At 38.4% G+C, this 126,251-nt stretch overlaps 7 protein-coding genes, 1 long non-coding RNA gene and 6 other non-coding genes across 19 annotated transcripts; 2 read left to right on the top strand and 12 right to left on the bottom strand.

Annotated features, from left to right (window-relative positions):
* Positions 1-235: 235 nt before the first annotated feature.
* ppp2r5b (protein phosphatase 2, regulatory subunit B', beta) lies at positions 236-44,740 on the bottom strand. Its single transcript, XM_041985534.1, has 13 exons — positions 42,929-44,740; positions 23,332-23,528; positions 19,946-20,047; positions 18,332-18,424; positions 16,345-16,475; positions 15,672-15,731; positions 10,895-11,003; positions 7,633-7,686; positions 7,054-7,104; positions 6,787-6,906; positions 6,509-6,636; positions 5,602-5,703; positions 236-4,300 (listed from the first exon to the last, which is right to left on the bottom strand). Exons 1-13 carry the CDS (start codon positions 43,119-43,121, stop codon positions 4,072-4,074), a joined length of 1,569 nt encoding a protein of 522 aa, XP_041841468.1. The 5' UTR covers positions 43,122-44,740; the 3' UTR covers positions 236-4,071.
* Positions 44,741-53,178: 8,438 nt separating this feature from the next.
* Positions 53,179-67,387, top strand: arl2 (ADP-ribosylation factor-like 2). 2 transcript variants are annotated; one of them, XM_041985530.1, is made up of 5 exons: positions 53,179-53,347; positions 65,435-65,545; positions 66,436-66,598; positions 66,726-66,806; positions 66,907-67,387. In XM_041985530.1, the coding sequence occupies exons 1-5, from the start codon at positions 53,343-53,345 to the stop codon at positions 67,039-67,041; spliced, it is 495 nt and encodes a 164-aa protein (XP_041841464.1). In that variant the 5' UTR covers positions 53,179-53,342; the 3' UTR covers positions 67,042-67,387. The 2 variants fall into 2 exon arrangements, with proteins under 2 accessions (XP_041841464.1, XP_041841462.1); XM_041985528.1 differs by lacking the exon at positions 53,179-53,347 and adding an exon at positions 64,970-65,169.
* batf2 (basic leucine zipper ATF-like transcription factor 2) lies at positions 55,305-63,126 on the bottom strand. The gene is made up of 3 exons (XM_041985527.1): positions 62,785-63,126; positions 61,151-61,270; positions 55,305-58,494 (listed from the first exon to the last, which is right to left on the bottom strand). Exons 1-3 carry the CDS (start codon positions 62,872-62,874, stop codon positions 57,400-57,402), a joined length of 1,305 nt encoding a protein of 434 aa, XP_041841461.1. The 5' UTR covers positions 62,875-63,126; the 3' UTR covers positions 55,305-57,399.
* Positions 67,388-68,842: 1,455 nt separating the features above from the next.
* Positions 68,843-73,314, bottom strand: LOC121639941. 4 transcript variants are annotated; one of them, XR_006010286.1, is made up of 15 exons: positions 73,244-73,314; positions 72,634-72,664; positions 72,375-72,404; positions 72,051-72,098; positions 71,815-71,860; positions 71,594-71,639; positions 71,291-71,337; positions 71,037-71,079; positions 70,817-70,852; positions 70,431-70,499; positions 70,193-70,251; positions 69,978-70,090; positions 69,685-69,717; positions 69,262-69,299; positions 68,843-69,058 (listed from the first exon to the last, which is right to left on the bottom strand). It is a non-coding gene; the product is annotated as an uncharacterized LOC121639941 (long non-coding RNA). The 4 variants fall into 4 exon arrangements; XR_006010285.1 differs by having other exon boundaries at positions 69,978-70,060; positions 73,244-73,313; XR_006010284.1 differs by having other exon boundaries at positions 69,978-70,251.
* LOC121640885 lies at positions 69,131-69,205 on the bottom strand. Its single transcript, XR_006010614.1, has one exon. It is a non-coding gene; the product is annotated as a small nucleolar RNA SNORD31 (small nucleolar RNA).
* On the bottom strand, positions 70,321-70,396 carry LOC121640886. The gene has a single exon (XR_006010615.1). It is a non-coding gene; the product is annotated as a small nucleolar RNA SNORD31 (small nucleolar RNA).
* On the bottom strand, positions 70,635-70,741 carry LOC121640887. Its single transcript, XR_006010616.1, has one exon. It is a non-coding gene; the product is annotated as a small nucleolar RNA SNORD22 (small nucleolar RNA).
* LOC121640883 lies at positions 70,923-70,992 on the bottom strand. Its single transcript, XR_006010612.1, has one exon. It is a non-coding gene; the product is annotated as a small nucleolar RNA SNORD30 (small nucleolar RNA).
* Positions 71,170-71,234, bottom strand: LOC121640882. The gene has a single exon (XR_006010611.1). It is a non-coding gene; the product is annotated as a small nucleolar RNA SNORD29 (small nucleolar RNA).
* A 3,263-nt stretch (positions 73,315-76,577) lies between the features above and the next one.
* sb:cb1058 (uncharacterized protein LOC394209 homolog) lies at positions 76,578-81,074 on the bottom strand. The gene is made up of 3 exons (XM_041984535.1): positions 80,921-81,074; positions 78,738-79,446; positions 76,578-77,628 (listed from the first exon to the last, which is right to left on the bottom strand). The coding sequence occupies exons 2-3, from the start codon at positions 79,377-79,379 to the stop codon at positions 77,473-77,475; spliced, it is 798 nt and encodes a 265-aa protein (XP_041840469.1). The 5' UTR covers positions 79,380-79,446; positions 80,921-81,074; the 3' UTR covers positions 76,578-77,472.
* Positions 81,075-84,541: 3,467 nt separating this feature from the next.
* Positions 84,542-89,598, bottom strand: b3gat3 (beta-1,3-glucuronyltransferase 3 (glucuronosyltransferase I)). The gene is made up of 8 exons (XM_041984534.1): positions 89,421-89,598; positions 88,971-89,078; positions 88,214-88,394; positions 87,950-88,133; positions 87,701-87,862; positions 87,538-87,624; positions 87,072-87,275; positions 84,542-86,945 (listed from the first exon to the last, which is right to left on the bottom strand). Exons 2-8 carry the CDS (start codon positions 89,062-89,064, stop codon positions 86,847-86,849), a joined length of 1,011 nt encoding a protein of 336 aa, XP_041840468.1. The 5' UTR covers positions 89,065-89,078; positions 89,421-89,598; the 3' UTR covers positions 84,542-86,846.
* A 1,793-nt stretch (positions 89,599-91,391) lies between these two features.
* naa40 (N-alpha-acetyltransferase 40, NatD catalytic subunit) lies at positions 91,392-101,683 on the bottom strand. 2 transcript variants are annotated; one of them, XM_041984536.1, is made up of 8 exons: positions 101,344-101,676; positions 99,303-99,398; positions 97,423-97,475; positions 97,201-97,296; positions 96,722-96,880; positions 96,551-96,634; positions 94,124-94,201; positions 91,392-93,596 (listed from the first exon to the last, which is right to left on the bottom strand). In XM_041984536.1, exons 1-8 carry the CDS (start codon positions 101,347-101,349, stop codon positions 93,449-93,451), a joined length of 720 nt encoding a protein of 239 aa, XP_041840470.1. In that variant the 5' UTR covers positions 101,350-101,676; the 3' UTR covers positions 91,392-93,448. The 2 variants fall into 2 exon arrangements, with proteins under 2 accessions (XP_041840470.1, XP_041840471.1); XM_041984537.1 differs by lacking the exons at positions 91,392-93,596; positions 94,124-94,201 and adding an exon at positions 94,208-95,544 and having other exon boundaries at positions 101,344-101,683.
* Positions 101,684-102,218: 535 nt separating this feature from the next.
* trnal-aag lies at positions 102,219-102,300 on the bottom strand. The gene has a single exon. It is a non-coding gene; the product is annotated as a tRNA-Leu (tRNA).
* A 7,536-nt stretch (positions 102,301-109,836) lies between these two features.
* rcor2 (REST corepressor 2) lies at positions 109,837-125,953 on the top strand. Its single transcript, XM_041986715.1, has 14 exons — positions 109,837-110,039; positions 115,733-115,858; positions 119,110-119,166; positions 120,075-120,155; positions 120,392-120,444; positions 120,548-120,709; positions 120,802-120,926; positions 121,246-121,312; positions 121,450-121,689; positions 122,368-122,445; positions 122,741-122,798; positions 123,359-123,426; positions 123,681-123,839; positions 123,967-125,953. The coding sequence occupies exons 2-14, from the start codon at positions 115,735-115,737 to the stop codon at positions 124,303-124,305; spliced, it is 1,611 nt and encodes a 536-aa protein (XP_041842649.1). The 5' UTR covers positions 109,837-110,039; positions 115,733-115,734; the 3' UTR covers positions 124,306-125,953.
* The last annotated feature ends 298 nt before the right edge of the window (positions 125,954-126,251 follow it).

The following is a 126,251-nucleotide window of genomic DNA, read 5'->3' as shown; positions in this document are numbered from 1 at the left end:
TTTAACTATAGCACAAATTTTGACTTAATACTTGTCACAGACTATTTTCTCTTTTAGAATTTATTTCTATTGATGTGATATTAAAGATCTAGCTTCTTCCACCTTCTTAAAATCCTACAATCAAAACTATTGGAGAATAAATCACTAGCAGTGGTCTCTATTAGAGATGTCACGATTAAAGATTTTTTTATAGTCAAAGAAATATTCATGATTTTTACGATAACTCAAGTGTACAGCTGATTTTAACAATGATTTTCTTGATTATTTTGCATTAATTTCCCAATGCTAGAAATATGTAAAATTCCATGAACACTCCCTACCGGTCTTTAAGTTAAAATTAGGACTGTCAGAAGTAATGTGTAAATGCATAGAGATTAATCTGTGGAGGTAACATATTTTCTTTTTCTTTCGCATTGACTCATATTAAAATCTCAATTTGGAATTGTCTTGGTGAGAAAAGCAGGTTTTGGCCATGTAGATCCTTAGTCACAATGCTGAACAGAATCCACAAAAACCACTTTATCTTCCCTATTTATTAAGATTCTGGCAGTTTTTAAGACTTACATTTAGAGGATGGCTGCAGGATGACCTACATAATATATCAAATAAGATGTGTTGATCTGCACTTATGGCTCAGATGTGATCTTTTACATAAAGTGACGATATTGAGGAATCGTTACGATTAATTAATCATGGCATTTAATACCGTGATCGGGACATCCCTGGTCTTAGTGTAGTTATCTTCATCCACACTTTTCTAGAGCTCCACACTAGAGTTTGTGTTATTGATCATAAAGTTATACATCCTGGACACTCCTACTGAGCTGTCTCCAATACAACTAAGAAGCTTTATCAGATGTTGTAAGCAGAAATAGCTTGTAAGTAGGCCTCCGGTGGGCTTTCACCAATTTCAACAATGAAGTGTCAGTCTCATTTTTGACTAAACTCAGCCTGACTGCAGATATTGGGAAGTGCTGCCCTGCATAATGCTTGCAATAAATGTTTGAAAGTAATAACTTCATCTGCAGGAAGCAATAGCAAGTCACAGCATCACTGCTACCCTAACATCTTGAGTTGCTTAGAAAAACCTGTAAACTCAGAGGGCCGAGATGCATGTCTGTTTGAAATGACTGATTATTTAAGTTGAAACTTTGATTTCAAACCTGTAAATTTTATGAATTTCAAAACACTACTGATTCAGGCATGATCTGAGGTGTGTCTAAAAAAGTTGGAAGGATTTTTGAATGTTTGGTTACGAATGAACCGACAGGAAGCTGTATGTCTAGCATTGAAATAAAAAAAAAAACCCAAAGCAAGCCATTATGTTCTATGATACATTCAAATTCAAATCCTGTCCTTCAGGAAGGAGAGGAGAGAGAGAGAAAAAGAAGCAAAAAGATCACTATTTTCTCTCATTCTCTGCACAAATCTCCTACTCACCAGTTCACTCACTGAATACACACCAACACTCACACACGCACGCATACACAACCTGACCATCATTTTCAAATAAGGTTACATTTCCTGATCAAATAGAAAATAAATAGCATCAGTATTGATTTTCCACAAAATGAACAAGATCATACAAAAACAAAAAAAACAAAATAAATAAACAACATAATTACAAAGCAAAGTCATTTTTTATCAAATAAATTCACATGGAAGGTACCTTTAAGACAATGTGAACATCAAGGACGCAACAGGAGTAAAAACAAGAGCGGGCGGTAAACATTAGGGTGTGACACCCACTTAGTGTTTAACCCCCTAAAACACAGATTATCCTGAATAAATGAAAATATTGCTAAAATATTTTTGTTTGTTTTTCGCCCTCTCTTAATCCCATCACTCTATCATAATGATTAGACAAGAATAAACAGATTTTGTTGGTTCACAATGAAAAACGTTGTCATCGCCATGGTTACCATCAAGCAGCATAAGGTCTGCTGAATCTACAGACGTTCCAGGGTCAGAAATCCAACTGGATTATGGTGTTTTTCTTTTGGTTTGAAACAGCTGTGGTGTGCTTTATTCGTTTTCTTGTAGTGTCAGTTTTCCAAGGGATTTACTAGTCTGCTTGTTTTCATTTTTGATTGATTATTACATGGAAAAGGGTTCTAAAGCACAAGTTTATAGGTAAAACCAAAGAAAAAGGTAAGTTTGATAATTGTACAACCAAAAAACTGATCTCTACATGCTGCAACATTAAAACTAAAGGTACCCTGTGGAGCTTTTGGCAAGTTTTCATATGCAGAAATTATTTGGGTTGTTTTTTTTTGTTTGTTTGTTTGTTTTTGTTTATTTGATTTCGTTTTTTTTACTATGTTAAGGTCCTCAGAATAATTTACACCATACTGAGAACCTCGTTCATGTTTACTGATCAACAGCTGGTGGCAGTAGAGAAAATGTCATCTGCGACGGCAGTGAACAAGCAAAGCTGGATTTAAAAATTTTAAACAAATTTGCGTTACAAATAGGAAGAAGGAAACACATTCATCACTGTTCCATTTTTTAAAGCCTTCAGAATACACACGATGCATTTTTGTGAGTTATACAAGAAAACACTACAGGGCACCTTTAAACAAAAGCAATCTGGCCTTTAGTTATGAATTATGTAAAGATTTTAGTGGAAGACCCCTTTAAAATACACCTGCCACACCATACATATCAAAAATTTCAAGGAAAAAGAAAAACACCTGCTGCCAATCCAGTTCATTCCTCCCATGTTTTAGGTCTGTTAAAGGGGAATTCTGCTGAATTTCAGCACACACATTATGGCCTCATATGTTGAACATGTGATGTGAATTCAGATTTTGAGTCGGCCTTCCCCTTTATGGTTTCTGCTACACTAGTGTTTCTCCCATAATACACTACAGAAATATCCAGAGACGTATGTATATATATATAAAAACATCATCATCAGTAGTACTTAGAGTAGAGTAGTAGTAGTAGAGTAACAAGTAAGAAGGAACATTATTGTACTTTATATCAGTGTCACCATCTTCATCGGCTGTAATTTAACTTTAAGGGACTTAAGGCTCGTCCTGTGGTGAAACCCAGCAGATTGGGAGAGAAGTTAGCTCCACAACCAGACCTGCATGTGCAAAAATGTGTGTTAGAAATATGTTGGTGCTCCAATCAGTAGTTTAAGATTTGTTTGTCCTGTATATGTTCTCTGTAGCTTTGTCTTCTGATATTTACAGTAAATACCGGCACCTCTGTGTGTGTGTGTACTTGTTTTTCTGACATCATGGGGACAAAAATCTAGCTACGTACCTTATGGGGACTTCCTGTGAATGTGGGGATGGAATTGTTGTCCCCATGGGTACAAAGTAAATCTTTTATCCAAAGAATTGGTTTTAGGGTTAGGGTTAGAATAAGGTTAAGGGAAGGTTTACTGTGATAGTAAAGGTTTTGCATTGATTTATTAGGGTTAGGCTAAGGGGCCAGAGAATATATTTCGTCAACGGAGACCAATCAATTTAAACCTGTATATTTAAATGTGTGTGCATAGGGTCAGTGTTTTGTGTGTCTGGTCTGTGCAGCAACAACTCTGGGAACGTTTGTGTGAAATTGCTTCTGTTCTTTTTTAATGCATTGTGCTATCCACGTGTGGAATAAGCATCTAAGACCAAAAGATAAATATGAGGCCACAGCACAGACTATGACTTGAATTGTTGCACCAGAAGAGACATCTGTTTTGAGGCTGATTTGAAGCGAGCCAGCTACCACTTTCAGGTACTGACCTGCAGTTTAACAAAACAGGTTTTATTTAAAACAAGTCTGCACCTCTAGATATTCATCTTCTGATCTGCAACATGATGTGTGTACAGCAAAAACGGAACCAGTTTCACACAACTCTGCCAGAAAGAAGGTACCGTTTTGCATCACAGAGGTTGAGCCATTTTTTTTACAACAAGCTGCCACCTCCATGGTACAAGTTTCAAAAGAATTGTGAGCTTTTTTTTGGTACCTTTTTTTGTCTCCCAATATTTTCAAAATCAACCTCAAGTCCCTGCCTTCTAACACCCATTGCCCCCTCCCCAGTGTTAGCCTATCTTTATGAGGCAGCACCTAGGTGGCGCTTTCCCCGGCTCCGGAGGAAGCTCCACTGGGTTTGGGCTCAGGCTGGTCGGAGTGAGCCGTCTGCAGGGATGAAGGGCTCAGTGGGTCCCCTCTCTCGCCCCGCTCCTGAAGGTTGCGCTGGTTCCTGGCGGCCTCTGTTAGCATCTGCATCCTGCGCTCCTGGTGCTCCTCTAGGCCTCTCCAGAGCTCTGCACGCTCCCTTTCTCGCTTCATCTCCCTGACAAGGCAGTAAAAAGAAATAAAGGACCAAGAAGTGAAATGAAAATAGAAACAGGCTCTGAGGCAGGCTAATAATGCACCCCATGACTTGAAAGCGGTTCTTTTATATCTCTTTCCCTTTTTGAGCGGAGGTTAATGTGGTTATGAAAGTACATAAAACACAAAGCAGAAGATAAAGAAATCAGAGAATGAGATTGCTCAAGGCCAGAACACACCAGTACCGAATGCTGCATGTCAGAACAGCTGATGCTGTTATTTTCTATTATAATTCCCAGACTGATGTTGGGTGGCAGGGAGCTGGCACTCTACAGCAATGGTTCCCAACCTGCCTAAAGGGTGCCCAAAGAGCTCAGGGGGTCCACATGATTTTGACTGCTTAGTGGCTATGTGATTGTTAAAATGAAGACCCTGTCCACACAGAGATAAGTTTAGATGTATTCACTAAATATTTTTATAATTTTAACCTTTCATTCACATTAAACTGGCGTTTTGGGTGTCTGGAAACACTCAGATGCTAAAGTGAATAAATGGCAGCTTTTTGGTAGAAGCATAAAGTGGGTCCTCAAGGAAAAAAGGAACCACTGCTCTACTGCACGCTTCTTGACACTGTCCTAGGTTCAGTGTCACTGCTTATGGAAAAAAACATGTTTTAACTTCTATCACTTCCTGCTAGTAATATACTCAGATAAAGTGTACAGCTGCATAGTGCCAGTTCTCCTTCTGCAGAGAGAAATGCACCAGCTCCTACTATGGAAAACATAAACACATATTTCTATAGTACTGGTTTATCAACAAGTAACAAACACCACTGAAATCCAATTATAATCCAATTAAAACAAATCAATTAAATGATCCAAATTAGTCAACTTTATAATAATTAACTTTATAATTATAATTAACGTCATAATTAACATTTTTTAATAAACAAATCTCTTCAATCCCTCATCCTGAGTATCCACTTTGAAATGCCAACAGATCCCACCACTTTTCTGTTACAAGCTCAGGAAACCCTGCACATCCAAAAGTGAAGCTTTGTGGGCAAACGTCTGTCCTCAAAACTGACAAAGTATCAGTGTATGGTGAGGTGGATGAGAATGGGCTGCATGAGAAACCGGAGGCATGATGTGATCAATAGATGACCTAAGTGATGCATTACCAGAATGTGAAATAAAATGTAATGGATAATGGAACAAACACCACCTCAAACATGACTTAAGATGCCTTCTTTTTCTTCCTCTTGTTGTCGCTGTTGTATCCAATGACGCAAATACACACACAAAGATGGTGAGTCATACTCACTTCTGTTTCTCCACTTTGTAGGAGGCAGTGAGGTCATCAAACAGTTTGCTGTTCATCTCCATAAAGGTCTTCAGCACGTTGTAGATCAGAGAAACGATAGTCCTGGATGGAGGGGCACAGTTAGACTAAAAATCTGGCTGGTCACCTTCTTAATAGGAAACTCAGATAATTTAAGTCACAAAGAAAAGTCTTTTAGCTAACACATGTATGACACATTTGACCATGCAAAATTAAATGTAATTATATAGTAGATGAAAGTGCAATAAATAACAATGAGCTGTATTGGGAGACAGATGACTTGTATTAGTAGTATTGTGTCTGCTTCATAATACTGCATGCATGCATTTCAGAATTTCTTCCCTGTCAGAAAAGCACAAACAAACTCCCCCCTCTCAGTCACTCGGTTTGCAGTCCACCTGAGGACTGCTCGGATACCACCTCGGTTCCTCCACCTGCTGTTAAAGTTGCAGGTTTAAAGGCAGCTTGATCCTCAGATTGAGAGGAAAAGCTATTGTTGAGTTTTTTTCTATTGTTAAAATGAATAAATGATTTATCACTAGTTGTTTGACTACTTGGTACTGTGATTAAAAATCAGTTGTTGCTCCTCTAGATGATTTTCATGTTTTTACCATTTAAGCTGCTGATATTTTTTTACATGTTAGATTTTCAAACATTAATAATTCTTATTATTTTTACCTTTAACCTTAAAAAAGAAAAGATACTTATTCTTTGAGATTTTGTTTTCTTATAATTTGGATGCATGAGGGCATTTTGATGCAACATCCAGGTTGAAACTGGTGAGAGCCAAGCCGTCTTTGTTACAATTAACTTTTAAGTTCTAAATTAATTTGACCGAGGACCATCAAAACAATGTATTGAGTTTTTCAGTGTTTCTGTGTGTACTGACTGGTTCCAATGCTCCTTGGAGACTCTGTAGAGGGTGGCAAACACCAGTGGCAGGATGACTTGACAGTTCTCCTCTATCAAACTGAGGATGTACTCATTGTTCCAGAAGTAAAGAGCCCGCTCTGCTACCTAAAACACACACAGAGAAGAGCCGACTGTTATTTGTCAAAGTGGAACACCAACACTGTAGCAACGCCTCCTTTGAGAGTTTGTCTTAGGTAATAAAAACCTTTTTAAATCTGTAAAAATAAAAATTCCAGTGTGGTATTCTTGTATCACCTGGAAGTGAGGGCTTGAGATACAGGCTGCTATCTGTTTAAAGAGAGGCTCCTGAATCCGTATGAACTGAGATGGCTCTATGACATCCAGAATCTCCTCAATCTCCCCCAGGAACATCACCTAAACACACCCACACACCAAAAGGAACAGTTTATAACAATGGAAAAAAAGGGGGGAAATCCAAAATTGAAAACACAGAAAAAAAAAGAAAAGAAAAAGAAACGGAAAAAAAGGCTGCAAAGAAGCATGAGCTGCTTTTTATCTCACCTCTTTCTGCGTGCAAGTTTTTGGCCAGTACTTGAGCAACCCTCTGATGATCTGCAGAGCAAATGTGAACAGACATTAACTAAAATAAAGACTCATTAGCATTAGCTCAGCAGGGTAACTTGCTGGAGCCTCTTTGTGCCATCTGCATTATATCATACTCTTACTCTGCTTGTGCATTTAGTCGAATTTTTTCTGAATGAAGAAGTAGGTTAGAGAAGGTGGTGTCCTAATTAAACTGAACTTTTTAACTTTAAACTCATTGAAATATAAAAAAAAAGTAAGTGCAGACCATCAAAGTGATTCATCTGGAGGTACAACTTAGCTGGAAAAAAATCTAAGATGACCATAAATATTGAATATTTTCCTGCAAGCTGAACATAAAATAAACAGTTTGAAGCTGAGAGCCCTAAATAACCAAAACAATCCATCCATACAGATGAGGCACATTTTTTTCTGTGTTTTATTGTCTCAAGCACTTTATATTGAGCACAAAGCAGATAAGACTTTTTAATCAAGTAAAATCCTTTTAATTTAATCATCAACTGTGTTTCATGTAGAGTAATATGAATTCAGTCTTACATATTCAGTCACTGTAGCATCTTTCTCCATAAACTGCACCACACAGTAGGCCAGCTGTAACGACACCAAACACAAAGTTAAACACACAAACTCTCACATACACTCCCTTGAACTGTCAAAGAGACAAGGGGGCTCTTAATACTTATCCCTCGGGATTAAATACTAAAGATCGGAAAGACAAGCTTTCCAAATGTGAGTGCGCTCTGCTACATTAGCTCTTGTCCCCTCTCATATAAGCAGCAATCATTTCCTATTATTCAGAGTATGTGAGCATGTGTGTGTCTGCATGAGTATGTTTTGCGGTTGCCCCCTCCACCCAGGCCGGTTGCCGTGGCGAGTGGGCACCGTGGCGACGGAGACTGTGTGTGCGTGTGTTTACTTTCGGAAGAAGTGATGTCACGGATACGATGTCCCTCAAGGGCAATGTGAGATAGAGTTTAAACCTCTTGTCTCTTGCCTTTTGTCTCATGTCTTAGTTATATTAAAAGTAATTTAATTGAAAATATTCTGCTTTATAATTATTGTAATGAATCTTTTTGAAGAAGTATTTTGGTTTTTATCTTTCTCTGCCTCATTTTTGACATGTAGCTCCACTCCAAGCCATCAGTGTTGCAGATTCTCTTTCTATCTATCACTTTGCCTAATTACATGGCATTTATTTTCTTTGTTTTTCTTTTTTTTTTCATCCACACTCGCAGCATAACATTGTTTCAGCAGTACAGTGATGGAGTGAATGGAGGCTAAAAGAGGTGCAGTTGAAAGCTGAAATGTTAAGCTTGAATATAAAGAAAAGCAGGAAAAAGAGCAGGATTAAAATATAGGTACTGAGAGGTCAAACTATTAAAAAGCTTTAGAGAGGCATTAGAGAAATCACTTGGGGTAAATATGTTGGATTCTGTTGTCAGGTTGGGATTGTGGCCGCAGGAGGCCATTGTTTGAGTAAGGATTATACACAGTAGTCTTTTAAAGTTGTTAAGGTGAGGATTGTCCCAGTATTTAAATTATCAAGGTGAGAGGTCAAATTATGCTGTTTTTTAAGTTGAAGTCATTCTAGAAAGTTCTCATGTTGGCCTGTTAATAAAATGATCTAGGCTCACTAATCTGAACACTGAAAGTGAAAACAACTAAACTTACTAGTTACCATTATTTTAAAATGTGCTTAGTCTTTTTTTAGTTCTTGAACATTCTGTGTTGTGTTTGCGTGAAACAGTCGGCATCTTCCAGCATTTCTGTTACATCACCATGATGTAAAGTCACTACAGTCCATTGTAAACTGTTTATTAGTCTATTAGTATTAGTATTTCAGACAGGCTCCCAACAAATAGAAAATTAGTAAAAAGGATTTTTAATATAAATATGAAAACCACTAGTGGAAAACTAGTAGATGTAACATGAGCTTTTTTATTGGTCTGAGTCAGCACTTTTGTAGTAGAATTTTGTTTGAATTGTAGCTGACTAATTGTTTTCTAAGATAAACCAGACAGAAGTGCATTATGTTAGTATAACCTGATTATTGTACAAACATGTATTAGTTTCAGTGTTGCTCAGAGACAGAAATAGTTTAAGGAATGTATATTTTCAAAATAATATAAAGCCAATTTCATCACACCCTTGAAATTAAAATTTGAGTTAAACATCACCCTTTCCGTTTATGTGCCTCTTGGCTTGGTTTCAGCTTTAGAGTAATTGTTTTTGGGTCAACTTAGCCTTTGAATCAACAATTAACCTCCATTTTCTACTAATTTTGGCTTTAAGATATTTTGTGACATCCGGCTTTTATGCTTGAAATGCAGTTTAAAAAGTAAGCCAGTTGGCCCAAGGTAATTAGCAACAGCTAAAAATGTTTTCCCTAAAGTTGCACGGCTGCTTTAATTCATTACAACCAAAGCTATTGTTTAAAAAAAAAAAAAAAAGCAGAAAAACCTTCTAAACCCTGAGGTATTTCTGGGAAACTAAAGGTGTCCAATAAAAACTTTTATTTCTAAGCATCTGAACTAACTGGAAACAGGAATTACAAACCATCTGAGAGGCTAAACATTCAGCTTTTATGGTAAATGAATGACTTTACACTCATTTTTATAAATTACTGCAAATATTTCTTGAAAATGACTGGAAAGGTAAAATCACATATACATGTACACTACATAAGGTTATAACACATTAAGAACTAATTATTAAAATTAAGTTGGAGCTCTATAATATCATTATATATATTAATAAATATAATTAATTATAATTTTTGGCATCAATTTGAAACATGAGGTATTATTTAAACATAATTCACAGTGTTAAGAGAACTCTGGGACTCCATATTTTGATATTTACATACAGAACTGGGTCACTCCTGCTCTCGTTTCTCCTGCGACATCGCCAAACTGAGTTGTGAGTTTTGAGTGTGTGAATAATGCATGTGTGTGAACCATGGGGAGAGAGATGGGGAGAAATGTAGGGCAGAGTAATGCTAAGACCCAGAATACACAAACCCCTAACTACACACTGGTTTGTGAAGAACAAACTGTACCCTCTGCATAAGCAAATAATGCGTGGCACAAATAAAATGCACAGGCATGCGGACACACAATAAACCACCTGCCATCTGTGTCATTAAACATTAGAACCCAAACACATACTCATGCACAGAGACACACACACACACACACAAAAGAAACCAAAGACATTCACACAGTCTAATTCGAGAGCTTAGAGCATCTCACTGCAGTTGTTCATAACTCAACTCTGCCTCCTTGTGGTAAGTCTGACACACTGCAGAAACCCCAAATTACCACTATGACTATTTTTCACATTGTCATAGATTTATTTTTGCAGAGGCTCCTGACTGCAGCATCAGGCTTTTAGCTGGAGACTCTGGTAAAGCTGACTGTTAGATTAATATGAGAATAAAACACCCAGACGGTGTGGTAAAGAAGCCTGCAGATGAACTACAAAATTCCTTTTTTGTTTATGTTTAATTAGAAATAAATAATAAAAAATAATAAATTTCCAGTTATTTTTGCAACCACTTTCATTGGGAGGTCTGTCTGCAAAATATTGAAAACAGAACAAGAAAAGATTAAAAAAGCTGGTCTTCAAAAATCATATTAACATATATTTAAGTTTCCTGAAACTTCTTTAGTGTCAGCATTTTTAGTCATATTTAATATTAGGGGAGTCAAAAACATGTTCTAGTCCCAACAGTTCTTTGCAAATCAGTCTTGTGTGCAAACATATCCAGGATACTGGTTTGTGCAGGTTTTTCACTGACCTGTGCATGGAAGATGGAGAGGGACTTCGCTGTATGGAGCGGGATGAGGACCCGAACCAGGAACTGCTTGTGTTCGGCTTTCAGAGGCAGCGCAAAGCCATTTATGATGCTGAAAGAGAGGGGATGATGAATAGAAATGTTATCTCTGTGTGATACACATTTTTCTCCACCGTTCCTGTCCTCATGGTGAATAATATTATGTATTTTTATTTCATGTTCCTGTCAAACACAGTACGTTTTTTAAATGATTATTACTTTATTAATTAAATAAAGCTCATTATATTAATTAAAATATCTAAGGTAATCAATGAACCCTGTTCCAACAATAAAAAGTAATTTTTCCAAATTAAAATTTTTTTGTTTTTCAGCATCACTACAGGAGAGTTTTCTTAGAAGTGAACAGACGGTGTTCTCATTAAATTTTCTGTTAAACACCTTTTCAGGTTCTGTACCTGAACCACACCAAGACATCTCCCCTGCTGATGCCATTATCTTAGACAAGGTTAATAAACAGAAATACCTAGCTACCTGGCTAGACAGCACTCTATCCTTTTCACATCACATCAGCAATCTGCAGCCTAAGATAAAAACTAAAACTGTTTCTTGTGATGAATGTGCTTTGCTGTCACTCATCCTATTAGACTGCCTTTTTTTAAATGTCTGTTAAATATTCAACCAGCAGAGTTGCTTTCCAGAAACTTGATGTTCTTCATCACTCTGATATAAATCAAACTTCAGAACTGGTCAGCTTAGTACATTCATGGTTATATTAATTAGTTCATGCTCATATTGACACATGTACTACCTACAAAACTCACATTGCTAAATAGATTTTATTGAATGTTTTATAAAACAAATACTGTGTTTGATTGGTGTTTCTAGCTCATGCTAAATGGCCTACACACGTTTATGCTCGTCTTGCTTTATTGTGCATATTGGTTGTTACTATGATAACGATGATAATGATTGCATGCAAGTTTTTGAATTATGTATTAACTAATATACAGAATAAATAAGAAGAATCAAATAATCTTTTCAACAATTATTAAATATAAGAGTAATCTATGGTCATCTCATGCTCATCATCTTTGTTTTGCCTCCCTTATAGCTAATAGCGCCTTAGAGAATGTGAAGCAATGTTGTAACATGTTGCATGCTGGGTAATTCTGTCCCATTATATTTCTAACTACACTGACAGCCTGGTTAGCTTTAGTTTTGTTTTGTTAAAATGACTAAACTGGTGGAGAAAGAAATAGATGGAGGAAGGAAAACAAGATTTCTCCTCTAGAGAGAAAATCAAATGCTGTGTGCAAGACCTGCAAATTAACCAGTTGTTACTCTGCCTATATTTGGTTCTTTTTAATGGCCAAATTATTAAAGTAAGTAAATAATAATAATCCCAAAAACATTCAATGGTGTGTTTATTTTATGGAGTCTTATGCTGTATGTTTCATGAGTCCCTTATTGATGAAAACAACTTATTAAAAAGTCCATTTTTAAAGCTGCAGTTGAAACATTATTGTTTAGGATTAGGTGCTGACGATTAGAAACAGACTCACTTCAGAGGCTGGTGATACAGTTTGAGCATAGAAACAATGTCCTAAAGTTAGAATTCAGAGCCTGTGCATACAAAACAGAGAGCCTCAGAGAAAGCTGGGATCCAATACAGGATCTAAACAAGCTGACACATGACGTCAACTTTCTCTATCTTACCATAAACACACATGGTTTATGGTAGCATTCTTTTAAATGGATACGGTAAACTGAGAACTTGCTCATTCGTTTTCTATTTTGAGAAAAAAAATGTTTGTTTTCTCATAAACCTCCCCTCATGAATACATGCATGCATTCATGTGTGTGTTGCAGCGTATTCCTGCACTGTGTCCATTTCCAAGTGACTGCATGAATGTGTGTTTCTGACTGGCACAGCGTCAGCCTGTGTGCCTACAGAGAGAAAAGTATGAGCTGCAAAAGTGTGGGAACTAAACTTGAAAGTGTGACTCTTATTAGTTTGTGAGTTGTTTGTCTGAGTCCACCTGTCTGTCTGTCCTAGTTTCTAACAGCATCTTTGCTTCATAGAACATTCCTTTAGTAATATTTCCCCCTGCTGCTCCTCTAATCTGTTTTCTGCTTCTCTCAACCTTTTTCTGAATACCTCTATGTCTTCTTCCTCTCTTTCTCTGTTGTTTTGTATCCTCTCTCGTCCCTCCATCTCTCCCTGTGTGGGAGGAGCTATAAATACCTCTGTTACCAGCAACATGAATATAAACCTCTCTCTCCTCTGCTGCTCTTCATCCTTCCTCCACCTCTGACTCACTCTTCACTCATCACCCTCCTCATTTATCCCTCTACTTATCCTTCTCCTCTCACCTTGGACTCATCCCTTCCCTCATCTTCCTCTTCTCTACAATAATCTAAGAAGTCACCATCTAATTTTTGAGTTCATTTTTTGATCATTTACAGCTGAAATACTAGTTGTTTTAGTTTAGTTTGTTAGTTTATTAAGAGCCCCATTAACCGCAGCAAAGCCACAGCTATTCTTTCTGGAGTCCAACAGAATTGTGCGTACAATCAGAGAACATAAACAGAAAACATTACAAGACTTAATGGTTGTGGTGTAGAAGATAAGTTTCATGTTTCATGGATCACTTCAGCTGTTTGGAAAAGCTGCAAGTCTTTTTCTAAACTTTGTGAATTTAACAAGCATTCATACAAATATTTCCAGTCACTAAAAAGCTAAAAAGATAAAGCTGTTTAAAGTTTCTTAAGTCTTCCATGAGTCTTTTATTTTGTGGCCATTGGCTTATCAAGATCACTACCTATGTGACTCAAAAGTAGCTTTGAAATACTATTCAACTAGTCACAAAATGACCTCTTATTGTATTTTCCTAATCGTTTTGCTATGACCTGGTTGGAAAATGTCATGAGGACAAGGTAAGATTGTCAGAAATGTTTGGAAGGACTTATGAAGATATGGCCATGAGAAACCCATCACACATGTCCTTTTTCCACTCATACCTACTCAGTTCAACTCAACTCGACTAATTTTTTTAGGGTTTTGTAGGTAGAAGAATCTGGTGCCAGGTACTTTTCTTGAGCACAAATTCAGCCAGGGTTCCAAGATAGCTGAGTTGAACTGAAAATGTGGCGTCTACAAAATGCAGGCTACTGATTGGTCAGGGAGTGACATCACTGGATGAGTCATAAGACCGACTAGCGTCAAACTCCTGTGTACTCCTGTGTCTCCTCACCCACAGCTTACTCTTGCTCTTTTCTTTTAACATCAGTCTGCTGCATAGACCCATGTCATCTATTATTGTGTCTCGTTTTTGTTGCATAGCAATGAAGTCACAGGAATTTCTTTGACTTGCTATGATGACCCCATCCACATTGAGGTAGTACTAAATCGTAATGGAAAACAACCTAAAACGGATTGTGTAGTTGATTTTAGTAGATCCGAGTAGGTACAGCTGGACAACAGCGTTTACACTACAGCTAGAGTGTTGGTCTGCAGCACAGAAACTACAAATACTCCACAAAAAGTACTTTAGATAATTTGTCTAATGCTCTTGATTTTGTCTAGAAAGTACTTTATATGCACGCTCTACGAACTTACATTGGAAAAAGTTCATATAAATTATGGGGGGAGTGAAGGAAGTACTTTAGATATATTACTAATTCACTGTATATCTATATTATTTAATATATTACTTTATTATCATGGTTACTCATTTAAAAAAGGAAACAAAAAGGGCCCAAAAGAGAAACGTATTGCTGTCACAGGCTGCTCGCATTCGTCTTGAGTCTGAATATTTACCCAAACAAATCCCATTTAGGACAACTGGATAAATATAATTGAGTTTTAACTTTGACTGGCCTTGCTTTCATTTGCTCAAACAAGGAATTTATTTAGAAAGAATTCAAAAAGCATTTTGTATGCTACAGGACATAATAATAAAAAAATTTGGGCTCCTTTACTGAGCTTTTAGACAATTTGAACCACTCTTAACAAAGCTTCAATTCAGTACTTTTGGGTCATTTCACTCAGTTAGGAAACTTCTTAAACAGAAACTGTCTGTTCAAACAGACCCAATATTATGCTACAGATGGGTGAAAAATCAGCAGATGAGCACCAAGGGTCATTGAACACTTTGATGAGTCTGAAAATGATGAAAATTATAGGCTACAGTCTTTGCAGTCACCAGATTTCAACACAATCGAACATGTATGGGAGATTTTGCAGCAATGTTTTGAATAATATATCAAAAATATTAACACAAATCGATTAGAGTGGGATACACAAGGAAATTTGTTTATCCATCATTTCCCTTCTTGTTCTCACTTCCTCTCTGTCTTGCTCATATTTTTCCTCTGAGACAAAACAAGGAATTACGCAAACATATGACTCATATTTTGTTCTGGTTTTTAATCCCACCCCCTTGTTTCTAGCTCTCCCCTCTCCACCATTTCCTCCTATCCCTGCCTTCCCTATATCCAATTTTAAAGCCAGTTGTGTTAACATGATAAGGCAGACCACTCAAAATGTTTTATGTATTGAACAGTTGCAGATGTGCGTGTGTTTTGTAACAGATTTCATAGTTGTTTAATTCACATGTTACCAGCTGTCTCACAAATGGGAACATCTGACCATGCATAGAAAGCGTGCTCCTATATTTGCACGTCTGTTTCACCAGTTTTATGCCAAATGCATGCTTCCGGTCCTTTTGCACCAAAACAGAAAATTAAGATCCAAACAGGTGTGCTTGTGCATACTAACCTGCCGAGAATTTCCAGCAGCTCTGCCACTCCGTTAAAATGCTCAGTTTCATAAATGAACCTAAAATGTCAGATGGAGCAAACACACAATGAAAAGAAAATCCAGTTTTGCTTTATTAGATCAAAGAACAGACTTAACTGATATTGCTTTTCAGCTGCAAAGAAAAAAGTTTTTATTTCTTGGAATAAAAAAACAAAATGCTCTATTCAGTCAGTGCTCAGCTGTTTCTTTACATAACCATTTTATGTCAATTCCGCTCACTTAAAATCTCAATTCGGGTAACGTTTCATTAGAAAAGAAGTACAACACAGGAACTATGAAGTAATAACTGCTGCAGGAAACAGAAGTTCTTTAACCATTTTCTGCAATTACTGTATTTGCAGTAATATAAGGAGTGAGCCTGATGATATGCTGAAGAGGAGCAGCTGTCCAACGATAAAGAGATTTCTACACATAAATACTCCAAAAAGGTACATTTTCATCATTCTAAGGGATGAAATACCCATATTTTATATCAGTGAAGCTCAATTCTGAATGTGATGCATCAGCGAGGCTGTTTTTCCTCCTGCTGATGGCTTTAGTTTCTTAGATAATGCTCGATTTATTGATGCCTGAATGCTATAAATAGATCCTTCAAGCCCTGTGCATTGGCTTGTTTGACTGCAGCCCATACCTGAGGAAGATGTTGTTGATCTGTTTGCGGATGTAAGCTCGAAGGCCCAGTAGTTTTCCATAGACACGGTGCAGGATGGTCTTCAGGTATTCCCGCTCCCTGGGGTCCTCGCTGTCAAACAGCTCCAGGAGCTTCAAACACACATAACATAATTACAAACACTAATAGGCAGCTGTGCATCTAGGAGTCCATCTTCAGCCTCCGCCTTACTCTTGTTTCTCAGCTCCTCTCTAAACTAATATGACCTGTTTTCAGTAGATCTTTAAAAGTATTTTTTTTTAAATTACAGCTAAATGATATATTAACTGTCAACAAAGAGTTAAACAGAAAAATACTATTTTTAAGTTGTGTAATGTTTCACAGAGGAACCTTATTTATTTACAACAGCCCCAAAAAAATGAATAAATAAATAAAGGGAACACAATCATTACCATGTAACTCAAAGTCAGCCACACTTCTGGGATATCAATCTGTCCAGTTAGTAAGTAACTCTGATTGTGAATCAATTTCACCTGCTGTTGTACAAATGGAACAGACAACAGGTGGAAATGAGATGTAACTGGCAAGATCACACCTATAAAGGAATGGTCCCACAGACAATTCCCCTGTCTTCATCCTGTCTGGTTAACTTTTGGTCATGTTTGCATTTTGCCAGTTTCCTCACCACTAGAGGTAACAGGAGGCGTGTCTGCAACCCCCAGAAGTTGCTTAGGTAGTGCAGCTCATCCAGGATGCCACATCAATGTGCACTGTGGCAAGAAGGTTTGCTGTGTCTCCCAGCACAGTATGGAGAGTATGGAGGAGATACCAGGAGACAAGTCAGTTTACTAGGAGACATGGAGGGGGCCGTAGGAGGACATCAACCGAACAGTGGGACCGCTATCTGCTCCTTTGTGCAAAGAGGAACAGGAGGAGCACTGCCAGAGCCCTACAAAGTGACCTCCAAAAGGCCACTAATGTGCATGTTTCTGCTCAAACAGTCAGAAATAGACCTCATTAGGATGATATGAGGGCCCGATGTCCACAAGTGGGGCCTGTGCTCACAGCCCAATACCGTGCATCTAATTGGCATTTGCTAGAGAACATCGGGTGTAGTAGATTCGTCATTGGTGTCCTGTACTCTTTACAGATGAGAACAGGTTCACATTGAGCACAAGTGACGGATTCAAGAGAGTCTGGAGACGCCACGGAGAACATTCTGCTGCCTGCAACATCCTCCTGTATGACTGGTTTGGCAGTGAGTCAGTGATGGTATGGGGAGGCATATTCTTGGAGGGCCATACAGATCTCCATGTGCTGGCCAGAGGCACCCTGACTGCCATTAGGTACCGGGATGAGATCTTCAGACCCAGTGTCAGACCATATGCTGATGCAGTGGGACCTGGGCTCCTTCTGATGCATGACAACACTCAGCCTCATATGGCTGGAGTGTGTCAGAAGTTGCATGATAAAGGCATTGATGCCATGGACTGGCCAGACCTGAATCCAGTCCAGCACCTCTGAGACATCGTGTCTCGTTACATCCACCGCCGCCACTTCTCACCATAGACTGTCCAGGAGTTGACTGATGCCCTGATCCAGGTCTGGGAGGAGATCCCTCAGGAGAACATCCATCATCTCATCAGGGGCCCAGACATTGTAGGGAGTGCATGCAGGAGCCCACATACATCACTGAACCTCATTTTGAGGAATTTCCACAGAAGCTGGGTCAGCCTGTGATCTGATCTTTCCACTTTTATTTTCAGTATGATTCTCAATCCATATCTCCATGGGTTAATGATTTTGATTACCACTGATTATTCTTATGTTATTTGGTTCTCAACACATTCAACTATGTAATGAATAAAGATTTCCTGCTGGAATATTTCATTCATCAAGATCTAAGGTGTGTTGTTAAAGTGTTTGCTAAGGTTTTTTTTAGGACTGTATATGTCCCGTGTATCGGATCTCGTGGTTTTGGATGGGACAAAGAGGAAAAGGAAATTACCTGCAGGACAAACTTTTGGTCGATGTAGCGTTTGGCCATGGAGGGCTGGAAGTCCGGGCTCTCCAGGAAACGCAGAAAGAACTCGTACACCAGCTGAGAGAGGCACAGATAAAAGGAATAATTTTAAGTTTGGTAAAATATTTTAATTCATAGAAAGTCAGAATAAAACCCAGAGCATTCACTTAGTTCAATGAAAACACAGCTCGTCAAAAACAAGTATGGAAGAGTGAGAAAAAGGAAGGATAAATACAAGAGTAACAATCTTCACTGGTTTTTCTTTGTTGCCTTGGTGGAGTCATGCCTATATTCCCAAGACTCACTTGTTCAATGAAGCACATAATGGGAATCTAAAAATATATTCTTAAGCTCTGTATTTTCTAACAGTGACATATGGGAACTTGGCTGAACAAAAAGTCGGATAAAATAAAAACCATTTGTTTAGCTGTTTTTACTTAGCTATTCTGAAAAGTTGCTCCAACTGCTTGCCAATACTTAAGCAAGCCAAAATTTAACCTGAACATAATAATTTTGTTGATATCTGTCAACAGAAAACTGAAGACACATCCTTGGAAACTTAAGGTTTTGAACAGAAGTTTCAGAAAATAGGGTAAAAATTAAATTTATGCACCATTTTATCCACTTCTCTTATGTGATCATTAAGGTATTACTGAGAAATTTGATGGGTGGTGCTGATTCTCCCACCAAAATTGCAGAAAAAGGATGTGCAACAAGACTAAAATGTCAAAGGAAGGAAACAATTTGTGGATAGATAAACATGATAGAAAGCCTGGCTACAGAGAGCAGAGAGGAAATTGGACATTGAAAGGTTCAAACAGCCTCTATTACAATTTTGGAAGAGTTTTGATAACAGCTCTGTGTGCATCTACATGTCAAATCATTTTTGTGCTCATTTTATAAAACTGGACCCCAGTAATAATTGACATTTGGTTTATGAAAATATGTTTCACAACATTTCCAGATTTGTTTCAACACATTTAAAGAATTGGATGGAAATGCATCTATAGACACAGTCTCTCCTTTACTCCTGCAATCTTTAACCCTTAGACCAGGTTAGCCATTTCCTCATGCCTCCATCTTTAATGCAAAGTCAAGCTGATAGACAGAATCCTGCAGCTTCATACTGACCATAAACCAACACACATTTCAAACTCTTAGCAGGATGACATGCTTGCATAAATAAGAAGCAGAGCTGCCATCATCACTGTTGAATGATGATGCCTCGAAATGGCATCAGTGCTTTTCTTTCTCACTGCATGGGGTAAGATTTTTTTATCCACGACACAATCTGGACTTCACGCTCTATACACATTCTGACTAATCTATTTCTAAAAAATTCAGGAAGTGACCAAACACCATGCCCAAAAAATCACCAAACTTTAATCTGACAGGCAGAATATTGCTTCTTAAATAACAGTTTAACTAGTATTAAAGATCCAATGAATGCTGCACAAATAAAAAAGCTAAGGTTTTTCTGTGCAGTGCATAATGTTACACATAAAAACTTTTTTTTGGAAGGTAAATTAATTCTAACTTTGTCAGCAGTATGAATGTGTTTTCAAACAAAAGCCATGAATTTGCATGTCTGTGTGTTACCTGCAGATGTGGCCAGGAAGCTTCCAGTGTCGGCTCATCTTCCTCTGGGTCAAACTCTGGATTCTCGCTGGGAGGAAGCGTGCGGAAGATATTTACCGAGATCTGAAAAATCGTGAAGACAGAGGGATGAGGGAAGGAAGACAGAGCATATAAGTAGAGGAATATTAGGAAGTAAACAGTGTAATGATGAATATGTGTTTGGGGAGGGGAAGTGTATACAGGAAGGAAATAGGTGAAGATGAGGGTGGACAAGCAGAAAAAGAGATAAGTGACCAAATGCAATGTTGTTGATTGTGTATTCTGGATGGAATTAATCCTTCATCTAATCAGTATCACTATAAAAAAACTACTAATTGAAAACTTCATTCTTTCCACTGCAAGAATCATAAAAATGTATTTTTAAATATTAAGAGGCTTAATTATTAATTAAAATATATATCCATCTATTTTTATACCCACTTTAATCTAATTCAAGGCCACAGCAGGGTCTGCATCCTATTCCAGCAGCTATCAGGCAAGAGGCAGAGTACACCCTGGATGGGATGCAAATCCATAACATGGCTTAATCAAAATGTAAATTCATTTAATTTCCAAAGGAAATTTGAAGTTTGAATAAATCATGGAAAAAGGTTCTTTTTTTCTTTACCCAAAATAAATCAGATTAGTTTGTAAAGGAAAATAAAATCCTAATTTTTTCATGTTTTTGGAAATGGAGAGTCCAATAAATCAGGTTGTGAGATAGAATATAAACCTAGGCTTTAAAAACATATACACTGGCTTAAAAGTGGAAAGCTTGTGAGCTGAGCTGAATGGAAGTTTTCTGACTTGGAGGACGGGGAAATCATCTTTTGTAGAAAACATTCAAGTGTTTAATTTCTGTGGGTGAGGTTACATAATATGTCACAATAAATATGTCGTATAATATCTTCTTGTGTTCCATATAGATTTACACAAATGGAGACTCTAAGTTAACACACAACAACAGCTAAGCCTCCTCTTTGCAGCAACGAAACCGTCATGTCAAGCGTAAAATTTATGGGTTATTTTTTAAGCAGTGAAAGGTTGATGCAATGAGCAGTGAACCATGTTTTGCTAAGCTTAGTAAATCACAGTACATGACTTCTTTAAATATTCTCCCCCCTGATGTTTGCCCTATAAAAAGAGAAACTCCCAGATGTACACATGCAACAGGGCCAAACACAACCTCAGCCTCATGCAGGCACTAACTTAGCATTTCACTTTTATAATACCTTATTAACACAAAACAGGATTTTCCTATGTACAAAGCAATATTAAATTTGACCTTAAGACTATTATTCATCCTTAGGGTATACATTTAAATATGATATAGGAGTAGTATCTTACTAAATGTGCACCGATTTCAATAAAAGTGAGTATTGTAGATGCTTTCTCATTGATTAAATAATTACTGTGGAGGTGGAAAAGGGCAAAAAGATTAAAAGCTTGAAACCAGACTGATGCATTCAACATAGTTAATTGTACTAGTAGTTTATATTGATATTCTTAGTCATGAACTTTTTCAAATGTGCATTTACAAAATCCCCATTTGAGCCATTTTTTCATTTCTTCCAACTGACATTTCAACATGAGCATCACAGCATTCACAATCATTTCACTAATCATATGTTGAACCATTTATTAATGTAGCATTACGCTGTTTAGCCATCAGGATAAATATAGGATGATTAAAACAACGCCACTTATCTTTTAAATAAGAGTCCTATATTGGTCAAGCAAATAAATCAGATACAGCAGTTATGTGTTTGCAGTGCTGAAAACGCTCATCAAAAGAGGAGGCTGTTGCATTGTTGGGGGAAAAATATCTCTATTTAGTTACTGTCTCCAGTTTCCAAGCAACTTCAGCTGCTGATGGTCATTTCTTATGCTGTTCACAGACTGTGCTCTAAGAACAACTGATAAGTCGTGCAACGACTGCTCACTAAGTCATGATTTATTCAGTAAATGCATCTTCACTGACCGCTTTAATTGCTCATTCAAAGGCACTGTGTAAATCCCACTTGAATATAAAAAGGGTCCAAATCATTCTCTGAGTTTATTTTTCTGTAGTTTTTAAATAATGGCTCTCTGGACATTGACTTCTGGTACAGTTTATATGCACTGAATCCTCCTGTTTTTGCTCTCCACTCCTCACCTTGGCAGACCTTAAGTCGTTTTGCTATTCTTCAAGAGCCTCCTCTTGTCAAGTCTGTTTCTCCACCTTTAGCCTTTATTTCGTCATGTAAAATTTCTCTTTAACCTTTTCAATATCTACATGTAAATATGCTGACTTTACTTGGTATAAAAGATCCAAAAGCTGCTAATAGAACCTCAGACTTTCAGCCCTGTTATTTGCTTAGGAACCTCATTTCTATATTGTGGATCATTTTTCAGGTTTGACAGCTTGTAGTCGTATCAGATCAAATCACTGAACTCCTAGAGCCAAAGCTCCAACTTTTGCACATATCAGCTATTTCTTTTTCAGATTTTTATCCCTTCTTTTAAGCTTATAGTCACACCATTTGTCTACTTTGCTTCCACCCCATCTACTGTCCTATCAGCATTTTCACACCTCTGACTATAGTAACTCTATAACACATCCGCTGCAGGCCTCCTTTTCTCTCCTAATATCTTTCCTCTTACTGCTCCTCTACGTCCTCTGGGATCTTCGCTGTCCACACTCTGCTCCACTTCCACTTTATCTCTGCTTTCCGTCCTTCTCGTTATCACTACATGTGCAGCCTTTAGCTTCTTTGCGGCCTCAACCTTCTGCTTTCTTCTCCTTATCAATCCATCCATATCTTCCTTTTGCTTCACCTCTCCTTTGTTTATATTCTCTGGTGACTCCACCAACACTCATCAGCTGGATATCCTCCTTCACTGTTTTTTTTTTCTCCCCTCACAGTTGCCTCATCTATTATCTTGCCATGGGTTGAGCTTCCAGGTGTATTATTTAATTCACAAGTGGGGATATATTTCAGGCTTTCTATATTTGTTCTCCATCCAGCTACGGAGCTGTTTGCTCATCAGTCATGGTCATTGACTATCAATTCATACTAGGTAAATTGTTGGCTTTTAGATAATAAAAATGTGTTTTGTTTTGTTTTTTTCTTGTAGTCTAGTCTCTCCTTGAACATTTTTCGATTTCAGACTCTTAAAATAACAAAAAAAAAACTACTTACATAACAGATTTTGACCATTTTCTTCTAAAATGATTTAATTATAATTATTTTCATGAGACTTAAGAGATAAGAATAACTTGAAAGGAACATAAAAATTACAGCTTTACAGATTTATCATTGGATTCCATTCTCTTGGTCCACCATTTTTAACCCCTGACCTTCCTGCTCTTCCTCCTCCCCTCTTACCATCTTTATAGCCTCTGGGTAGAGAGGCTCTATGAGGACTCCTCTGCTAGTGGCCACGCTCTCCACCAGCTCATTGAGCGCTGCACGTTTGATCTCCTTCCCTTTCAGGTCAGCCACACAGTCCAGGAAATCAAACAGCACGCAGCACTGCTGCAGCTTCTTACAGAACAGGTCGTGTAACTCTGCCACCGGGGCATCTGCATGATTGACAGGTAGGAAAGAAGACAGAGAAAGAGAACTGTTAGAGAAGGACGTTAAAGGACAAAACAAATGTGTGGACGTTAAGCTTAGTCCATTCCTGAAAGGAGATTTGAAATTGAATTGTTTGATAAAGTGGGAGAGTTCTAAAAGCAGCTTGTTGTTCAGGGTAGTTCTTCCTTCAAAGTTAACAAGGGAAAGACAGCAAGACTATTACTCTACAAACACATTTATACAAAGACACACACATAGAGGGCCCAGCATTCGTGTACAAACTTACACTGACCTCCAGAGTGCTGTGTTCTTTCTGAATCCAAACATCTGTTACATTCATTCCTCAGAGCTGTTTGTCACAATGAAAACGCCTGTGACCAGCCAACACATTAAATATTCAAAGAATCTAAATTTTACACATAGATGTAAATAAAGTAGCTAGTGCTCATGGATTACTGAACATAAACCATGAGTTTTGAGTTGATTCCAGTGGCCTGGAGGTTGTGAAAGTTAGCAGCTCAGCCTGTGAAACATCACACAAAAGCAAATAAATGAAACACACAGCAAAACACAGTTATAGGATCTGACAGTGACCAGATGGGGCTGTTTTCTTCTTTTGCTGAATAACCAGATGATGGATGACTAAACAGCTAAAGATAGCAATGAAATATCAAAATATTAGATTCTTATATAAGGGAGATTCTTCTGAGATTTGGACTGAAGATTACTAAACAACCAAACTCAATCCTCTGTGCAAAGTTTTATGTGAACAATAAAATTTTCAGCAGATTTTTGCTTAGAAATTTTTTGTGATCTGATGTGGCCATCACACTTACTAAAACACTTATCAAGAGGCAAATCTGGAGATGCTTAAATAGAATTAACACAGCTTTAATCACTAAGCTGCTGCTGCAGAAATCCTGGAGATATTTGGTTATGATAGCAACACTTTAGTGAGTACACTTCATAAAGTAGAAAGACTGGAAGCCTGGTTCAAGGAAACCTGAGAAATATGTTGGAGAAACACGGAATAGATAAGAAGAAGGTGACTGTAGCTCAGAAGGATCAATTCTGGGCTTCTTAAGATTATATGCCGAAGTGTCCACTGAACCTGAAATTGCCTCCTGATGTGCCAATTAAGGTATGAATGTGTATGAGTGTGTTTAGAATAGCTTAAATATATACTAAGAATAGCTGCATGAATGTGTGTCTGTGATTGGGTGGCATAAAGTTTACATTGAGTCACTATACATATTCAGTCCTTTTATCCTTTTTATCCTTTCTTGAGCCAGAGGATGAGCCACAACTCTAGCAACTTGTCTAAGAAGACACACTAGAGACTCAGAGGACAAATTAATAAATGGCCTGGTCTCCAAAGACCCAACTAGTAGACTGTACTCCAGGCTGCAAGGGAGCAACAATGCAAAAACCAGCACTCACAAGGCTGAGAGTGATAGAGAATAAGAGGCGTCATAAAGCACCAATGCCAAGTGGCTACTGGACCTAAGAGCAGCTCCCACATGCCATCATCTCCAAGCCAGACAACATCCTGTTACTTCCACTGATGGAGGATGAATGGCTCCATGTAGCTGCTCTAAAAGACTAATGTCAATGCTAATATCAGCTTGCGTACAGACTCACAGCTACAACATGAACATACCAAGGTGTGTTAGCATATTCAGGCTAGCATGTTATCATTTGCTCATTATAATGAAAGTTCATCAAGGTGATTACATTTCATTGGAGTGGTCTGTGGACGAGTGCTGATGAGCTTAGTGCATGTATGACCCCTCTATCTTTAATGGGCAAATGGAAAAATAATGGGGGACACAGAACATTTAACAATAAACTTAGTCCATCCTGACATGCTAATGAAACAAGTGTTTGTTTTGTTTCTAATAGAGCTGTCTGCATTTTTAATGCATTATTTGCAAGTGCACAAAGAAGCCATTTGTATTGATATTGTAGCAACGCTGCAGATTGCAACTATTTCCCCCCTCAGCTTTATCTTCTCAGGCTCCATTTACAACAACACACACTCTGTGCTGGTGCTCCTCAAACCAATGTTTACCTGTTGTAGCTGTTGTTGTTTTGCCTCTACTTGACAAGAGTCTAAAACAACAGCGAAATAATTTGAGATGAAGTCTGCTTTGGCTTGTGTTGGTGTTTTTGGTCCTCTAGCTTTGCTCTGCTAAAGGACAAACAAGACAGAAGTCAAAGTGAGCGTTTCACTCATGCTTCTTTATTTTATTGTTTTTTGTACCATTTTTATGATGGAACTGGATGTGTATAGTATGGGATACCATAAATAGACTCCAGAAGACACTAGCGTCACAATTACAAATGCAATAAACCTATAAGGTCCTCTCCAGAACTAACCTCTGGTTTGTTTGTTCTTTGCCTCATTGTCTCTAGGGCCCTTACCATCTGTAGATATTTGGCTCCTTGTTAAATACTAAAAGCACAACCACTCTTTATTTTCATTAAATTCTGCACTGACAAAAAAATTTGATGTGTAAAATGAATAAATGATCTAAAAAGGTACTTAAAGAGACTTTCCTAGATGGATGAACAAAGTGGTTAATCAGTGTATTTTATGTCTTCACCACATAATCTTCCTATATCAGAGGAAGACAATACAGCTCACCAGTGACTGGGAACCAGTCTAGACTAACTGTACAGTTGGAAAGAGGATCATCCCAGCTTCATATCCACTCACACACAAGCACACACACACACAAAAACACAGCAGGAGTGGATTAAATTTAACCCTTCTTAACCCCCAGGTGTATGGGAGGCTGACTTTAGCCCTTCCAGCCCCGGACCCCCTGATCTCTTGTGGGCACACCTCGACCATCTGCTCCCTTTGGCAAAGAGCTGCAAAAGAACAGACAAGAACTGCCCTTTTGCTGGAGGTGAAAGAAATCTGCTGTTTTGACAGCAGTGAAGGCTGCATTTGTATTCATTAGTTATGTTTCCTGCCACTTCGGGGTTAAATCCTGTTTAAGATTCAGGTTGTTTTTATATCAAAATGTCTCCGCGTTTTGTTTCTGGTCCAGCCCCCGATTAACCTTTACAACATGCTCAACTTTTATAACCTCGTCGCCTGCTATAAACAACACATTTTGTTTGGTTTAGATCTATTGTTCACACCCATTGAGCCACTGAGATGTACTGAGTGGCCAGTTTGTTCTTGACTTACTGCCATTTCTGTGTGACTGGACATAACAACAGCTAAGTTCACACATTTTTTTTAACTATCTGTGACTAAATACAAAAAACAAAGGATTGAACTATTCTGATTTCTATATTTTTGTACAATTGAGCTAGCTTTAGAGTCCCAATTTTTTCCTTTCTTTCTTTAGCCCTCAACTTTCCCATTCCTCCTCATTGCCTGCCTTTTCCCAGTTTAACACTCCCTAACCTTGTTTTCTTGATTTCTCAAACCCCTTTTTTATCTGTCTTCTCACTCCCTCTTTCCCACTCTCCCTCTGCAGACCGACTGTGAAGGTGAAATCTAATCCATTTTTAATGGCAAGTAATTGTATGAAGATGTGCTGTGCTGGGACTTAGGACAAAATAAAGAACACATGGAGGCAAAAAGATGAAGAGAAAGAAAACGGTGCATTTCTGTTGTTTAGACAGGTAGTGATGGGAGGTGAAAGTAAAAGGGGAACATTAAGGGGATAAAATGAGTTGGGGGTCACTGAGAGCAAACATGGTGAAGAGGAAAGGGAAAGAAAATGGAAAAATAAAAAAGGGAAGAAAAGTGTGTGTGGAGATGACAGCAAAAGACAAAGCTGCTACACATCCCGAGGCAAAAAAAATAAGCTGAGAGGCTGACAGACTAACTTACTCTCTACATACTGTATTTCCAACATTTAGAAGATTAACTGAGACTAAGAAGAGCAAACAATGAGGGTATTTCAGGTAAATCCAGACTTTATTGTTTATATGTTTAGACTCGGGTAATTACAACACACTGTCTTTACTGTAATTAGAATATCAACCAAGATTTTAATCACAGCATGCGAGTCACTTGCGAAAAGCCAAATTGGAGCTTCAGTTATTACCTGAATAACTGCTGCAGTCGGCTGTGACCATGAATTCAAAAACACGGTTTTACAAGGCATGCAGTTCGATTTTATTTCTCTTCTCATTCCATTTTTTAAAAACTCTGATTAAAACGAAACATGGCATGCACTCAAACAAGTTACACAACCAACACGTTATGATGAAAAGAGTGTTAAAACAAGGAGTCAGGGACAGCAGGAGGACAACACTCAGATGTACTTTAGAAAACCAATTACACTTTATTTCAGTGCTGAAACAAGGGAGATTTGAATATTTTATTTCTATTCTCCTTGTGGTTGTGTGGATATTTAATTTTCCATAACAGCAAAGAATTTTAATTTAGTCTTTTAAACCCCTCCTGCCTTTATCTGGTTATACTAGCCAATATTTTTTATAAATAGTTTTTATGTATGATTAAATGTGAAACTCCAGTTACATGATAGATGGAGCATGTTTTAAGACATGAACTGAAATTGAAGCATTCATGATCATTTCAACCCCACAGTAAAAGGCATATTATTGTCAGCTTAAACTGAGAAATTGGTAACTGTGTCTTAAGAGCATACATTCATTTTACAATCAATTCCAGCAATGATTTAAAGAAAATAAAAGTTGGAGCAGGGGTATCAAAATTTGTGCAATGCCGAATAAATATGCCCGTTAAATAATCTGGAGGTACTTCACGGCTATGTAAGATGAAATGTTGGGAGAAGTACATGTAACAGTACATGATATTTTTTTAAAAAGAAAAACACAACAGAGAAACAAGCTGGGTAAACAAGCCAGGGGAAAAAATGAACAATTTATGATAGAATAAAGGAGAAACAAGAACTTTACACAGAAAATAACAAGACACTGGTAAACACAAGGAAACTGCAGCTAGGGTGGGAAAAAATAACAACATGAGGAGGTTCAACAAGATGAAACACACAAGGAAAGAGTTCTTTCTAAATAAACAGGAAACTAAATGAAAATACACTGCAAAACCTTAAACTTAACCATCATCTGCACAATGATATTTACATGACTGATCAGCCTCTGCAGGCACAGGTGCAGCATTTTAGAAACATTATGACGATGATCTGATTGTGTGACAAGAAGCCAAACGCACAGGTTTACACAACAGACTTGATGTTATGATGTTATGATGTTATGCCACCACACTGGCGTCTTGAAAAACATCTCACGGATCAAATTTAATCAAAACTCACACACACTGTAGTATAGAAAGTGTAGTGTAGTGTAGTACATAATTCTTATTCTTACAAAACTTAATTACACATCTCATGTCTTTAATTACTGCAATTGCAATGTGCACACATCTTTTTATACTGCATTTGTTCTAAGCTTGTTCTTAAAGTCCAGTTTCCTCTAAGTTCATGTTTATTCATTTATTCATGCATTTATTCATGATTTAGAACAACTTCTGCAAACAACCTGGAAGCATATTATTTCTAGTCTTAAGTATCAGTTGCGCTACATGGAAACAAGCAGGTCTGTAAACTTGCAGGTGTTAATATCAATGAATGAGATTCTCATTCCTCTTTCCTGCACTTTTAATGTCATTTTTAATTGATTTATTTACCTAAACCTCCAAGCAACAGGGTACTATGAGGGAGATGTACAATATAAACCCAGAATTTATGTTTATGCTGTCCTTTAGTTTTACAATAATTTAGATGTAGCCTCCAGCTCCTATTTTAATCCCATTTAAATTAAGGACATGATTTTATTAATCTTTTTGACACGGATGTGGCAGATTAATGCAGAAGAATAAACTAAACAAGCCTCAGATTTTTAAAGGGGTTTTTGTTGGATGAGTGACAGAGAAGTAAAGGACAAAATGAGATGGAGAAAATGGGAGAACATGAAGAGGGAGAAGGGGATTTGGTTAAAGGAGCAGTGACATGCAAGTCTGAGCATTGCCAACATACTGTAGCATCAAAACACAAACACTCAACATACACAGTTGCACACATTTAAAAATAGTTCTGCTGGAGAGAGACACAGAGAAGAGGAACGGGTAGAAGGAATCTGGGGAGGAAAACAGGAGCAAGGAGAGGTATAGGGTTAAAGGATGACATCATCCCCATCCTTTTCCTCCTCCTCCTTCCCTCTCATCTTTCCATTGCTAGGCTTGGTCCTTCCATTTTTCACTCCCTATTCTCCACCCATCATCTCTCTGAGGCTTTTTTTTTTGTCTTAAATGAGCAAGTACAGCTCAAGTCTTTAAATAACAGTTATTCAGTTTGGGGCTGAGTGTGTGACACAGAGAGACAGAGAAAAAGGAGGACAGCTTCTTTTTCAGCTGCCATCCAAACCGCCTCTGCACCTCTGTCACCGAGCGCACACTCAATGCACAGAAAGAGTGATGCATAGAAGATGAGAAGGGAAAGGCAAGGGGGTGGGGGGGGAGAGAGAGAGAGACAGAGAGAGGTAGATAAAGAAGAGAAAGACACAGTTATAAATAGTAAAAGGAAGCTACAGCGGCTAATAACGGTTGAGGCACCATGCTGTGTAAAAGTCAGGGCAGTATAAATATCACCTTAAGGGATTTATGTGACGCACTTTAAGTCCATCGTTAACTTAATCTAATCCTCCTAATAACACAAGTAATGTCCGCAACATTATCCTGCTCATGAACAGCATGATTGAAAAGAGGAATGAGGAGGACGGCTATGATGTACGATTAGTTATAACCCGTCTTCAGATTTTCAGGAAGATTGAAGTATAAACAGCAATTTACCTGCCAAGAAAGAACAGGACAAATCATCCTGCCGCTTTAAATTAGAGCAGGAAATACTTAGAAGACGTCACTTGGTGAAGGTACCAAGAACAAGTAATAAGTCCAGCAGGGTATTAACATAAAACAGTCTGTGGCCTGTCCTGGTGACAGAAGTGGAAAATATAAACACAGCTTTGGATTTTCTTTTTTTTCCCCCACTGCTGCGTCTGTGATGTTTTATTCCTCTCATTGTGCCTGTCAGCTGGAGCTTCTCACCAAATAGCAAACAGATTTTCATGACATTTGGTGAATGAATTGTGCTTGTGCCAAGAAAAATTTCATGTTACTTTGGTGTCTTATCTCAGCTAATACATAATTACTGAATCTTATATTCAAAAGCATGCTTGCAGGGTAAAAAATCAATGTCACTTAAAATGGAGATGATGTAATGTCTCTAGATTTAGAAGTTTGTCTTATCTGGTGGACATCTAGAGACAATTATGCTATTTCTAAGTCAAAACTTCACTATGAAATCTCGAACGCCACATAAAAAGGAATAATTATAATCACTGTCTCTGCTGTTTCTCACTCTCGATACTGAGGACCTTTAAGATGTCTACCATCAGAAAATATAAGAAATTCAAGTAAAACTCATTACCAAATAACAAAGAAAGACACGTCTACATTTTCTGAAGACCTCTGCTGAAAGCCAGCATCACAGGGAATTTAAGAAAGTCTTCATTCGGTGGATGAACAGGAAAAGTCTGATTCTCTCTGTGATAAACACTGTGACATAAAGCTATGTCATGTCAAAAGATTAAGTTATGCACTAAACCCATCTTTAAATAATCCAGTGCTACTAATAATACACATTTCTACCATACTGCATATTAAGCAGAGACCAGCTGGGAGTGCAGGCTGCGCTTCATATCTTTAATCTGTCCATTTTATTTGCTTTCCTTGCCCTACAATCAGCTTAATTACTATCAGCAAGTGGATTTTCATAAGTATCTAGGCCTGAAACCACTAATTTTGATCAATAATTAATTAATTAGCTGTTTTTATAAATATAATTGGATTAAAATAAATTTGCATTATTATTATTTCCAGTATTTCATTCAAAAAATATAAGTTTATGATTTAGTTAAAGAGGTCATTTCTGACTTCTTCAGGTTTTCTACCTTCTTTCACTCACTTTCATACACTGCATTTGTGCATGCAAAATGTTTGGGTTAATCTCTCTGGTGGTGCACTTGACCTGCTTGAAATGCTACTCAATGACATCACCATGAAACATATTTGCATAATAGCTGTTAAGAGGCTAATTTTGCACACTGGGAGAAAAAAGAGGAGAAAGAATCAACAGCTGCTAGAACCCCATCATTTCTGACCAGTCAGCTGACCAATCAGAGAAGACTGGCCTTAAAGAGAGAGGCTCCAAAATGTATTTTAAATAAACACTGGCAATGTGTGCAATTTAATTTGCATTAAAGCATGTAAAGCATGTAAACCCCAATATGAAATTATAAGACTAGAAATTAGTATAAAATAGACTTTTTAATAATAATTTAAGTAAGTTATAGACAGGGCCAGTGCACTGAGAATAAAAGGAGAATATATGACAAAAAAAACACACTTATTTGATCAGATATTCAAGTGTATGCTGTGAAGAAATAAATAATTCTCTTTACACTGACAAGCTGCATGAAAAATTCTCCATCACAATAACTTTCATTCTCTTCGAACTCATTTCTGTCTTAAATCTGCTAAACCTGCCATCAGACTTATATCCTTTTTGACAGTCACATGCAAGCTAGCTGATTCATTAAAAAGTTTAATAAACGGGAATATCTTTCATCAGTTTTCTTTCTCTTTTATGGTGAATCTTTGTTGGAAGTTATAGCTTTACTATGCATTTGCAATGAAATTAACTTTATCAGAGACTAAATTCATCCATCAGAAAACAGAGAGAAAACAAACAAAAGGTATTTTTGTCCATTACTTAAGTCTTCTTCCTGCTTTTGTAGCTGCTGTGTTGCTCATTTAACACTTTTTAAAATTTTTAAATTATTGATGCTGACGAAAAAGAAAATTGTGTTCTTTTCTGTAATTCATTGTGCAAGCTGCACAAGGCTGACGTGGCATTGGCTGCTTGTGTAAGTGTTTTTCTTGCACATCTGCAATTATGCAAAATAGTCCACTCTGGTCTGTGTAATGTAAACATCATCAGGGTGTGGATGTGAAGTTCACTGCTGAACTCTGCATACCTGCCAGCTTCTTGCAACTGTGCAGAACTGTGCAGACTTGATTCACAGTTTCACACAAGAATGTTTAACAGCTATCTTTGTCCACAGTGCTAACCTATAAAAGGTCAATGACTATAAAATTAGACTTTCTGGGCCTAAAACTTTTATATGGCCTCAGAAAACGGTCATGCATGCTTAAAATGTACAAAGTTACTATAACTTTAGGGTTACTGAAGTGTTACAGGCCAGTGTTTAGCATACTGTGAAGCTGTCACTGTGGAATAGCATGCTGAAAAATGTTTATAAAGAGGTATGGGGGAGGTAGCATTATGCAGTGGATTACCATTCAACCCAATTTATTCAACAACACTTTTTGATATTGTGCTCAGTTGGTCAGGATTAGGTACAAAGTAGACCGTACACTTTAGGTGTAAAAACCAAGTCTGGATTGGTGATATGAAACACATGGTTAAGATTTAATATTAATAAATACATGGTTACAGATTTGCATCATATCACTTTAATGCTGTCTTATAATGTGCATACACTGTCTACTGTCTCTTATTCATCAAATGACTTTTAGGAACAGAAAATATTAAAAAATCCCCTCTGAAAGCAATGTTTGCTGTGTGAAGTGGAAACAAAAATTGCAGACAGTAAACAACTACTGGAGAAGGTTCTCCCAGCTGGAGACATCCTTGACATTTGATTACTAGTTTTTTACACACTGTTACTGCTTTTTCAAAAACAACCAAATGTGATAAATGAAAAAGAAAGAAATTGACATTGAGGTTGAGTATGATTTTTTTTTATCTTTGGTAATTGAGGTGGTTCTGTTGAGCCACCACATCTAGACGAATTTCCCTCTTAATGATCTTCTGTAGCTTCAGTATTTGATTTTCTTTGTTTACTTAGCGTTCTGCTGCTGCAGCACCACAAGTAAATATTTATGAGTGAACAGCCACAAAGGTGAAATTTGTAGTGATTCAATCAGGATGTATATTTACCGCAGCATCATTGTCTTCTTTCAGGAATCAGCCTTTTCTTCCATGACACAGCAGCGGTTGTGGTTATTGCACTGCTGGCCCTTTCATTAGATCCTCTCCCTGCAATATCCTCTGCCTTTTTTGATTCGTTATCTCACTGTGTCCACTCCTCCCACTGTTCCTCCTCCACCTGCCAACTTAATGTTCAGTCATTTCCTCTTTCCTTGTCCACTCCATTTCTTTCATCACCACCCCTCCTCCTCTCACTTTCTTTCCTACTCCTCTCTCTTAATTGATCTGAGACAGTCAGAGAGCAAAAACTACTCCATGCCTTCTGCAACCTAATACCAGACCCATCCAGCTGGCCTTATCAAACACACACACACACACAGAGTCATTCAATCGCCCACATTCAATCTGTGTGAGAAGGTGACCGCTTTACAGTAAACACCACATTTAAAACAGAGTTTCTGTACATTAATTATAACAATGTGAATAAACACACCTGACTAATAAGCATGAAATCACACAGGCTATTTTGTGTGGGGTTACAGTACATTATATATTCTGATAGTTAATTAGTAATAAGTGTGTATAAACTCCACCATCCCTTCTGATTCGATTTCTCCAGCTCTTCCTTGAGCCTCGAACATTTCTACAGTTTTTTTGTCTTCCTTTTTCTTGATATTGCCATTATTCAGGATGGCTACATCGATCATTATTTAAAAATGAAAAAAAATATATATATTCTGCTCTACTATTCATTACGATGATGTGAATGTGAAGTAACCTCCCAACTGCTAAGTTGTTATCATTAGCAACTGTGCTAACTCTGACAGCTAATTGGCAAACGTTATGTGACTCACTGAAAAAGCAGTTATTAAAAAAAAACACTGCGTTACAGCTTTCCCCGCCATCTTTCAACTTTGATGTGACATTCAAAATGATGAAAAATTAATTTTTGTAGATTACATTACTTTAAAAATGAGGGAGTTTTTGTCCAGTTAGCCACAAGTTTGCTAACTAACGTTGGTTAGCACAGTCAGTTCTAACAAAGAAATCAAATCAACTGTTTGTTCAGATGGTTTGCTTAGACCAAATCCTGCCTTCAAATAATGTCTGTCTAATACAACAGAGAAGTGTTATGTCCAAACTGTGCCATGTAATGAACATGGTTGGCCTTCATAGCTATACTAAAAGTTAGTGGTCTCATTAAGGTAACTTGTCATTTCACAGTAATAGCTTGCATGTCAGTTTTTCTCACCAAGTCTGAACTTGATACGACTTTAAACATTTTAAAATTGCATTCATAAAGAATTGTTTTTGACTGGTGATCTGTCCAGGGTGTACCCTGCTTCTCACCTGGTAGCAGCTGTGATAGGTTCCTACCCCCCACCCCACCACCACCACCACCACCACCACTGTGCAATGGAATAAGCTAGTACAGACATTGGATGGATGAATGAATTATCTTATCACTTACACACTCGCATAGAAAAGGGGTTATAACCGTATTCTATCTTTTTGCTTTCTCTAACTGCAAACAAGGTAGTTTTATTTTTATTTCTTTTGTTTTTTTGGGGGGGCGTTATTCAAATAACTTACTTTACACATTTTTTTTCAGTATCGGAAAAAGATATTTTTTCCTTTTCTTGATTTTATGAGGTGTTATTTGGGTTTCAGTGTGGATGTTTTCTCACTAATCCCGTCACTGTTAGCTGTGAAACTGGCCCATTTTTGAGCATATTATGAAACACAAGCAGCAGTGTATTTTTGTACATTTGCAGACAACAGTGGGAGCAAAAAAAATGCATTTCCTATCTCAAACAGAAGGCTTCCAAAAGCATGCTTTGACCTGCTAAACAGCATTCAGCAGGCTGATAGCATAATCTGGCAAATGTTTAAATGAAACACTGAAAGTCCACAGTGGTTGCAAACAGACTGATTACCTGCAGCTTTTTAATGCAGATGTTTATTTCTCTTGAAAAACTGATATTTTACTCAATAATTGCATCTAAAAACTAACAAATCTAATTCTTTCTGACCCACTTAGCTTCTACAGACCATCTGTGCAATAAAGCCTGATTCATTTACACTGTCTGTAGTGCTTGTATCTGCAGGCAGTTTCAAGGCTTTTAGAGACACTTAAACACTACCACCAGCCAGCAGAATGGGTTTTGTGCAGGTGCAGGAGATTTAACACTCTAAGTTAACACAACATCCTTTAGGGCTTGACGGAGCTATTTGAAACCACTCAGTAGACCTTTTAAAAGTCAGTGATGCTGGCAGCCAGTGATGCAAATGTCAAGGACAGAGAATCTTATGTATGGCTTTTTACTTTTCCAAGTTATTTATTTTGAATGGCTAAAATATTAGTAAAAGAAATCTACCTGTAGTTTTTTGTATTTAAAGAATGTTTTTCATAAACTGTGATAATACTGCTTACTTTATAAGAGTGTTGTCTTATTAAGTGTCTTTTATTATTATTGAGCTGGTTTGAGGATTCAGCACCCACTGTTATGAAATTAAAGCATGTTTTCTATACAAATTTAGGCCTGCTGAAATTCTGCAGCTTTGCTAATTCTGTGTTGGTATCAGAGATAACAAACAAGTATGCCTACATATTTTATGAGAAATCCAACACCATGGTCGACTTGAAGAAACAGCAGTGGTAACCTTGGTTTATTACATTTTTCTTGGCTTCATCTCCAGCCATTTTTCAGATCTAATGCTGAGCACGTCCAAATGTATTTTTCCTCTTTACCTAGGATGACAGAACTAAAACTTTTAGTGAGACTCCGTTAACTAGAATCCTTTTCATATGATCATCTTGTGACTTTCAAATACAGATACATGTTTGTTAATGGCCTAATTCTAATGTAGAAAAGGAAAGAGGCATGTGTTCATATTACCAGCAATCCTTTACTTATTTATGTTGGGGGATTTTTTAAATGCCATCTCATGTCTATACCATTTACTGTAGTCAGAAATGTAAGAGGAGCTATTAAAAGTGTTCAGCAGCAACTGCTGCTGGATCGGGATGAGCCGAGAGTTTGCTTTGTATGCTTTCCCTTTGAGCTTGTGCTGAGGTGGCTGCTGGCGGCAACAGTGATTCTCAACATCTCGAGATAGACCTGACAGCATCCCATGATCACTCTGCATCACAAATACACACAAACACACACTCAGGCCTTAATAAATATTTGTCTACAACATTTTTATTTAATCTTCAGGCAGCTCAGAATACTATTCCTGACTTACTGCATATCAAAACTCAAAAATGTCAAATCTGTTCCCAATTTTCAGCCCAATCATGATTAATCTGCTATCTGGAACACATTCCCATGGACAATCATAGCATTTCTACCAGCAGTGAGGATGCATTTACTTTTGTCTTTACTGGTGAATTTTCTAAATGCAGGAATATAACTACTCTAAATCTGTTTCTACTCAGTGCTAATATTTCTACACATGGCAATGATGCATCTACTATTATGTTTTTGTCCATGCTGATTATGTGTTTTAACCTTCTAACACTTGTTCCACAATTATATAAATGACTTACACGCCTACTGAAATCTAAATATAATGGTGGTGTCAAACATCTGATCACACTCTGTTTGCAGAGTGTGCTGAATGCATTACATACCAGATAAGATTCTAATCTATTTTAAAATCCAGTGTAGGCCTCACTAAAATACAATGAGGATGAGGAGGAAAAGTCTACAAATTAACTACAGAGGGAATAGAGGCTGAGTCTTTCTCAAGGTCAGAAGTACAAAATTCTGCACTGCCTTGCTGAATATAGTTTTAAAATCCTGTTAAAATAGACAGTTCAGAAATCCCCCAAAATCCTCCTGGAGCCACATTTGTGCAAAGTCTGTGGTGTGTGAACAGGCCACAAATCTTGATCGCAAGTGTACTGCTGCTGACTAGATGCTGGGCAGGAATTTGACCTTAAGTCTGGTTAGCCTGCCAGCAACAGCACAACACCCGTGACCAGGAAGCTGAGCTGGTGTCTGGGGCCCCAGGGGAGCGCATCGCAGCTGGGGAGAGGCACTGAGCAACGAGCCTGTTATCTGGTTAGAAAGAGAGCTGCAATGTAACTAAAGACACAGAGGACAACGACCCGGAGAAAGCAGAGGACCTACCCAGGAATAAGCTCTGATAAATTTATGAAAAACAGCATAGTTTTAGTCATGACTGTATAGAAGAAGTCATAGTTGTTGTTTTTTTTTTAAATATGACCTCTTCTAAACAGTCATTACCTTGTCAGGCTTATAAAATCAATTTATCGCCACCTAGATGGTAATAGAAAAAGTTGCTGGTTCGTCAATTGACAGAAACTGATAAATCATACAGGTTAATTTTCTAAAAAAGCAAAAACATATTAAAATTTCCTTTTTTCTGGGTCACATTTAACAGAAGTCCTTTACATTTGTTTTATTGTTAACAGGCGACAGCAAGAGGATGACCACCATAAGCATGATGGTAGACAGGGTTAGCAATGACGGCCTCAGTGAGACGTCAACAGTAAGGCAATAGCTACTTCAAGTAAAGTGGAAGTTGCATTTTTACTAGATCAATATTCAAGAGTCTATGATGTACTAAGAAAAGCTTAGTCCTCATTGAACTAAGGACAGATGCTATACATCAGATTTATCAATGATGGGTTTACAGTTAATGAAAATAATTGTTATTAAGGGATGAGTCTAAAATAGATTCAGTCTACTTTCCCTGGTGCATATTTTCAGAGACATCCCTTTCTAAGTAATAAAGCCTAATAAACATCACATGGGCTGTTCCTTGTCCTAAACAGGGGTGAAGGGAACGATGCCTCGAAGCTGCAAAAAACACATCTAAGATAGAAACTGTCAGACTATTTAAACGAGACTGTAGAGACAATTATTATTGAGTATTGCTGTAATCTGATAGACTCACACCACAGCTTACTTTATTAATAGGCTATCAATATACTGCTGTAGTATAGTATATTTTGTTTTAGTACTACACTTCTCTATATACTACACACTTGAACTTAAATTTATGTTGTTTTCTACTTTGTTATATTTTTGGCATTACATATAAATATATGTGCTCACCCATCCATCCATTTTCCATTTCTACTTATTCTAATGCAGGGCTCCATTTAAATATACATATATGTATATAACAATATATACTGTTATAGTAAAAAAAAAAACAATAAGATAAGATCTACCAGCAAGTTTGAATTTTATGAAATCTGGAGAAGATGTAGGTAGAGTACAGAAAAAGGGAAGACTTATTAAAATGCTGGTAGGTATCTGTCTCAGTTTCTTTAAACTGGCATTGTGCTTCCCTCTTTGCATCTAGTTATTTAGCGTAACAAAGTGAATGCTTTAACAGTATCTGACAGCATTTTTGATACCCATCTGGTTGCTCTGCAACTGCATGACAACTGATATTAAACATCTGAATTTGCCTGGTTCCCAGTGAACCACACCACTGAGCCCTGGTTCCTTGCTGTGACTTAATTTTCATCTCATTTGGGGCCCTGTCTAAAATTTTCAGCTGTGCTCACAACAAAGCGGAAGAGGAAAAAACTGAAACTAAATGAAGCCTGTGCTAATAGTGATCAATCTCAAAATATCATATAAGTTGAACTTATAAACATCAGCACCTGCAGAAATATAGGATGGGTTAGCAAATTGTAGAAAACGCCTCTGGAGCAGGAGTCTCATGTTTTTTTGTTTGATTTTTTTTAATAATATAGACATAAACTGTCCACTGCAGAACATTGCAACTACTTTGAAGTCCAGAACCAGTTCAAGAATACATTATCGGGGGAGTGGTGAAATCTCTGTGCATGTGTGTGTGTTTGTGTGCATGCACACGCGCTGCAGGCCAGTGGCCAAACTTAAGGGTACTGTAAAAAGGATTATGTGGACCCGGTATCCTTCACCCTCCATCTATTGATTAATTGGCTGCTCGACCATCCCTGCAGCTCTTTTATCGGCCAGTTCAGCTTTCCAGATCAGTTCTCTGCTTACTGGAGACTCACAAGGATAATATCTCACTTCAAGATCACATTATCCATCTATTATCTATACCCCTGAGGGGGGTCGAGGCCTATACCAGCTGATATTGGGCAAGACTCATCCCTAGCTAAATCAGAACTCCATCACAGGGTTAACGCAGCCAGACAATAATACACACTCAGATCCTACAACCAATTTAAAGTCACCAGCTAATTTAATATTTATAGGAAGAAACAGACGCCAAAGAAAATCTATGCAAACCCCAGAAACCAAGACTTGAAAATGTTTACCGACAACATCTTTGTCAGTAAGATTTATCCTTGTCCTTTAGCTTCAGTTTGTCACACAGATAACCTCAGTTTTGACTTGAGAATATTTTGGTATAAAGAGAAGTTCATGCCTGGCTCAATAGCTTCAAGGTGTCCAGTGGCTGCATAACAAATCCTCACTGGTATGAGGAGTCTGGGCTGATCTGCTGTGTTTGGTTTCACCAGTGTTGCATATTGGCCAAACATCATCACTTTAGTCTTGTCTGTCCAACAAGCATTGCTCCAGAAGTCTTTGGAGCAAACCTGAGCTGTGCTGTCATGTTTTTGTTTCTACAAAACCCTGCATTCAATCCAAACTTGCTCAGTTTTTTTCTAACTGTGGTGTCACTAACATTAACATTTAACATGCTAACTGATGTCTGTACAGTCTGAGATGTATCTTTAGAGGGGTTTTTTTTGTTGTTGTTGTTTGTTTTTTGTTTTTTTGTTTTTTTTCGTAGTTTTCTCAGCATTGGAGGGTCTGATCTGCTCTTGGGGTGAACTTGCTGCAACATCTACTCCAGAAAAGACTGACGCCTGTTTTGGATGTTTTCCAGTTGTGAATAATCATTCTGCAGAATAATGGACTTGAAGTAATTTGGAAATAACCTATTAACCCTTCTCAGACTGATGCACAGCAGCAGTTGCTTCTCTTAAATCATTCTTGATGTCTTTTTTCCTTGGGACTGTGTTAACACACACCTGAATGCTCCAAGCCAGAAAACCTGACAAAAGTTTTGCTTTAATAGTCCATTTGACTAGCAGTACTTATTGTGTTTTGTTTTGTTGTTTTTTGTTTTTTGGGGGGTTCTTTTTATGTTTTTTTATGGAAGCAGTAGTGGTGTACTTATATTTTGACAAACTGCTTCTGCATTATGGTTTTAAATGCACAGTATACCATATATGTAAAACCTTACAGCTAAAAGAAGGTGTACTTTTTTATTAGAAGACATAATAGACAATTGTCCGTCCTAAATATCTAGTCTTAACATTTTCATTCTTAAATGTTGTTAAATCATACTGTGACTATTATGTGACATAAATGCCTACAACTCTGGGCACGAATGAGTCTTCACATTGGTATTGAAGTATAGGAGATCTACCATTGTTAACAGGAGGAGTAGTTCAAACTAGTAGAGCCAATGTGGTTCCCTGGAGGGAAAAACACCCACAGGTCTGTCTACACTTGGCCCACATACTGCCCATTAGAGACTTGCCCACAGCAGACATTTCTCTTGCACCAGTGCTGCAGGATCTTACTATCAGTTCCTCCTGGGGATCCAGAAGCAGTGCCGCAGCAGTGCAGCAGCCAGGTAATAACTGGGACTTCTACCTACTGTAATGTGGCTGCAGCATATAAGCAAAGATTGGGTCTCAGCTAAAGGTGCAGTTCAGATTAAATAAAAACCTTCCATCACTGTGCTGTGCTTACAAATGAGGTGTAAAAACACATAAGAGGGCACACACATGCACCTCTAAAAGCAGAAATGTCTTCTCTCCTTTCAGGGTTAATGGGAAGAGATTTCAGACTGGATGAAAGAGAGAGTGACCTTATAAAGAGGGTCAGAGGTAAATATGAAGACATACAATCTACGTTTGCTCTGCACACATAGGTGAAAGATAGAGAGGATACACATGGCAGTGCTGGAGATAGAACAAGTGTATAAAAATGGAAGGAACATGATGGGATGCTGCTTGTTGACTGGGTGACCCAAAAGAAAAGGTACAAAAATATTGATTTCCCTGACATGTGCTCACTAACTGAACACAGAGTGTAGCAAGGAAATATAATCTGTTGACAGTAAATAAATATATATAGAGAAGTCAGTGCCCTCCTTTAATATCATTTGCTGAGCATCCAAAAGCTATTCAAATCCTCTCATTGGAGAAATGTTCTCAGATCATTCAGTCATTTAAAATGCTTAGTTTCCTCTGTGAGTTCACAGCTTGATTAGCCAACTAATCAATACTGTCAACTTTTCTGTAGTAACCTTTCTCCTCCTATGCCTTCATTTCCACAGCTGTCTTCACACAGAACTCCACCACAATTTTCTGCTGTTTCAGATGTTGCAACTACAGAAAATTGAGAAAATATACACTCTGACAACAAAAGCCAATGGGCATCATGTATTTTGCAGCCTCCTGTTATCAATTGACCGAACAGGTTCATACAGATCATAGTGACCATAGGGTATCATCAGCACTGTGACTAAAGCTATGGCGACAACAGACCTGCAGATAGTGCAGCTCCAGCTGTCATTATGATGAATGCTGTACCACACAGAATGTCAAGATCTTCACACAGCCACATTTAGAACACAGATTTTTTATGTTTTATCTACTTCTTCTTTGAGGTTGGCTAAAAGGGGCAGTTAACACAGTAACATTTTCTGTTATTTTAATATATATATATATACATATATATATATATATATGTTTCCATATGTTTATATATGGAAATGAAAAGAAAAAATTAATCTGCTTTGCCATTTTTACATTGAATGCTAATGGAAATTTTGTAAAACCTTTCCAGATGTGCACCAAATGCCCAAATGGAAGAATGTCCACCTGTTTTAATTAAACTACATTAATCTTTGAACATGTTACGTTAGACTGAAGGATATTTAAATTGACATTTTTCACGTTTTATTCTAATTTGGAACAAAAGCATGATTAAAAAAAATGCTTGATTGTGCAACAACAAGCCAGTACAAATCTAAAAGTCAACTGGTTTTTATTTGTTCAATAAATCAGGGCCACTGTTATCAGTCAGGACAAGGACAGGGAGGATACTATGTATAAGTGGACATCTATCAATATAAAATACTATATTCCCCAGTCAGTAGTGATCAATAGGTGCATCAAGTCACCTAAGCCATTTTTTAACAGTGAGAAGTATGAAAACAGTAGAAACCGCAGACAGAGCAGACCATTTTTCCCTTTATTGTCATATTGTGTGTGTGTGTATATATATATATATATATATATATATATATATATATATATATATATATATATATATATATATATATATATAGTGTCTCACCTTTGAGCAGGGGCAGTGGGGTGAGCTCCACCTGGGAGCTCTGGTAGCGGAATTGGGACGAGCTGTGGGACCTCCTCTGCCGGGCTCTGCGCATGGACCTCCGCGGGAAGCCGTCCACCTTCTCCGCAGACGGCACCGAGAAGCTGGTGGTGGGGGAGGACGGGCTGGACGGAGGAAGCTTGGTCGTCTCCATGATGGCTGTAGATGGCGGTGGCGCGTCAGTACGTGCGCGCCTTAGCGAGACTGAATGCGTAAAGAGGCGTTTAAGAGGATGTGCGGGTGAATGGACTAGAGGATGGGAGAGTGGGTGGCTTTCTGAATCACAGATGGATGATCAATTGATCAGAATGAATAGGTCTAGATGGGTGGTATAGTGGAGGAGAAGGAAGGAGGAGAGGGGTGAGAAATAAAGGGGAAGAAAGGTGCAGAGGCGGAGGAGAGGTGAGAAGAAATAGATTTTCTGGATGTCCACTCCTGTGTACGCCTTACTGTCTTTATCAGAGTCGGACTGGAATTGGCAGCAGCAGCATCCCTGAAAAATTTCTGTTTTACGCACAGATGAAAAATGGCTTGTGTATCATCCCCAGCGCAGAAGTAGCCTGTGCAGCTACCAGATGATGCTCAGACAGGCGCGTCTTCTTAGATGCACACGCCTCTGTTGCTGTATTGGCGTCACACTCAGACTAAGTCATCGGCCTAAATCTGGATATCTATATGTTATCATATAGCAACGCTCCAACATAAAAATCACTGCAATCAGGCACCTAATCGAGTCGATTAATTTCTGTTTATCCAGCTCAAAACAAGCAAATGAACTCCAGCTCAGTTTATAGTTTATTCTCCTCGATTATTCTCCTTATCAATAGAACCAGTGACCGGTCCTGGCGGTGAATGATGATATCATAAAATCATCAATCTGGGCCCACCTCGGCTGCCGCATCACTGTTGTCCTTCTTGTTGTTATCGGATCTTCTCTCGGTCTTTACAATCCCGCGTATTCTTAATATATATTTTCTCTAAGGTTATTACGTTGTTCTTGTCGCGCTTTACTCCACACAGCCACCTCTTCCTGCGGTCCTCCAACCGTATCAGGGCGGAGAAACAAACGGTCCGTCACCGCGCCGACATGTGCAGGTCCTCCGCCAGCAGCCGATGCAGCGCCGAGCCCCGCAGCCCCGCTCCGTCTCTACCTCCGAAGCGAGAGGACAAGAAAATAGAAGAAGGAGATAAATGAACCGCTGGAGAAAAATTGAAGGCCTCTGTTATACAATAGAACCCGTCTGTGTCTGTCAGACTGATGCGTTTTGCTCTTGTCCCCCTTCTCGGTTCCCGTTATCCGGTTGTCTTACAGCTCCTCAGAAAGATGCGTCAATGCGCACGCAGCAAGTCAGGAAGACAGGAAATTAGGCATTCTGCTGCTCGAAATATAAAAAGAGTAGCGATGGCAGCATATTGGTGTCTTAAAACTGATTAATTTTTTTGTTTGTCTCTTTGTTTGTTTGTATATACAAAAGTAGAAAATGTTACTTTGGTTCATGTTGTGGAAAATGATAGGATACCAATTCAGTTGTTTGTTTGGTTTTTTGTTTGTTTTTGTTGTTATTTCTATGCTTTGTGTTTGTTTTAAACTATTAGATTAATTACAAATTAATTTTTTATTTCCACAATTGGAGGATAAGACGCTGTTTAAGACTGAATACACTGAAATCCATGCCCTCATAAGACTCAGCTAAAATTTGTAGCATTATATTTTGGCAGATTATGTTTTATGTCAACTAAAAACTACTATTCATAAAACTGCAGGTGTCAAAACATAAACCCTTTTTTTTTTTACTCCAATGATCCACATGACAAAGGACATAATGCTGACAACTCATAATGAAGTTAAATATTCAGAAAACCTAATCAAAGAGGGTGCTTTCTGACTCCAGTCCCTGCCAACGACAACCAGTGGCCCCTCCCAAGCCGTACAGTACCACCATTTCTGTTTCAGCTCTACCAGCAAATTCCTGAACAGTTCACATCAAATTATCTCTCGATCAGTCAATCATAGTTATCTTAACAAACAGTCATTTTCTTTAAAAACTCAGTTGTTATCTGGTGAACAAGAGTTGGCCCAAGACATATTTGCATTCACGTTACTATGGCAATGTCACATGTGTCTTAAACCATAGGATCATATAACCTAGAGATCAGTATCTTTCCATGAAAATAAAATATTTAATGAGTTATGGCTGAGTTTGTCTTTGGCTGTTCTTTATTCTCCAGTATATGTAAAACAAATACGATGGAGCTTTTTTTGTTCTCAGCCACTACTCCTTCTTTACAAGCCAACAATCAATTCTTTATATTATATCTGCCCATTGGGGATCAATAAAGTGTTTTATTTCATTTATTTTAATCTCATTGCCTTTAGTAATTCTGCAACAAATCTGCTAAATCGATAGGTCTAACATTGAAAATACATTTTAAAAAACTTAAGTCATTTCCCTAAGGTAATGGGCATCAGTGGAGCAAGATTTAGGAGGATGTTCTCCCATATCAAATAGTACTCTCTATTGATTTGCATAGATATTTATCTGTAGTATATAACTGTAGCTTATCCTTATTAAATAGATAGCAATCAAACTTTAATTCTATTCTTACTGATTCATATAAATCACAAAACAATTTTTAATTCTGGTACTTATTCAACATATTTTCCCAGGGGGTTTGTGGTTGAGATGAAAATTAAATATCATCTTTAATAACCAAAAACAGTATCAGATATAGATCGGATAGATATAAATGCAGTCCTACGGAGTTTTATATTAGAAGACTAGATTAGGCTATTGTTTGTTTAACAAAATGACAAAATCCTGCAGAGTGAAGCCAGTGCCACAAAGAAGGTATGGTTTTATTTTGAAAGCAGTGACCGGAAGTTTCCTTGTCTCGCTCTTTCCATCTTGTCATTGGTTCCTCAGCCTAACGGTGGTGCAAGGAGAGGGAGGAATGAGGCTCCTCACTGCGGATGACGCTATGGCTTGGATTTATTTATTTATTTGTTTTTATTTATTTGGCCTGACTGGCTTTCTTTTCTAAAAAACCTGGTTAATTTTAAACAGATGCGTCAATAGTACCTCGCGCTCCTGTCAACTCTCACCTCTGTAGAGCCGTCGGCTGCTGTTTCATCTCGTTATAAAATATTAGCTCCTGACCTCCAGTAGCGCGAGGCTTTGACGTTCATCGGTGTTTGTGTCAGACTCCCCGCCTCCCCCTCTGCTGCCTCCCCCCCGTTTTCCTCACCTCCTTGGTGAGGTGGCTCAGTGTGTTTGTGACTTGGCGTGTAGGGTCAAGCCTTTATTGTTCTTCACGCTGAGACGCACGCGCACTCAGAAATCCGCGCGCTTCTCCTTCTCACCTCTACCGCCATAAACAAACTCCAGCTTTATGATGTAGGGCTGCAGCAGCGTTAAGGCGGGGATCATTTATTCAAACTTAGGCTATCTTAAACTAAAATTTATGACCGGTGGATGGCGCAAAAGGAAAGGTTAGAGCTCTGCTTGGTTGAAGCTCAGCTGAATTCTAGTCCTCCAAATGTACAACAGTAATGAATGTGCAGTATGTCATGGCGATCCATTAGTTATTGATTAAAATCCCACTAATACTCTCACGTTACATCATGATGCTGCTAGTGGGACAATGTAGCCTACATTAAGATTAATCTGTTACACAATTACATAGCAATTCATCCAGTGGTGGTTTATGTCTATTATTGTGCACCGAACTGACCATCACAGACTGGGTGGCACATGTAATACAACCAAAGAGATAATCTAACACAGAGATGGGCAACTGGCGGCCCGCGGGCCGCATCCGGCCCGCATCCTCATTCAGTATGGCTCGCAAGTCAATTTCCTAATGTAAAATAAACTGATTTCACAAGCATAGGAAGCATACCGTATGTACAGCTGTAAGCGGGCCATTAATCCTTTCCCACTTGTAATTACACTACCAACCGCCAGAGGGCGCTCCCCCTAAACACAAGAGGTCAATACTTACATACTAGCTGTGTCCCAATTCAGTGTCTGCACACTTCGAAGTGCGCAGACTACGTAGGCTGCAGAGTGTCCTCCGTAGTCTACACACTTCGAAGTCTGCTTAACGTTCGTGAAATGGGACAGCCTACCTAGTCTACAAGAATTTCCCATAGCAACAACACAGGACGTTTAATCACTTAAACCTCAGAAATTACTTGTAGGAAACGTCAGCAGACGCTGAACAGAGAGGCAACACCGACAGTTTAAAAAAAAAAAAAAAAAAAAAAAAAAAAAACGGTTTGAGGCTCTGTTGTTTTCCATCCGGTACACACTTCATTAACCCCTTAAAAGTAACTGAATATCAAATATTACCGAATTTTAATGTCACCATTTAACAAACATGCTTTAAATATACTTGGTTTTGTAACGTTTATACTAAAGTGTAGTTAAAAAAACGAACTTTTTTTTAAAATAAAACTTTATTTAAACTTAATACGACTCTTCTGAGGTTGCTGATTCGCCACCGTCCTGTGCGCAACGAATTATGGGAGAAAAGAGGCCGCGAAGGATGCATCACCAGCATCCTTCGTTTGAGGCCAAACGAAGTGCGGATTCGAAGGGTGGATTCGGAGGGTCCTTCAAATTCTGTGAATTGGGACAGTACTTCGCGCACCGCGATGACGTATGTGGCAGACGAATCCGCACTTCGAAGTGTGCAGACCCTGAATTGGGACACACCAAAACACACAGCATTACAAAACACATTTGAATATGCTGAAAAAAATGGGTTTAATAAAAAATTGGTAACTGATAAATTGTCTGTTTTTCATTACATTAGTTTTGTAATTAAAATTGAGCGATTGGGGTTTCAGTGACCTACACGATCACAATCTGGCCCTCAGGCAGTGAGTGTAGAATTTCTTTGGCCCTCTTGATTATCAAAGTTGCCCATCCCTGATCTAACATAAGCAAGCAAAATTTCTCAAAAGATATGTCCTTTTTTTGTCATCAACAATTGTTTACTTAAGAGTATACTGCATTGAATGACTTGTAAAATCCTATTTTGGTAAAAAAAAAAAAAAAAATGTACTTAAACGTTCCTCTTTCAAACTTTTATATCAATCTGTAGGCTGGTTGAAAAACTACCTCTCTCACAAAACCCAGTGTGTACAAGCTAAAGGTCAAACCTACGACTCGTGATTTCTAAGGGTGTGCCACAGGGTTCAGTCCTTGGACCCCTCTTCTTTATTCTTTATTCGTTATATAAATTACATCACCCAGAATATATACCATGCAAGCCTCCATTTCTATGTAGATAGTATAGTCATATATATCTTTATTTACACCTAGACTGGCTCTTTCTTGCAAAGTGTTTTAACGTAGTACAGCATTTATTTATTTATTTGTTTGTTTGTTTGTTTTCTGATTTAAAACAGGTTATGAATGCAACTTACACTAAATACATGTTCTTAAACTCAAATTTAAAACCAGAGAATCTTCCAGAAGGCACCTCTGTCATCCTCCAGGTCACCCCTATATCCTGCCCTTTATTAATTACTAATACAAATGAGAATTTGTACAGAATTAGCGGAAGTGTGCATATGTCTCCTAATCTAACTTATCTTCACTAAGTGCCTGTTAAACAGAATTTGAAATTCTTTTAGCATAAAAGCTCATAATGACCCACTTCATCCTAAAGATCTCATAGTTTCCTGTTTTCCCGACAGAGTGTTTTACTTTTGGACTGTAGGTTTACTTGTGGTTCCTTGAATGGGAGGCAGAGCCTTTAGTTATCAGTTCCCTCTCTTATAAAATCAGCATTTTACCTTAAATATTAGGCTTTAATTGTTTCTTTTTGTAAAGCTTATAGAGCTGAAAGATCCATTTAATTATGTTGCTACTGTATATGTCAAACTATGCCTTCCCATGATGCACTGAGCTCCTTTCCTTACTTTGCTCTATATACTCACTATGTAATAACATTATTGCTGTTATCAACTTTATGTCTGTCATGATCTGTGGATTTTGGTTTGGGTTTTTAGTCTTGTCATGTTTAGTTCTGCCTTTCCTGTTTTATTTTGTAGTTTTTCTTCTTGTGTATTCTGTTTTGCTTCTTGCTTCCTGTTTGTAGGCTCACCCATGGTTTAATTTTCAACTTACTTCACCTGTTTCTTCAGTGTATTTATACCCCGGGGGTTTCCGTTTTTCTTTGTCAGATCATCTGTCATGTTTCCTTTCTGTGTAAATGATTATCAGTAAACCTTGTTCCTGCACCCGTCTGCTTCCTGCCTTTTCATCCTGCAGTTGGGTCCTCACATCCCACTCTCTGTGACTGTCCCTCCTTTTCACAAATAAAGCCTGGCATTTTTTGTTGTTTTTGATTTGTGTGTGTGTGTGTGTGTGTGTGTGTGTGTGTGTGTGTGTGTGTGTGTGTGTGTGTGTGTGTGTGTGTGTGTGTGTGTGTGTTTGCTTGAGCATCTGTCTTGTCATTTCAACCTTCAGCCAATTGAGGTGGATGAGTACCCTTTCTTAGTGTAGTTCTAATGAAGGTCTGTGATGTTAAGTGGCTTTTTTTTTTTTTTTTTTTTTTTTTTGTAGACATAGTGAACGTCTTATTAAAATCTACCAGTAACTTACATGGAACATGTCTACAAGATTCCTGAGACTGTAGTGAAACATTCAAATAACATTCAGGGAATCAAATCGAGTAAATCTATACAATTTGATTGATTACTTAGAACTAGATTAGAATTGAATTCAAATTCTGTCCCCTGAAGTCATTTTGTGAGATATTATGGTGGCTTTGAAGGAACTGTTATTAATTGTCCCTTCATGGTTGATTAGAGGAACTTTCTGGGAACATTTTAGGAACATTTGATGAATATTTCCTAAATATTTTTTTGTAGGCTCATCATTAATCCTTCAGGGAAATTAAAGATTCCCTGTGGCTTACCCTGTCTACCTTGAAAATCCAATTTCCTTAGCAGCTGCAGGCAAATCCCACTATAATTGATTGCTTTCAAAAGAAAGGCTCAAATAAAGGAATCATAATATATGAGATGACCATCAAGCAGCAATGTTTCAAAAGAACCTTAATATAACCAAAATAATAAGGAAGAAGGGGGCCCTGGCCAAGGGAAAAAAACAGATGGGAGCAGACCGCAAACCAGCCAAGCAATGGTTTCCGGGCTGCGCCCCTAACATAGAATTTGGTTTTGGTTAACAAGCCAAAACCAAAAATGGGAACACTGGTGACTCCTAACTCAACCAAGAAGCAACTAAAGCAAAAACGATGCAACAGTGGAAAGCTGGCACTGGTGGTGGCTGCCAGGACAATGCCCTCGATTGGCTTTATAACCCCAGGATAGTTCCTTCAGCCAATCACTGAGAAGAAAGGACAGGTTAATCAAAATCACACCAATGAGAACACCCACATTGACAGTGGCCTATAATCAGTCATTTCCTTCAACAAACACAATACACTTAGTCCTGCTACACAGAAATCTGTTCATCAGATATAAAAAAGGTCAGTCTGAAGTAAAGCTTGTGTGACATGGATTTTCCCTCCTTTTCCTGAAGAAATGACTCAGGGAAAAATGACTAAGCATGTCTGTCTATAAAACCCGCACAATACAGCGTCTGGAAAAATGGACTCAGGCTTTTGGACTTGTTTTACTATTGCCAGCTAATTTTTGTCAGCTCTGCATCAGTTACAGTTACTTTATTCATACACACACACTCTCTACTTATATGAAAGTAAAAAAAAAGAAAGAAAAAAAACAGGAAAAGAAAACCTTTGGTATTGGTTATGCACATGTTCAGTCTAGCCAAGGAGTTTTTTGTGATGCCTCAAAAGACCTTAAAAGAAAACTTCCTGAATCTATTAATATTACAACAATATATTAGTAAAAGAAGATACAGACTTGTAAGATTTTGAAGTTTTCAGTTTGCAGGCAGAAAAAACATCAAAATAATTGGGTCATTTTCAAGTTTTAAAATAAAGCACATAAAGCCTTGGATGAACAAAAAGTATGCAATTTTGCACAGTCACTGTTTATGAAGAATTAAGCTAAAGTAAGGGAAACGTGTGTGAAAAAACGAAGTCCATTTTCACTGCTTTTAGTAAAATTTAAGTAGTTGCTAGGTGCTGCTAGTCAAATGGACCTGATTAACTGATCAGTATGAGCAGATTTGGCAGTTTTTTGGTCAACATAATGTCAAACAACAAAAATATCAGTATGATTTTAGAAAAGTGTCAAGGTCAGGGCAAGTTTATTTGTATAGCACATTTAATGTATAAGACAATTCAAAGTGTTTGACATAAAACATTAAAAGCATTACAGATTATACAAAGAAAGCATTAAAAAGTAGTAAAAGGCAGCAACAAATAGTAGAAATCATAAAATCATAAATAAAAAGAAATTAAATTGAAAGGATTAAAAGCAAGATGAGTTAAAAAGTTGTAGATTTCATGCTTAGGTGCATGAGAAATGTTATTAACCTGGATTTAAAATTGTCTACATTTGGTGAAAGTTTAATCTCCACTGGCAGTTTGTTCCACTTGTTTGCAGCATAACAGCTAAATGCTGCTTCTCCATGTTTAGTCTGGACTCTGGTTTGGACTAGTTGGCCAGAGTCTTTGGATCTAAGAGCTCTGCTAGGTTTATATTCTCTGAACATATCACAGATGTATTCTGGGCCTAAACCATTCTGGGATTTGTAAACAAGCAGAAGGGTTTTAAAATCTATTCTGTGACTGACTGGAAGCCAGTGTAAAGATTTCAAAACTGGTGTGATGTGTTCAGATCTCTTAGTCCTGGCTAAAACTCTAGCAGCAGCGTTTTGGATGAGCTGCAGATGTTTAATGCTCTTTTTAGGAAGTCCTGTTAAAAGACCTTTACAGTAATCCAGTCTACTGGAGATGAACGCATGGATGAGTTTCTCTTGGTCTTTCTGGCAGACAAAACTTTTAATTCTGTTGATGTTTCTGAGCTGGTAAAAAGCTGTCTTAGTAACAGCTTTGATGTGGCTGCTGAAAGTCAGGTCTCAGTCTATCAACACTCTTAAGTTTATGAACCTGGTCTGTAATTTTAAGAGCCTGAGTCTCTAGGTGTTTACCAGCGCTGACCCTCTTCTCTTTGCTACCAAACAGAATAATCTCAGTTTTGTCTTCATTTAATTGTAGAAAATTCTCCTTCATCCAGGTGTTTATTTGCTCCAGACATGGACACAGTAAGTTTATTGGGCTGCAGTCGACTGGTGACAGAGACACATAAAGTTGTGTATCATCTACATAACTTTCCTAATTAATGCTATAGTTCTGTAATATTTGACCCAGAGGGAGCATATACAAGTTGAACAGAAGAGGTCCAAGGACTGATCCCTGGGGTACTCCTCAAGTCATGGCCACTCGCTCAGATTCTTAACTGCCGATCATAACAAAATAACTCTGGCCTTCTAAATAGGACCTGAACCAGTTAAGGATCGCTCCAGAAATACCAACCCAGTTTTCCAGCCTGTAAAACTGGATTCTGTGATCTACAGTATTAAACACAGCACTGCGATCCAGCAGAACCAGGATTGATACTTGACCAGAATCAGTATTCAACCTAATGTCATTTAACACTTTAACCCGGTGCTGTCACGGTTTACGATGGAGGTGAGGACCCAATTGCAGGCAGTGAGAGCAGGAGGCAGAATTGGTGCAGACGAAAGGTTTATTGACCAAGACTCGAGACAAGGAACCACACAAGACAGGGAAAATCCAGACAATATAAACCACACATGACCTAATAAGAGGAACTGACAAGGAGTGATTGAAAACCAGGGACATATATACACAGAAGGAGTAATGGGGAACAGGTGAAGTGGATGAGCAATCAGACCAGGTATTCTAATGAGGCAGAAACAGAAACCACAGAGCACACAAGGAAAAAAACTAACAAAACAGGATCTTAACAGAAACAAATGACAAAAAAAACAGAACCACAAACAAAAAACTACAACCAGAAAAAGAAGATTACCCCTACACAGCCCATGATCGTGACATGTCACGGCTGGAGCGAGGACCCAAGGAAGAGAGCTAACCAACAGGTAAGATGTAAATACTTTATTGTGAGACTGGAGGTGGCAGAAGGGATTGAATCCGTGTCAGACGAGGCGGAGAGCGGGCAGACTGAGTTCTCAGAAGGCAGCTGTGGTTTCCAGGCAGGAGTCACAAGGTGTGGCAACGATCCAGTGAAGACTGAAGACCAGCCTGGAGCTTATATGCAGGTGTAGAGTGATGAGCGTCATTCCTTCCAGCTGCACTGCCTTTTTCACAAGATCTGCCTCTTTTCCACACGAGGGAAAAGGGGAGGGGGAAGCACCAGAGCAGGGAAACCCATGACAGGTCGATGAGGTAAGAAGTCTGACTGAAATTTATTAAGATTTCTGCTTTCATTTAAAGTCATTAAGCTGGTTAAATACAACTTTCTCAATAATCTTGGATATTAAAGTGAAGTTAGAGACAGGTCGTTGTTCATTATAGAGGCATCTAGAATCTTTTGCTTTAGGAGTAGCTAAATGGCAGCTTCCTTTAGTGACTTGGAAAAGATGTCTGTTGCCAGCATGCTGTTAACTATAAGTAGGAGATCACTTTCTACTGAGGTAAATAAAAAGTTGGATGGTATAATGTCCAGAAAGCATGCTGTTGATTTCAAATGGCAAACTATTTTTTGTAGGATTTTTAAATCAGTCATAATAAATTGTGAAATAACCTCAGTTATTTGCTGTTATTTATTTTAGAATTATTTGGTGACTAACCAAAGAACGATTACAAGGCCATTTCCAGACAAATTGGAGTCCATTATTCTCCAGAAAGATTACTCTCAAATGTAAAACATCCAAAGCAGTTGCCAGTCTTCTCAGAAAAGAAAACCAAGGTTAGACTGTGTAATGCTACAAAAAAAAAAAAAAAAAAAACTTAAAATAATCAAACTCAAAGGCTCAGTTAGCACATTAAATGTAAAAATTCTTGACAGTTCAGTTAGAACAAAACTGAACAAGTATGGATTCTTTGGAAAGATTACAGGAGAAAATCTCTTATGCTGCTGGTTATTGGTTTAAAATCTAACAAAATGTTTCTGAGAAAACTGGCTTCCCAATGTGTGTTTTATCTCCTGTTCTCTTTTTTTTCCACTATTAACATTTCCTGTGGCAGTGAAGGAATGACACTTTTTAAGTATGCCAATGATAAGGCTTTGGTGGCTCATGTGACTGACACAAATGGACTTTCTGACTACCAACAGACAGTTGAAATACTAGTAAGCACTTTTCAAGACAGCTCCCATGGGCTTAACACCACAAAAACCAAGGAGCTGTGCTGTGGGGACAGAGGAACTGTGGACTCACAGCAGTCCCCACTTTTCAAGCCCCTCACCATTACTGGTCAGTCAGTGGAGCAGGTGAAGTCTTTCAAATACTTAGGGAACTGAAATCAACTCGGGACTGAGTTTCAACAAACGTCACCTCCATCTACAAGAAAGCTCAGCAGCATTTTCACCTGCAGTCAGGTCTTTCATTGTCAGCAAGGACAATCTGGCTTTGGTCTGCAAATCACTCATAGAAACCATAATAACCTTCAACATGGCATCCTGGTACAACTCACTCACCACCTAACATAAAGCCAAACTCTCCCAGAAAATGAGACAGGCCAGTAAAATAATCGGATCCCCCCCCAAACCCCCACTCCAGGAAAGCCATACCCATTACACAGGACCCCACACACCACTACACCCATCCTTCCAACTTCCAAAGTCCCACTGTCCTGGAAAAACAAATATTTTAAAATCTTTCATTCCCACTGCCATCAGCACTCAGAAGTTTAAAATAAGCTTAGTCTTTTTGAACTTATTGTGTTCATGTTATTTTATGTTCTATATGTTTTTATCTGGAGCCTGTCAAAGAGAAATTTCTGTCACTGGGACAGACAATAAAGTTTATCTTATCTCTAAAAAAAAACACACAGCAGCACCGCTTAAGTTTGCAAACGTACACCTGACTATAAGACCACAATGTCCTTTGGACAGATTAAACAGAGGTTGTGTTTGGTAGCACCATGTTTACAGAAAACCACAAGAACATCTCACACAACTATCCACCACAGCGGTGGACCGGATGATTCTGACTTGTTATGCAGCCACACTCTCACTTTGCATTTATTGAGTTAACCATGAACTCTTTTTCAACCAAACTCTACAAATAAGCATCAAATGTGAGTTTATCTGTCTGATAACTAGCTTGGCTTAAAATGGGTTTACAGGAAGATGATTCAAAGCACAACAACTAACCAAGAAAAAAAAAACCAAGGTGTTGAAATAACTCAACATTTAGACCACAACCTGATTGAACTGCATACTGACTTTTTTTTTTTTACTGTAGCATAGAATAATAAAAGAAAAATATGCAAATTGTGAGCTGACCAAAACCATTTTATTTTCCATTTTATTTTAACCAGCGTTAGAGAATAAATATAAAAACTTAAACAGTCATAACTTAAACTTTCCCCCTTCAAACCTCACTTTGAATCATAAGCTATTATATGGAATTTATGCATCTCACATAATTCTTATACACAAATAAAACAAAATAATTTATAGAAATCATCACCCAGAAACCCAAGCTTGTCATTTTAAAGCAAACATTTCCTAAAAAATACTATATTTATATGGAAACAATTCATTTTATTAAAGCAATAATTAATCTAATAGAACATTCTCTTTGGCTTCTTACTCAACTTGCTGAAAATGACAATAATAAGTGATTTATGTAGCACATCTTTTATTAAATTATGAGTTTAGACTCCTAGGATAGATGGATGTTAGCAGGCCGTGAGATTTGAAGCTGTCATCATTAACCTCTTCACCTTTTTATATTAACACCATGGAAAAACAATTCCAGATTGAGTATTAAAATCACATTCTACAACAATATTACAAACTGATCCTAAAACCTGTCTACTTTTGTAAAATCATTTGGCTGGTTCTGATCACATTGTAAAAACAAATACAAAGAGGTGTATTGAGTCTGGAAGTTTTGGGGCTTCTGCAGGTTTGAGAACATTTACGAGGAATACAAGTAATAAAATATAAATCACAGAAGTATGATTAAAGTAAGCACAAATAAAGTAGATTCAGCTTTTGACAGATAAAGGAGCAACACTTATGAGCTAATGTGTATGTTATTTTATTATCATTATTATTATTTTTAAAGAGCATGTTGCCAGATAATACTTTCTACTTTCCCTGTGATCCATCTAAAGTGGGTTTGCATGATGCACTGGTCATTACATGTCAAATGAGAGCACAGAAACACAACCCTGCTGCATACACTGTAATATAACCAGAACATGTTTACCACCACCCTTAGCTGCCTCCTGCACTAGCTATAAATAAACATCAGTAGCAGTGGAAAATATGGGATTGTGTTCTTGGCTGTGTGTGTAAAAAAAACAAGCCATTTCGTCAGGTTGAAACACAGCATGCATGCAGCTAAAGCAGGCTGGGAAGTTCACTTTGGCACAGTCTTGTTCTTACATTGCAGCTCTAGATGTAAATTATTCTTAATTACATTTCCATGAAGATGCAAGAAAGGAAGCTCCACCCAAAGGCAAAGCCGTTGCTTGTTGAGTCAGACTTGCAGTGTCATTGAAACAAAATAAGACACAACTTTTTACCAAGAAAATGATGGCACTGTTTTGTGGAAATTTGTGTGCTAGATTTTACTGAGAAATTGGTTTATATTTCATTTACTGGTGAACTACTGACTCACAAAAAGCTTGATTATATGACTGAGCTTTTGGTAACTGTGAAAGTTAAATATTTTTAGCAGCAGTTCCTAAAAGCTCAGCAAGGCACAGAGAAGTTGTTTCTCACAGATTCTGACATAAAGACCAGTTCAGGGTAGTTTTTCCAGCCAGCAAGACCAGATGCACACCATCTATGAACCTAAAGGAGCTTTGTCACAACTTGAGAAAACCCTGGCAAAGTCACAGTGATCACTTCATATAATTGATATATATAACAAAAACTATTGAATATCCAAAATGTGAAACTTATATTGATATGTATTAGGGAGAACAGTGATTGGCTGCAATATGAGGATTCAGTAGGTATTTTGACATAACAGAGAATTAAAAAAAACTATTTTCTTTTCTGCAACATCAGTTTTGACTCTTTTGTATCTTGTACCTGTCTCAAAAAACATGTATACTATTCTCAATGGCTGAAAAAAAGCAGAGTCCTTGACATTAGTTTGAACCTATATAAGGGGTTCATATATATTTACACATCCTTGCCCTTTGATAGTAATGTAATTGAAAAAAAAATCATGGTTTAGCTTGATTTGCTACAACTTGATTGTATGAGTGTGAAGACTTCAACTTTCCATAAATTAAATTACTTCTGTGTAGTGTTACTCATCACTAATCCCATTCAGGATCCAATCATTTCTTTCCAGGAACTCAGACAGAGAAAGGTCTTTAAAGGGATCCAGCTGTGGTGATGGAGGAGGCAGTGATGGAAGAGGCTGAGTGAGAGGTTCGTCCGTACTGCTGGAGGTAGATTGAGTGACATTAAGTGGGCTGGGGACAGTGAGCAAGGAGAGGATTGATACAGAACTGGTTGAAACTTGTTGATTATAGCTCTGCCTCAGAGATAAAGGCAGAGTGGGGGGTGGCTCCAAGCACACATGGGGTAAAGTGGAGAGAGTTTGAGAAGCAGGATCTGGAAGAGGTGATGGTAAAAGTGCACATGGGGGCCTTGAATTGTTTGGATTTCCACTGAGCTGATATGGATGAAGCTGAGGCGAATTCATGGCAGGACATTGTTCTGTCACACTTGTGTTTTCTGCTTCTAAAGGCGAGAGAGAGGCCTGCAGGTTATGTGAAGCAGATGAAAAAGCATTCCCGGGGAAATAAGAACTTTGAGACAATGAGGAGGTTTTATTTTGGAGGATTTTTTCTGGCTGGTGCTTAGCATCTGCAGAGGGAGCAGGGTTTGAAACAAGGCTGGCACAGGAGGGAGGGACATTCGTTGACCTTGATGTAGTAAGAGGTAGTTGACTGAACAAAGAATGAGGAGCTGTGTGTGAGGAGAAAGAGACTGAGTAAGGGAAAGTGGATGGACTAGAGGAAGAGGATGCGGAAGAGGAAGAGACTTTAGCTGATGAGGCAGCAGATGAGACTACTGTTGTGGTCATCAAAGCAGAAGTTGAAGGCGAGAGATTAGTCTCTTTGGTGCAGTTAAGAATTTGAGAAGCAATACTGGGGGATACAGATTTAGCTCGTGAAGTGGGCGTGGAGTTTGAAGCCCGGGGAGGGCTGGAACTGCCTTGATGTTTGGCTAAGGAGGACACAGAGGGGCAGGTGGATGACCTGGATGCAGAGGATCTGAGGCGGCAGTAAGGTTTATGCCGCTCCAAAGCTGTCTCATAGAACTGTAGGTCTTTTTTTAATGCAGCAATCTCCTTCTGCAAAGTCGAGTTTGATTGCTCCAGACACTGGAGCTCCTGAGGAAACAAAAGCAAAGAATAAAAGTAAGAAATTAAGCATCTAAAAATAGATAAGCAAAAGAGGAATAGGTCACGTTGAGTGAATTAGTTATATCTTTATAATACCTAAGAGAGCCACTCACCAGCCATAAAAGTGATTAAAGACATAGATCAAAAGACAAACTAGACTAATACAACATCCCACCCACATATTATCACACCAGTCCTGCCTTGTACTGTAATAAAACAATACACACAAGCAATAACAACACCTGTTTTAAGACCTTCCAAAGTACCGCAATAGAGAGCGCAAGATCCCCAGCAGAGATCTGAGATGCTGCTTTTCATTGCACAGCAAGTTCAGCTTGAAGTGAGTGAGTGGGTAGGTGGCGTGGAGAGCAAACAAAAAAGGTGATTCCCCCCAGATCGGTGAAGAAATTCAGAGTTTGAGTCGACCAGTTATTTTTTTAAATGGCTTTGAAAATTAAAAACATACATTGGTACCTATTTAGAGCATCTAGAATGGAAATGTTTCCCCTACAGATTAAAATACAACTGTGGTTTAAATTTTGCTGTGTTAAGAACACGAAATTCAAAAAGTCACAAATAAAGCAGAAGTGTTGTGTACTTGTGAATCTAATCTACTGAACCATGAAACCATGAGCTGCTGACATGAATCAAAAGAGTGAAAGCAAAAGTCAGAAATTCCAGCATACAAATAAAACACGCACATAATTTCAGTAAATTGCAGCAGGTATGATGATAAAACTACAAGTTTTGCTTTCATGTTGTCATATAGAGAGGGGTGTGTAAGCACAGTGGTTTATTATCTTATAATAAACCGCATGAAATTCAGTTTCCATCACCATTATAACACTGGTTTTGTTCAATTTAATGTCCAATTAAGATACAGAAATAGTAAAAACGCTTTTGAGTCTTTTCATTCTATTTCATTATATGTAATAAAAACCATTTACCAGATAAACCCTTCAGTTTTTATTGTAAATTATCGACTTTACCCTCATGTTATTTGTGCGTTTTGAAAATGACAAGATGTGTGTGACACCTTGGGCTTGAAAAATAAATATGTACATATGTTCTTTCAGGTGACTGTGGGTTTAACAGGGTGTGAATGTGCTTATGTGTAATCTTGTGTAGGATACTAAGAAGAAGCTGGTATTTCTGGTGCACTGACGACTGTTTCTTCCAAATAGCTCGTCCTGTCAGACTAGTCTAATAAACAAAACATCTGAAAATAACTAAATAATTTCTGGTAAAGTTCTCGAACAGGCTGCTGTGTTGGTAAAGATGTGGTTAAAAGTGGAGAAGCTCTCTCTTTCTGTCCGATATGTTTCAGAATGGACTGATTTTACTTAATATACCTTTAAAAGACTGTTTGTTCCATTTGCCTCTGAAATGCTAATACATGCCTAATATTGTTAGATCAATATAATTTCTTTGCAAGGTGTAACTAATAGTTCAAATATAGTTTGTGCAAATCAGCACACACACCGGAACTTGTTGAGCCTAAGTCTGAGCCTAAAGATGTTTCATATTTTTAGAAAGCGAAAGTAAAGGTTGAACAACTTTAACATGACCCTAAAGGGCACCTCCTATATTAAAAATGGTTCTGGTATTTCCTGCTCTATTGTTAAAGTGGTTCAGCGCTTTCCAATAAACACAACTGAATCCACAGCTGATGTAGAAGTGATGAACAAGCTTTATGACCGTTGGTGTAATATCTTAAGATTTTTTTTTTATCTGCAAATTTGCTTAAACGAGGGACTTTGTTGTTTTTTTCTGACATGTGACTACTTTGTGTGTGTGTGTGTGAGGATAAAATTGTATCTCAAATAAAAAGCTTTTACTTGTGCAGATTGGGTTCCTGGGCAAGGACATGAATCACTTCATCTACTACGAATTAGAGATTTGACTCATCTGTAATGTGAGTTAGTGGTCAGGAAGTGGTAACCTAAAATCAGTTTACACAGTCAGAGGGACAATAAGTTTCCCTTCAGTCAAAGGTGAGAATGAGTTTAAAGGTGAGAATGTAGAAAGAATAAGAGTTGGGCAAGTAGTACTTATTTATATGGGAAGAGTAAGTAGCAGAAAACAGATTGTAAGCAAGTATGAAGGGCTGACATCTGAGTGCAGACCAGTGCATGTGGAATTCAACCCTTAGGGGGAAAAAATGCAGATACAGAAAGGAAAACAGACAGGAATGTGTGTGTGTGTGTGTGTGTGTGTGTGTGTGTGTGTGTGTGTGTGTGTGTGTGTGTGTGTGTGTGTGTGTGTGCGTGTGCGTGTGTGTGCGTGTGTGTGTGTGTGTGTGCGTGTGTGTGTGTGTGTGTGCGTGTGTGTGCGTGTGTGTGCGTGTGTGTGCGTATTTTTGTTGGGCAGAGATAAGAGAGAGGGCAACAGGGAGGGCAACACAGTGAGTGAAAGTCCTTCTCCTAAAGCAGAGTATTTACAAGAAACGACTCCAAGCTCCCAGATTACAACACCAGTCTCACAGCCTATGGGTGTGACTGAGAGAGAGAGAGAGAGAGAGAGAGAGAGAGAGCGAGAGAGAGAGCGAGAGAGAGAGAGAGAGAGAGAGAGAGAGATGGTGATGATGGGAGGCAGCAGGAAGGAAAGTAACTATTAAGTCTTACAAGAAGTGAATCTTTCAGACCTGATGAAGCTCATCTGCTCTTTCAGTTTGTTTTTTACGGCTCTTCCTCGCTGCATCTCTGTTCTTCTCTCGCCTTTTTGACACTCTGGGTCCCATCTGTTGCTCCTCTCCTTCCCTCTCCTGCAAAAATGAGCACATAAAAAATTAAGCACATTCAGGGTGATTTACAGCTCACAATTTGCATGTATACAACACTTTTTTTTATAATTATTTAAATGCATTCTAACATTGCCTGTACCCTTTTTTCCTTTTACCACAGATGACAAAAACTTTTTAATATTGAAACATGTTGCGAGAATAAGGTCATGAGACAACTCAATCACATGTGACACCTCATACTAAAAGAGGCAAATAAAGATGTGAAAAAACAAACATGGGAAGGAACTCGTGATGCAAAGCATCTAAAAAACAAAGTCAAAGTTTGCAATCCAGCATGGTGAACTACAAATTAAACAGTGTTTGATCTGTTACCTGGTTGGATCTTTAGAACGCCCATCTGCAAGTTGAACTAATTCTCTCCAACAGCCATCAAGAGGTTAAATATTGATGTAATTTTTCTAATACTGGTGGAATGTGTGAAATTATAAGCGGCGTTTTGGGGGAAGTTAGCTTGTTTGACATGACTGCGTATGTTGACGTTATGAGTGATGCAGCGAGACAATGAAGTACATTTAATTTACTTTAAGTTCTAAATCTATCTTTAAGAAAATCCTTATCAAAAATTAAACCAGTGCCTATAAAGGGAATTTGAATAAATAAAAACGGAATAGACTTCATTATCTAGCTATAATGGTAGTATTGCAAAGTGTTGGCAGTTTGGTGAGCGAAAGAGAAACATGAGGCAAGCCCCTCGTGAGTGAGCATGATATGTCACATATTTAAAACTCTACCAGAAAAATTCATCCTGTGAAATCAGTATTTATGTTAGAAGGAACCGATACAGCTGTGAAAGGTATGATTATTTAAAGTGCTTACTGCCATTAAAAAGTAATATATATATATATATATATATATATATATATATATATATATATATATATATATATATATATAAACTTCCTTTTACTTTACTCTGTCATAAGATTACATTCCATACATTTTGGCAGACACATTTATCTGTTAGTGTATTAAAAGTAACCAGGAATGAACATTATCTCGTTTTAAAAAGCATATACATAACTGAACAAATAAGCACTTATCATCACAGAAAAGAAGAAATGTGAAACTTGGGGGTGCAAAACTTGGACATGTTCTATGTAGAGGCCAGTTGGGACAGACAGAAATTAGTAAGAACCTCCAGTAAATAAGCAAGGCTTACACTGAAACAGTGACTTGTCAATCACAGAATATGATGTGCATCTTCATTCATTACAGGCCTACAGGACAGCCAAATGTGGACAAAAAAAAAAAAAAAAGTTTATAACATCCATTATAGTCCTATTTTCAGGATGTAAAGATGATATAATGTGGTATATTAGTGGGTTTGGTTGATATTAGTGTGATCTAATAATAATAGCTAAATATGATTAGATGATTGAAAATAAATAAATAAATAAATAAATTGTAATTAATTAATTAATTAATTAACTAATTAGTTAATTAATTTTTAATTTTTTTTAAAAAGGTAGACTCACCAGTCCAGAGGTGTTGCTGGAGCACTCATCGGCTGAGAGAGAATCTAGGTTTTGGGGCTCACAGCCGCTGTCCATAAATAACAGTGGCATCTCTACTTTTCCTGTGGCAGATTAGTTGTACGCTTTTCTCCGGCGGGACGACCCATTACCCTGTCCAGATCATCCTTGCGGCGCGTCTGCACGTGAAACAGCTGCCATTCAAACTCTGGCTTACATCCAACCCGCAGCGTGCTTCAAACTGCAGATTAGTCAGGTTTGGGAAGTTATTGCTCCTGGTAAGTAGGGCTAGCCTCTATTTGTGGTGCAGCTGAATGTTTGATGATTGCTTAGTGACTTGTTGCTAGGGTGTGCAGCGCAGAATGAGGAGCTAAATCGGCTGGTCTTTCGGCTTTTGAGCGCAGGAAGCTTGCCACATTACAGACGATGATGCAACATCATGCTGAGATCTCTTTCGGTTTCTCTTTATTTGAAACAGTCCTGTTGCGGCGTAAGACCAAGCTGTGCTGCTGCTTTCACGTACAGTGTGCTGCTTTCACTACGCTAAAATGTTCACACAAGTTGCTCGAGCTAACACAACTTTTTCACGAGACTTTGAGGTCCTTATCCGCAGCACCATCAGTATAAAAGAAAATCTAGCTCCTGATAAACTACATCTCAAGTTTCAGATTGAAACCCGTATACTACAGCTAAAGCAGCAACTGAAAATTTCGACAGCATGTGAATGCACCAATATAATTAAAATGCTTTTGAACGGAAGAGCTCTGAGCTGTTGACCATATTAGGGACAGGCTCGGTTTTCCCAAACGCTCAGGGAATTTCTGGAGCGTCTCTGCCAGGAAACGAATGACCAAGACCCCCAAATCACTGAAATGAGATAACCGTTGAGAAGAAAGGGTACTATTGAATCTGTGATATGGAGGTGGATGCCTGTTTGTTATGCTAGGTAATCAGCAGGAGCCCCATGACTCAGATGACACAACCATAGTTGCTTTCATCAGGGGAGATGAGGAGGGGGAGTACAGGAAACTTGTGGTGAGTGAGTGTCATGTGGGAAGGATCAGCCGCAGTTCAACACAGTAACTAAAAGGACTGGTGCTGGACGTATGGTCCAGCTAACAGCCCTTATCTCCACAACTCGTCTGTAGGGGAGTGGCTATTAAGAAAGTCACATCTTTCAAGTATTTGGGCCTCCTAAAAAAACAAACTGGACTGGACTTCAAACAATGACCCAACAGGAAGGGGCTGGGGGAGTCGTACCAACAAGAGAAACACACACTGCCTGAATTAAATAATATTTAAAGGCGATATCAGTTATTATTTTAATGAATTATAGTGATATTCTAATTTTACGTAATAGAATTTATTTTTTATTAATTTGACTTAATTGAATTGTATGTTGAGTTATGATCTATGGTACATCTAAGTAGCTAGTTATCTTCTTATCTTAGCTTATCTTATCTATGTCAACTTGGCACACATCCTCTTCTTGCCCACCTCCTCAAGAGTCCACTATTCCTACTTTTGCTTCTACATTTAGATTTAAATCTAGATTACAACAAAGGGCAATGCAGACGCAACCACTATCATAAAAAGTCCTAAGCAAAATACTCAATCATTTCAGTGATTTCAATAGGTGGATTTAAATTTGACCATTCTTAATCTGTAGTGGTCCAGTCTAGTTTATTGAGGGGACCTCCCATTAATCTTAAGTCATCCACAATCCCAATGTCCACTTCCTGAATGTTCTTGATCTTAAACTACTTTCAGAAGAAAAACAAAAAAAACAAAAAAAAAAAAAACAAAAAAAAAAAACTACTTTCAGAAGTCAGCCATCATATAGAGTATACAGGCATTGTTGAGCCGATCAGCCTTCCTCCCTGTTTTTCAGGTCAGTATTGTCTGCGTGGATGTATTCCTGTGTCACATGCTTAACACATTTTTTAAAGATATTTTATTTTATAATCTCTGTACCTAAATTTGTTCTGTATATTGCGTTTGTCAGAGAGCTCCCAAATAGTGTTATTTCTGTATCTCCAACAATAGACACACGATGGCGTAAGGCAACGTCCGCGCCACACAATGACCACACCTAAAATTATCCTTCACCAATCAACAAACCTCTACCGTCTGAAATAACCAATCAACGCTGCCTCTGTGACAAATTAACCAATCGTAGCCTACATGGGGCGGGATTTGTATTGTCGTTTGTTCCGGGATCACAATGCAGCTCCGGGGAGCTAAACATCTTTTACATATAACTTTATATTTTTAAATTAATATTATTTTTTTGTGGATAACATTTGAGCTGAAAAGTGCCACAATGGGGTTACTAACAATTTTGAAGAAGATGAAGCAGAAGGAACGCGAGATGAGGCTGCTCATGTTGTATCTTTTCAGTAACGGTTTAGCCTAGCTAGCAACCACATAGCTTTATAACTTCACCTGAGAGAAGAAAGTGCAAGTTACAATTTAAGTCCGTCTGGTTTGGTATTGTGGATAACTGCTGTATGATTGTTAGATTTGCTGCTGTAGCACTTTTAGTTGACTTAGTAAGTAATGAATTTACTGTCTGTATCTGTCAATGGTGACGAGAGTGCTGCTTAGATTAACTTGTCAGATGTATGTAATTTCTTTGACCTGGCACGTGCAGGGGTTTGGATAACGCGGGGAAGACCACCATCCTGAAGAAGTTCAACGGAGAGGACGTCACCACTATCTCTCCTACACTGGGCTTCAACATCAAAACACTGGAGCACAGAGGGTACTGCGCGCGCACCTTCTCCTGCCCGTTCACATATAGTTAAGAATTGATATTGGTATTCATGTCATTAACTCTAAAGACATCAGTGAAACTACCATGGAAACACACAGGTCTGATTAATTAAAATAAGTTTTTATGTTATTTAACTGATGGAGTTCAGTGTCCTGGGTTTCCAAAAGAAAACATCCTCTGTTTTTCTCCCACACACTTTTCTTATTCTCAGTCCCTCTTTGCATCCTTTCTTGTATCTATTTTCTTCTTATCAGAAATGCAAGTGGAGTAGATTAAGACTCAAAGAGGGAAAAGGAGAGAAAAATTATATGTCTTCATTCCAAACCATCATTTAATACCAAATAAAATATCTCTGGCACATGCCATTATGATTCACAATGTATGTTAGTTTAACAGTGTTTGTGACAACATATGTATTAATTAAAATTTAAAATATATTATATGGCCTTCTTTGAATGATATGGATGCTAAAAGGACTTCAGCAGTGGATACACCTTTTCTCTTCCTCGACTTTCCTCCAAGTGTATTTTGGGAACTGAGATGGCCTTCATAGATCTATATTTAGTTCACAGGCTAGCAGAAAATACAAAACTTCTTAAATATTTTCTTAAGCACTTTTCATGAATCTCATTGGAAAATTAGGTGGAAAGCTGTTTGAACCAAGTGTAGGAACAAGAATATTTAAAACAAGCAAGGCACTTGCCAGGACTAGAATTGGAAACACTGGCTTACTGAGCTAGTTGAGTGGACCCATCACTCAAATAATCAATGAAAAGATCTAGTGCACAGTATATTAGAAATAATTATTGCAATATAATTGAAAGCAAGAAAATCTTGTTGTAATCTCACTGGTCTTAATTCTCTGTTTCATTTTGTAGATTCAAATTGAATATCTGGGATGTAGGTGGTCAGAAATCGCTGCGCTCTTACTGGAGGAACTACTTTGAGAGCACAGATGGGCTGGTGTGGGTGGTCGACAGCGCAGACAGACTCAGACTGGAGGACTGCAAGCAGGAGCTCAGTGTACTGCTGCTGGAGGAGGTAAAACTTTGAACCACCTTTTCTTGATCTAACTTGACCAATCAGTCTCATTTACTCAGTAAATGTGCAAGAACCCAGACCTCATCAGATTTTTACCTACGATGTGTTGTTCCTTGTCACCCTGCAGAGGTTAGCAGGGGCAACGCTGCTGGTGTTTGCAAACAAGCAGGACTTACCAGGAGCTTTGTCCTCAGAAGCAATAAGAGAGGTGAGCTGTACTCCCACTATACAGCGAGTCTTACTGTAGTCCAGTGTAATTATAGATATATTTCATATTATTAATGTTGTACCTTTGTGTTGTCATGCAGGCTTTGTCTCTGGATAAGATCAAAAGTCATCACTGGTGTATCATTGGTTGCAGCGCAGTAACAGGAGAAAACCTGTTAACTGGAGTGGACTGGCTTGTAGACGATATCGCTGCAAGAATCTTCACCACAGACTGAGTTTGGCTTCAGTCAACAACCGCTACCTGTCTGATGTCAGCTCTAACTTTGTTCTGATATGTGCCATACAGGCTTCCATCTTTTTCTCTCCAATATTTAATAAAGAGCATCGTGCTGCTAACATCTGGGCATATATATTGTCTTCAAGTACACTCAACATGATTAACCTCAGATAACCCAGTAGTAGTTTGCTATGATTTGTTATATTGCACTAAGTGCAGTTCAAATTCCCCAAAACTTTCTTCAGTATTGATGAACACAAAATATAAATGTACACAAAGATTTTTTTATTGGTTCAGTAGTTTCTCCTGGTTCTAATATGTTATTAAATGAATTACTAAATGCTTTTGGTGATCTCATTTGAGTTTTTTTTTTCTAAGATGGCAAAATAAACATTTCATAAAATTAAAATGTAAATAATAAAAAGATTTTCTATAAGATTACAGCCCTCACAACTCATCAGTAGTACCACGAGTTGCTTGGATTTTCAGGGTAGTGATTTTTCTTCTAAGTTGGAAGTGGTACTCAAAATGCAGTTATGCTCTTTTAGCCACCATTACCTTCAGTGCTAGTCAGCAGAATATGCAGCTCGAAACAGACTAGATAATAAAAGCAGATCAAATTTATAGAAAAGTGATTGTCAGTCTTGGATCATTTGTGACGCTTTTCTCAGTTATAAACTATTGAAAATGCCTGTGAAGGTTCTCATTCATCCAGGTGATGATCTCCCAACATATCTGCAAAGTAGACATTTAGCTCTCATCCAGGACTTTTTCCAAATCTAATCGAGATAGTGGAAGATTTAAGTAACCTGTGAAACCACAATGTTAAAATCTTGGACATAGAAGACAGGTGATTTGAGTGGGAAGTGAAAGAGGCCATCTACACTACTAAAAAGAGTTAGGGGTATTTAAAAAGTATAAGTATAATTATGTAATGGTAATTCCATCTATAACTAAAAGGAAAGCTGACAGCAATAACTTACGATGTCTCAGTATAAAGACTGTTTACATACTAGTTTTCAGTGAGCCAGAACCAGTCGATTCATGGTTGACATTGTTGTGCCAAATCACCTTCATTGTATCTTTTTCAAGTACTGTCACAGTAAACAATTGGACATGTGTATTCAAAAGTTTAGAGAAGCCATATTAAGTTAACCTGTTAAAGGTAAGTGTGCATTTTAGGTTCATTCTGACATCACATAAAAAGCTTTATATAAGCTACCTAACATTTTGTATTTGAATGTCAAAGTAGAGGACCTTCACTTGAATCTCCTCACCTACAATCATATCCCTGCAGCCATCCCAGACAGACACCTCTTCATTTTAAATTATGAACAATGCAAGACTACATTAAAATTGGGATTTATACTCACACCTGTGTACAGTAGGAACTAATAATTTATCCCAGTTAAAAAAAATCACTGCTACAAAGTTATAGGCTGAGGGAAAGGCAATAATCCTACTGGATTTTATGCTTGGAGAAACATGACAAATTATTGTATCAATGCCTACAAAATTCTTTGCTGCATCCATGAAATCCTTTAATCCTGCCACGAGATGCGACAGGTAACAGGGAGGTTGGCAGAGGATGCTTCCTTGACGTTATAGTCTGAGATTTTAATGTTTTTGTCAAGTAGCCTAGAAATAACGCAATGATGCTGTAAACAACCTTATGCAGACACCACACAAATATAAATCCAGCTTAAAGTGCAGTAGTTTCACAGGCTACCTAAATATGCCACCTCATCCCTAATACATTTTCTTGCACTTGTCCATTTACCGATTAATCAGAAGAGACATGACTGTAACAGGTTTTATTTAAAATACAAAATTAGAAAAGTGTTCAAACCACAAATTTAAGCAAATCAGGATACAAACCTATGTAGCCTGTGAGTAATACATTAAAGACAGTAAAGTGACAGATGATGAAGAGGCACCAACAACGGCAGCGATGTCTGAAGAAAAATAATATTTGGTGCGGCAAGGCTTTATGATGACCCGAAGCTCTGACTGACCTGAAAAGTAAAACATTGTTAGAAGACAGAAGAGTGTTTGGACATTTACAGCAGTGTGAACAGTGATCTATCAAAAGATCAGAGGGGATACCAATCAGTCATGAATTTTCAGACTGGGGCGGTAATAAAGAACTCATCACTTCTAGTCACCAAAGTAGACGTTCCATTATCCCATTTCATACTAGTGTCACTCGAAAACTCACCAGTATTTACTGAGCATCAGGCCAGTGACGACGTCGGGCTGCCAGAGAGGGAAGACACAAAAAGACAACCCTTAATGGAGGCCTCATGCATTGATGCAATCTAAAGCAGCCATTTTAACTTGGCTCTAAAGCACGTGCCTCGCACCATGTCTTTTTAAAATTCCTCAAACTACAGTTTTATTGTAGATTGTTTTACTGGAGTTGTGCTCAGACTTCGGCTCTCAGTCAGACCCACAGTTAGGCCCAATCCATCAGAACTTAGCAGGTCACCTTACACCTGTATGGGGCAGGGTTCTCAGTGCCATACAGAGTCAACAAGATGAGGACACCAACTGGGAATGGATGCAATAGCCAAAACCATCCATTGACTGTTTGGGATGATCGTCATCACTTGCACAACTCCAGTTCTTTCATCTCGTTTACCTTCAAGTCCATGTGCATGTCCATCTTCTCTGCCTGGAAAAAGACAAAAGGATTAGTAATCCAGTCTGAACACAATGGCAGCAAATCAGTCTTGAGTGGTCAGGAGATACCAGATCTAGCAAGTTTTAATTAGTAAAAATATAAATTTACAGACATGCAGCCTTATCCACAACCTACTCCACCTTTCCATGCAGCTTATGGAACATTAAGGTTTAGATTACAATCTTCCAGCATGTTGCCTTAGAAATAAAATATCTTGTCAACAATGATACTGTAAATATTCATTTTGTTACCAGGATGTGATCAGAATAGTTTTCAGTCATAAGCTCTGCCAGATCTCCCTTCTCCATCAGAACTCCAGCAGGTCACCTTACACCTGGGAACAGACAGGGTCCTCAGTGCCATACTGGGTCAACAGGAGTCGTTGCCAAGAGAGGGACAGTCGACTGTTAACTCAGGCTTCATCATTTGCACGATCCTGGTAACTTTATGATATGGGCTTCCTCACCTCTAGACCAGTCTTGAATGCAGAAGGACAACAGACCCCTTGGGACATGAAGAGTGAACCTGCAACAAGTGAAAACAATAAGCTACACTGTTGGATGGACTGAACTGGACAGCTAAATGTAAAATTGAGGGATCAGAGGGGATACCAATCCGTCATGAATTTTCAGACTGGGGCGGTATAAATTAACTCATCATTTCTGCTCATGGCTGGAGAGTTCCAGCACTGACCAGACACCAACCTCGATAGACATCCTGCCCACTTGCTTCACTCTCATCCAATCTTCATGGCTGGACAGGTACCCCTCCACCTAAAGAGCAGAGGCAGAGAGATGGTTTATCAAACATGTTCAAAAATTGCACATCTTGGTCAACAAAAGAGTCAAATTCAGTTCAGATGTGGCACAGATATTTCCACAACCATGTTTCCAGTCAGACTATTGGTAACCCCAACAAGCTATCCCCTTATTGCCATGGTAACACCAGTGGGTTCACCTTTTCAGGTCTGGCATTAACACAAGGCGTAAGACATGTGCAGGTGTCATCATGAAGGAAACTGGGTGTGATGCACCTGTGTCGATCTGCTTCTACGAATACATGTCCTGCTAGCTCAGGAGGGATCACTCACCAGGATGACGGCAGCTTTGCGACCAAATTCAGAGACCTGCAACAGACATTATTAAATTAGGGTTCAGAAAGAGGTCTGATGAGCACCACTAAACATTGACCTCTACTGATGTCAGATATTCCATTTCTCAACAGTATTTCAGACGAACGAGATTCCAAAAATATCTCATCATTTCCAGCAGGTCTGGGAACTTAAATTTGTAAATGCACCAAAGTCTCACCTTTAACGGGACCATATCCGTGGCACAGAAGCAGCTGAACCACCTGGAAGACAATTTTTTTTTATATTAGCTACTTTTTCCACCTATTTTGCAGTACTGAAAATTTGAGAAAAAAATGAAATAAAAAAATGCAGTTGCTCAGATGTTCGTGTCGTTTCACATCGGGTCAAAGTGAGCTAAGTTTAATCATCATTGACACCGCATTAGAGGGGCTGGTCATGTCATCTTTGACCACAGAAGAAATTAATTCTTACCATGAATCTTAAGGGTAATCACTTTCAAACCAGACACTACAGAGGTCCTGCAGAAGAGGGGAAAAGGATCTTTCAGTAGAGAGCAAAAGTAATTTTGGTTGACATTTAAATATTTGCATGTTTGATCAGGGCTTTGGTGACAAATTGCCATGCGACATTAGTCGTCCAGGTATTTGATGGGTGCTAACCCATTTCATCCTTTCAAACTGTACCACACCTCTCACTTCACATCACAATACCAGATGTGAAAGGCATTATGATATCAAATATTTACACACACACACACACAATCTGGACACTTACACATAATGAGGAATCTCCACTCAGAGAAGTCATGTAGAACCTCCACCTAACAAATATATATAGATTAGATAAATCCACAGACTACAGCTTTTAGGCTCAATTCGAGGTAATCAGATTAAAAGATTGACATCACTATGATCAGGCATATGCTTGTCAATTTTTAAAATTCATCATGTTTGCACCATTTACTAAAAGTTTTCACATATTAAGTATTTCTGTACCTTTCCAGCTGCTTTGAGGAGCACTGTAGACAGAGTGAAGGCCATCCTGCAAAGAACACATACATTTAGCTCTGAATGTAAAGTTAAAGATGGGTTGTAGTGTTTTTAAACGGGCAGATCAGAATAATAAGCCATCATCACAAGAGTCAGGCATATGCTTGTCTGTTATTAATTCATCAGTTCACGAGCCTTCTCCTTGAATAAAATATAAATAGAATTGCCAAAGTGTTGCTCACCTGCATAGGTTCCTATGTCTCATCTTCAAAAGAAGAAGCTTTGAACAACTGTTGGGAGAAAATTTAAGGTACATGTGAATCCAAAAACCAACAAGTTTACAATTGCTTATGACTTTCGGAGCCAACATGCTTCTCAGAATCTGGTAAAGGAGTATCTTCAAAGGCCAATTCAGTAAGAGAGAGTTCAGAGAATCATCACTGCAGCATACTGAGCTCCTCATAGGCTGCAGAAGCAATCACAGGCCCATCTCCTTTTTGTGGAGATGCAAAGCCAATTTACTAAAGCTACTAAAAACTAAACCAAGAAAACAAAATTGTAATTACCTCATGTAGGATGCAACACAATCCTCGCACCTGAAAACAAACAAGATGGCTTTAAATGAATGTCAGACAAGTTATTTTATTAACAAACATCCAGCTTCATGCTACTCAGAATATTCATTTATGATATCTTCAATAGATTTATTCAGTGAGAGAGTTCAAATGAGACATCACTGTAGCACATGCGGCACATTATGCCTGCCATTTAAGGTGTTCATACTATAAATGTATAAAAGGCTTATTATAAAGATTATGTAAATACCTTTACTGGTACTGCGCATTGGGTAGTTCATCTGCAAAATGACCAGAGTTACATTAGCATGGTGCATGGTCCCAATCTACCACGTGATCGACCCATGCAACGTGTTGGGAGCGGCACGAGTCGGTTAAAAAAAAAAATCCAAGTTGCAGAAAAATACGTCTCACATCAGAATAATTAAAGTGCAATCACAGTCATTCAGTACAGGTCTGTGAAAATTATCATCATTGAGAGACGATGTCAGCAATCGGCTAAACCTAGAGCGGCCATGTCTGCACACTAGACATAAAATTTGAAATTTTAATTTTTGACTCACACAATACTACCAGCAATGTTGAAACAATGTGTCTACCTTTACGTCAATAAAGATATTCAGAACAATTAGAAGTATTTTCTGGTGGATGGTTGAGGATTGGTTTTGGCTCAGTTTGGTGTTGCACTACAACACCGTTCAGAAGCTGCTAGCTTAAACACCAGTTTGTACGGCGGGAATAAACCACCTGGCCTACCTGCTGCAGGTCTACTGCAGTTACACATTTTTATAGAATCACCCACTAAGCATGAAAACTCTTACGATAACAGAAAAGTAGAGACCCTTGATTATTAACCTTACCTCAACTAGATGTCAGAAGGAAGTGGAAGAAGAAACCGTCGCATTTGGGTTTTATGTCCGCCGACAAGACTCCTCCCACCAGCAACTTTGACCGGGAAAACTACGACTATTCACATCGGCTGTTTTCAGCTTTGAATGACTTTATACACTCAGAACTTATTACTTCTAGCAGAAATGTTTATTGAATTTATGTTTTGTTTCTTGTTTTTTTTTTTTTTGTTTTTTTTAATCATTTGAAGACAGGTCTTCGGAAAGCGGTTTGGGAACTACGTCATTTCCGTTATAGACCATTGATGCTTTTCTCCACTAGGGGGCAGCAGAGACACATAAACATCCAGCCGCAGCAGTATTTACCTGTCAAGTTTTCCGCAAACTGCACGAAAATTTGGATTGTAGCTCTGACTAGGTTTTTGTGGGAAAGTTCCTTTGTGGAGGAATTAATTTATGTAAAAGTTGGTTAGCCGGAGGACAATTTTGTCTTCACAAAAATTTAAAGAGGTTTCTTTTAAAAGTCAACATAAGATTTTCCCAGTAAAACAGAAAAAGTAAGAAAAATAAATCTAGAGAAATCTAAAGGACATTTATGGATGGAGTCAGAGAGGACATGAAATTAATTGGTGTAACAGGGTGTGATGGAGTTATCATTCTCTTTAGCAACCCCTGAAGGGAACAGCCAAAACTGAAAAGAAGATGTGGGGCATTATATTAGAAGAAAAATTAGTCACACAGCTACACTTTAATTAAAGAAAAAAACATTATAATATGTTTTTAGATTTACAAACATGGACTAGAATGTTCCTTTCTGCTCTGGATATGTTAGTACTTCAAAATTCCATTTTACAATTATGTTAAAACATAATCAGACTCCAAGTTTAACACTTAATAAAGTACTTTACAAGTACACCAAGACAACAGATGGCCGGATGAGTAAGTAATTCATTAACATTTTTACTAATGAATCGGAAAAAAATTATACCAAAACACTCTGTACCTGATTTTCCATTAACTTTTATAAAGAAGAGGAATGTACAGCACAGTCTGCTGCACACAAGCTATGCATAAGTTTAAGCTCTAAAGGTTCTAGACAAGAAACCATTAATATTTCATCACTGTAACATCTTAGACAAATTCTTGGTTTTCATAACTTATAAACCTGAAATTAGCTTGTTTAATATACAAGGGACTCCATGGGCTTCCGGTTTCTCTTTTAAATAAGTATTTTATAGAAGCCTGACAGTGGTACGATGGCCACCACAAGAGGGGAGTTTGTGGTGCTATTTAGACGTTTGCTTTTGGTCAAGCATCAATGAAAAGTAAAATTTCGAAACCTCCTGTTCTAAGAAAGTGTTCCACATATTCCATCTTTATGATGATTTAAAGAACATCAATACTGTACTAATCTGTTCAGCTTGGAAGCATTATTTTTATAAAGCATACAGTATAGTAATATAAAGTAAATCTTGGCTTTCTTTGAGAATCCACTAAAAAGTACATACAGCGCAGCGCACAAACAGACCTGCATTCAGCAGCTTTTATTGCTACTCTATGCAAATGATTTTACAGCTCTCCATTTAATGTGTTTGGTCTTTTGCATCTTGATTCTTTTCACAAAGAGGCTGAACGTCAGATACAACTTTCTGCTATGAGTAAGATGCCTGCAGCCAAGGGCATAAACGGTCAAACGTGTTGGTTTCAAATGTGTTTTAAGACTAAAAGACATGCTGAGGTTTGGTTCATTAATAGTGAAGTCATGGATTTCCTCAGCTTTGTTTGTATTGTTGACATGACAAGCTGAGCCTTGAACTACTGTAACGTGGTAGAGTGTGATATGCATACTCTAATGGCACTGGATTATTGCTATTAATGGGTTTTAAAATGCAGCAGTTTAACATCCCATTGCTAAACATCTATTGAACACAGCATTAAAGAAATTAGTCATCATAGATTCAGCGTTTCCTTGTGAGATACTAGACCAGGGGTGTCAAATTTATGGCTGGGGGGCCAATACCGACCCACCAGAGGGTCCAAATTGGCCCGTGGGATGAACTTGGTAAACATGTAAATAACAGATGACATTAGCTACAATTACTTCATAAAGGTAACTGTAAATCTTAATTTGTCCACGTGAGGTTGCATTTATTTTTAAATATACAATATTTCCAAGGCACGTGGCTAAGTTGTTTTTTTTTGTTTGTTTTTTTTATGAGGTGAGTCCATTCAGGGGTCAGGATTATAGATGTGTAAATGTACAGGTATGTACATTTTACTTGTAGCTCTTGAAAAGTTACTCAAATCATAATGTGAAATACTGTATTTTTCAGTTCCAGATATTTATGATTAAATATTTTGCAAGCTACACACATGTAAATGTGAAAATACGTAAAATAAATAAAAATAAGTAAAAACATAAAATAAGGTTATAGCCCATGTTAAAAATATAATGAAAAGGTATATATATGAAGTTTAAAAAATGTATTGAACTTTATAAATAAAATAAGTGTATGAAAAAAAGATCACATTTAAAAATGAGAAACTCAAAAACATTTATTTTTATTTCATTAGTTTATAAATATATTTATATATAAATAAATATGGTATATATTTTAAATATATACAATTAAATTATTAAATTCAATTAAATTAAATAAGTAAATAAATTAGACACATAAATGTGTAACTGAAGCAAAATAATGTTGAGACTGCACTCATTTTTAAGAAATTTCAGGCTGTTCATAATATGTTTTCTAAAGGGATAATTCATTAATTGTAAACATAATGATAATGTACTTGTAGTAAAACAAAGGGAAATTTTGTAGTTTTTGTTTATTGGTTACTGGTTATTTTGCTGTTATTTAACTGGTTCAGCCCACTGAGCCCCGAACTGAAATGAGTTTAACAAACCTGTTTTAGACCTCGCATTAGGTCATAGCTGTCTCAAACTTATTGCTGCTTTTTTCAGAGTGTAAGCCATAATACACGGTAGCTTAAAACTTTAATCTAGATATAAACACCCTCAGTGGTCACAGTGTTTTAGAACAGTTGCTATGACAACTCTTATGGGATGCAGTAGTTTGCAACTGGTTCATGTTTAATCAGTTTAATCAACAAATTGGTGAAGTTTTACCCTAAACACTAGTCTCTAATCAGTGAATTACATGGAATTATTGCTAATCCATAAATTTAGAGGCTTTGATTAGGATACAGAATAAGTTTTAATCTAAAACATTTATTAAATGGTTGCTATGATAATGTTATGTTTTCTCCCCTCAATTTATTGTTGAGCTCTAACTACGAAATACACAAGAAAAAACATTGGATGACAACACATGAAGGATCATGTCAAACAGTTTTATTGTTAAAAAAAAGTAATCATTTCTATCCAATAATAATTTATTTCTAATTCAGGCTGTAGTACCTCTTGCATTCGGGCATGAACTTGAAAAATCCATGTCTTTCATGTGCATGTGGTCAGATGAAGAGGAGGGGGGGGGGGGGGCAAAAACATAAATTTGCAATACAGTTTTAGATAAATACTACTATAAATATCTATGCAAGCCATTATGAATCAGAATAATAATGTCTAAATACTGAATGGATGGGCAGGGTTGCGACCGAAGTCTTTAACCTCAGCTGATCACCAACAAGCTGCCAGACAGATAACCAGTAATCAGTTTCACTGATAAGCAGAAAGAAACATTAAGATTTCCAAAGTTAAAAAGAAAGCCACTGATCAGTCATAGCTGTCTTGAAATCCTCCTTTTGGTTATACATCAACACTTCAGCTGTTTCATACTGTCAACCAAAAAGAAGCAGAGACGCACAACATGCTCATGACAGTGGATCAGATGTAAAGTGATCTAAAAAACTAAGAAGAAAGGAGCCAGGAGCTGCTGAGCTCAGTCACAAACTGTAAAGACTGCTTCTCAAGCCTTTCTCATAGACTTCATTGCAAACCCAACGCTTGGCTCCACCAGTTTGTTAATACCATCTTGTGCAGACTAAAGTGCACCACAACATAAATGCCATATTGCATAATTACGACTTTGTAACCAACATAAATAATTAATGCATCGGAGGCCTCTTATCACACGCATATCATGTAAAGGCACTTTAAATATCATACATGGATTGTCCATCATTATTCAGCAGCAGGGAAAACACAACGTTACCCTGTTTTCATCACATTAGATAATAAAAACAATTTGAATTGTCCATGTGGTGATCCATTTTTACTGAAACTCAGCTAACACTGAGTCATGCTGATGCCTCTTCTTCAACGAAGGCGAAGATGAAGGTGGTGATGAGGATGTCACAGGTGTGAGGGTGACGCTGTAGAGGTTGGCGATGAAGGCCTCCCAGCCGCGACGAAACGCTCGGTCAAAAGCCTGCAGGGGAAGAGGAAGGTGAAGGTTAGCACTGATGCAGAACTAAAATCACTTCTTTATTTTAACTCTCTCTAAGACGTGGTCCTCTACTTTAATTTGAAAGGTTCCCCATGAACCATGTTGTTTTTGCTTGTTTTAGTTTAGTTCTTGGTACTGATTATGTTGCACTGTGTGCTTTTTGTTTTGCATATGCATATCTCTGTTTGTGGACTGACTGAAATCTCCCCCAGCAGCTTAGGTTACTGCTGAATTTTACTGGAATAGCATTTCCGTGTTTGGTGAACACGCTGACTATTGTCTTTGGAGGTGGTGAAGAATTACACAGCTGTTTCCAAGGAAATTTGCAATGACTCAGAACATTTAACATCCAATTAAAGCCTGCTGCTATAGTAACCGGTGACTTTGAGCCACTTAGGAATACTCAACCAGCACCTGTTTGGGGGGAAAAAACTAGCTAAAAAAGACTAAAACTTTGGGATATGAGCAAAAGCTACTTCTGCAGTGGTTGTGGTCATTGTGACCTTCTGATCCCACTGAGGCCCACAGGCTGCGCTGATTAACAGCAGAGGAATGTTTTAATGCTGTTGGTTTAGTGAGGAGGTCAGAGCTGCCCTGTTTCATTCCACTGATCAAAGAACACGATATAGGACCTGCAGGAATGCCACCTCTGAGTGAGTGTGTTTCTTTCGAAGCATGAAATCTTCATGGCGTGTAGAACAGGTGAAGGTACACACAGTCCCACAATCTACAAACCCTGCTCCAGATTAATTCCTCATGTCATTAAAAGTGACGTAAAGGAAAATCCTGTCACAGGCTACTTAATGTGTTGGTGACATGCACCGGTGGCTGCTGTACTTTGACCCTGGTGCAGGTCTTTTATTAAGGTGATATGAAAAGTTTCCATGGTGATTAATAACCCAGTGTGTACTATGTAGAGGATGATTAGACAGAACTTTACCCTCCTTTCCACATATGCTGAGCACTCAGTTATGTAACCCTGTGGGACCGAAAGTCTAACCAGGTGGAGTGAAACCAAACATGGAATCTATGTAAATAAATGCAGCAGAAAGCAGAAGTTAGTTCATTTAAAGAGACAGGCAGCATCCTACCTTGCGATAATTCTTTACAGTGTTCTTTTTCACCATCTTCATCCCTTCTTCTTGCTCCCTTTTCATCTTTCTCTCTTCTTCCCCCTCCTCTTCTCTTCCTCTCTTCTTATCTCTGATTAGGACTTGGTCATCTGCATCCTCACGAACAGGGAAATGAATAAGAGTGGGCTCCTTCCCTATGCCCGCTTTCTCGTTTTCTTCCTCCATCTTCTTCAGTTCTACCTCGATTTTCATCCTGTTGTCCTCCAGGATGGAGGAGTCATCTTGGGTTTGTTTATCCTCAGCCTTCCCCTCTTTCTGCCTCCTCCTGGAGCTCCTTCTCCACCTACTGCTGAGGCGGCTGGGCTTCCTGTGCAGGAGAGTCTCTCCATCATCCTCCATCATCCCATCAGTGAAGTCAAACACTTCTTCATCTGCCCCCGAGTTGTGTGTAACAGTAAGAGGCGAGCTGCTCACAACTTCCCCTTCTCTGCTCCTATCATCGACCCTATTCTCCTCTTCATTCCCTCTCACCTCTACGCCCTCTGTGGCTGTCTCAGGTTCATCAAGGCGACCATAGAAACCGCTGGATTTGTCCATGAACTTTGGAGCCCGGATGGAGCTTCGGACTGAGCTTTTCCTGGAGTTCTTGCCAATCGTCATCTTCTCTTTGCGCTATTCTTTTTGTATTTGTCACTTCTGAACTTTTCTTTATCCTTTCTTGTCACTCCTGGAAGAAAGGGGCAAGAAAGATTAGAGATTAATGTCGTTATATAACACTGCCCTCATCCTCACTCATAAGTCCTCTTTCTTCCACACACACATGGCTTAACCATTTCATAGTCACTCCTATTTGCAAAGGAAAGTTGGCAAAAAAAGAGAGATCATAGATAGATAATTCCCCAGCATGATGGGTACAGTATGCATGAAAACCTGCACAATTATCAGCGTGGATCTGTTGCTCTGTACCTTACAGTAATTCTGCTATGCAAGCCTTACAAGGGCTTGACTGTGTATGACTGGGTAGAGATCAGGGTCGATGTTATCAGAGCTGTGATAATAACTGGATGTCAAAACCAAAGACACAGTGTTCCTGCAGCTAAAAGCAAACAGACATGCACAAACAGAGTCAAACTTTGATAGTGAACAGCAGCCAAGATCAATGACTTCACATTGATGGTTCATTGTCAATGTCAGGATACTTGTTGGTTTATTCTCTAATATTAACCCTTGTTGGTCACTTCAATTTACAACTATTTTGGGTCATTAAAGAATTATAAAGTCCCAAAAACTGCTATAAAAATTACAGATCAATATAGTTTTTTAACTTTTTTTTTCTCAGCTCACTCAATCAAAATTAGTCCTAATAAAAAAATAATAAATATATAATTATTCAAGTTATTTTAACCCCATAAATGCCAATTTAATCACATGATGCCGTTGTTCTCATGAAAAAAAAATTAAACAGAAAATTATTTATTTTCAGTATTTATTGAGTTATTTAGTTTATATAAAGTATAAATGTTTTTACACATTTTTAGTACGTTTAAGACAAACTTTCATAGTTCCCAAACATCTGTTTTGGGAGAGGATGTTTTTGTCCTCTAATGACCCAATAAAGTAGTAAATTTGTCCTTAGTGGACTATTACCCTTCAAGAAAAACTGAAACTAGAATTTTAAAATTATTTAAAAAGCAACACTTTCTTACAAAAAGTCACAGTCAAAATGGTGGCCAAAAATTTCAGAAAAGACACCAAAGTCACCGATGACCTACAAGAGTTTGAAGGAACGGGATGCAGATCATTTGTTCTTACAAATATGAAATGAAGCTAAACTCTAGTGACACAGTAGCCGTAAGGACAAAACACCTGCTGTTGGCAGGAGACAGACAGTGAGACAGACTTTCAGAAGCAGTGAAACTCTTAAAACTTTTCTCCTTCAGTTACATAAGAGGAAAAGAGAATCGACAAGAATAATCTAAGATAAATACTCAGATGTTTGATGCTTTTGTTGGCTTGTTAACTTTATCCCGACCTTCCTATTTTATGCAAATAAAAGCAGTTTTTAAATGAAACTAAAATGTGTTTAAACATAATTTGTAATAGATATGGCCTCCACAAGAGGAATCATTGAGTCTACATAAGTAGCAACAAGTTTCTTTTGCAAGAATCTAATCTGAAAAAAGAAAGAGTTTCATTCTTACCTTATGCCCTGCTGTCTCCTTCTCCACTGTGTGTGTTTTCCAGCTGCGAGTTAGTGAATGACTGAGAGCTTGGCAGCTCTGCATACGTCCCTAACAAACAACGTCACACACAGCCCTGCCCAAACCTGCACATTGGTCATCATCAATGCAAACACACACACATGCACAAACAGCAAAGCACTCTCAGTATCAAGGACTCTTTGTCTCCTTCTGCTCACAAACTCACCCCTCCTCTTTATGTCCTTCTGCACACTCAGAGATAATTCTTGGCATTAAAATCTATGATATAAATGCTTATGCTCAGGTGTGTGCTCGGGCATGCTCGACAAGAAAAAAAAAATGTAATCGGGGAAACATCTTCCCCACCAGCAGCAAACAACCTGTTATCAGCAACTAACAGTCGTTAACAGTGAACCTCCTCCTCAGCTGATAGAATGGTAAATCTGCAGGGCTCAACTTTAACCTAAAAAACACATAACCTATTATCCCCAACAAATAAGAAAAAAGAAGAGTAATGCAAACTCACACCAGTCTTCAAAACTGCACGGCACTGATGCAACTAAATACTTGAGGTTTAGTCTTGTGTGAGATTTTATATTTACAAGCTGATTATTTTCCACTTGCTACGATATAAGATATTTGTGCTTTATGTACTATCACAGTTTACAGAACTGGGAGTTTTGGAAATCAGAGCCGATAACACTCACTTGTGACATTAACAATCATTTTGCAAAATAGTCAGACTTTACATGACTTCAGTAAACTGGTTGTAAACCCATATTAACACACACACATTGCTCAAAATTCTACTCAGTTTGCATAAAGAAAATACAGATAGAAACTATTTTTAATGACATTTGACCTTGTTGGCACTAGACAAAATATTATACTCTGTGAACACGTAACCGCTGCTGGTCAATGTACAAACACGCTGCAGATAAATTGAGTGACATCATTTATTAGATCGACTGGAGTCAGATATGTCTGAGGTCAATGAGAAAGGGTGTGACTTCTCCACATTTCATCAGCCAATGAGCATTGGCGATTTTTTTAAACACTGCAAACAATTAAATTTGCTGTGATTCAAAATTTATACTATCAAAAGGCCTTTTAAAGCTTCTTCAACATCTTAATATTCTAAACAATTTAGTTTATCCCTTAAAAGAACATAATACCCGAGTCATGGTTTGGGGGATAGTGATTAAATTTGTGTCTGAAACAGCATGTTTGCTGATCATTGCTGCTTCTACCAGGATAAAGTTTCTATCCTGACACTTGATGTCAGTGCCTCATTTAAATAAACTGAACGTGATTTTTCTGCAGCACCTTTATTATCATTCAGATCTTGGAGGTTATGCTTTTCAAACATAGCTTTATGTTTTTGGTTTTTTTATAACTTTGATTTTGATTAAATTAGTATTAAATATGGAGTCCCACAAAGATCCTTTCTTGGTTCTTTAAATCTCCGTTACGTAATTACATACACAAGCTTTCAGTTAGGGTCCAAATGTACATTTAATAGGCCCAATTTCCCTTTTTTTTTCTTTTTAAACATTTTTTTTCTTTATATGTGACTTTTCATGCTTTCTACATTTTTTAATTCTTCTTTTTCTTATTGTTGGTGTTATATTTTTTACACCTTGAATATAAAATGTGCTTTCTTTTCCTTTATTTAAACTTGACTGAATCCAAGTATGCAAATAAAACTAGTGAATTTGGTTACTGAATGTTGTCTGACGTGTGATGGAAATCTGTGAGCAGCAAGTAAAGCTAGAAGGAGACCTCAAGTCTGACATGTCTTACAACAACAGAAGGGATGAACATGATATGTTGTAAGCGTAACGTGCACACGATCCACGTTCTGAATCTTTACTGAGATCACCTCCCTTCAGAAGGACGTGTTTTAGACATAACTTAAGAGGAATCTCTCCGGCCTCGACTGTGTGGTAGATAAATTATCACGCTCAGTGAGACCTTTGGAAAAATTCCTCTACATTGGTGTTTGGACAGTAAACACTGGGCGGGACAGGGAGTGGGAGCTGTTTCACTGTGTGCATTAAGTAATTATCTATGTTGTTTTCTTTCTCAAGTCAGGATGCACAGAAATCCCACACCTTAGTGTGCATGTATGCACATGTATGCTGTGATGACACATCAACATCAGGAAGCCACAAAAGCAAATGTGCTATCAAAAACTTGGTATGATGTGCTGTTCAAGACTGAAAGCATGTCACAGATAGTCGGGTCTGAAAGACTTTAATGTGTTCTTGAATGTCTGAGATGGAGAGCATCTAATTGTATGACATCATCTTGTCTCACTCACCTCTCAGTGCACTTTCATCTCTCAGTCCAAGTGTCTCACAGGCTTTATATGGTCATTAATGGAGACTTTCCTGCAGGGAGGGTGTAACAACTGTCAGTCAAACAGGCCTGTACAAACCTCTGCTGCAATGATGACGCTACCGGACATCAGGAGCAGGTTGCCAAGGTCACCATCAAGCAGTGACAAGTTTGGGTGATTAATGTAGGTAATCTACAGAAAAAAAGTCACCAAAACACTTAAAATGTAGAATTGCAGAAGAGCAGACAGACCAGACAAGATCAGACAAAGTGTTAAGTCATTGCTTTGCCTCAGGCGAAACTAAGGTGTCACCTGACAAAACAGATGCGCTGTTGGCTGGGATTCAAGTGAAGGAAATTATCAAAGTGCAGTGTGAAAATGTCTGTTCAAAACCCAAATTTCTCCTACTATAAACAGCTAGTAAGGGACTTAATAGTCTCGGGACATTCTAACTTTTTTATTTTCCATAATTTTCTTCTTCAAACTAATAAAAAAGAAGAAGAACCTGAAGGAAATGTTCAGATCTGTCGAACAGGATCTGTGGGGAAATTTCCCAGTTGTAAATTTACTTTTTGTTGCCAGTAAACTTTGAGGCTGGCATCCAATTTTCCTGGAAGAGGTTCTGTGAGTTTCTGGAGCCGTTTCACACCGACGGCTCCTAAGAAATCTGTGTTTTCAGTATAAACATGTGTGGGGACGGTGTAATATAGGGGTAAAATTTTCAGTTTGGGAAGGTGAAAAGAAAAAAAAAGAGATAAAAGATGAGAAGTTATGTAAGACGGGTTTTAAAGAGGAATTAAAAGCAGAAAAGGACTCAGTGGACTGATGGTGGATGACAAGTTGGGATGAGAATATAAATTATTATTTAAGGCTGTAAAAACAAAACTGCAACCAACAGTTTGCTAAGATCGCAATTTATGTACCTAGAGGGGAAAAAAAAGCTAAAATTAACTCTGCTCCAAAATACATTTTTAATTAAATGTCTTTTAATGTTGTATACACCACAGGTTACATGTGACACATTTAGCATATCTGTTAAAGATTGTTCAGTCAGTGACCTTTATCTTATGGTGTGATAGGAACGAATACTATCTGAACATATCATCATGTTTAAGCTGAAGGTAAAGTCACAGTCTGAACTAAACAGCCCAATGCTTTAATCACCAGATAAACACCCTGAAGAAAGACAGAAAGGATGGACAGTAATATATTGTCCTCTTTTTGCCTGCGGACTGGTAAAGAGGGAGCTAGAGCAATAAAAACAGCACTGACCAAGCACGTTTAAGATAATGTAGGTTTATTCTCAAGGCCAGGGACAGACATTATCACACTGTACAATGTAAAGAGCAAAATTACAGTCATAAATACGTGAACACCAGCAGAGAACAGGCACTAATTACACTTAAGCGGGCAGTTTGTACAGTTTCATAAAAAGCAGCTTCTTTGAGCTTTAATAATACTCGGATCTTCACTCCTCTGACTTTAGAGGATCTTGTGGAAGAAAGTCAAGCACAGCTCCAGTAGTTCAGTTTAGACTTTAAACTTTTTTAATCCAACAGCAGCTTTAAAATACTGCCCACGTAAAAGTACAGAGAGTTTCCCGCCTGTTTAGGACAAGTTCAAGTGTTTTTCTGATCACTAAAATGTGTAAATGTAACACAGTGGACAATGCTTTTTGTATTTGTTTATTACATAAAGAACATACATGTGCATGAGCTCCATCAGTGCTCTTGCCTTATTTAGGACCACTAAACATCCCTCAAATAGATCCCTCAAAGTAAACATAAAAACATTAATGACAACATTGACTTGTTGTTTGCTCTGACACCAAAAACCAACATCTGAGCTCTAAGATTTAACAGGACTACGCAGAGTGTTAGCCATTAAATCCCATGCTTGTGTTGCAGTACAGTGTTGCTAGGTTTTACCTGTTTACCTTCTATCACAAGTGCATGGCAGCATAAACGGAAGGCAACGACTTCTTTCTTTTTTTTATTTGTTCAGCATAGTTTGGGCTGCAATTAATGTTACGACTATTTTTACTGTCAGATAAATGAGTAAGCGCTACCTCAGCCTGACAATACTTCTAAACATCATTAATCTGAATTATTTTCATGAGTTTTTTCAACATATGAATGTAATGGAAAGGTAACATATGTCTGGAACAGGTGATTTTTTTCTTTTTCTCTCCTATGTTTATATTACAATATTTTTGAATGAATATGAAAACGCTCAATGTTATGATTATTAATTATTTGTTATCATGTCCACATTAATACTTTCAAGTCCCAAAAGGCTGGAACTGTGTAAAATAAACCCATATTTCATAACCAATAGAAAATAAACTATGAATCAGATGTTGAAACTTAGTTGCAGATTGGTCCATCTTTATATCTGAGAGGCTCTGCCTCTCTGAAATGCTCCTTATACACCCAGCCATGTTACTGACCTTTTGCGAGTTAACCTGATTAGTTTTAATTCTCTCTTTTATTGCCCCTGATCCAACCACATGTTGATGTCACCAAATTCAAAATGACCTGATATTTTCCATGTCTTAGTTTCAGCATCTGATATGTTTTTATGTTCAATTGGGAATAAAGAAAGTTTTTATGAGATTTTCAAATCATTGCATTCTGTTGTTATTTACAACTCCTCAACATTTTTGGAACCAGGATTGTATTAAATTTACCAGTGCAGCTTTTTTCATGGTACCCAGGGGCAGAGGTTTTCCCATTATCAAAATATATATCAAGTAAACTGCTGGGTCCCTGAAAAATAAGCTCCATTCCCAGAGCTCTGTTTTGTCTGGGTCTGAAGGCAACCCAGCGTTTCACAGCAGATTTAACTAATCAATAATGCAAAAAGAGTAATAACAGGTACTATTACAAACTGACCATATAACATATTTTTTATGATGATGATGATTATTATTATTATTATTATTATTATTATTATTAAAATAATAATAATAATATATTCTACATTTTTAGCATGATATGGTGATAATCATAATATCTACCTTTTGAATTATATTATTTATCCACCTTTGTGAATGTACAGATACACACATTCTAAACAGATCTTCACAGGCATAGCCATTATATCAAAAGCCACATCTTCCTTGTTAAGGTCTATACCTTTACCTGTACCACTTATATTATTGTTGTCCTCATCCATAGTTACAAAAATGTGGCATAATAATAATAAAAACAAATGACACATACATGAACACGAACTGTGCAACAGTGTGGCTCTATAAAGTTTTGATCCGGCGCCCCCTTCAGTTAACTGTTTGAACTGCATGATTATCCACATAACAGCTTAACAAAGACAAACTAGCTAAAATAAATAAAGAAATCCTTAAACACGCACTGGTTTAAAATACAAAACAGTAACATTTACTATCTGACCCAATTTAAAAAGAAAAACAGTCATTAGCAGGTGAATTTAAATGTCTCTTACAACAGATGTTTTCTGTTTTCCAGTATTTATAGCGCATGGTCACAGATGCGGCATTTAACAGCAGAGGATGCTTTACACTGTGAGGGTGGGTCTGTCTGTGTGTCTGTGAGTGTGTGTTTTTTCTCAGACCTCTACAGCGGGGTCTGAACCCAGTCCCTGCGCCTGTAGCGCCTCCTCTCTCTTCATCTTCGGTTTCTCTGTCCGTGTGTGCCACACCAGCACCTACACACAATAAACACACATGACGTCAAACACAAATACTTCAAGATTTTTTGAAATTTAAAAAAAATGGAACTGGTGTCCATCTGCTCTACAGACATAGAAACACTCTGCCTTTAACACACTTACTTTAGTGCAATTGTCGGCTTTGGGCTCCAGTTCATCCATGGTAACCAGACCCTGAAGGAAGCTGCTTTCTAGGAAGCCCATTGGTGCCTCTCCATCGAAACAAGCCTCCGGATTGGCCAGGACCAGTTTGAGGGAAACAGCAAAGCCAGCCATGTCCATCGGGAAGGGACGACTGGGCCGCCAGCCGACGTGGAAACGAACCACCTAAAAAAAACACACACGCACACAAAGCATCATAAACCATCAAGAATGAACCTTATCAATGGCACTTTACAATAGAGGTGAAAAGGTATTGAGAAATCATGCTTATGCTGATTACTTCTGATGAATTTAAACCAGCACCACATCAACTTTCTTCTTTTTTAAAAAGGGTTTTATCTGAATGGACTCATATGAATTCATATTGTTTTGTTGAATCTTTGAAAAAGTTTCAGCATAATCAGCCAGTTGACAAACAAACAATTACCTTTCCTCCTTCAACAACGGGCCTTTCATATTTCATCCCACCAACCAGCCCCACCGGCCACACTGAAACTCGCTGGGTGCTCCTCATCTGAGCCAAGACAAGAAGATGTTTGATTAAGCAGATCAGAGAAATCATCCTGAAAACTAACAAACCTGTTCCTCACCTCTTCAAATATCTGCACACTGTATGTGTTATCGTCATCAGCAAAGTAAACCACTCCCTGCTGGTTGTCTTCTCCTGGCTGAGCTCTTCTCTCCTCTCTGAGCCATCGCAGGCCCTCGTTTCTCTGCTCCACTCCACGGGGCTTCAGCCAGTTGGGGTCGCCCTAAAACGAAGAAAGACAACTCAGACCCTGTATGAAGAACAATGACTCAAAGAATAAAATTTTGCTTAGACTTTGATCCCCACCTACCTCCTTTAGTTTGCGGTCCTTGGCCGTGAGCATGTGTAGATGTGTGTAGACCAAACCACTCTTCATCAGGAGATCAGTCACAAGAGGCGTCTTGTGTGGCGAGTCCTCCACCACAATCCAGTGGAGCTGAGGAACATGGAGGAAAGTCTGGGCCAGACGGATTAACTCGGCCTTCTGAACCAGTCTGTACACAAACAGATGGTGGTGTTATGGTTCTGGATTATGACTTGAAATGACAGAGGTGAGATGAAACAGAAAGGCTACCTCGCATATGTAGGAGTAATGACAAAGATTGTGGGCAGGGAAGGTTTGAGTGGCTGTTTTTTGGGTTGTTTTGTTGACTCAAACTTCTTTATCTGATCCTGAAGATGGTGTAGCTCGCCCCGAAGATGAGATATGGTACGGTCTTTTGGCATGATGTGCTCTGTGCAGTCACAACGCTGGCCTGTGTGAGACAGAGCAGTTCCTTCACTTGCATTCAAACATTTACAGACTGCATGTTTTAATCTGATTTCCAATGTTTTATTAAAGACTGGAATCATTTTAATTTATTACGTTTTGCAAACAATTGTATTTACATTACTACTGATTGTAAAAACCTTCATAGAAAAACAAAATATCATCTGTTTTTTTTTTAATATTAGAATTTTCCTACATGGTCCAAACTCAGCAAGATAATAAGAAAAATAAAAGCAGAGAATTTATTGTTTAGTAAATTTGAATGTTTTTTGAGAATATTTAACTTATTTAAAGAAAACAAATCAAAACACAAAGAAAATACCAAAAAGAAAAAATACAAAGATAAAGCATTCCCAAAATTTAAAAAACCCCAAACCTTTTTATGTTAAAGTGTATGTTATTGGAAAATTAAGGTTATGTGACTTTACTGTTATCAATGTACATGAAACCTTTTTTAAAAAAAGAAAGTTATTTCTTGATGTAGAAATCCCACTTTAAAGCCACTGCCTAATACTTATTTTGATGGCTGAAATCTGGACTTTTTTGTGCACTTAAAACTTACCGAGCTGCATCAGTGCATAGATGAGGCCCATCAGGGAGACCATGAAGTAGAGCATGAACACAGTCTTCAGCTTCAGCTTCATCCTCGTTGCCATGGTGATCTGACCAGCTAATAGGTTAAAAATATATATATATTATTGTATTATTATGGTATTATTCCCACAGTTTTTCCCCTTTACTGTTTGTCTCTGATAAGTTTTTTTTTTCTCTGAGACTGAGTTATTACTAAGCAACTAAGGAACTACAAATAATTAAGGAAGATAAAAATTTTAGTTTTAGAAAAATAGACCAGAAAATTTAGCAAGCCAACGGCTAACAGAGAAGAAACTCGTTTTAAACTATAAACACATGATATAGGGTTTTGTGCTCACGAAAAGGTTGAATATTATGAATAACTTGGTGACAAACTAATGTAAGCCTAGCTACATCCTGCTATTTTGTCCTTACTCACCAGCGGCGGGTAAGGGCGGAAGACAAGAGCAAAAACGTGAAGAGATAAACTTAAAGTTTTACGTCATCTCGTACAAATTAGAGCAAAGCCCGAAGCAAAGGCACCTCAGAGCATCACAACATCCATTCAACCAGCTCAGCTAGGGCATTTCTGCAGAAAATATAACAGCAACTTCCGGTTTCAGTGCAACGCAATATCAAGTCCCCCTCGGAAAACTTACCCCGAGTTCCAGGGAAGATGGGAAAAGAATAAAAAACTTTTAAATGATAAAATTAGGTCAATTTATAAATGAAAATGATATATATATATATAAAAAATAAACCTTTTTTTTTTTAAAAAAAAAGCATCGTAAAATGTCGCTAAGAAATATATAAAAAAGGATTCAATTTAAAATCACAATTTTACCTATCTAAAATGTGTACACATAAATTAGGTGGTTTCTTTTTGGTTTCATCTTTTTTTAACATATATATTATACTGAGTTATTGTCTCATCTGTTTATATAACCCATTTTTTACTCTTATGAAAATTGTAATCAATATTGTCAATAATTAATTACATTTATTTTCAGTACGTAAATTAGTGGCAAAGAAAGTCACACCTTTGTATTGAATACTTAGGCAGCCTGTTCTGTTATTAACTGAATGGGACAATGCATATTAACGAACGTACAATATTGCTGTAAATATGCTTGATTTATCAGATTGCTAATTTCCATCGGTAATACTGAGATTAACTTTTTTCACTGCTACATTTTTAATCTATTTATTGGCTGTATTCCCATGTATTGGCGTATTTACTGTAGTGATATATTTTATTTATTGTGTAAAGGTTTTGTGTTGTGTGAGCAGCTATTGTTACAACTTTCCTTCTGGAAAAAATCAAGTTTACTTTCATCCCCAGGTGGCAATATTGGCCACAATTGCATCCACCTATCATAAGATAATTGACAAACAAGCATCTTTTGTTAAGTCAAACAACTTTCCTTTATTTGTAACATACAAATAAAACACTGACAAGGCAGAATGACTTTCCCTTTCGTCGTCATTTATGAACAGGACTAACACTCACTCTCAAACATGGAGTTTTTCTTAATTCAACATCATGTTTAAAAAAGTGCTTCACCTGCAAAAGGCCAAGAAAAGAGGATGGAACCACAACAGCTTATATATACTTATATATATTTATATACATAGAGAAAAGACCAGGAAACGTGTTTGAAATTGTTTAGAGGGCAAATAACAATTTAAGAAAAAGGAGAAAAAAAAACACTCAATTACTTCAAAGTAAACTCATTAGTTTTAAGTCACATTTTCAAATGATATTTTCACAAAATGATTTTTAATACCAGTAAGCTTATTTCTTTTTTCTTTAAAAACAGCCCACCTGCCTGGATTGAATGTAACCACTGAGCACTGACCTAGAGTCCCATTTACTTTCATGCAAAATGATTGTTTTGATGGAACTAAAATAAAACTACTATCACTTACAAATACTATGGTATCATTAACATCGCTGTGAGTACATGAGTCTTTACAAATGTTGGCGTAAGAAACAGAAACTGACTCCAGATCAGAGCTGTGGGACAGTCTAATCCAGCCAACAGCAGGCTGACAAGATGGCTGTTCAAGACAGATGAGGTTTGATTATGTTTGATTAACCTGAGAGAGACTGTCAGTCGATTGATCTACTACCACTATGTACAACAACCTCTTTTAATTGTAACCTATGCAGTACAAAAAACAAGTTACTGTACTAATAATAAGGTAGTCTAATCCTAAAACAAGCTAAATGTTAACCGTTTTTTTCTGATTCTGATCCGAGCTCAAGCAGGAAAGAAACAGCGATATGACTCCAGGTGATAAATACTGTTGTCTTCTCAGTCTGGATGAAACCAGAACCGTTCACCCTACGATCTTGTCTTGGTCATCCAAAAATGTTAGATTTTTTTTTTTTTAATATATATATATATTTTGCTCTTTTGGAGGTCATTTTCAGAAGTCTGATTCACATTTCAGTCTCCAGTTTGCCCAAGTACTAAACTGTATAAAATTTCAGCTCTGGTAAGAACAGGTTAAAAGCAACACAAAAACGCACCAATTCAAAGTTTGAAAAATCTTTACACCCCCAGTTGCTCTCCTCGAACCTGCATATTAAATCTAAATAAGCTGAATACAGTCCTGAATCCAAGACAGGGTATCCAACTCCACTGACTAGCGCCCAAAACGATCCAAAAATACCCTGAAGGTCTTGTAAACAGATTAGAGATTATAAATGTCAACGTAGCTGCAGCAAGTCTTCCAACCCCCTCTAATGACTCCACATCTAAAATCTTAAATTGAACATTAGATTATGCCGGAACAATTGTAAGTGAATAAGCCGCAGATGTGCAGAGCAACTCTACCCGGATCTTACTGCTCATTCTCATTAACGTTAAATGTCATGCAGCTCCCCTCTTTGACAAATTTAGGCTTATTTATTAGATCTGTAAGAAATATTACAGTAATGCTATTAGATCTACGAAACATATTTTGTAGTTTAAGCTAGTGATGCTGGACTGGGAACACGTGTCATGACTATGGAGAAACGTGAGCTGTAAAAATAACTTCCTACTATTCCCACATCATGAGACTGCTATCAATCGTCCTCTGTTATAAATCAATATGATTTTCTCAAGTTAATAAAATAAACAAGAGATGGAGGATGGTTTTTCATATGCTAGAGCTAAAAGTAGTATCAACATCGACTTATCATCAATGTGTTTTGATATGAGGGGAAAAAAGGACAAGCAGGACTGATGTACCTTTACAAAGGTTACAAAAAAAGAGGGGGTCTGATCATCCAGAACCTTCAGGCACAACATACAGCAAAGATGGATGCAGTGTTATAGGGCTGAAACATGAGAACGGCATCTGTTAAATGAGTGTACCATTTGTGTCTGAAACCATAAAAACATAAGAGGTGACAAAGGGGGGGGAAGGAGAATAAATGATTAAATAACGCACTTCCACAAATTCAAACATATAAATGAAGCTGGAAGCTGTTATAGCTCTATCTAAAACTAACTCTAAAATCAGGGTTGAACATCTGAATCAAAGAAAGGATCATACTGGGACTATTTTCTTGACTGGATGCAGATGAGCTGGTATAAATATTTACTTGAGACTCAAAGAAAAAGGCAACCCTGGAGATCATATCTTAACATCTATAGCAATTTAAAAGCAAGAGAGACGTCTCTACGTGTCACTTGAATAGAGTGGATGGACAGCACTGCAGATGTACTATAACTATGTAACAGTAGTATCACTGGGCATTATTGTTCAAAACAGTGTTGTTGCTGTTAGCCACAGTTCTTTTCTCACTTACGAAAAACCTACAAGCCAGATATGCATAAAACTTGAGCTTTAACGTGCAACAAGCTTTCACATGGTGTTTAAGGGGTGCAGATGAAGCCTAACCCTGCTGTTTTAGTAAATGCTCCTCATTAACTGGCAAGTCATTTTACAGAAAGACCAACTCTAAACTTCCTATTTGCACTGCTTAATTAGCCTTAAGTTAGGGCATGATTTAAACATTAAAAATAATCTGCTACTGCAGGAAACCTACGTTACACTGGTGACACTGTTTTTGTGACATAATCCGGAACCAGCAACTAGCTTTTGCTCCTGAATCACACTTCAAGAAGCAAAATGATTCAAAACAGTGTAGCACATCATGTCAGAAGAACGTCAGCACTGCTGCAGCTTTATTCTTGACTGGGAATTATTAATGATCATTAATGGGAATGAGAAAAATGGAAAAAGATGGCGATAAGTCAGACAGTTGGAAAAGAAAACAGCAGTGTGTGAAAGCTCAAACTGCACGCACAAAATAAAAAATGCCGCTCCATAATCCGTAGCCAGATATTCCTCCAGCATTTTATTTCAAACAGCTCTCTGAAGCCTTCTGAACCCGAATCGCTCAAGCTTTCACACACAGCCATGAAAGTTGCTGGCTTTTAACCAATCGTAAGATGTAACTGCAGCCAGTCAGTGGCAGCAGCCGCCACAGTGGCCGCCGCCGTGGGTGTGCCCCGCCGAGGCCTCGCCGTGCTTGGTCCGCCTGCTCAGGATCTCATAGGAGCAATCGTCACCGCAGCAACCGGACATGCTTGGTGAGGTCTCGTCAATCTCGAACCTAAAACAGGAAGGGGATTGAGTTTCAGATGAATAAGATCAGAGTTTTCTGCCTTAAAAGGAACAATAAATGTTGAAAGAAAGAATTTTATCCACACCGGGAGAAGAAACTTCGTCTACTGGTCTTGCATTCAGAGATGCTTCTCAGATTTTTTTTTTTTTTTTTTTTTTTTTGAAGAGTGATTTACCAAAGCTTTTCTGTTTGGTCCGAATAATCCCAGCTCCTGACATAAAGTTGGATTATCATGGCGTTGGAACAGAAAAGTTTTAATGGAGCTTTGGAACCAGTTTTCTTGGTCCGTAGCCAGTCTTTTGGCTACTGAAATACCAAGACACAGTTTGAGATTAGGCACTGCCTCCACTGGCTGTATTTCTTTTGAGGAGAAAAAAAAAATCCTAAATATGTAATAAATTAGCTGAAAAATAAGGATTTTTTTTTTCTTACATAACTTACTCAAAAGAGTGAACTGTGTTCAGAAAAAGGACATTTTTGCCTGTAAGGTTTAACCCTCCATCTGCTGCACTCACTGTAAAGCTTCTCTGAAGAACTGGTAAGCCCCGTGGTTGTGTTTGAAGACCGTCAACATCACTTTCTTCATCTGTGTACTGGACAAAAAAAAAAGAAAGCCTTTATAACATATGAAGATGAGTTTCACATGACTAGGATGAAACAATTTCCTGAAAAAGCCTGTTTGCAAGTGGCATCTTGGGTGTTTGGATCACAAGGAGACAGCTCCACGTGCATCAGTTTACAGCAAGATTTAAAATGAGTTTCAGCTGATTGGGTGTCAACACATGTTGTATACGCAGATAACACTTTAGCCAACACACACACACTCACTCAGCTTTAGCTGGCAACAATCAGAAGTCTGCTAATGTTTCTGCAAAATACTAAATCACATTGAGAGACATGAATAATATTTGTATAGATTCAGAGGACCGTTCCAGATTTGGGGTCATATTTAATGTATTTAGAGGAAGATTTTATAAGCTTTGTTATTAATGAAACATGACAGAGAAGCTAAAGGAGCATACAACAACAGATCTGTGAGTTTGGTTTGAGAGCAAAATACACAAAATTAAGCTTTTAGTGTTGAACTGGAGCCTGAGGGAAAGCCCAAGAAAAAAAACTTAACTACTTTACTCACAATAAAAATAACTTCAGTCAGCAGTGGCTGTGTGAAACTTGTAATGTTCAACAACACATTCCCCACCCTCCCTTTGAAGCTTTCATATGGCTACTTTTAACTTCGGTTTCATGAAACTGATGCTGAACAGATGCTGAAACGGACACATTTTACCACTTTATGAAAATGATTTTAGTTTGATGGCAGAAACACATTTGAAAAAAGTTGAATCAGGGCCAACAAAAGCCTGGAAAAGTAACTGGCCCTCCATCCATCCATATTCTTGCCGCTGATCAGGGGTCAGGTCACGTGGGCAGCTGCCTAAGCAGAGAAGTCCAGACTTCCTTTTTCCCAGCCACTTCTTCCAGCTCATCCGGAGGGATTCCAAGGTGTTCCCAGGCCAGCCGAAAGATGTAGTCCCCCCAGCATGTCCTGGGCCTTCCCTAGGGTCTCCTTCCCGTGGGACGTGCCCAAAACACCTCACCAGGAAGGCGTCGGGGAGGCATCCTAATCAGATGCCCGAGCCACCTCATCTGGCTCCTCTTGATAAAGAGTAGCAGCAGCTCTGTTCTGAGCCCCTCCTGAATAGCCGAGCTTCTCAACTTATTTCTAAGGCAGAGCTCGGCACCCTGCGAAGGAAACTTATTACAACCGCTTGTCTTTGCGATCTTGTTCTTTCGGTCACTACCTACAGCTCATGACCATGGGTAAGGCTAGGACCGTAGATATACCGGTAAATCAAGAGCTTCACCTTTCAGCTCCTTCTTCAACACAACAGACCGATGTAGAGTCCACATCACTGCAGACGTCACACACATTTGCCTGTCGAGTAAAAGTAATTGGCATAAATCAAAAGTAACTGGAGGAGAATGTGACAAATAATCAGGTTAACTGGCAACAGTAACACGACTGAGTATAAAAGGAGCATTTCAGAGAGGCCGGAAAACACTGGGACAGTGCTGAGCAGTATAGCTGACATGTTGACTAGCAAAGGGAACAAACCAGAGAAGAAAAGGAACATGAGGAGGAGGAGGAACGGGAAGAAGAAGAAGAAAGTTCTGCTCCACGGAGTATGTTACAGCCTTTATGGTGGTACGTCACTGCCACCAACCGGTGTCTGAAACCAACCAAAACGCAGAAGCAAACTCTGAACTCAGCGCTGCCCACTAGTGGATGAAATGACTTAACAACAATGGCAACATAAAAGAGGCATGGATGCATGAGGGCGGCGACGTATGACCATGTTTGAAACAAACATACCTATTTACCAACATAAGAGAGCATAAATGGACCTTTAACGCCTATGATGTGAGCAACATCCACATCTGTGAAGCTTCATCAATGCTGAAATGAACATAAGAGGTTTTAGAACAACATCTGCTCCCATCCAGACAACTTCTCTTTCAGGAAAGGCCTTGCAGATTTCAGCAAGACTATACTGAACCACATACTGCATCACAACAGCATGGCTTCACGGGAGAAGAGTCCGGGTGCTGAACTGGTCTGGTCTGCCTGTAGTCCAGACCTTTCACCAACAGAACACAGCTGAAGCATCATGAAATTAACAATCTAGCAGCAACGTTTACAGACGGTTGTTAAAGGACACGGGGATGTTACACAACGATAAACATGAACTAGTAAAATGTCTGTTTTGGCATCTGTTAAGGTGTTTATGTTCTACTGGGAATAAAAATTGGGGTTGGATTTCTAAATCACTGTTTTCTGTCTTTATTTACATTTTTCTCCAACTGTTTTTGGAATTGGGGTTTGTAAATAAAATCAATCAATTTGGGCTTGACTCTAGTATGATCACCGTTGCAGTCGTTACCTGTTAGCGATGAGCTGGAGTATCTGGATGAGAAACTTCCCGAGCCCTTTCCTCCGTACTTTGCTTTCTAACTGCACCTCATAGCTGCAGAGTTAAAAAAAAAAGGTTTATAAATAAATAAATTCACTTTAAGACTCTTGAAATCCACAAACACACAAATGAGTACCTTACCAATATAAAACCTCCTCTCCACACTCCACGTCGAATCGAAAGTGAGAAAAAGCCAAAGGGGCGGAGTCGGCGTCGCGAGCCAGCAGGTACCATGCCCTCTCGTCGTTCATCTCCTCCCTCTTTTCTCTCTCCTTCCACCCCCACTCGCTCTGTTCATATCTATCGTACAGCAACAGCAGAGAGGAAATGGGATCCAACGTGACTTGGCGTGGTAATTTCAACCTCACATTTCTCCTCATCCACCCGCTGCTCAGAAAGGACATGTTTCTAAATTAAATTAAATTAAATTTCAACTGACTGGGAGCCATTTGCTAAATTGAACCCAAATTCTGGCAAAGTGAGAGAAGATACATTTCTAGTTATTTCACTGTCAGCATTCACCCTCCTCTCCTTTGCACAGGGTCCTCAGTGAGCGCATATAAACACAGATCAAACTCCTACTTCCTAACTAAAGCAACAAGACAGAAAAAAACTCTTACAGTGTCTGCATGTTGGCTCTGGTGAGTTCGAAAGCCCACTCCACAGACAGCGGGTTGAGGGAGGTCACTCTCTTACACTCTATCTGCAGGTTCAGCCTGGGCAGGACGACATGGTAACAAGGTCAAGAATGTGTCTTCTCGAGTCCCAAACCATTAAAGTGGGAGACAGACAGAGTGAAAGCTGAATAAATCAGTGGACAAAGTGTACAAAACACCACATACCCATTTCTGTCGTACTTTTTGAAGGCTGGGAAAGCAGCCAGCGGGTCATCAAGCTATGAGAAGGAAGAGCAAAATTCAAACTTTAAAAAGATTGACTGATTAATAGAAATTCAATAACCTCAATAGCTAAAAAATAGTACAAAAATAAAGTTATGAGCTTAACAGCTTCATTAATAATTCATAAGTCTGTATACAATCACATTTTCCTTGGCGAATAAACAGAGGGGTGACCAATGATATGATACTTTGAGAGGATTTGGGGGGATTTTATCAACTCCAATGACAGCGGTCTCTTCCACGATGACAGTCAGATCACTCTCTTCTATTTGTGTTTAGAAGATGTTTACAAAATAATGCTTCAAATCAGTTCTTATAAAGGTGTCTTATTCACATTTCTGTGCAGCAGCGTTTCACTGGATTTGAATGGAATTAAATGTGGCATTTAAATCTGGCTAATGTTCTCATTTAAAGGACAAAAGGGGTGAATGGATGATACGATGATCAACACAAATATAGGATGATTCATTTGCTTTGTCATTCACAGTCACTAAATCTCAACTCCAAATCAGCGATGGGAAATTTTGGACCAGTGTATTGGGACGGCGCACCGCTCTCCACTGCTATCATCAATAGCCGGGTTTCCATTCACTTGTTAGGCTAGAAAGAGCTTTTCTTTAAGAATTGCCTTCATCTCTGGGAATATCAGGGATATTGTAGCATTTATGGTAGTTTTAAAATTTCCAAAGGCAGTTTTTTTTCCCTCTGATGCATTTTAAGTGTTCTTTCATTCAGGTAAAATGATCTCAAGTGAGCATATAAATCTTTTAAATGTAAATAAAAAAATAGAATAAAACACACACACACAATACAGAATATCTGGCATACAAAGATATATTTTCTGGGCTTTTGTTTAGAGCACTGGTTGAAGGGTACAGCCACACCTCCCTTTCATTTAAAGGCTCATGAGATGATCTAGATCAGAGATCACCAACTCCGGACCTTTTGAGCCAGTGTCCTGCAGGTTTTCAATATGTCCATACTGCAGCACACCTGACTCAAATAATGGGTCGTTAAGAGGCTGGTGCAGACCTTTACCACAAGCTGTTGGAGAACTATTTCATTTGAACCAGGTGTGTTGCAACAGGGATGCAGTGAAAACCTGGAGGACACTGGTTCAAGAGGTCTGGAGTTGGTGGTCCCTAAACTAGATAAAGTGGTGAACGAGCTGTTTGTTTTAGCAAAAACACATAAAACAAACATCTGCATCATTTTGGGGAATTTTATACATTCTGTTGCTGGTGTCACAAAAGCAGTGAAGAAGAGATGGAGAGACAACATTTAACACAGAACGCCCCGTTTTTCTAAGTGAGGAGTAATAAACCCAGTCAGGCTTGTTTAGAGCTTGTTGACGAAAAGGCTGCAGCTGACTGAGTAAGCTATACTATCCTCCACACTTCAGTAGAGTTTACTTATAATGCTAGCACGCCTACAGGCTGCAGGGGCACTACTTTCAGATAGAGGGTGTGGATATAATGATCCTGATTAATAATGCATAAAGAAACATATGGTGCTGTATTTAGCTTCTACTGTCACCTATGTGTGCAAACAAAGTGATATGGTTATCATTAGCTTTTAGTGTCACTTCATGTAGATGCAGATCATTACTGCAACTTGCAAAATGATCAGTTTTAAATGCCACATTTAATGCAATCGCAGACAGTTTGCAAAAAAAGTACAAGTAATGAATGCCTCTGCCGGATTATTTTTGCAGTCAGCAAGCATTCAAGGCAAGGTAATTGTTTTTATATATTTTATTTATTTATTCAACATTTCCCATGCTGAATGTAGCTGCTTCGCTGGTTAATCCACCACCAAATTACCTTGTTGGCTGCATCCACCTTGGCACACACAGCATCCATAGCTGCCCTCTCCTCCAGGCGCCGGGCTTTCTTCTCCTTTGCTTTGTTGGACTTCCTCTAAAACACAGAAAATAAGGAGGAAATTAACAGTCGTGTTTAAAAAGGACATAAGAAAACAAAAGAGTGACAGTGGAGGAAAATGACTGTATGAAACCCTATGAATGTATCATTGTTGAAAAAATACATCATAATCTATTTTAAATAAGGTAAAAATAAACTTAGTCGTTCCCCTTCTCAGTTTTATATAATCAGCTGTAACAAAACATGTCAATCTTGATGATGACTCCTCAACTCAAACAGTGAAATATGCACTCAATACAATAAAAAGAAATACTAACATTCAAGTATGAGAGAAGAACCAACTTGTCAGATCATTCGGCAACACGAAACATAGTTGGATTAATTAACAAATTTAACTCAGACAAGATTAACTGATACAGGATCAAGCTGTTGCCAAGGTACCACTGTGCATTTGGCTATTGCAAGCAGGAACATCTACCTTATGTTAAACACAATTTATGCACTGAATGGCACTTGTTAAATTGAAAAAGGTGAACACAAGCTAATATCCATCTGCAGACCTCACTTGGAGCAGCATTTTCTTCACATAAGCACAGAACATATGAGCAGAAGAAAACACAAACCTAAGAATAAATTCAGGCATGTACATCAAAGCAAGACAAAACAAATTAAGGTCAGTCATGTGGATCCAATTCCAGTTGTTACACTTCCAAGAAAAACATATTTTATGCTATAATAAGCATAATCGTTCTGAAAAGAAATACTGCATTACAAAAAATGACAACGCCATTTAAAAATCGACAATCTCAACCGCTTTTATTACCAAAGGAACTGTAATATTTTATTTGGCTTTTGTTGCAAATTGCTTCCTGTGTGAGATTGTTTTGTTGATACTAATACTCTAAACTGGCCTATTAAACCGTAAGCATCAGCAATGGTGCACCAATAAAACACAAATGTCTGACTGGATTCTGCCAAACAGATGAGAAATGAGACTCAAATGAATGAGTGATTTTTTTGCTGATAATTATTTTTTATATACACAAGTTATTTCTGACACTTATTTGGTCATGTATTCTAAGTAGGATCCATGTTGTAGTACTGCTATAACATATACCATAACTGTAACATATATGCACCAGTTTACCACTTGATTAACACGAATAACTTTATTCGTGTTAATCAAGTGGTAAACTGGTGCATTGCCGATTCACGGGCAAATAAGTAGGAATTAACTAAATTCCTTCATTCCAGGCCTGAACAGTCGAGGTAGCCATTATGAAAAGGAATGCAATGAGTTGCCAACTTTAGCTGAGAGTACTAACTCAGTACCAGGCACAGAGAGGCTGCAGACTGAGCTGGGACTAGGAAAACACGTGGATGGATTTATTAAGACTTCCGTGAAAGTGGATGACAAATTCATATCTGCTCACACAGACCGCTACAAGTTTTTATTAAGCCGTACAAGCATTGAGTGCAGGCCTGGTAGTTGTAGAAAGGCAATTAACTCCACACAGGCCTGGATTTATCAATACCAGGTGGGAAAAGACACCACACTCGGGCCTGCTTGGCAAAGATGAACTCACTCACACATTAGTGATTAGCAGTAATGGCTAGCAATGCACTCGCTGTTTGCTAATATGGCATTCCTTAGCGGCTAACACACAGCCCGGCTAACAATGTCACAACACACACAAGAGTTTTGTGTATTTAAATCCAAGGACAATGCGGTAATAATTCTAGAAATGTCTTGTGAAGTCGTTCGTGCTAACTGTAAAATGCTAACTACGCTGTTTCAAGGCAGCTAATGACCAACCCAACACCTATTAGCTACATCCATCCACCATCTCCTCCTTCCCCTCCTCCTCCTATCATTTTCTTTTTTTCTATTCTCATCATCAGGTATATACAGTACGAGCCCAAAACATCCTGCTTTGATTTTATCACGCCGCATACATTAATCAAAAAGCACGTAACTCACCCCCATCTTTGAAGCTGTGTCTTATCGGTCGCCTCGGAGAAACGCAACTCTATTGTCCCGGTGCTTTGCTGTTGCTGAGTTATTAGTATCGTGACTGACAGAGAGAAAGGGGACAGATTAATGTGACAGTGATAGATGGTGTTCTAACGAGGCTAGCCGGATTCAACACCGACCGATGACTGCGAGAGGAGCAGTAGCTAGTCGCAAATATGATTAAATATCGTTATAGATCTTTAATTTATGTGCAAGTCGGATTGGCGCCAAGACTGCGAGACTGAAATCATCACAGGTCTTTCCTTGCCCCCTTTCTTTCCTCCTCTCTCCGTTGCGTCCAACTATGGTGCATTCACGTATTTCTCGTCACCTCGGACTTCTGAAACACAGCTAGAAACTCGGAAAATTGTTCGGAAAGAGTCGTTGTGGAGAAAAGCGTCTGCTAAATAACTGTAGAATAGAATAATTTAGAAAATAAATGCTGCTACTACCTGTAAATTGTTTTGTACGTAAACTTGTGTTCTTTTGATAGATACCTTTATCGTTTTTGTAATATATGTTTTAATTTACTTTCTAATCTTGTTTCCCTTCCTTCTTGGAAAGTGGTCTAAAAACAGAAAAAAGGGGAAAAAGCATAATCTAGGTCAGTCTTTTTACTCCTTTATTCGTAGTATATACTTAAAAAAACGAACCATGACTATTTCCGTCTAATAAAGGCGCCTGTCGTACATTTACTACTTAAAAATACTTTAGTCAAGAACTTTCTACATGGGTTTGGCAGTACGTCCAGAAACATTGTTGGATTACTCGTGTATGTGTTTCTACGTGAAAGTGTCCCCTTTACATTATTATTTTTTTATTTTTAATGAAGGAAAAGATGATGGCAGCGGTGGGATTCGAACCCACGCCCCCGAAGAGACTGGAGCCTTAATCCAGCGCCTTAGACCGCTCGGCCACGCTACCACGTGCTACTTGTTCAACCTCCTGTCATGAATTATCCGAACAGCACGTGAATGTCTCTTTGTCTCTAGTTTTAAAGTGGTTGTTTGAATAATTACAAAACCATATTTTCATTCATGCAAAACGTCTGGTAAAATAGAGATTATCTCTTGTTCCTAATTGTGGTAGTAAAGAATCATGAATCCACGCTATGTTTTTATTTATTTATGCATTAATTTATTCATTGTAGATATAAAAGAGCACTAAAAGGTTGTTGGTGCCAGATGGGCTTGTCTCAGAAACAGCTGATCTACTAACATTTCCATGAACAATTATTTTTTGTGTTTATAGAGAATGGTCGAAAAAAAGAGACCATATGCAGTGAGAGGCAGTTGTTTGGACAACAATGTCAGAGGTCAGAGGAGAATGGGCTGACTGGTTTGAAATGATAGAAAGTCAACAGGAAGGCTACAACTCACACAAACTCATCAAAAGTGGACAATAGAAGACTGAATAAACATTGTCTGGTCTGGTGAGTCTCTGTGTCAGCAGCTACATTCAAATGGTAGGGTCAGAATTCGTTTATTGTAATAAAAACAATATATTTTACTTATGTTTAACATCTCTACGTCTTGTTCAGTTTATAAAATTATCTTAAACGTAAAAAAAGAACCCCAGGTTCTTGAAGATTTTAAAAATGGCTTCATAGCCAGTTTGTCTAAGTGACCACTAGGTGGAGATGTAAGAGTGTGAAATTACCCAAGTCCCACTTGATCCTAATACTTTGTACCAAGCATACAATTAAGCTCCAGACAAGTTAAATGATAAAGCGGTTTCAAAATATAGGGTTTCATTCAAAGTTTTACTAAATTTGTTTCTATTTTAACAATCCATTACCTTTGATGCAAGTTATAGAAGATGAACTCTAATTAGTGGGTGAAGCAAACAATAATTCATTGCAAGTACCCTAACTGCTGCATGAAAGAAAAACTTTTCTTTTATAAGGTGGCAACCACAAAAATGTATTAAAAGAATGTGTCAGAATCATGCTGTGGATTTCTAAACGTGGTCCCAGTGCAAAGAGGGAATCCCAAGAAGACAAAATACAGGCTTACTACTTTATATTTGCCATATAGGAATGGTATTTTGTTTTAATTTCACCATTTCTTTACATCCAAAGTTAAAGAACAGCCTACAATATACAGTGCTTTGCAAAGGTTTTCACATCCTTAGGTATTTATGTGTTTATTGTTAGTTTACAAACTGAACTAAAATGGCTGAGGTTTAGGATTTCATGTAATGGACCTACAAAGAAAATGTTAAATAAAAAGGGACTAAATAAAAAATAGAGTGGACATTTGTATTCACCACCTAAGGACCTGGAGTTTGCAAGGCCACAAAGCATGCACCAAATGAAAACCAAAGAGCTATCAAAACAGGTCAGGGACAAGTTCTGCGAAAATAAAGATTTGGGTCAGGTTTAAACCCCAAGAACACAACCTCACTGTGAAGTGTGGTGGTGGCAGCATCATATTGAAAGGAAAGAAAAACCCATTTCAGTCTTGCAGAGAATCAAGACTGGGATGGAGGTTCACCACCCAGCATGACAATTACTGTATGCATCTAGTTCAAGTAGTACATACCAGCAGAATCCATCTAGTTTGAGGTAGCTGGAAAGAAATCCAACTGGTTTTATGTGGTAGACTTATAGAGGCATACCCCAAAAGTCTTATGTCTGTAATTGCTCCTAAAGAGGGGTGTATCACAAAGGGATATAGGAATAGACATATCTTTGTGGTATCTTCTATGGAAGTTTCAAAATGCAGAAGAATAACAATTAACAATAATCTAAAACACACTGTAAAAACAGCCCAGGGGTTACTGAAGTTAAAGTTAAAGTTAAAGATCTCAAACTGATAAAGCTGCATCTGACTTGTTTAAGATCCCAAAATGAATCAAGTGAAGACGGCTAGAGAGAGCTTTATCAAGGAGAAAATATTTTCCATTTCTCTGCCGATGTCCATGGGTTTCACACCTCAGCCAGTCGATCTCTCAGTAACTAAAAAGATTATCAATAGAGTATCAAAATCACCATTTTATTTCTATTTAACTTAATGTGTCCAATTCACCTTCTAATTGAAAAGGCCATATATTAATTTTAGAGCTTTAATTTTTCTTGGTAAACAAAATTGTTTGGATTTCTGTCATTGGGAGTTCACATTGGTTCTGAAATAAATATGAACTTTGTCTGTAAACCCAACATAGGATAGACCTACCACGCATGGCCAGTAAAGTAAAAAATTTGTTTTTGAGGTCAAACATCTCACTAAATCCGTGAGTACAAGTGAATCTTTGGTTCAGTGGGACATGGAATGGCCTCAAGCCCACCCACTTTTTCATAATGCAAATACAGGCTTTGTAAAGGGGGTTTTCTCTCTGAATACACACATATACACACATATACACACGCTACACAGCAGCCCTCTACAGCTCGCAGATGGCCCTGTCTCCAAACCCCGCCTACAGTCTTTTGTCTTCAGGGAATCTGTCTCTCAGCTGCTGGTGGAAACATTTATTTCATGAGTCAGTAGGGGGCGCAACAACCTCCATTGCTTCTGAGGCCTGATGCTCATTGCAACAAGCCTGTGTGTGCGTGTGTGTTTGCATGCACTGCCACAGCCAAAACAAAACCTAGACTACGCAGTTCTCTGCAGACAAAAACAGCCTTTCAGTCCACATTTTCTTGCTCTGTCAGTAAACATGTAAGTTCACCACCTCAGCAGCAGGTATTGACAAGCAAGGTGCCCCCTTCCCACCTCCACCTACATATATACCACTAACCCTGGGAATACATACAAATCAATAGATAGATGAGGAGGGAGTGAGGAAGCGAGAATGGATGAGAAAGAGAGAATCAACAGATGTAATGTGGAATGGACCAGAGGAGAGTTGTTGATGAAGATGAGGATGAGGCCCTCTCAGCACAGACAGCCTGGCAACATAGAACTAAAACACATAGACTGGATATGTGCCCTACAGATAAAATTCATAGGGCTGTCAAAAATAACACGTTAATGGCATTAACTAATTTATGTAATTAACTGTGTTAAAATTTTTAACGCAAGTTGATTTTTGCAAATGGATTTTTCAGTCATTTTTTATTTTAATAATAATAATAATAATAATAATAATAATAATTTGTAATTATTCATTAGGTTCAAGCATTGATAACTGGGAAGTTAAGACTTAAACTGAAGATTATGAATCCTGGTCAGTAGATTTCTTTTATAGAGCACTTTTCAACCAATGAAGTTATTGAACATACAGGCAACATTCAACCGTTCACATGTTGCTTTATTTTATTGTATACATTAATTGCTTATCAAGCCTAAACACATTTGGTTCTGTGACTGTATTCAGGTGGTATGGGATTCTCTATTTTTATAAAGGGCACTTGAACATGTGGACTTGGGAAACCAGGAATCAAACTGCTAGTTGTCCGGTTGGTGGATAACTGATCGAAGTCCTGAGTTATAGCTGCTTCTCTTTCTGCAAGTGCTGTCATTATCCCAGAAATTCCATCTGTGCATACTAAAAAAAAAGGCTTAAAATAGGTAACAGTGTTGGTCCATCCATCCATTTATTTTCTACAGTGAATCGCATTCTCGTTCTTTCAGTCACTCCCCACAGCTCGTGATCATAGGTGAGGGTAGATCGAACGGTAAATTGAGAGCTTTGCCTTTTGGTCTGCTCCTGCAGAGTCCACATCCAGGGGCACTGCCAGGGATTTTGGGCCCTATGAAAACAAAACTGAAGTGCCCCCCCATGGAAATTTTGATACTGTAATACATAAAATTAGCCATTTTAATGACATTTTGACCATCATACCTATGGCTATATGGTTGCTGCTAGTTAATCTTATGATATCTAGAAAATGTAAATATTTCTCAGATTGGAATAAAAACAGTCACCCAGTCTGCTCCACTAGAAATGTGCTCTCTTCCAACTGCAAATTTCCAAACTACTGACCTAACCTGACATTACAGTGATAGTGACAATTAAAGAAGTAATGTGACAACTGTAAGGAAGATAAAATTATGGTTATAAAACGGGGGCAGGAATAAACAAGTTTTTATACTTCATCCTGCTTTTTTTTCGGATTCCAGAGCAACTGTTTTTTTTTTTGTTACTTTTGTTACTTTTACTTCATTTTCATTACTTTTTGTTCTAAATAAATAAATATCAATCAATAGCTGATGATTTTAACCATTCAAATAGTTCTAAAATAAATACAAACAATTTTTTATTTATTATTATTAATTCAGAACAATTTTTTTCTATTATATAATGTTTTTTTTCTCAACAATAATTAATTAATTCAATACTCAGCTGCTCACCTCCTTCCTTCCTCCTTTCCTGTCAGTCATGGGCCCCTAGAGTGGTCAAAGGCCTTCCACAAGTTCACAAAGAACATATAGACTAGTGCCCCCTTCAGGACCCTGAGGAGGGTGTAGAGCTGGTCCACTGTTCCACAACTGGTGAAAAAAACACTGCTCCTCCTCAGTCCAAGGTTCAGCTATTTGACAGACCCTCCTCTCCAGGACCCCTGACTAGACCTTACCAGGGAGGCTGAGCAGTGTGATCCCCTGTAGTTGAAGCACACCTTCCAGTTCCAAGTCCCTAGGGCTATCTTCTGCAGCTGAAGATCAGACCACCAGGGTCCCCACCTCTGACCGCTGCCCAGCTCACACTGCACCCGACCCCTGCGGGGATCCTTCATTTACTTGATGCATCATTTGGGCCCAGTCTGAATTTGCCCTACAGTCTCTACTCTCCTTATATGTGTATTTTATATTCAACTGATTCAAATTTAAGTGATCCCTTAAAGTTTTAATTCTGCATCTGCCAGAGGAAGTATAGGAAAAATACAGAAACATGTTCAGTTTGCTTAAGTGTTGTATTGTTTATGTCACAACACAGTTAAAGCAGAATGAGGGATGATTTGGAGAATATCCTACTTTTTATCAGCAAAATGTTAAAATGCAACCTCATAAATAAACTGCCATCCCAAGTATGGATGTTGGATAGGGATGGAGGAGCAGTGGAGACTACTAATTAAGGTGAAGGTATAAAATTTCCACTCTTGTGCTGGTTTAGGCACCATTTACTAATCAAGACATCCCAATTTAAAACACTGAATTATGTGACTAGAGCTGTAAAATCTATATGTGCTCCTTTTTTAAGACACTGTAAATTCACAGACTATGAGACAAACCTATTCATCAATTATTCTTTCACATTTTCTTAGTTTGTGTTTATCTATAGATTTTTGTTGCAAAAGCTTGTTCGATACTACGACTTTATCTGTACAACAGGAAAGTTTATTCTATGACATCTGATTCTAGATCTTGCATCCACTGAGATGACAGAGACTCAGGGATTTCATAGCAGGGATAGATGGAAGGATAGAAGTCAGAGTGAGGTGTAAAGGATGAGGGGTGTTGTGTGAATATGTGGAGAGAAATGCAGGGAGACAGTGGAGTGGAGAGACATTTTCTAAGTCAATCATGAGAGGAGCAGACAAACAGACAGGCATGAAGAAGGCATGACACAGGTGGAGAGTTAAGGTGGTGGTGGGGTGGAAACAAGAGTGAGCTAAAAAAGAGAGTGGGAGGTACTCTGAGCTCTGAAAGATCGAAGAGAATTCAAGCGAGAGAAGAAAAGGGAAGGAGAAGATAGACTGAGTGACGAATGGAGAGGAGGACATAGAGGAGGAAGAGAGGGAAGGACAAGAGAGGACAGGAAGAGGAAGATGAAAGGAGGGAGCTCAGAGGGGGGTGAGAAGGAGAGATGTAGCAGTTTTTTCATTAGTAAGGATGTGTTGGGGACTGAAGGACTGAGGAAGAGGAGAATCAGTGGAATGGTGAGTTTCATGGCCACTGACTAATGAGAGGAGAGGAGGGAGGAGGCAAAGGGAGGAACAAGGGGAGAGGAGAGGAAGGGAGGAGGTGGAAAGGGTGAAAATGAGACTGAAGAGGGAGGAAGAGGAGCAGGGAAGGGGTGGGGTGGAGAGGGGGGTGCTGAAAGTGAGCGAAGCAAAACTGGTGGGGGATGGGAAGAATTTGCACGTACGCACACACACGCACACACACATGCACACACTGTTGAAACTGCAAGCGACATGAGAGAGGGGCAGATAAGTAGCCAGAGACACAGGAAGGAGGAAGAAGAAAATGTAGAAGAGTGAGGAGGGAGATGAAGAAGGAGGCAGGAAAGGAGTCATCACTGTAGAGAAAGGAGGTGAGATGGGTGTGGAAAGGCAGAAGAGGGAGAGTGCAGAAATACTTAGGAGGACAATGTAGAGGGGAAGGGTGGAGGGGGACCAGAGTTAGGGTAGATACTTAGAAGACAGAGAGAAGAAAGAGAGGAAAGTTATGAAGAAGAAGATAGCTGAAAAGCAAAATAAATTATAGAAAAAGAAAAAAAACAGAAAGGGGAATCAGGCAAATTAAAGAGGAACAGAAATGAGCAGGAAGCTGGAGCTGGAATGATGAAGAGGAGGTGGGGAAAAAGAGGAGGAGGTGATGATGCCAAAGAAAAAGAAGACAAAAAAAAAAAAAGAAACAGTTGGAAACAGGCTATTAGATGTCAACAGCAAGCAGTTGTATGGGGTCACGACAGATTTATTATTATTATTATTATTATTATTATTATTATGTACTGTGTTTACAGCTAGCATCAGGTGAGAAAAATCCAGCAGCAGCTATCCATAAAACTCTCTATTCTACTCTCTCTCTCTCTCTCTCTCTCTCTCTCTCTCTCTCTCTCTCTCTCGCTCCCTTACACACACACACACACACCTGTGAATATACACGTGCATTCAGATGCATACAAATGCACACATGCACAAGGCTACAACTAATTTAAGTGTTTGGCACTTGAAATAAAATAATAATAATAAGCCAAGCACTCTAAGGCTATTTTATCTGAGTCATTGAGAGTTCATGCACAAAGTCACGCACGCTTTTGAGGGCACGTTCACTGTCTCACATACTCACGCATACACACACACACACTTGGTTCAGTTGTACCAAGCTCTCTTACCCTTTCTTCCAACCAGCATACATCAGTACAAGTCTGGACAGCCTGCCTTTGCACAGAGATGCACAGTTGACGAATCCCTCCGCAGACACACTGGCAAGTAGACCCTAATTTATGGGATTTTGATAGTTGACAGATTAAGACTCTGCAATAATTATTTTTCTTAATTTTAAACACACGTGCATCCACTTTCTATTATAGATTAGCTGTGTAATAACCATAGTTTGATTTAGCATGTTGCCAGATTTAAAATAACATAAAAAGAAACCATAGCTTTTTAGTGAGGCAGTCTGACAAGAAGCTCTGTTAAGTGTCAAATTACACGTTAAAATTGAAATTACATAATCAAGAGTGGGCTAAACTTAATAGTTTTAATGGACTACTTTTTCTCAATCCAAACGGTAGGTTGGGAGAGGCGGAGCGGATGTCCACCTCACTTTTCAGCGGGTGTTGCCCGTCTCCCCGGCACACACACACTCACGGCTGCTTCCATCTCTCCATGCAGTTCACTTCATTGTACTGACTGTGCGCATCAATTAGACAAGAATTAAGCCCTTTTAGATGCAATCATTGTCTTTTAGCACTTCGAAGAGGATTATATATTGCGGGCAGAGGCTCAGATAAGTTTTCAGTGCGGGAAAGCGGAGAGAAACGAAACGCAGGTACAGTGTGACTGTTATCTCGACTTCCAACTATTGACGTTACAAATGTAACGCGAGGGTACTAGCCGCAAGCTAACTGGCTAACGTTAGCATCCCAACGGCCAAGTGGGGTGGACCTAAATTGCACTTTGACAATAGGGGGGGCAGAAATGTCGCCTAAATTTATCGATAAACCCATGGTAATTACTTTACCCGTACTACTTCTTGTCCTTTGCAGTTTCACGTCCCAAAACAGACTATCAAGTTTACTTAATTTGAACCAGAGAGCGAGTTTTTACTCCATGCCAGCGGCAGACAGTAGCTTTAGTTGTTGTAATTCAAACGTAAGCGTAGGGAAAACAAAAGGACTTATAAAGTCTGACACACACAGCACGATTGCTTGGGAAACTGATAAAATGTATATTTATCAAGAGAACGTGATTGATAAAAATCAGATGGAGAATAAATAATCTAAAATGCTCAATGATAAATGAAGAAAAGTCAAAGGAACAGCCAAATCAATTAATAAGTATACATGCATATTACAAAATGTATGAGATTGCAACTCTTAAAAGTAGTCCAGAGAACAGTGAGCCCATTATTTGTCCCGTTAGTAATACTCTGGTCAGCTTTATTTCTAAGCATGAGTAAAGAAAACAATAAGAAGTTACACCGTCCAGTCCATCCTACTGCGTGATTGCATTACATGCTTCTTCGAGACATTTAAGTGGACAAAGTTGTAGAAGCAACAGCTGCCTGTATGATGTTGGAAGTTTGAAATGTTGTTATGCTTTGCACAAGCTTGAACATAACTTATGACAACAGGTATTTCCCACTTAACCAAGTTATCTCATGCATAGTCTTTTTAGTTCTTTTAGCTCCTTGTAGTTTAGGCTGAGATCGAGGCAACCATGACCGAGGCTACCACGACCTCCCGAAACTCCTTGAAAGTGAATCGGGGCGGGATTATAGCATACAGTTCATCTTCTTCTCTTGACGTCTCTGTAGGGATTTCTCATATTTAAGTGTATCGTCAGTCATTAACATGGGCATTTTTGTGTGGGGCAGCTGTAAACTAGGGGGCCACCGGGAGCCGCGATAGACAAAAGACCTCCGAAGAGCTTCAGACATTTGTATTGTCTTCCTGTAGTTTGGGTGATGTGATTTTAATCTCTCAGGCTGGAAAGACTGCGCCTCGCCGCCTGTAGTATCATATCTGGACATGTTTGATGAAAGGTATGAAGGTTATATGTTAATGTGGCAGCCAGTTACAAAACTTAGCGTCCCTGCTTTGTTCTGGCGGCGGTTCAAGTTGGGAAATTGAGGAAGATTATCTTCGATGAAGAGGAAAGGCAAAGCAAGGCAAGGGCAGTAGGACGTTTGATTGTGATCCGGATTACATATCATTGTTCTTTGTCTTTGTGACACTTGTGAGACTTAAGTGCATCATTTAGCTGCAGAGAGAAAGAGTTTGGTGGGTTACTTTCTGCTGTGTGGAGCCTCATGTTGAGATGATTGTTCAGGCTTTCTCCAGGATGCAGAAACTGGGACACAGTTGAAGAAAACAAGGGTTTGTCAGGCTATTATACAGGACTGATTATGCATGACATATGGATGACTTGTTTTATCGATGGCACGTTTTCCCACTTTCATTCCAAATGCCGGTTATTCCTGCTGCTGCATTTTGGAGTTAATTTGTGTAAATATTTTTGACAAATTGTATAGCTTTACGTTGGATTTTGGAGGGGTGCCCCATACTGATGTGATGGGTTGATACCCTGCTACTTCCAGGTGGATTTCTAACAGGAACTAAGTTGATAAGGAGACATTAAATCTAAACTTTAGAAGGACAATGATGTTTTTGTTTTATACATATTTAATTGGGGCAATAAATAAATAGATAAATAAAAGGGTGCCATGAAACACGTCTACACCCCATGAAATTTGAGGTTTTGATAATGTAACCAAGCTCTATGGGATATTTCTTTATTTTTTATATATCCTTAAATTTTCTTTTTAAAGGGGTGTTTTATGAAATAGTAATGTAATGGATGTAGAAATGGAAATCAGCCCCCTCAAAACACTTGATGTTTTATATATTTTATAAGTATTTCTTTTACATATTGCAAATCATATCTTCACAACACAATATTAAAAAATGAAACCGTGTTTTGCATGATTTCTGAAAGTTTTTAAGCGTAGTGGCGTATTCATGGTAATTGTGAGGAAGAGTCAGGTAGTAATTTGGATTGTCAGTCCTAAATTGTATTTAATAAAAAAAAATTGTAATATTTATTTTATGTCATTAGGGTTGGGCAAATAATTTAAAAGAAGTAAAACATTTTTATTGACTGTAATAATTTGAAACAGCAGAAAAAAAATTAGATCAATGGTATTTGTTCATTTTTGTCCAGTAAATCTGACTCATTACCTCCAAATTCTGAGTTTCTCTATTTTTTCTGCAGCTAAAATATATTTATATTGGTGCTTTTTATTAATATTTTTAAAGCTGAATCTATTAGGCTAATATCAGTCAGCATCAGTATACAGTTGCTTGAACGTTAGAAGTCAGGCATCTGTATATAAACCGTGCGTGGTGACAATTTCTTTCAGATGCCATGAAACCACCATTCATTCATTTTCTCTACCGCCTATTCCAATTCAGGATTGTGGGGAGGCTGGAGCCTATCCCAGCAGTTAGCAGGGTATACCCCTTGACAGGTTATCAGGGTGTTTTCTGTGGCAGGTCCCAGACTCTGGAACAGTCTCCCTCTAAGTGTTAGATCTGCACAATCACTGGAATATTTTAAGTCCCTTTTAAATAAGCATCTTTGTCGACTGGCTTTTGCCACAAGTTGACCTTAACATTTTTCTTTTTTTTAACTATCCTAGTCATTGTTGTCTTAGTTGTTTTTAATTCGTTTTAATTGTCTTATTATATTGCTTTATTTTCTTGCTCTATTATTATGCACTTTATTTTATTTTAGATGTATTGTAGTTTGTAAAGCACGCTAGGCAGCATGAGCTGTTGAAAATGTGCTGTATAAATAAACCTGACCTGACTTGTCAGCCTATTGCAGGGTAAAAAGAGCACCAATTAAACCTTAAAAAAATACTTTATCAAATAATTGCGATTACGTTATGAGTAAATGTGAGACATCTTGTGATATTTGGACTTCTTAAATTTTGTCCAAGCATTCTTCTGCTGTTGGCTCCTCAAAACAGCTGCAAAGTACTCTGAAAATTACAATAACCGATGTCCACAAAGCAGTAAAAGACCACTAGAAAATATCTAAACAGTTTAATCTGCCCATTTCCTCATATTGTAATCAAATTAAGAACGGACTTTAGAGAGATTTAATGTACTCTGAAGTGGCGATGAAGCCAAACCTGTAGATATATCAGCTTAATGGATGAAGAAAAGCAAAGAACTTGAATAAAGACAACTGGACGTCTTGGTTTTGAAGACATTTCACCTTTCATTAGAAAGGCTTTGCCAGGTCTAATCAGTTGGTGGGGAGTTTCAGGCTTATAAGCTGTAGCTTAGACATCTGCAGAGTCAATAAGGTCATACCAGAGTCATTGAGGTCACACATGAGTCACTCACCCACCTGCCAATTCTGTGAGTCGTTAGGGTCATTGTCAATGGTGAGTTGTTTACCTTCATGACGGTCAAAAGCGTAGATGGTTGTAAAACTGCCTGCCAAGGAGTGTCAAGGCTCCATTTTATTTAGTGGGAGGGTATCCAAGGCCATTTTTATCTATTTGATATAAATGGCTTCTTTCACTCTACTCCAAACCATCTGTTTTCCCCATCTATAATATGGAAGAGCATCTCTTCTCCTTCAGATGTAGGTGAATTCCCGAGAACTTGACCTGAGCATCTGGCTCTCCTGTGTTTTGCTATATGCTTGTGAAACTTTATTTTCACTGTTTATAAAAGTTAGAAAGTTAGAAGTGAAGAAGCCTTTCAAATTAGAGGTGGAACGTCTTAAAGAACCAAGAAAACAAGCTTTTAGAATTACCATGACCTGGGTGACTGAGATTCTCCACCCACATTAGAAGAAAACTACAAAATTAAATTTTAGAGGATTGTATTTGAAGTTTTGGAAAAATTTAAAACAAATTTGTAGTTGTGCATAGGATAAAAAGAGCTGTAAGATTTTATGGCAAGAACATCTCTCTGTTTCATGCTTGTATTGCATCGATGTGGAGAACATTAAAAACAGGATGAAAAGAGGACAACTTTGTAGCAGAATAACTATTTCAAACATGGTTTAAATTTTAAGAATGAACTGCACCAGGAAAATGTGAGAAAAAGTTTTCTCATGGAGCTCATTTCCCAACCAAAACATGATTTAAGAAAATAAATTATTAAATTAAAAAAAATCCTAAACTCCTCAGACAGGCCTAAAAAGAGCAGTGACAGTGAGAGGACCCAAAACAACTGAAATACTTATTGTCATAAAAAAATATTACAATAACAATGAAAGATGCAGTGATGATGATTTTTGTGGAAAGGAGAGAGAATTGTTTTACAACTTGCAGTTTTTCTTGGGATTGTCTTGAATTGTGTTTTGGCATCATCTGACTATATATGAGCCAAAGTGTAGCATTTAGTCCAAAAAGTGTCTTAAGCCTGTAAATAAACTCCATGCCATGCCACCTTTTCTATGTCCTAAAATCTCACTGAACTGTTGAAAGCTCACAATGGTGTTGAGAGTGAGAACTGAGAAAATGAGTTCTTTCACAGAAACCAATGCTTGGAACATGAACGGAAATGATGGGACTGCTTCCAATGCTGCAGCATGAGGTGCTCTACTACAGGAGCAAGTTGGGTTTTAAAATGTTTTAAGTAAGAACAAATAGCAGCTAACACATTCATAAAATAGGATATAAGTTTTAGCTTTTGGGTGACTTAAGACACTAATGCTGATAAACAGTGCAGTCTAATGGGCTCGACACACGGGAGGTGACGTCGCTCCTTCATTCATTTCCTATGGAACCTGCAAATTGAGGCGAAAATCGCTGCCCTCCTCCAGCCAAGCGACAGGCGACATTCGTGCATGTGAAATGTAGACGTGCACACGGGGCTTGCGACGTGACACAAGAAAATAGAAAAATATTCAATTTTTGTTGCTGTTGCCTGGCACTATAACCAACCAGTGAGGAGCTTTATGGACTGACCAATGAGAGCAGGCTAGATGCAGTCTGCAAACACTTTGAACACGGAAGAATGGATCATTTAAGCTTAGTAAAAGGCAGCCGCGTGGCGCCAGAGTGAATTAGTCCAAACTTAGGTTCTGGATTTATCTGGATCAGCCTTTAGGTCCATCAAATGATGATATTCATGATGCTGTTTCCTATTTTGTAAACTCGGATGAACCCAGGGTTGTCTTTCTTTTATACAGTTAACAGCAAGATTTCTATCAATTCATGCAAAATCTTCTGACTCTCCATCTGTCATACTTTGTCACGTCAGGGACTGGTTTGAAAATGTCAAAATAACCACCAATATCATAACCAATCAAATTACTTGGAGAAAAGCGATCTTATAGCACGATGCACGACACTGCTGCTGCCGTTTGTCGCGTCCCGTGCGTTCGGTTTCACGAAGGTTGCGATGAGTTTCGCCTGTCGCTGTCGTTTGTCGCCTCCTGTGTGCCGAGCCTATAAGTGGTGACATTTTTTTACTATGGATCTGTGTGTTGCAGTTATGCCCTCAGTGATGGAGCGCTCGGGGGCTGGGGTCCTGTCCAGGAGCAGAGCCAAAACTGTTACCAACGGAAACAGCCAACCACATTCTGAGGAGGAGAGCAGCGATGAAGAGCATGCACATGGTAGATACTCTCACTTGATAAATTTCAGCAGGGATAACCAGCTCCAGTCCTTGAGGGCCGGTATCCTGCAGGTATTGGATGTGTCCCTGCAGACACACGACTGTTTCAAATGGTTGGGTCATTAACAGACTTTTGCAGTACTTCCATCCATTTTATTTGGATAAGGTGTTGCAGTAAGGAAACATCCATCACCTGCAGGACACAGGCCCTCGAGGAGTTGGTGATCCCTGAATTACAGTATATTAAAGTGACTGTAGCGCTAGATGTTGATGTAGCAGCAGAGCTGCCCATGACTCCAACATGAAGCATTCAAACGCACACAGACATTTTAATGGTACAGAGGAATCAAAACAGCTGTTCCGGTCACATTCATTGCTTTGCTGCAGTGCTTCACAAGTCCCTTTACACTCCTCCCCTATCATCCCCTCCTCCAGCATCTTCCCACACTCTTCATCCTTGTTATCCTCTGCCCACATGTTTCTTTTCTTCCGCCATTTTCACTGACTCAACGTTGGTCTTTTTGGGACATGTCTCTAGATCAGACACAGCAGTTTAATTCAATCATATTTGTCATTCTTTTAGATTTTTAGCACCCATTTCTTTTCATTTCTAACTTATTCCATCCCTCCAAGTATCCATCTACTCATTTTATACATCTAGTCATGTTTTTACCATCTCCATCCCCAGTTCTTTCCTTCCTGTCCTCTGTCCCTGAGGAAGTTGTGATCTATCTTTCTCCTGGGCAGCTTCCCTCCATCGCACACAGCTACTCTTCAGTCCTCACTTTCCCCATCTCTCCTATCTCTTGTTAGCTTTAGCATAGCACTAATTACTTAATGTCTGCCATCCACTGTTGCTGTCTTCTAACTCTTTTGCTCCATCTGTGTGGGTTTCTCTTTGTTAGTGACCATAGTTTGGAGAAAAATGCTTTAGTAGCATATTTTATTACTGATTTTTAATTGTTTTCGTCCTTGTAAAATATGTTTTTATTCTTTGCTTAAATTCCAGTGCATTTAGAGGGATTTAAAAATGGTAACAATACATAAAATGTATGGCTTGGATTGTAATCTGGTAACTAATTTGACAGTGAGATGAGCTGCGCCAAGTTATAGTTTATTCAGCAAGCCATTACTCTGTCCATTGTGTGTTTTTTGTAGGCTGTAATTAATAAGAACTGCACATCAAACGGGTTGGATTTCACATCTGATTTTTAGCTGTTTGTTTTTCATACCAGCTAGAGTTGGGGAAAAAGTAGAGATAATTGTTCTAATATGAAATAATTAGTATGGAGAAAGAAAATGACTGGTGGGCTGCACTTGCTTTGTTGAGATTGGTGAGTATTTTACTGGAAATGAAGTTGATACAGGATTGTGTCATTGAGGGTAAAATATGAGACTGTTTTCATACATGGACTGTAGCCCTGATGTTTTCCAAAGATGCTCTGGAGTGGCTGCATGTGATGACACAAATGTCTGCAATGTTTGCTCTATCTTTAGACTATTGAGATTACTCTGCTTTGGCTACCTAGTCTGTAACATCAGAGGGAAACGGTATGATTGCAGCTGCAAATCTGAAAGGATCAGTTACTGCAAGCACTCTATGACATATGATATGCTGCTTCATATTCTTCTCTAGTGACTTGTATGTTGTTTTATTTTGGCTTGTTAATGTTTGTCAGATTATTAATACAAAAACAGTCCAAGGGCCTAATCCACATATACAGTGGGGCAAAAAAGTATTTGGCAGCCACTGATTGTGCAAGTTATCCCACTCAAAGGTGAGAGAGGTCTGTAATTTTCATCATAGGTACACTTCAACTGTGAGAGACAAAAAATGTGGGAAAAATCCAGGAAATCACATTGCATGATTTTTAAACAATTTGTTTGTAAATTCTTGTGCAAAATAAGTATTTGGCACCTACAAATAAACAAGAATTCTGGCCCTCACAGACCTCTTACTACTTTAAGAAGCTCTTCTATCCTCCACTTGTTATCTGTATTAATGGCACCTGTTTGAACTCGTTATCTGTATAAAAGACACCTGTCCACAACCTTCAAACAGTTAGACGTCAATCTCCACCATGGCCAAAACCAGAGAACTGTCCAAGGACACCAGAGCCACAATTGTAGACCTGCACAAGGCTGGGATGAGCCAGCCTACAATAGGCAAGCAGCTTGGTGAGAAGAGATCAACTGTTGGGGCACTTATTAGAAAATGGAACAAATTCAAGATCACTGGCAATTTCCTTCGACATGGGGCCCCATGCAAGATCTCACCCTGTGGGGTAGGAATGATCTTGAGAACGATGAGGAATCAGCCCAGAACTACACAGGGGGACCTGGTCAATGATGTGAAGAGAGCTGAGACCACAGTCACAAAGGTTACTCTAGTAACACACTATGTCGTTATGGATTAAAATGTTCTGCGCCATTATACAAATAAATAGTTTAAAAATCATAACAATGTGATTTCCATGATTTTTGTTCACATTCTAACTTGGAGTGTACCTATGATGAAAATTACAGACCTCTCTCACCTTTTTAAGTGGGATAACTTGCACACTCGATGGCTGCCAAATACTTTTTCTTGCCCCACTATATATGCAAACCTATAAAAATAACTATTTGCAAGATTTGCATCTGCGTTATCTTGCTGGTATCTCCCATTACCATGTTTGCGAAAGCATACTGGTGCGTATGCTGATGTCAAACCAAGGAGATATATTGAGCCCAAAACTCCAGCTACCTTTTTATAGATGATAACACTGTAAACAATGCTTTTGAATATCCTCACTCAAGCTTTTTTTTTTCTTTTTTCCCCTGGAATATTTCTTTTCAGAGGCCAAGAACGGATTTTGCATGTTGACAATAGGTGCAATCACACTGCAAAATTACCTTTGGTCAAAATATCGGTGTGTGTGTGAGAGAGAGAGAGAGTCTAGGTTACATAGCTGTAACTTCAGTTCTCTTACAGATTTAGCTATCACTGAGGATTTGACTTTATCAGGCAAATCAGTCTTCATTTAAAGGAAGGGCATGTATGAAAATGAAGATTATCATTATGATTGTATAGTTTTTACAGTTAAACTTCTTTTTAACACTCTTGTATCTTTTTAATGATGCTGTTTAACTCTGTGGCTCCATGGGAATATATTTTAAAAGAACACTTATCTTTCTCTGTCTTTATTAAAATTTACTGTATCTATCACTTCACAAAATGGAAACTCATGTTCACATTGTCTCTTCCCACAGACAGCATGATCAGAGTGGGAGGAGACTACCAAGCACAGATCCCAGAGTTCAAACCAGGTAAGCGGAGAGGACAAAAGGAAAGGTGATGAGAATGAAGACTAAAACTGAGGGACAGAGAGAGGGAGAAAATCAAGACTGAGACAGCAGTGAGGACACATGTGAATGATACTGATTAAGGAAGGAGGAAAATACAGACTAATGATGAAAGTTTAAAGACAAATGACAGTGATTTATTTTCCTCCACACTGTTTGGACTGACAGATTTTCAGATATGCTAAAAATAAAATAAAATTTTGAAGTGGTAGATAATTTAATTATTAGTATTAATGTGATGCTGTGCAGTGAATAGTTTCGTCATCAATAACAACTCTTTAATATTTGAACCATTTGGCCTCTCAAAACCCTACACTTATCATACCTGCATCAGTAAAGACAAATGTCCTTGACACAGGGTCTGACTTTTCTGTTCAGTCTTGCTTTAAATAAAATGATTTTGGTTGTAAATAGTGGAACATCACCTCACCATCATCCCACAGAGAGATTGCAGCAGAGAACAAATATGCAACCCCACATCTGTTTTAGTGAGTTTACAAGTGTTGGATCCTCAATAGAACTTGCTGACAGACTGCCTGCTCTTTATTTTTCTTTCTACTGAAGACGAGCAAAAGCTGGTTTGTAGATGGAAGTTTTTCAAGGAGAAGAGGGGAGAAACCAACAGTTACCTTGAAGTTTGATTGGTGGATAGGGAACAAGATGTTGGAAATTCTTCAGATATGGAATAGTGCAGGTGGGGAGAGGAAGATGAGAGGGGAAGGACTTACAGATGATGTGACTAGTAAAGGAGGAATTCAAATGTGTGTTTGTGCATGTATATCTATATTTATAGCCTCAAATGCTAAATTAATTTCAAAGTTGACTTTCTATTTAAAAATAGTAAAATGTTCTGGATTTGTTTTCATTACCAGACAGTCCAACCCGCTACAATGAAAAGGACCAGAGGAGCATGTTGGTCTGGTGTCCCAACAGTCAGCTCTCTGATGCAGTGTGTAAGCTTCACACACCTTAGATCCATTCATTGACACACGCTTTACAACCTGACCTTCAGTTTAATAGTTACATGCTGACAGATAACAGAAAGCCTATTTCTCTTTCTCTGCACCTACTTCTTTCACCACCATGTTCTCTTTTTCTTAATTTCTTGTCTGTTTTTTTTATATCTTATAATTTTATTGCTGGTGTTTTATTTTCTCTCCTTTTTGAACCATTTTCCCTCTTATTTCAGTGGATGAGTATATTCTAATGGCTAAAGAAAAACATGGATACAACATGGAGCAGGTAAGAAAAGCTGAACATATACATCTAGTTAAATGATAAATCCCAGGTAAAAATGTGCCTTGTTTCTAAACTGTCACCAACTCTGGTTTGTCTGTACTTCTAGGCTCTGGGCATGTTATTGTGGCATAAACATGACGTGGAGCGCTCGCTGGCCGACTTGGCCAACTTCACGCCCTTCCCAGATGAGTGGACAGTAGAAGATAAAGTGCTGTTCGAGCAGGCTTTCAGCTTCCATGGAAAGAGCTTTCACCGCATTCAGCAGATGGTGCAAGAAAACAAACACACTTCATTTGCAGGATATTTGTCACTCAAATACTGCTACAAAGTCTCTACAATTATTTCCTTTTTCTAACGCAGCTTCCAGACAAGTTGATCTCGAGCCTTGTAAAGTATTACTACAGCTGGAAGAAGACCAGGACCAGGACTTCCGTCATGGACCGGCAGGCCAGAAGGCTGATTAACAAGAGGGAGAAAGATGACAGGTTTGAAATGCCAAGAAACTTTCTTTAACCCCTGTGGGAACATTGATATAGAGAGCAGGAAGGATAAATACAGGAGGACACAAAGTTCTCAGAAACTGCTCATCTGAGATCTGACATTTATGGAACTTCTTTGTTAAATACCATGAGCATCCTGGGAAAAGTCTCATGAATATGTAAATGAGACTAAGTCGTACGATTTCCTGTCATTTTCAGCTTCCACTTTTGATCCTTTCAGACATTATTCAGTTGCACCTTTAACAGTTGGTTAGGGACAGAGTTTAAACGTTGTCTTCTTTCATCTTTATTTTTTTCTTTGCAGTAATGATGAGGTTGAAGAAGGAGAGCCAGGCAGTGACAGTGACTTTGAGCTTGACACCAAGAAAGAGGTAAATAATAAGACATCTTTACATTTTAGCCAAATGAATGCTTGCTGGATCTTTGACTTTTAATGTGCATAAAAGAAACCCAATGTATTTACTTCCTTCTGAATCACCACTTTGATTGAATTTGTTTGTCCATATAGGCGGTAAAGCAGAACCCCAGCAGCACCAGCTCAGACAAAGTCACCCCGAGTCGCTCTGGACCAGTGAAGAAGGAGAGTGTCGGGGCTCAGTACAGACACCACCCGCTCAGAGCGCGACGCCGGCCGCCTAAAGGCATGCACCTGGAGCAGGGAGACATCATGGCTCTGTCAGCCTCCCATGATGCTGGAGTTGTAACTGTACGTCAGCTGGACACACAGCTGGTTTCACTCAAGAGACAGGTGTGTACCCAGTCATGAGTGTTTTAAATATGACCTTTGACATATTTATATCTCAGACTATACATCTAAGATGTTGATGTGCTCAAAATACACAGATCTGATCTACCCAACTATGTAGCTTAGCAGTCTAGAACAGCAGCAGGATGATGAGGAACCTTTCTATGAGTGTGTTTGAAAAGAGAGGACACATTTATACCACCGTCATGCCATCAACAATAATCCTTGTTTACGTCTGTGTGAGTCGATGTTTAAAATGATGCATGATGATGAAAAAAAAAAACCCAAAAACAAACAAAAAAAACCCCACTGTCTCGAAAAACAAAATATGCACTATGTCAGTGTTCCTCAGGACTTCCGTCTGTTCTATTTTAGGCATGACTGGTTTTGTCGTCTTCCTAGAAGTCAGATTTGCCACCTCCTCTCCTTCTACCCTGTTTATCACAGCCATGTGTAACCTCGTCTGTACTGCCATCTTCTGACTACACCATGCAGCCGTTAATGTCAAGCTATCTGCTTAGTTTTCATTTAAATCATGACTTTACAAAAGCTCATTTTATTTTAAATTGACAGATGTATTGAAATATTCTTGGAAATATCATTACACTCATTACACTGAGCTCCTGTTTAAGTAAACCACCTTGGGTCTATAATCTTCTGTTACTTCTGTTTTTCTCTCAGGTTCAGTCTATTAAACAAAACAACAGCAGCATGAAACACAGCCTTAGTGAGGGTATTGATGGATTCAAATCTAATGAGGTAACATATTTTTTTTACGCTCTTCTCAAAATCCATCATCTATCACCTCATTGATTTTTCTCTCCTGACTGTATACACTTTCCTCCCTCTATGATCTTGCTCCACTTCATTCCTCTGCTTGTTCATTTATTCACTCTGCCTCTGCTGTACTCCCTCCGGGTTTTAGTTCACATCTTGTGGGACTGAGATTTGTCTTAATCTGCTCATTGCCCTCACGCTGTCACCCCCATCCTTTTCTCCTCGTCTTTGTGCCACCTCCCTCAGTCATACTTAAATCTCTCCCCGTCTCCTCCAGCCCGCCCCCAAAATGAACTCTCGTTGGACTACAGAGGAGCAGCTCCTGGCCGTGCAGGGTGAGTAAAAGCTGGGACGTCCTCCTCCTTCCCCTCAAACAGAGTCACCTCTCTGCCCTTCCTGCCTCACACTCTTAGTCAGATAATACATTCATATTTTTCACACAGGAACCACCTGCACTGGTTGAGCGCACACACATTCTCCTGAACTACCACTGGAGAACTGCTGTAGCTTCAATCTAGTTCAAATTTATTTATTCTAACTCATATAAGACAAAGGTTGAAGAAAGGGTCCGCCCATGAAGGGTAGCACAATATTTCCACTTTGCAAAAAGGAGCATAAATGTGGTAAACGCTCTTCAGATCAAACTTACAAGTGACAGATGAGTTACAGTATTTTTCCAGGAGACACGTACCCTCATCTACTGCAGCTGCTCTAACAGTAAACTGTGCTGAAGTGTATGAACATGTGAAGCAGGTCAGGCCTGGTGAGAACAGGTGCACTCAGATTTAGAGTAACAGTAAACATGCCAACAAACCTCACTGTACATCACTCCCCTGTCACATCTACCAGAGACAATAAAAGCTGCCACAACATAAACCTGATGTCTCCTTTGCAGCCATCCGTCGGTACGGCAAAGACTTCACAGCCATCGCTGAAGTGATAGGCACTAAGACACCAGCTCAGGTTAGCCTCTTTCTCACGTGTTGAATACCTCTTATTCTGACCTCATCTGTAACCTCCATGCTGCAGTTTATTTATGAACTGCCTATTAGCTTTTCATCTCTAATTTCATTTATAGAATGACTATGATCGTCATCATCCATCTTTTCTTTTACCTCCTGCCCTCTGTTGTCTGCCTGTGTGTCCTTGAACACAGCACATGTCTCGCCCATCACTGACTTCCTCTCCAACTCTGCGTCTCTTGGCTTTCTGTTCAGGTGAGCTCTTTTTTTGTGAGCTACCGGCGGCGGTTCAACCTCGACGAGGTGCTGAGGGAGTGGGCAGCCGAGCAGGTGGCAACCAGCCGGGACCAGAGAGACCCCAGGAGGAGCGAGGAGGTGGCAGCAGCTGCAGAGGGAGGCGCAGAGGAGGAAGAGGTGAGGCCAGACAAAGGATGCACACACACGACATTTACTACCTTCTTACTTGTAGTTTGATTTTGTTTTATTTAAATACAAAATTTTTCAAGCTCATCAGAATTATCTTTGGTCCTTTCCCCCTCAGGTCAAAATGGAGGACTCTTCCCCAGACACAGCAAGCAGCTCTCCTCCCCCCTCCTCCACCCAGGCCACATCCTCCCTCTCCCAGCCCCCTCCACTGCTGCGCCCGGCTCCTCCTTCAGCCCCCCCAAGCCTCCTTCGTCAGCCGCCTCCTCTTCAGACACGACCTCTCCAGAGCCGAGCGCCCCATAACCACCCACCCCCTCCACTCATCCGGCCTGCAGTGACCTCCTCCTCAAGCCTCAGGGGTTCTCCTCCCAGCTCCTCCTCTTCCTCATCCATTGCAACCCAGATGCCTCCATCATTGGTCGGGCTTAAAGTGGAGCAGCCAAACTCACACTGATACACTCACGGGAATAGAAACACATACACAAATTGGCACGCACACACTCAGACTTTGATGCTTTCTGACTAAATCACCCTTATCTGTTAGTCCTGGGATAATTATACATCATGTAATAAACAAAACACACTGAAGGTGACATTAGTTATTATATATCTTCATTTGGTGGTCAGAAGCATCTCTACTGTATTTACAAACACCTACCTCCAACCCTTAGTTCTCTAGCACACATGGCACCAACAGCTAGGAACGTAAAACTAACACTACATGTGCACACACATCACTTACCAAATGAAAAAACAGACACTGCATCCTCTAGCTTACAAAGAAAGCCATGACCACAAATAGAAAACCCACCTGCTCGTCTCCATGGAAACAGCTGAACATCTGGATTGTGTAGGAATATGGTCAAACATAAACATATCTGTATTGTTTTATCTGCTGGTATGAAGGCATGTGACCTTCAGGGAAAAAGAAAAATGTAAGAGAGATGAAGATGTAGGTGGTGTTCACTACATCTAAGCCAAACCTGCTCCTTATAACGGGTGTGAAGAAACTTATTGCTTTCCCTTGGGAGTTTTGCTTTAAAATGTAGACCCAGAAAGGTGCAAAAGTTACTTTTACAGAGAAACTGGATTTCATAACCCTGCTGAGTTTATTGTTCTGAGTTTTGATGGTTAACTCTGTTTTCCAGTTAAGCAAAAATGGAAAAAGAAGAGCTGGAGATAACACTGGCCTCTTCTCTCATAGCCATGTATTACTAGTATTGACTGGAGTAATGCTAAACTTTTGTTGACTAGGTGAGCCGTAGTTGGCGGTTAGTTGCCGTAAGTAGTTTAGATTGTGCAAACTTAATTATGATTGTTTGAGCACTAAAGGAGAAAAGGAGTCAATTGAAACTTGTGACTGGATTTCATTATTCTGCAGCCTTTCACCCAAGAAAGGTGAACTGGGTGCGTTAAAGAGCAGCTGAAAACATACCTGTGTGGCGTGTAAAGGACTTCAGTTTGAACATGACCTTTCCTGACCTCCATACATATGTCCACTGAAAAATTTTAATGCCAAAGGCTGAAAAAGCACATTGTCTCAGATTCATGTCTCTGAGCTGTTGGGTACCAGAAAAGTCTCATGTTCTACATTGATTTGCTTTACCTGTAAGACACCAGAAAGCGGACATATTTTCATTTTTTTTTATGATTGCCTCTAAAGAGAGGAGGTGCGAATAGATCTGGAAGAAGTTTCTGCTCTACAATAAACCATTTTTTTTATTTGCAGTTTTCTGCCTCATCTGGTGATGTCTGAGAAAGTAGATGCCTCTGAAATATTTTTGTGAAACTAACTGTTAAAGATGTTTTCTGCCCGATGCCAGAACAGTATGTCCTCTCATCTGAGGTCACATGTTCGTGTCAGCTGTTGAGTTCTGCTCCTTTCTGTTCTCTCCTTGTGTTGTTGGAAGAGAAATTCATTGTTCGGTTTGACTGAATGTAAGTGGTCAGTCATTTTGGCTTTACAGTGGTTTGCCCTTGACTTGTTGCATTTGTTCCTTTCTCCAAGAACTGCTTGTGTGTAATGTGAAAAGTTGTTTACACTGTGGAAACAGAACTGTTTGTGTTTAAAGAATAAAATTTTTGAATAAAAATGATCTGTCAATTAATCCACAGGATTACGGAATCAACTCAGCAGGTTCTGTTGCCTACAGCTCTCCCTGGACATAAACCATGTTATAGCATCATCTGTACGCCAAGTAAAATACCAGGATTACAATATGGAGAATTTACCTGCACAATTCACCAGAAAAATAAGTTGGCGAGCTTTAGAGGATAAAATCTCAAATAACTAAAGATAGGATTGCCTTAAAACTGCTGTAGGGAGAATATATTTACTTCTGTACTATAAACATACTGCAGGTTAAATCTACACAAGATCGTGTGTCACATCTGCAGAAT

This window comes from Melanotaenia boesemani, chromosome 5 (genome assembly GCF_017639745.1).
Source record: "Melanotaenia boesemani isolate fMelBoe1 chromosome 5, fMelBoe1.pri, whole genome shotgun sequence".
NCBI classification, from domain to species: Eukaryota; Metazoa; Chordata; class Actinopteri; order Atheriniformes; family Melanotaeniidae; genus Melanotaenia; species Melanotaenia boesemani.
The sequence above is the reverse complement of the archived record's forward strand: the minus strand, read 5'-3'. Positions and strand labels throughout refer to the sequence as shown.

Bases quoted from the DNA above. Each gene is read 5' to 3' on its own strand.
- arl2 (XM_041985528.1), top strand. From the start codon at position 65,105: ATGGGGTTACTAACAATTTTGAAGAAGATGAAGCAGAAGGAACGCGAG. The intron at 65,170-65,434 runs GTATCTTTTCAG...TGGCACGTGCAG, and splicing joins GAGATGAGGCTGCTCATGTT to GGGTTTGGATAACGCGGGGA. The intron at 66,599-66,725 runs GTAAAACTTTGA...GTCACCCTGCAG, and splicing joins GTGTACTGCTGCTGGAGGAG to AGGTTAGCAGGGGCAACGCT.
- batf2 (XM_041985527.1), bottom strand. From the start codon at position 62,874: ATGCCACTGTTATTTATGGACAGCGGCTGTGAGCCCCAAAACCTAGAT. The intron at 61,271-62,784 runs GTGAGTCTACCT...TCATTTTTGCAG, and splicing joins CCAGCAACACCTCTGGACTG to GAGAGGGAAGGAGAGGAGCA. The intron at 58,495-61,150 runs GTCTGAAAGATT...TTGTTTCCTCAG, and splicing joins GAGCAGATGAGCTTCATCAG to GAGCTCCAGTGTCTGGAGCA.
- sb:cb1058 (XM_041984535.1), bottom strand. From the start codon at position 79,379: ATGACGATTGGCAAGAACTCCAGGAAAAGCTCAGTCCGAAGCTCCATC. The intron at 77,629-78,737 runs GTAGGATGCTGC...CTTCCCCTGCAG, and splicing joins CTGTAAAGAATTATCGCAAG to GCTTTTGACCGAGCGTTTCG.
- naa40 (XM_041984536.1), bottom strand. The intron at 97,476-99,302 runs GTAATTTGGTGG...TCCTTCTCATAG, and splicing joins AGGTGGATGCAGCCAACAAG to CTTGATGACCCGCTGGCTGC. The intron at 93,597-94,123 runs GTGAGTGCAGCA...TTCCTGTTTTAG, and splicing joins TTCTTCAGAGAAGCTTTACA to GTTCGAGATTGACGAGACCT.
- b3gat3 (XM_041984534.1), bottom strand. From the start codon at position 89,064: ATGGCAACGAGGATGAAGCTGAAGCTGAAGACTGTGTTCATGCTCTAC. The intron at 88,395-88,970 runs GTAAGTTTTAAG...TGTCTCACACAG, and splicing joins CTATGCACTGATGCAGCTCG to GCCAGCGTTGTGACTGCACA. The intron at 87,863-87,949 runs GTAGGTGGGGAT...TCTTCGTTTTAG, and splicing joins AGGACCGCAAACTAAAGGAG to GGCGACCCCAACTGGCTGAA.
- ppp2r5b (XM_041985534.1), bottom strand. From the start codon at position 43,121: ATGGAGACGACCAAGCTTCCTCCGTCCAGCCCGTCCTCCCCCACCACC. The intron at 7,687-10,894 runs GTCAGTGAAAAA...GTGTCGTTACAG, and splicing joins TCTCCATCTTCCATGCACAG to CTGGCCTACTGTGTGGTGCA. The intron at 6,637-6,786 runs GTGATACAAGAA...TGTGTGTTTTAG, and splicing joins TCTCAAGCCCTCACTTCCAG to GTAGCAGAGCGGGCTCTTTA.
- rcor2 (XM_041986715.1), top strand. From the start codon at position 115,735: ATGCCCTCAGTGATGGAGCGCTCGGGGGCTGGGGTCCTGTCCAGGAGC. The intron at 115,859-119,109 runs GTAGATACTCTC...CTCTTCCCACAG, and splicing joins CGATGAAGAGCATGCACATG to ACAGCATGATCAGAGTGGGA. The intron at 121,690-122,367 runs GTGTGTACCCAG...TTTTTCTCTCAG, and splicing joins TGGTTTCACTCAAGAGACAG to GTTCAGTCTATTAAACAAAA.